Source organism: Chiloscyllium punctatum, chromosome 3 (genome assembly GCF_047496795.1).
Source record: "Chiloscyllium punctatum isolate Juve2018m chromosome 3, sChiPun1.3, whole genome shotgun sequence".
In the NCBI taxonomy this organism is placed as follows: domain Eukaryota; kingdom Metazoa; phylum Chordata; class Chondrichthyes; order Orectolobiformes; family Hemiscylliidae; genus Chiloscyllium; species Chiloscyllium punctatum.
Genome location: NC_092741.1, coordinates 139,159,900 through 139,264,917, shown reverse-complemented (window position 1 = coordinate 139,264,917; position 105,018 = coordinate 139,159,900). Strand labels below are relative to the sequence as shown.

At 40.6% G+C, this 105,018-nt stretch overlaps 2 protein-coding genes across 4 annotated transcripts; both read right to left on the bottom strand.

The window, feature by feature from the left end:
- Nucleotides 1-1,411: 1,411 nt before the first annotated feature.
- On the bottom strand, nt 1,412-77,530 carry rnf144aa (ring finger protein 144aa). Of its 3 annotated transcripts, none has more exons than XM_072561227.1 (9): nt 77,284-77,529; nt 61,755-61,885; nt 34,735-34,881; nt 24,233-24,337; nt 23,870-23,930; nt 22,143-22,350; nt 19,838-19,988; nt 12,659-12,748; nt 1,412-8,228 (listed from the first exon to the last, which is right to left on the bottom strand). In XM_072561227.1, exons 3-9 carry the CDS (start codon nt 34,867-34,869, stop codon nt 8,097-8,099), a joined length of 882 nt encoding a protein of 293 aa, XP_072417328.1. In that variant the 5' UTR covers nt 34,870-34,881; nt 61,755-61,885; nt 77,284-77,529; the 3' UTR covers nt 1,412-8,096. The 3 variants fall into 3 exon arrangements, with proteins under 3 accessions (XP_072417328.1, XP_072417337.1, XP_072417346.1); XM_072561236.1 differs by having other exon boundaries at nt 61,755-61,882; XM_072561245.1 differs by lacking the exon at nt 61,755-61,885 and having other exon boundaries at nt 77,284-77,530.
- A 6,127-nt stretch (nt 77,531-83,657) lies between these two features.
- Nucleotides 83,658-94,945, bottom strand: rsad2 (radical S-adenosyl methionine domain containing 2). Its single transcript, XM_072549834.1, has 6 exons — nt 94,612-94,945; nt 93,042-93,203; nt 91,452-91,681; nt 89,998-90,147; nt 87,173-87,205; nt 83,658-84,873 (listed from the first exon to the last, which is right to left on the bottom strand). Exons 1-6 carry the CDS (start codon nt 94,913-94,915, stop codon nt 84,709-84,711), a joined length of 1,044 nt encoding a protein of 347 aa, XP_072405935.1. The 5' UTR covers nt 94,916-94,945; the 3' UTR covers nt 83,658-84,708.
- Between the last annotated feature and the right edge of the window lie 10,073 nt (nt 94,946-105,018).

Genomic DNA, 105,018 nt, shown 5'->3' with positions numbered 1-105,018 from the left:
TGTTTTTGAATCTGTAGTCTGCACTGTTTATCCTGTTCGGGTCCGAACTCTGCTGGTTTAAAGGTGGTCCGTAGTCCGTGTGGGATGAGTTGGTTACGGAGGCATGCACTGGGGAAGCAAATGTGGCTGTGGTACCGAGTTTGTTTCACGACATGGTTGAAGAGCTTCAGGGCAGAGGAAATGACCTGGGAGTTGCAGTGGGAGAGGGACTCCCTGAGATTCTTGTAGAGAGAGGAGGAAAACTTCTTCAAGGCAGGCATCCTTGCAAGAGGATTCGCAGTAGGGTTAAAATCAATGAGGTAAAAACAATGACTGCAGATGCTGGAAACCAGATGGAATACTCCACATTTGCCTGGATGAGTGCAGTTTCAAGTCTAGAAGTTCAACGCCATTCAGGACAAAACAACCCTTGGCATCACAACCACATTCAGTCCCTCCACCAATGATGCTTAGCACCAGTAGTGTGTACCATCAACAAAATGCTCTGTCAAAATTCACCAATGATCCTTGGAATATACTTCCATACCCACAATCATTACCCATTTAGAATTAAGAGGGCAGCAAATGGGAACACCACTTGCAAACTACCCTTTAAGCCACGCACCATCTTGACTTGGAAATAAATTGTCATTCCTACACTGGTTCTGGTCAAAATTCTGCAGTTTCCTCCCTTATGATATTGTGGGTCCATCTACAGCACATGGACTACAGCGATTCAAAAAAGCAGCTTGCCACCACCTTTTCAAGGGCAATTAGATGGGCAATAAATGCTCACCCAGCCCACATGTAATGCCCACATTCCATGAATGAATAAAGAAACTTACCAACAATGAAGGTTGCACTTCCTTCACTGCATAAAATCAGGAGCAATATAAAGTATGCAGCTTTTGGTATAATTGAGGTCTAGGGACTCACTGAATTAGAATTTCATTATTATTCAGCTGCAGCTAAACACAAGTGGAAAATGACCAAGACCTTTATAGATTAGATTACTTACAGTGTGGAAACAGGCCCTTCGGCCCAATAAGTCCACACTGCCCCGCCGAAGTGCAACCCACCCATACCCCTACATCTACCCCTTACCTAACACTACGGGCAATTTAGCATGGACAATTCACCTGACCTGCACATTTTTGGAGTGTGGGAGGAAACCGGAGCACCCGGAGGAAACCCACGCAGACACGGGGAGAATGTGCAAACTCCACACAGAGAGTCACCTGAGACGGGAATTGAACCCGGGTCTCTGGCGCTCTGAGGCAGCAGTGCTAACCACTGTGCCACCGTGCCGCCCACCTTGTTTCAGAACTGAGTGTACCACTGTTTCTATGCAATGGAAACCCCTCAGAAATACTTGATCAAATTTGAAATGCAAAGGTATATAATTAAATTCAATTTTAGCAACACAAAGGAATAATGGGTACTTGCATTCTTTTATTTTAGAAAATGAGATACCAATTATATATTTTTTAAATGCAGGAATACGTTTAGCTATTTACATACAAGTTTCTTCCATGCTTAGCAATACATAGGACAGAGATAACAAGATCTTCAAACATATGAGATTAGGCAAATACTCTGCATTAGCATTCTAGGTTTTATCTACAGGCCCTGCTAACATTAACGGAGTTCACAGAAACATTTTAAGGCATTAAGAACTGACCCCTTTAGATTACATACTTAGATTACAAAACTGGAAAGAGAGAGACCGGGTTTAAGTCACGTGGAAATATCTCAGAAAGGAGGAAAAATAAGCTGAAATTATTTATACATTCCTTATCGTTAATATAAAACGACATTAAGACGCACACAAAAAAAAACATTGTTTTGCAACATCTCAGTACTAAACGACAGGCCACAAAGAAATCATTAAACATTCTCAAAACAAGCATTACTATTCTGCTACACTGATTATATAGAACTTAAATAAATGAAAAATGGGCAATTCCAACAATGTCAGATACGTCAATGTTTTTAAAAAGTACTGAGGCTAAATGATGTAGTTTGTCACAGACAAACTTTGTACTTACTTTCCCTAAAGTAATATTTATATTAGATTGTAAACAAAAAAAAATCCACGACAAATCAAATTGTTTATTATCTATGTATACAGAAAATACGTTTAGCGTAATGACTAAAGAAAACTCAGTAATGCCAGGGGCTTGTTTTTGAAGTAAAGGCATAGTTAAGTACTTGGAGAGAGAGAGAGAAAGGGACAGGCAATATTGCTGATAAGTTTAGATGAAATAGACAGTTGAATTGAATGGTCTGCTTGTGTTCTGCAAATTGTACGTCTGAAATGGGGACACAATTTCTGAGATCATATGTCCCTTTCAAGATAGGACATTTCCAGAGTAAATGCACACAGGTTTTGAGATCCTGCACAAGTTCCTCCAATAGGTTCCTATGGTTCTCACTGTAGAGTGGTAATCAAGTGGTCTCTACCTGAGTCAGGATGCCTGGGTTTAAGCTCCCTGCTCCATAGGTTGTAATAACACCAATGAACAGGCTGATTAGAAGAATTTCCAATAGGTTCCTGTTTTGGGTGAGAATTCTCTCAAAATTCTAAAGGCTTTAAAAATTATAGAAGGGAAACATATCAGGATAGATGGAATGAATCATCTGGTTTATGTGATGACTGAGCAGCAACTCCACAGTATATTTTCTACAAATAAAAGGGATTATTTTCTTTGGTGCTGAATGAAGGTGAGTCCAGACCATCACACTGATTTTGAAGTGATGACTAAATGAACAAGTGGGGCCTGGGAAATTTCTTAAGCCCACTTCCTTCATGTCCACCCTCACAACGGTGGATTTTCAGACTCGCAATATGTTGACAAGCAATAATTCAAACTGTGATTTCCAACTGTATCAATCTGAAGTCATCGACTTAAAAGTTGACTTTCTCAATTTCTTTTTTTCTTGTTTTCAGGAAAAAAAACTATATTTTTTCCAAGCACTGGAAAAGAACTGATTCTTGCAATGCTGCTGTCAAAACCCAGCCAGCCATTTGTACACATCTACTTTCTTCAGTGATTTTGTCTTTGTGTTTTGAGTTTTATGATCTGAGATTTGGTGAAGTGCTGTGCTGAGCAGATTTTCTTACTGGCAGATATCCTAGTTAAGATATGTTAGGTTTCAGCAACTTCCAATTGATACAAATTAATGGGAATATAAATTGAAGTTTTATGTTGCTCCAAAGCCCTACAGCATGCAACTATAAAACCCAAGGAGATTGGGAGGATGCAATTTTGGGGGGAGGGAGGGAGGGAAACATGTTTATGACTCTACAGGGTGAAGTTGAACATGTCTTGTTTCATATTCAGCCATAAAGCCAGGAAGGGTGGATCTTGATTTGTTAACTTTGAGAGTGATCTTCCTTGGGAGTGTGGCAGCTGCTAAACTGGAACCCAGGTGTTTTCCAGTTATAGAGATATCAGGAAACACATCAGGAGAACAGACCCTTTGGTCAAACCAGTCCACACTGATCATGTTTCCAAGCTAAACTAGCCCCACCGATCTGCGCTTGGTCCATGTCTGTCCAACGTTTCCTGTTCATGGACTTATCCAAATGTCTTTTGAACATTGTAACTGTACCTGCATCTACCACTTTCTCTGGTAGTTCGTTCCACAAACGAACCACTTTCTGTGTGATAAGGAGCCCCCCTCATGTCCTTTCTAAATCTTTCTCCGCTTACCTTAAAAATATGCTTCCTAGTTTTGAAATTCTCCACCCTGGGGAGAAAGACCCTTTCTCACTCACCTTATCTATGCCCCTCATGATTTTATAAACCTAATACAGTCAGCTCTCAACTTCCTACACTGCAGTGAAAAAGGTCCTAGCCTATCCAGTCTGTTTCTACATATCAAACCTTCCATTCCCAGCAAAATCCTAGTAAATCTTTTGAATCATCTCCAGTTTAATAATTTTGTTTCTATAAGAGGTCGACTAGAGTTTAATTTGGATAAATAAAAGGTGCTGCATTTCGGTATTACAAACAAGGACACGACCTATAGAATTAATGGTAGGACTCTGGATAGTGTTGTAGAACAGAGACACCTAGGGGTTCAGGAACATAATTCTTTGAAATTTGTGTCCCACGTCGTCAAGATGGTTCAGAAGGTGTTTAGCACACTTTTGTTCAGTGCTCCTTTGAGTATAGGGGCTGGGATGTCAGTTTGAGGTTGTACAAGACATTAGTGAGGCCTGTTCTGGAGTACTGTGTTGTGCAGTGCATTCACATGAACAGTAGTTGTGGCCTTGTATATGTAAATTGAGCTCTCAACATTTGACCCCATTACAAGTGTGTTTATTCAAATTCATAGCATAAAGTCCCCATGCATGGTTCATATAGCTGTTCTACATCATCAATATTTTAACTAGGGTTAGACTCAAGGCCTCCATTAGGTTTCTAATGCTTTCTAATTTCTTAAAAATTGAGGCACAGGTTCAGATAACAGTACCCATTCCACGTTAGAAACTGGAACAAGCTGAATTTCTTCCAAACGTTGTGATCTCCAGCTTTACACAATCCTGTTCCTTTCATAAATAACTTTTTTGATTTTCTGCATTTGCATTTTTGTAATGATATATATGTTGGTTTGGTGGGTTAGCAATGGGGAAATTCAGGGGTAGAGTTTGAATTTGGATGGGATGGTCTTTGGATGGTCGATGTGGACATGATTGGCCAAATAGCCTGCTTCTACACTGTAGGGATTTTATGATTCTTCAATTAAGTGTTGCAACTTGTTATTGCAATATTTGATCACATTGTATAACAATAATCACACTTGTTGTATAAAGACGGTTCATGGGCAACAATGGAGATTATAGTGTCATTAGTACTTTCAGGCCAAAGAAATTATATAAAAAAAAACTTATTTGCAAGATATTGACTTATACAATTCTACCTTGGTAGAGAGAGAGAGAGAGATTTAAAAATAGATTTAAAAATTTGTCTTTTTTTTAAGGATTATTACAATATTTGTCAGGAATCTACGGAAGGAAATAAGATCACTAAATACAAATACAAACATCTTCAAGATTGGTTCAAATTATGATCCTTTTTAATATGCTAATTTAAATCAGCCTTTCTTAACTTGGCTGGTTCAAATTAGGTTTGCACCATGTCTTGGTCAAGGATTGACAGGGGACGCAGATGATCCATCCTGGGGTCAAACCGTTTGCAGCCAGTTGAGAAGCAGAGAACGAGTGAGTGTCACAGCCATATCACATTGTGGATGGGCTAAATTAGTGCAGAATTACCCCTCGGGGAGAGAAACTCCCACTCTCTGATCGTGGCAACTTGTCCTAAAAAGGCAGTTCAATATAATCCCTACCCAGATAAACCAGGGGGATGTGGTTGGGAGAGATTTTGGCCAGCTTGGGAGATTGGAAGGGTGGATTTTCAAGGTCATGTGGGAGGAAGGTAACGGCACTATCTTCTGTGGGGGTTAGGAGGAGTGTGGTGCCCTTGACATATACATCCTTCCTTCCTTGCATTTGACAAACTTCTCTAAAGAAAAATGGACTGTTATCTCCCACCTTCCTGCCACATCAACCCCATGACCATCTGATCAGGATAATATTGGAGTCAACTGAACTTAACCCTTATTTATTCACATACAGGAGCTGGTTTGCTGATTTTGACATATGCCAACCTTCATAGTATGGGGGTGAGGTGAGCTCACGGATGAAGGGAAAGGTGCAAGGCTGGGGCACCCTCCTCATTTTACACTTGGCAGAAGCAAGTAATATCTAGCCCCTTTATAGAACAGTCAGACTAGGTAGTTTCTGTCGAGGGTAGAACCAAAAAAAAATACAAATACATAATGTAACACAACAGGCATGATCTTTAGCTGTCTTCTGCTTGCAAAAGGTATTTAGTAACTACTGAAATATGTATTTTGTGTCACTGTAATTTCTAACAGTCTTTTACCATTTGGCATCAAAGGCCAAAACATGGTCTGCATCATGGGATAAATAGGCTGAAACAAAGGGAAACGCCATTCCATCCCTGGGAATGTAATTATTAAATCTGACTATCTGATCAAGTGAAGGCTATCTTTGTGACGGTCGGAGTCAAGGCTCACCTGGGGGAGAACCCCACTCCCCAAAAAAAAAGACGCAGGGAAATAAAAAATGTAACAAATGATCTTCACAATGCTACCTTGCTTAGTGCACACTTTTGGATGATTAATTGAACATTACTAAATAAGAATTCTTTTGGAGAACTGTTTGGACAGGAAGTGAAGACAGGTTTTAAAGCTTCAACACATTAAAGCCAGATGTCCCTGAAGACTTTCAAACGTTCATTCCGTTTCATATTTCAACTCCACTTTGCAACTGTCCCTCACCTCCTTCATTACCTGGTGCTGAGCTTAATTTATACTTCCTCACAAATTAACTGCTTGTCTACATCTTCCCATTCTCTCATATGACAACAAATAAAATGCTAAGACTCAACTGAATTGAGAAAAAGGCACAAACACAACATGTTTGAATAGCCATTGCACTTTCGGTACTTAATAAAAACAAAGGACTTTGACTTCTTTCTTGCTGGTGATTGTAACTCATAGTTCTACACAAATCATTATAGAGATTAGTTTTGGCCATTATAATAAAATGGCTTGTAAGGTAGAGATAGACAGCAGAGACATATCACAATGTGATGTTAATATAGAGCAAAATTGATAGCAAATAACTGATTGATTCGATTTTGCTCTTCAATTTGATTTTTATTTTGTAACATATTTATTATCAATTCTTCTGTGCCGGAAGATTTGGTTCATCAAAACTAATGGTGAACCACTGGGAATCTTGTCCTCGTTACTCCCTTTCCCTTTAGTTTCTTTTCCCAGTTACTAGTCACTCCTCCAACTCTCGCCCACAGACAAATTAGCAAATTACAAGGACTGGATTAGGAGAGAAACAGGCTCAAAATCTTTGGATGAACCCATTAAGGCAGTGAGAGGGAGTGAGAACAAATGTAACAAAAGTTACAGCTGCTACCCTTGATGCTGAAGTACATGTCCAACATCTAGAATATCAACTGAGACCACATGGTAAGACACATAATATGTTTGCAGTAGAGATGCCAAATCCTACCTGCATCTTGAGAAAATAGCTTCAAATTATAGTCTTAATTGGCTGCCTGCCCCAATAGCTGAGCTACCTGTCTTATTCCCATTTCCCTCCTGCAAACGCCTCCCCCCCCACCCCAAGGGCAGGAAGGTCTTGGGAATATGAGCTGATATGTTCTACCCCCATTTTCCATGACATTTGCCATGAAACACATCACTACAGTACCAGGAAACTTCAGCCTTTTATTGCAGGTAACTATTAAGATTCCGCACACCTTTACACATTTAGAAAGTTAAAAAAAAATAAAGGTGGAGATACTATAGATACTATATACTAAAGATGGAGATTCAGGTAAAAAGCAGCTGTAAATCACCTAATAATTAAGAAACATTTAAGTGTCTATTCAAATCAACAAAATGTCTTATGAAGGCTTTTATACAGTATACTAGACTATTGGTCTTTTAGAGTCAGCGATGTGTGTGTTTTTTGCAATATAAGAATGCACCTATTTTGATAAATAGATGACCTGACTTATTACAACCTTCTAATCTGACATCAGGTCTAAAATATTAGTGTGCCTTTTGCTTTTACAAAATCTGAAGCAGCTGCTGTGCATTTTCTGTTTAATACAACTTTGCACTTTTTCCATCCTTCATATAACCTATGTTTTGTACTTAAGTGAAGAGCAGTACATTGTTAAGGATATTGCTTTTTTGAAACCATTTAAATGAGAACTTTTCTGAGCTTACCATTCATATTCCAGAGCCTTCGTGCAGAGTATCACATTTCTGTTCATTAATTTGAATAAATAAATTTGTCTGGGAAACCAGGTTTAAAATTTTGTGTTTTAACTTATGGCACTCCCAGATTCTGGAGTGTGATTAAATGGTGGAAACCAGGAAAGCAAATTTTGGCACTGGGATATATGATGGGCTAAAATAAGACAGTTTAAAATTGCAGTTAGAAGAGCAAAAATGTTCATTAAATATTGTTGTCCTGTTTCCGAGCATCAGGTCTATGTGGGTAAAGGATCATCATCCCCTTTGTTACATTTGCACTTGCAGCAAAGAACAAATGGTGTGGCCAGTAGGAGGAAAGGTGATGCTACTAACAGCAAAAGACCAAAGCCTGCAAATATTCCAACTACCTAAATGGGGAAAGAAGATAAGAACATGATTATTACACAGTGTAATAAAACTAGAATATTTTCCTTCACCTAAAGGTGATGGATCAATCACGATCTTAAATATTTCATTGAGACAAAGATTCCTTTATTGTCAGAATGATGTATGATTTGTCAGTTACAACAAATAAAAATTGAGACAATTGAAAATGACCATTTACCAAGTGTTGACACTATGGGGAACTTTACCGACAAATGTGTGGGTGACGTGATAAACATCAGTTGGAAATCTTCCTACAAAACTGAGAATTATTATATCAGTATAGTTAGAACTTTAGTAACTGACACAAATCTTTTCCATATTATTCCAACTTTAGAATGACAAGCTTCATTTCTGATTTGAGTGGAAAATACTTTCACATGGAAATACAAATGACCTGCTGTTCAACAGACCTCAAACTTATCCACCCCCCTGAAACTGCATCAGAGCGCCATGTAAATTCTATCACAGCCAGTGCAGGTATTTTTTGATTCTGTGTATAATTTTAACAGTCAGATTTCAAGTTATATATTGTAGCAGTAGAATACATTTTGAATAGAATGGATAAATACTAAAGTACACTCAGGTTAAGATGATAAAATATCTAGCTTTATAAAGAATCTAAGATGTTGTAATGTGCAGTGTCACAGTAAAAAAGCAAGGGTTGCTGTAGCCTAATGGAACCATAAGACTACCCTCACAATCGAGAGAAACAATTGGCGATGGTTTAAGCTGAGGGTCACCATGCCTCAGGCAAAGCGAGAGGTTGAGAAGCTGAGTCTTTCTAGGTAACTTCAGCCAGCGTGGGAATTCAACCCAAACTCTTGGTCGACTTTGCATTGTAAACCAGCTGTCCAGCCAACTGAGCTGACCAATGCCACAACTCATTATGAATTTTCAGTTAGAATGACAAAAACTGGATACAGATCATTTAAAAGGCTACTGCCAATTGTGTGATCTCTAGCATTTGAGGTATAGATAATCTTAAATCTTACGCATAGTAATAATTAAATAAACATTCAGAGCTAACCAGTGTTTCCTATCTCTCTTTGTTTTTGGATGAACCAACACAAAAGGATTACAGAAGTTCCAGCATGCATATATATTTCATTCTGGACAAAAGGGCACATTGAAACAACTTCTGGCAGACAGAAGGGAATGAATACTAATTAACTTTCAAGGAACAGAAGCACAAACACTACTGTCACAACTACTTTGTTAAGCTCTTCTGTTAGATCCATCCCAACCAACAATTGTTCAGTTCAATCATTCCACTGTAAAAATGACAGATTTTAATCTAAAAAAAATGATAACAATGCAAGATGCTGTATTCAGAGTATATACTGTCTTTATACGGAATAAGATTTTGAAGTTGTAAGTGTCATATGAGGAGGGAGGTAAGTTAAGACTGTATTTTTTTCCGAGAAGAACTATAAACTGCGTTACAGATGGAGTTCCAACAAACTAGCTGTAACTAGTTTAAGCAGCCAAGACAATGAACAGGTATGGATTGTAAAGAGATCCCAGTCAAGAAACAGACTTCTGACAACCTCTTCAAACCTCAAGCTCGCCAGAGAAATAACCTCCTGGAAATCGTATTACAAGAAATCTCTTGGCCTGCTGAGAATCCTTCACTTCCCAAGATGCTCATTTGATCTTTAAAGAACATCATTTAAGAAACTAGACCTGCCACATGAACACTGGAAATTGTAAATGGGAGACTTGTCAACCATAATTTTATAGGATTTTTCTCAATAACCAAACTGTATGTGCATGTCAGCATGCATGTGGAGACAAGTGTGCAAGATAGTGACTTTTAAATTCAGGACAAGTGTGTCAGAATAAATAACATTCTTTGTTTTAAATTTACAGATGTTTGCTACCACTTTGGGATTCACACTTGGTGAGTAACAAAAGACACACCTTTTACACACAAAACACAGTTTTACCACAGGCAGTACAGCGAAAACAAATTCTGTCCACAACAATTTTTGACCAAAAATATCTGTACGGCTTCACTGTATTCTATAAAAGATGCTGTTGTAAGTACAAAAGTAGAAATAAAATCCATTGGACCAAGAAACCTGTTTGGGAATAACTGATACGGAATACACAAGCACAGAGGTTATGCTGACCTGATACAGGACACTGGTTAGACTTCAACTGGAGGATTGCGTACAGTTCAGGGTGCCACACTTCAGAAAGCAAGTGACCACAGAACACATCACAAGAATGTTTTCAGGGAATGACAAGTCTCAGTTATGAAGATATACTGGGGAATTTGGGATTGTTTTCAATGGAGAGGAGAAGGATAAAGGAGATTTGATAAAAATTTACAAAATCATGGGAAGTTTGGATAGAGTACACAGGGAGAAACTGTTCCTGCTCATAAAAGGATCCAGAAGGAGATAGCATTGAATTAAAGTGATGCTGAAAAGAAGATAATGCGATGTGAGAAAAAAGAAATTTCGCATAACAAGGGATTCGGGTCTGAAATGAAACAAAGGAACAATTGAACCTGGAGGCAGGTTCAATTGAGATATTGAAGAGAGCAATGGACAATGATTTTAAATAGAAACAATGTGTGGGATTATGGAAAAATAGTGGGAAGATGGCATAACATTATGGTGCTCATGATGAGACATAATGGGTTAATAGTCTCCTTCTGCATTGAAACAATTCTGTTATTTACTGCATTACAGTTTCAAGCCCAACTTATTTATCAGTAGTAACAAAGAGTAGAAAGCACTAAAATACAGCCAAATCCTTATTTGTATTCAATTAGCCACAAAGTGCAGACATTGAATTTAACAGCATCTGATATGCTTGGTTATAGGGGTATCATTGTTTACTGATTATGATATAGTGCTGAATTTACAAATTGATTACCCAATTGATGATAGAGACTGAAACTTAAAAGTGATATATTTCTTCAGAATGAGCCAAACTCTTTGTACAATGGAATACTCTCTCAACAAATCACACAGACCTTAATGCAAGTTTTAATGCCCAATAACATCTCAGGTCAGGGAAATGTGGAGGAAGATTTATTTTTGCTATACAGAATTCCTTTCTCCAGAATCTTGCTAAAGTAAAGTGGAAAACTGAAGTTAAGAATTAAACCTTCTATCTCATAGGAAGTATTAATAGTTTCTAACTATGGGATTCATCATTTTGTTCTCCCCTCTCTAGCCATTGTCCAATAGGGTGAGTGTTAGTGTGTTGTTCTACATTTAACCCTATACATGCAATATACTTCCTGCTTATCAGAGGGTAGAGAAATTGAAGAAAACAACAGTATCAAAACAATGCATATAGCTTTTGTTTTCTCTTGGTAAAACTGTAGGATAAGAAATAATGAGTACTGTGTCTAACATCAGTGTTCCTGTATATTGCTGGTAACTCTGTAGCTCACTCAAGAGGACTCAAGATACCAAATTTCTCGGGGAAAGGAAGTCAAGAATAAAATACTGAGTATTTCTATCTGATTACAGTCATTTTATCATTCTCCTCCGTTACCTCGATTTTGATTTCTTTGGGAAGGGAGGAGCAATAGGAGGACAGTAATTTATGGTGAAATTGTTGCCCTTTACACCTACTGTTCTTGGGTATTTTTCCAGTGGTTCCTGCAAATGGTACTGGGAGAAAAAAAGTAATAGCAAATTGATGAGCTTCAGTGCTGGTGAAATGTGAAACTTAAAATGATTCAGAAAAGATTTACAAGGATGTTTCCAGGATTGGAGAATTTGAGCTACAGGGCGAGGTGAATAGGTTGGGGCTATTTTACTTGGAGCATCGGAGACTGAGGTGTCACCTTTTAATGGTTTATAAAATTATGAGGGGCATGGATAGTGTGAATAGCCAACATCTTTTTTTTAATCAGGGTAGGGGAGTCCAAAATTAGAGAGTACGGATTGAATGTGAGAGGGGAAAGATACAAAAGGGACCTAAGGGACAACTTTTTCACACAGAGGGTGGTGCATGTACGAAACAAGCTGCCAGAGGAAATGGTGGAGGCTGGTACAATTACAATATTTAATAGGCATCTGGATGGGTATCTGAATAGCAAGAGTTTAGAGGGATACAGACCAAGTGCTGGCAAATGGGACTAGATCAATTTCGGATATCAGGTAGACATGGGTGATTTGGACTGAAGTCTGTTTCCGTGCTGTACATCTCTATGATTCGATTATGAGCCCAAACTTGCAAACTAAACGTACCAACCATTTATTAAGATTGGGCAACAAAGATATCAGAAGCGAGTCTGGTACGGAAATCTGTCCAGAATCAACAGAAACTTTTCATGTAGTTAAAAGCTGCTCCCCCTTTGATCAGGATTGACATAGTTGACACCATTAGATAATAAGGAAATCTATCTCATGCATTGTGATGGAAATAGAATTTTTCTACTGACCTGGGTTCTGTGCCAAATGACAGAGGCACGAGTGTGACCAAGTTTGTTACGGCAAGGTCCTTTATCGTAATGAATTAATAGAAAGTCATCCTGTTTTAAAAGGAATAAGTTCAAGATATTAACATTGTAATCCAGTCAAAATGCACTGAACCTTCGTTTCAAAAGGATCGCCAAAAAGATAGGTTTTCATTGTACAAATTAATTCCTCAAACATTTAAAGAGGAAACACTATCCTATCCAAGAAAGGAAAAGGAAACTTTAACCTCAGTGGGCAAATACAATAGATGTTTTTTATTTACAAAAACAAGTCCCAAGTGACCATTTCCTCACAATGTCTTTTTTAAATAATGACATTTACTGGCTGTTGTTTTTTTCCATTTGCCACTGAGAATTTGCTAAAACATAACAACTATTCACTAGGGACAAATAATGGGAAAAAGGTTCCCCAAGAGCCTGCCGTAGATTGTCAATAATATAAAGGCAGCCTCTCTTTGCTGCAAAGTGGATCCACTGTGAAAGCTTCTTTTATGCAGCATCTCACTTGAGCACATCACAGTCTATTCAATGATAAGCCAGTAACCCACAGAGCCTGGTATGAGTGCCGCTAAATGTGGCTTGATTAAAGTAAAAATCTCACAACACCAGGTTATAGGTCAGCAGGTTTATGTGGAAGTACAAACTTTCAGAGCGCTGCTCCTTCTTCAGGTAGCTAGTGGGTCAGAATCATAGGTCTCAGAAGTTATAATAAAAGATCAAAGTGTTATAAAAAAGATGGGCTGTATTGATCAGTTGAATGATGCTTTGATCTTTGACTGTAACTTCTGTGGCCTATGATCCTGTCCCACTAGCTATCTGTAGTCAGGAGCAGTGCTCCGAAAGTTTGTACTTCCAAATGAACCTGTTGGACTATCACCTGGCGTTGTGTGATTTTTAACTTTGCCCACCCCAGTCCAACACTGGCACCTCCACATCATTTATTAATGTAGACTACCCTTAACTGTTCAGCAGGTAAATATATTTGATAAACAACAGGAAACCCTGTTGTTAAGTTCCTGGCATGTATTTGATTTCACTAAACTTTCCCAGGATGGCAAGACTGACATATGAAGAAAGAGTGGTTGGAGTGGATTTACACTGACTGAAATTTAGAAGAATCATAGAAACATATAAAATCCTGATGCAACTGGACAGGCTAGATGCATGAAGAATGCTCCCAATGTTGGGAGAGTCCAGAATTAGCGCTCTAGGAATAAGGGGTAAGCCATTCAAGACTGAGATGAGGAAGAATTTCTTCACTCAGAGAGTTGTGAACTTGTAGAATTCTCTAACACAGAATGCTGTAGGGGCTAGTTCATTAGATATAATCAAGAGAGAGCTGGACGTGGCCTATTTGGTTAAAGAGTTCAAGGGGTATGGAGAGAAAGAGGAAATGGGATACTGAGATTGCATGATCAGCCACAATCAAGCTGCAGGCTTGAAGGGCTGAATGGTCTACTCCCACACCTATTTTCTTTGCTAGGTGTATAACAGCACCATCCCCAACCTTACTCTATCCTTTTGGCAGCAGGAATAGAACAAAACTAGGCCTGACTCTCTAGACTGCTATCGATTTGCTGGAAGATGTGGCCTGTGTGGACATTGTGATAGAGTTCTGCTTGCAGCTATCAGCATAACTATGAGCAAATTCCAATGAGCCATTGCAAGATGCCAGGGAATTCTAAATGTATGAGAGTCAAACTTCAAACCACTTGCATTTATAATACTGATCAGAGTCTCAGAGTGAAACTGAATTTCCACCAAGTAGCTTTGTTCTTCAAATTGCACTTATATTGCACAGATGCAAAATGACACGTTTTAAAATTTTCTAATATATGTAAAAGAAATGACTAAGAAAAAGAGCAGTGTACACCAACAAAACTAGTGACTGGTTTTATACTGTTTTTTTCTTTCAAAAATAATTTTCAGTAATTTTAAATCAGGTTACTTTTGGCTGGAATACTGGAGGTTCTTATGAAAATACTTAGTTTTGCCAATAACCCATTTTCAAGCTCATTAATAAAACTTCAGCAAATCATTATTCTTGCATCTGCTTAAGCAATATTACTCAATGAAGAGAAAGGAAAATCACATGATACTTTTTACTATGCTGCAAAATTATTCTGGATTATTGAAAATTTTACTTTTAGGATTATACAAATGAATTTTTCCGAGAAATTTGGACTGTACATTACTCAAATCAGTTTTGAATCAATTTTTGAGTCAAGGGGAAACATTCCACCTCATCACATTTAGCCTTGGGTTACTGCTGCATAATATAAACTTTTTTTTTTAGATTAGTTACAGTGTGGAAACAGGCCCTTCGGCCCAACAAGTCCACACCGCCCCGCCCTACATCTACATCTACCCCTTACCTAACACTACGGGCAATTTAGCATGGCCAATTCACCTGACCTGCACATCTTTGGAGTGTGGGAGGAAACCGGAGCACCCGGAGGAAACCCACGCAGACACGGGGAGAACGTGCAACCTCCACACAGTCAGTCGCCTGAGGCGGGAATTGAACCCGGATCTCCGGCGCTGTGAGGCAGCAGTGCTAACCACTGTACCACCGTACCACTGTACTATTGGGTTCAGTGATTTAGTTATGAGATTGACAATAATGACAAAAATTAATTGAAAGACCTACTTTAATACTCAAAAGATGTAAGTTATTCAATCAAGACTTTTACCCAGAGACATTGATTTAAAATGGATGAAATTAGCCTTTTGTTTGTTTCTTCTACTATGCTAACTTATTGTGAAAATTACAATTTTACCAAAATGCTCCTCTATAAAAAAAAAGTAGCAAATGTTGGAATGGCAATGAGAAAAAGGATTAAAATATGTATAGAAGCTTGACAAACAAAATGCACTGCTATGTTCTAAGTGCAGAAAATGCTGAAGGAGGAAGGGAAAGAAATGTATGGAGGTCTTTAGATTCCAGACAAAACAGATTTGAAGATTTGGCAGATTTCTCTAATACTTGACATTTCTTACAACTTGGAAAAATGTCCAATCAACTAGAAGGGCCAGCTCTTAAAATACAATCAGAGACAAAACAAAAAGAAACTGCACATGCTGGAAACGAAGGGAGACGAGCAGGATGCTGGAAGAACACAGCACAACAGGCAAAGTACCCCAACAAGGGTTGCTTATGGATGATTTGCTATTGTTTGAAAAGTATATAAGAAACATTGATCAGAACTTGAACCCTCTGAGTTGGTACTTCTTGCTTTTATACTAATATTACAATGTATTTACTGTGTTATACAATGAGTGGATAATGAAATAGAACAGAGTTTATCAAAGTCATATGATGTAACACCTACTAATATGATTCAACTGTACAGTATATCAGGCCCTTAGCTTAGCAAAACATCCTAGTGCGCTTCACAGGACAACATGTGGGATATGTCATAACTATGTGAAAAGCAACATCTTTTAAAATGTCTACAGAGAGGCTAATGAAGATCTGACTGTTTTTACATAATTATCATGTACAACCTAAGTGGAATTAGAATAGTTGATACAGTATAACTTTCTAAATATCCATAACCTCAAATATGAATACGTTTGTTTGGTGGGAGAGTGGTGTTAATACTAAGTCCTTTTTTGGGTTTGTTGCTAATTTATGTAGTGTGAGAGAACTGAAATTTGTCATGATTTCAGCATATATTTCCAAATTACACACCTCAAATACCAGTAATTGGCCACAACTCCAGGCTAATCTCTGCAAAACACTTAACAAAAAGTAATGCCGTCAAAATAAATGTTCCATTCTCTTACAAGTTGAATAGAACACAAGAACAAACAAAGAATTACAGAATTGTTACAGTATAGAAGGAGGTCATTAGAGAATTTGACTTATTGCCAATCTCCTGCCTGTTCCCCTTGCACACTGATTCCATATTCAAAGCACAAATGCTAAGATGCTCATATTAAAATGTTCATAAAAATTGTACTTCACAAATTAGAAGGTCACTGCCGAGTGATATATGCTGCCTTGGTAATATCATTAAGATAACTGCAGGGTGGAAATAATTTCATTATCTTCCTTTGGTGGATGACAGCATGTAACTAATAAACAAATTTAGAAACTGCCTTTAGAATATTCTATGCACAATTACCTCACTGTCTGGAAAGCAAGCTATTTATAATGGCTACATGTGGATTTTAGATAGCAGCACAGATAACTTCCAATCCCAGTGAAAAATGTGGAATGCTCAAGACTCTTCTGATGTGACCAAACCAATGTTTGCATTCCACACATTAACTATTTGTGTAACTATGACTATGAATCTTTTAAATTAATGACTAGATAGAGGAGCAAATGTGCATTGGGCAGACCAAATCTTAAACTTAAACCTTTCAATATTCAAAGCAGCACATGTGAAATCATGGGCAAGATTCCACTCCATTGTGATGCAGTGAATTTTGAACTGTGAGTAAAACATTTGTGTTAACAGAGTGCGTTGAAGTACATGACATTGCATATTTATTTTGGTATATTCATGTGGCCTGTATAAAGTCAAGTCTATTGGCACAACTTATTAATAAGTGTGTAAATTTTCTTTTTACATTTTCCGATTTCAAACTCTGCAATGACCAAAGGACAGTACTAAATATGGATAGGCTGCTGCTTGGAAAATTAAGTCGTCCTTTGATTTTTTTTTTAGCTCACTCAGCATGCAAGCATTTAGTTTTCTCATCAACAGTCTAACAGTCTCTAGAATGATTCCAGAGTGTTGGTTTTTATTTGCCAATTGTAAATAATTCGCTGACTAAAGATGGTACATTACTGCATTACAGGAGGTCAATGTATTTCTTACCAGCTACCTACAAGTGCCAATGACAGCTTCAATTTACAGATACCTAAACAGAGGAAGTACTGCGTAGAATGAATAAGATCACATGTTGGGTGAGCTCCATGGCTGTAAGGAGAAGATGTTCAAGTACAATTGTTTAGATTGCATTTATTTTAGAATTATTTTTCAGAAAACCATAAAAAGACATAGCAATGTCTTTCTTTATTGGAAGTAATAAAGCGAATTTTAAAAAAAGAAAAAAAAGACTATGATTTCAGCTGACTGGGGAGCAGGAAGATGTGGATCTTCTGACAGCTCCAAAACGTTTGTACAGACGCCTCTGTAGGTGGTTCAAACTCAAACTGACATCAATTTGAAATGCATAATTTGGAAAAGTTATAGTTGCAAATGAAACAGTACTATTTATGATCTCTGGACTCATTAAAAAGTCAACTTGTAATCAATTTTCCCAAATCTAATTCTGTCATCATAAATAAAGCATCGCATCCTGCTTTTTAACAATAACAGGATTTTCCAGCTCAGCGCTGATTTCACTAACTATGCAACATTATTATAAATATGCAGCCAACTAGCTGATCAGTGAAATGGGAATTGTGAAAAATTTAGAAATCTGCAAACTGACCAAAATATTGATAAAAAGGGAAGAAAAACAAAATGAGAGAAGCGACATAAAGCTAAAGGTAAGATCTTCTACAATAGCTAGAAAGGACAGTAACACCAGGTGTACCAAAAAATAAAGGTTGAATCTGGTGAAGCTACCATACAGGACTACTCACACCTTCAGCAGCATGGAATAGAGCTATGTGATCTCACAGATGTACCAGATTTCATCTCTGCAGTTCTGTGACATCCAATCATGAATGGACAATTAAACAACTCATTGGAGAACGAGACTTGACAAATATTCCCATCCTCAAATGATGGTGAAGTCAAGCTCAAAAGATGAAGTCCAAGTAACTTCACCCAGAATAAATTAGATTAGATTCCCTACAATATGGAACCAGGTTTTGGCCCAACAAGTCCACACAGACCCTCTAAAGAATAACCCACCCAGACCCATTTCCCTACCCTACATCTACCTCTGACTAGTGCACCTAACACTATAGGCAATTTAACATGGCCAATTCACCTAACCTGCACATCTTTGGACTGTGGGAGGAAACCAGAGCAACCACGAGGAAACCTACACAGACATAGGGAGAATGTGCAAACGCCACACAGAAAGTCGCCTGAGGTGGGAACCGAACCCGGGTCCCTGGCGCTGTGAGGCAGCAGTGCCAACCACTGGACCACCATTCTGCTTATGAGTGAACACATCATCTTGGTTTCCTCCTGACAGCCTTCAGTCTTCTTCACACTTGAAAATGTACCAGAAATGGAGTGTGACCAAAGGGTTAATAGTAGTGAGGAACTTCATGTAATTAGTATCAACAGTGATAAAATATTGGAGGAAATTAGGGAACTAAAAAAGGAAAAATCCTGAGGATATAACTGATCACATCCTAGGATCCTAGAAGAGATAGCTACAGAAATGGTGGATTCATGAGTTCCCAAAACTCCTTAGATTTTAAAACTATCCAAGCAGATTGGAAGCTAGCAAAAGAAACGTTTCTACTTTGGAGAGGGAGAGGAAAAGAAATGGAACAATAGACCAATTATCCTGACATCAGTCAAAGAAAATGCTGGAATCATTATTAATGACGTTTCAACAATGCATTTAGAAATCATTGCATAATCAGACAAAATCAATATGGTTTTACAAAAGGAGATCATGTTTGCTGCATTTATTCTAGTTCTTTGAGGCTTTAGCTAATTGGGTCGATAAACAGGAGCCAGAAGATGTAGCAGACATGGATTTCCAAAGGACATTTGATAGTACACCTTATATGAGGCCAATATGCAAGTTAAGGGTCTAATGGGTTGCTTGTCATTATTAACATGATTGGAGGATTGGTAATAGATATAAGCCAGGCAGTGAAGCTAAATGTCATAGTTTCAAGTTGGCTGGCTGTAATTAGTGGAGTGACTCAAGGGTCACTGGGATGTTTTCCTAGAGAAGGATGCTACATTAATATATATCATTGTTGACGGGGTTGCTTTAGTAGTGACTCTTTTGCTAATTACATTGTTTACTATGCCATAATTGCATTTAAAACTAGTGCTGTTCAATCATACGAATGTATTTTAAATTGGGATGATCTCCTTCTAGAACCACCTTAGGTGTAAATATGATCTGAAATGCTTCAACGTGAACAATCATCCAACTCCTTGTTTTTATTTTATGAGGTGAAGTGAGTTTCTTCATTTCACTTACATCAAGTGATTCCAGACAGTACCAGCAAAAGGCGTGCTTGCAGTTTTTGCACATCATCTGTGCACAGCCTTCATCTCTTTCAATGTAGACTTTGCACTTTGGGCAACGTTTGATTGGAACATCGTCCTCCTCGTCATTTTCAAAGAATGAGCTGGGTGGGGAACAAAACAACCATTTTGAGAAAAGTCTGGTACCAATATCTTGAGCAACAGTGCAAAGGAACATACCAGACACACAATTACTCAAAAGCCAGAACAGGTTTCTCCTGAAGTAATGATTAGATTAGATTAGATTCCCTACAGTGTGGAAACAGGCGCTTCGGCCCAACAAGTCCACACCGACCCTCCGAAGAGCAATTCATTCAGACCCATTCCCCAAATTTCCCTCTGACTAATCCACGTAACACTATGGGCAATTTAACATGGCCAATTCACCTAACCTGCACATCTTTGGACTGTGGAAGGAAACTGCAGCAGCTGGAGGAAACCCACGCAGACAGTTGCCCAAGGCGGGAAATGAACCAGGGTCCCTAGCACTGTGAGGCAGCAGTGCTAACTACTGAGCTACCAAGCCGCCTCTTCATTTGCCATCTGCATTCCAATAGCCATCCAGCAAAAAACCTATTAAATTGTATGTTTAATTTCGAAGGCATCTCAAATATCTTGGGGAAGTAAAACCCAACTAATCTAAGTGTTCAAACTATTGACACATATCTCTCATTATTCTGACTAGAGCAGGTGCCTCATTTGTTTGACAAATAAGAGATTTTAAAATTGGAACATCTGTTTGCTTCATTTTTTCCTGGCGAGGAGTTAAAATTCTTATCACCATTTTTCACATGACTTTGAACCATCTACTTGCTCAAGTAGATGGAAAGAGATCTCACGACACTGACTGAGGTGTTCTCAAATGTCCTGGCCAACATCACTTCTTCCTTAACCAACACCATCACTAACGGTTTAGAACTCCACACAGAGATTAATGACTTCAGAGTCTGATTCCACTCTTCCATGGTTTTTACCCATCTCCCATCCAGTCTTCGAATGACATGGGTTGCTTTTAGCACAGTTACCCATTCTCACACATTCTCCTATATTTAACTCTAATTAGTCAGCTTTTCTTCTGTCCTGGCCTGTTATCCAAAATCTCCTGATTTACCTATCCCTTTCATATATCTCTGGGCTCTATCTCCACCTGTCCTCTCACATCTCTCTCAGCATAAACACCACACTTTGTTCTGGCTGCTAACAGTTCTCATGGAGTCACCAGACCCCAAAACATTAATTCTGCTTTCTTCCCATATATGCTGTGATTTTCTGGCAATTTCTGTTTTTGTTTAATAGTTTATCTGGGCATTTATTCAGTTTTAAAAAATTGTATGTGACAAATTAGCTTGTTATTGGCAAGGTTGGCAAGTGTTGCCCATCTCTGGCTAACCTTGAGCTGACTGTCCTTTGCAATGGCCTAGAGAGCAAATTAAGAGTCAATCACATTGCCGCTGTTCTGGAATTACATGTAGGCTAGACTCGGTAAGGATTGATTTCCTTTCCTGAAGGACATTAGTAAGTCAGATGAGTATTTAGGACAATTGAAATGGTTATAGATTTGCTGTTAGACTAGCTTATAATTCCAGGTTCTAAATTTAAACTTCCCCACCTTCAATGGTAGGATTAGAACTCATGTCTTCAGAAGGTTAACCGAGATCTCTGGACTACTCGTCCATCTGCTGTTTGTGGGATGCTTATGGATGTAATTTATTGGCTGTATAGCATTTGAGTCATGCAGAAACTGTATTACAGTACTGGACACATACAAGTCTTCATTCTTTACTCGTGCAGTGGAACCCTTATTCTAGTGCTAGTGCTCCTGTTTTAATATTAAGAGTTTGAACTTGTGGGAACATTTAACATTCAGTCACACAAAGTATTGTTTCACTCCAGAAAAAGGTATTCAGGCTGTTGTTCCTTTGTTCAAGACTTAATACATCTCTAATGGGGGATCACTGACCAGAAACATTAACTTGATCTCTCTCCCCCTCTCCAACAACATTTAATGTTTTAGCATTTTCTGTTTTTAATCCCGATATTGACTAACAGTTCCACTGCACTTAGCAAATATATGCCTGCTTGGAAGACCATCAATTAATGGCAGCCTTATTTCCAGTTACTCTTATAAAGTTCAGAGTGGTACCAGGAATAATCCATTGCAGTTCTGAGGAACATCTTTAATAAACAGGAGTGTGACATCACTCCCCTGTTATGTAACAGCAAAGGTAGGACCTGCTGCTAATAAGCAAAAAAAGTACCTTGATTCACCAGGAAGAAATGAGGTAACAGGCAGGTTTTCTTGGCAAGCCTGCCCTGGATGCCAGTTCGCTTTGCAAAGGGAGCAAAACTCCAAGTTACAGGCTGCACACTGTACCAACTGGGGCTTCTGTAGTTCCTCCGTTAGTTGGCAGACAGACTGGCAAGTGGCGGATGGGCACCAGGTTCGGCATGGATCCAAAAGCACTTCTGAAAAACAAATAGCTTTCTAACCAATTTTATAAAGGAGGTAGAAACCGTAATATGTGCCCTACGACAGATAGCTTCTAATAAGCTGATGCACCCACCTACAAACTATTCTGCAGTCTTGTATTAAGATGAATCAATATCATTTTAATCCAAACAAAGAAAACAACTGTACTTACTAAGTGCCACATGAAAGATTATTGCAAAACAAAAATAAGATCACACACTGTTGGCGTAACATATTTGTACAGACAGAAGGTTGACTGGCTGGTAGAAAACAGCATTAACATAAATGGGTCTTTTTCAAATTGGCAGAATGTGACAAGTGGTTTTCTGCACGAGTCTACACTGGGGTTTCAACTTTTTACAATTTATATCCAAGCCCCAGATGTAGGGAATAAATATTACAAAAGATAAAGAATAAAATATGCAGTGAAAAGGATGAGGATGTAAATGCAGATAGATGGTGAAGGGAGTGGGCAAGAATCTGGTCGATGGAGCAGCATAATGCAGGACAATGTGAAGCTCTCTTTGCTAGAAAACATTAGAAAGCAGAGTATTACTTAAGTTGAAGATGACTGCAGATTCCAAGATGCACAAAGATTTATGTACACTGAGTCACAAGAGATTAAGATGCAGTTGGAAGTAATTACGACTAATGGAATGCTATCCTTTATTATGACAAAATTATTACAAGGATGTTCTTACACTAAAAAAGGTACAGGGGTGATTCACCAGGATTTTGGCGTGGTTGGAGTGATTCATCTGTGAGGAGAGACTAGATAGGATGGGGCTGCTTCCTTTACAGCAGAGAAGGCTGAGGTTGCAGCAGGGGCAGGAGTGGTGGGGGAGACCTGATTTGAAGCATTCAAAGGGGTGTAGATAGGGTAGACGGGGATCAATCTTTCCTCATTATCGAGGGGTAAATAACTAGGGGCACAGTTTTAAGGTAAGGAGCAGGAGGTTCAGAGGGGATTTGGGGAAATTACCTTCCCCCCAGACGGTGGTGGTCAGTATCTAGGACTCACTGTCTAAAAGGGTGGCTGAGGTGGAAACTCTCACAACGTTTAAGAAATTTTGAGATGAACACTTGATACGATATAGCATACAAGGATATGGGCCAATTGCTGGAAAATAGGATTAGAACAGATAGATGCTTGATGACCAGCATGGACAGAATCTGCCGAAAAGCCTCATTCTGTGCTGTAAAACTATGACTCAAAAACCAGGAGCCACTGTGCAAAAATTGAGAATTGCCCTTTTCGGTCAGGGAATTTTTCTCTCAGAAGATCACGTAATTTTCGAACACTGTTTGAGAAGGTAGTGCATATGGAGTCATTAAATATTGTTAAAGTGAAAGTAAATATATTTGAGTCAAGCAAGAGAATCAAAGGTTAGTGGGGGAGGATAGATGAGATTGAAGTCAAAACAGCACCAGATCAGCAAAGATCTTATTGAACGGTGTAGCACACTCAAAAGGGCCGAATGGCCTATGTCTGTTTGCATAATATAATTCACTTGCCTTTTTCAAACTGCAATCTTTTATACCTCTGCATAAGTTCTGCTGCAACAACACATTCAATCTGATGGAAAGATGAAGAGTGAAATACCGGTAAGTGCAAAAATGATCATATTTCAAGCCTCATCATCAATGAAATAATGCACAAATGAGCGTATGATTCAAAATATCTTTCGTTCTAATTTTACTTCCAGGTCATGTTTACATCAAGTACATTTAAAATGTTAAAGCTCACTGGATTCTTGTGATACAAAAAGTTGGAAGTCAAAGCTACAAATGCTGAGTGTACAAACACATGCAGAGAGTAAACGAGACAGTAATTGCAGTTATGTTGTCAATTAATCACTACAAAGATACAGTTTTTACCTCATTTTCCTGTAGATGACCTCTCTTTGGGCAAGCGGCATCGGGGCAGCTTATTGAGGATTCCAGGCCCTCTTTAATTAAAAGTTCCACGTATTGTTTCAGACACTGTTGGCAAACCAGAGCAAAGTAACAAAACTCTTCTGCCCCAGGATTTATACATCTTCCCAAATACGACTCTCTCTCTCTCTCTGCCACTGCCCTGCCTACGTCCACCTCCTCCCACTCTGAATCCCAAGTTTTAAAAGAAGGAAAATTTCTCATTATTTTAAGTAAAAACACCTTGTGCCCATTGTCAGGTCAAGGTTTACTATGAGAGACTATCAGTCCAAAACTGAGAGTACCAAGGCAACATTTGTTTAAGTGACGCAAGACCTATTATGCAAGTTTTTCAAGCGAGATTGGCAATTATCAACTGTGCTCTGCTAAACTCGAGCACTCTTGCTGCTGGATTAAAAACTGCCCAAAGATTCTTCCATCAACAAAATTAGGAGAACTTTATTCTGACAGCCTGGGCTGGATTTAAAATGACTCCGAAGTCTTGTGTTTTCCACAAAACACTCCACAGCCAATCTGTTCACTGCTGAGGGACTGACCATATTTTCTGTAGTCATGATTTGGAGATGCTGGTTTTGGACTGGGGTGGACAAAGTTAAAAATCACACAACACCAGGTCTCTCCACCCTTCAGGCTCTCTGCCTGTATTTCTGATGATGGGCTTTTGCCCGAAATGTCGATTTTACTGCTCCTCGGATGCTGCCTGAACTGCTGTGCTTTTCCAGGTCCACTTTAATCTAGACTCTGGTTTCCAGCATCTGCAGTCATTGTTTTTACCCAGGTTATAGTTCAACGGGTTTAATTGAAAGCACTAGCTTTCGGAGCGCCGCTCCTTCAACCATCTGATGAAGGAGCGTCGCTCCGAAAGCTAGTGCTTCCAATTAAACCCGTTGAACTATAACCTGGTGTTTTGTGATTTTTAATATTTTCTGTAGGAAGTATGGCAACTAATTTGTTCATAGCATGAAGTTGCTATTAATAAAGGACCAAATGGCTAGACAATTTGTTTTAGCCGATGAAGATTGAGGAATAAAAATTGTTCAGGGCACCAGGGAGAACTCCCCTGCTCCTTGAAATCATATCCTGGGATCATTCAAATCCACCCTGAAGGACAGATACTTTAATGTCACATCTGAAAGATAGAACACTGCATTTTTGGAGATCATGTCAGTATGGTGCTGAAATACCACCTTGGGTATTGGACTCGAAGCTGAAGATTAGGACTGGAGTCAGGAGGCAATGGTGCTAAAACTGTGGAAGCCGAATCCCTAACTGATCACACCTCCCTTCAAAAATAATTCACAAGTAGTTTCCCTAATTCTGCAAGTCAGAAGTTAACCTAAACAAAAACAAAGGCACAACCACGTTTGTTAGCAATAATATGAGTGAAAACTTTGGAATTTGGCTCAACACTAAGCAACTATACCAAACTTCAATGTATGGCACAGCCCTGCCACATGTCCAGTTGAAGGTAACAACTGGGCGAAAAGATACACCATTGACAAATACATTTGATTAGAAATATTTCACTCCTGAACAACTCAAGAGATATGAAACTGAGCCAAACCAATTCAAGTCAAACAAGGTTTGATCTCTTGTTTATGAGAAATTAACTTGTTCTCAAACACAGAGCCCTACGATACAAGCAATGGTCTCAGCATCCTACGAATTAAGGAGCAGAGGATAAATCCAGGATATTTTAATCAGATATAGAGAGAGAAACTTCTCCTCCCTTCAGGTGAAACAGTGATTCTTTTATATCTTCTTTTATTCAGTGTACTCAGAGCAACATACTATCCAGCTTCCACTGCATTGAGGGGACCAAATGGACCGATGACAATTTTGCATAACACCTCCATTCATGACCCTGAGCTTCTGGTCATCTCCATCTCTTTCCTTGCCTCTGTACTCCCTTAAAACCTGTCACATCTTTAACTTTTCTCAGATCCAATGAAAGACCGTCTGCTTGAAACACTAACTTGGTTTCTCGCTCCATGGATGAGACTATTACCAGAATTTTTGATTTTTATTCTAAAAGTCAGGTTTTCTGCTTTATCACAAACCATCCTAGAAGAATGATAATTCACTGTTCTAATTTCAAGATAACAAATGGCTACTTTAACTAAATGACCATTTTGATGTATATGGAATGGCTTCCCACCAACACCTGAAGATGCTCCAACCAGAGCTCCTCTGCTTTTTCTGTTTCCTTCTCTTTCATTCGTCCCATGGATCTGGTGGCGTGTCATGGCCTGGTCTCCTTGAGGGTCTCAGCTTGGTGTCTTGGCGGTATGTCAGCGCGTCTCTCAGTGGCTCATGGTGGTGTCTCGGCTTGGTGTGCGAGTGGGTACTGCCTGGGTATGCTCCAGAGACAGCAGGGGAGATCGGAGAGGTGGCAGTTCCAGCAGCAGTGACGGTATCTATGGTGATGGCTCCCAGAACAGACAGCTGAAGTCTCTCGGAGAGCAAGACAAGCGGAGGACTCATCAGAGACTGGTGAACTTTTAATTTATCCCTTTATTTTCCCAGTTTAAACTACAAAATATGTCAACATAAACTATAATCTATTTCTTTATTTTTCTACTATTCTATGAAGTAATGCTTAACTTATTAACTCTTGTTTCTGTTACTACATTGTACATAAGCTTTTTTTGTACCTAGGCACTTGGTGACCTAAGATGGTGCCATGTGTGGTGAAATTATTCCCTTTTCACTGTATTCCAGTACTCCTGTAAATAAAATCTTTTAAAAAAATAACAGAAGGATACTTCATATGCAGCAGTCGGCTTCTGACTTCCAAAAGGTAAAGAGATGGAAGGGTTTACTTCATGTATCACATCATTATTAATTCCTGTCCTGAATTAGTCCAAGAGAACTAGGAAGTATCTGCAATGTTAAACGTTTTGCAACAGGTAATGAGGATTTGGGAAGACTTGATAAGCAAATTAAGGGACGAATTTCTGGTCCAATATTGTTGAGCAGTACAGTAGCTAATATTTAAAATAGTGTTCGCAGTGGAAAGTACAGATATTCAAATTACAGAGAAAACAATTCTCATACACTATCAAAAGGAGGCAAGTACAGGTAGATAGATAGATAGATCCCTACAGTATGGAAACAGGCCCTTCGGTCCAACAAGTCCACGCCGACCCCGAAGAGTATCCCACCCAAACCCATTCCCCTACATTTACGCTGACTAATGCACCTAACCTACACATCCCTGAACACTATGGGGCAACTTAGCATGGCCAATCCATCTAACCTGCACATCTTTGGATTTAGGACAGCTTACTGTGTAAAGCCAATCTAAATTTCACACTGGTTGGTTCTCTTTCAAAAGAATCATTATTTATAGAAATGGCAAACCCAGAAGACAAGAAGCTTAAAACCAATGGCACAAGAAATCCATGCAGCTAATCTGAGAATCATCATATTTCTGAGATCTACAGCTAGTGGAGATAGTTATTGTTTGAAAATTGATCAAGCCTATGGAAGGTGATGGATGTAATTTCCCCAAATGTGGATTCAATAGGAAGATAATGGAAACCAAAGTTAAGAACCACAGACAAACTGCAAAATTATGGATAGACTCTCAGAAGAATCCAATCTGCCTAGTTCCACAGGCTTCTACACACAAGAGGCTCCATGACCCTAATTGCCAGACTAGGACAATGAGTGCCTAATCTCCAAGAAATAACTGGGAAGATAGAAAGTGCCATCTGTTTTTGTGGTAGAAAGTTTAGCTTTTTTTTTGAAAAAGGTTTCCTTATACTGTATTTAAAACAGTGAACAAATAACTGAATATTACACCTTCTTGGATGATGGTATAAGATTCCTAATTAGTACTCAGCTTTAAACTGAATGAAAATGGGGAGTTTAAATCAATTCTACGAACTTAGATCAGAACTTTTGCTTTTGTATTTGTGTATTATTCCTCAGTCAATGAGAGAGAGATGTGAAAGAATTGGTCTGAGCAACTTGGAGAAATTGATAGTCAGCCAGAAGTCACACATAATCCAGTCATTTATCTGCTCTTACATGAAGAGGACCTCTTGGACAATATACCAGGATTGCAACTAGCATAATGTAATACATCCCATAAGCGGGAGAAAATTGACAAACTCTGGAGTAACAAAGAAAGAATGAAAGTTTAATAGCCAAACTCCCGAAAAGGAGTCTTCTGATTTAAATAAGGACATAAAATGGGAAATGGCCCACAAATGAATATTTAGTCCATTTACAGGGAATTATACACATTATGTTTTTTTTGAGGGGGTGAATAGGGGGCATGGTTCCTGATCAATAAGAGTGAGCGGGTTCAGCTGTTACATATGGCAAGAAGCTAGTTAAAGAGCTTCTAAAGGAATTACAGATCTGAGTTTGAGAATTGTACAGTCTGATAATCTTTAAAGATTTTGGCTGATGAAAGATTAATCTGGCTGGACCACATGCCCACTCACATTCTGGGATTAACTATTGCAAGGAAGGTGCATTCTTATCTCACCAATACTTCATCCTTAATTTTCGCACTCACTTATGTTAGCACCCATGGTCTTTACCAACAAAAATGTAGCTCTTTACACTTTCAACCGTGGAGCCATGCAGACATTAGCTGGCTTCACCTTGTTAAGAATGGGATTTTAACAGTACCTTACCATCTGAGCTAGGACAGACAAACCACCAGTGATTCCATTTTTAATCATTATCCAGACTTTTCTGCATAAAGGACAATTTGTTGGATCCAGCTGTGATGACTCCAAAGCCTAATCAGCATTCTAACACTGACACTTCTAAGGACAGTTGCTTTTGGTAAGGTACTGTCAGCACCAGTGGAACTGGATTCCAACACGTCATTTTTTTTTAAAGACAGCACGAAACTCTGAAGGGAAACAAAAGCTGTACTGTAGCTACCAAATACAACAGATTCGTATAAATTACTTATATAAAATCTGTTTGAGCAATTCACCTTCAGAGAATTCCAGAAAAAATGAAAGCTTGGTCAACTATTGTGACTCAGAAAATGGTAATCCCTTACAGCATATATTTTAGGCTTCAGTAATCAATGACAATTGAGACACCAGTTATACCAGCTTGTGGAGCCAGAGCATATGGAGACAAATGTACCAAATTTACACTTGCACCTTACAACATCTGCTATTTGATGTAGTGTAATGACACTGCTTATTACTGAATTATACCCAGCGGAAGGTTTATGTGCTAATTTCTGTTGATTAAAAAAAGCTGTCTGGTCAGCTTAGTAACACATAACTGCTCAATAGTCATAAACTAAATATCAAAATGTCTCTATGTCATTTGTTGCTGAAGTTGGGAGAAGTTCTGTGTAGGATAGCACCATTGAGCACATGTTATTATCTGATGTGGACAGGTTGAAATATCAGCCTACCCACAACTAGGACAGAATGGCAGATAATGGCAAATTCCATCAACTAACATGCTTTTGATTTTTCTATCTGTGATATCCTATGTTGACATCACCAGGCTACAACTCGAATTCAGAAGGCTGCTAATGTCATCTACTGACTTATACAATACTAGCAATCGAGACTCCTATTGCTGGAGTCTGGGAATTTTGTTGCTCTAAGTGCTATAATATTACAGATCCAATCAGACTTCAGTTTGTAGATTTTAGTTTTGTTGCTGCTACAGTTAATCTGGGAGCATCAATTTGGCTTAAAGGACATAATGCATCTAACGTTAAACTTTGATCCAATAAATATCTTTAAGCATAGATGAGAAGGACCATAAAATAGAATCATTGGTGAAGGTGGAATACTACAAATACATGTTCAATGTACACTCCATACTCTTGAACCATTGATTCCACTCAATTCTTCTTTCTCTACATAGCAGTTGTCGTCATTTAGTCATGTCGTCCTTACTTTATATATCATGTTCAATCTATTCTTACTTGCCCAATCAGGAGTGAGCAAGAATTTTAAGCATGCCCTACAAACATAAAATGATTGATCCAAGGCAATTTCAGGAATTTTTAGAAAACAGAACTATCTTCTCAGTTGAAAGTTTAATAATTCAGTGTGTTTGAACAGGAAATAGCTTATTATTTTTCTTCATGGCATTGATTAATGATAAGGACTTTGTCTCTTATATTTGGTTCCTTCTCTGTCCATAGAGTTATTTAAAGAAAGACTTGTATTTATATTCATGTTCACTTGACATCCCAAACTGCTTTACAGCCAATGAAGTTCATGAAGTGTAGTGACTCTGAAGTCTCCATTAATAACCATGCCAAAGTGATCATGTAATCTGATTGCAATGTTGACTGAAGTATAAATATTGGTCAGAACACTGGGATAATCTTACATTGCTCTTCAAAATAATACCATGGGATTTTATGTCCTCTTGAAATGCCATTTGGGGCTGTTGTTTGATATTGCACCTAAAAGACAGCAGCTCAGAGTACAGCCCTCCCTTTGTGCTGCACTGGGTGTGAATATTTTCTAATCAACCTGCTCCACACCACTGGAGCAGATGAAACTTGAACCTGGGCCTCCTCGCTCAGAGATAAAGTCACTATGACTGCACTAAATTGGAGATCATTGGAGTGTAAGCTGAGATTGTTGCACTCATTTCCTGGCATGAGATTCAAACCCACATCCTACTGATTCAGATGTGAGTATGCTATCAAGGTAGTTGAAATATTTGACCTCTATCCCACTTGACTTCATGCATACTATTCCGATATTCCAGTCTGGCTGCAATAGCTTTTGCCATTTACCCAGCAATACAGAACATAAACACTGTTCACATTTCAGAGAAACTCATTGGAATGTCCACAGATACCTAACAGACCATGCAATACCTCAATTCCTGAGTAAAAACTGTGATGAAGAAGCAAGCAAAAGGTGAAGGACAATAAAACATTGACTCACTAAACCTCATTCCTCAGTCACCAATTGTACTTCAAAAATATGTTATGCCTTGGAATTTGGAATGAAACTTTTGTCTTGTAATGATAGTTTTACATTCACTTTTCATCAGTTTACATTTATCTTGGTCTGTCTTGTCTTGAAACAATATTCTGGGCTCACCTTTTGTTTTTATGCACAAAGCTTAGGCCATTTTGAGAAAACTGGGTTCTACATAGTCTGGCAATTTAGCAGAGGACATTCCAAACATTTTAACTGAAAATATCTGTTCATAAATCACATAATTTTAAAGGGGGTGCAGAAACAGACAGGTCTGTGAGGTTACAGACAAAGTCTTTAAAAGGTGACCAGAGCAAATAGAACATACATATTTTTGACCAAATGTTTAGTCATCTCACCTTATATCTCATTATACGATTCAGTATTATGTTTTATTCTATAATGATAAATTATATTGAAGATTGTTGTTGTACACAGTTGCCTTAATTCTTTCCTCGTTACATTTTAATTTTCTTTGCACCCTTATCAATGTCCTGTTTTATTCCTAGGGTCCACAACCTGTGATTCCTGAACACTAATTCCATAAACCCGTGATGATTTACATAAAGAGAGAGAGAGAGCGAGACCTTTACATTGAGTTTACAGACTCAATAATGTCACAGAAACACAAATAGAAATCAAGTGTTTTTCATGCTGAACTAGTTAGATTAAGAACAACAGCATTGATATAACAGCTCTTACTCATCCCAGTCAAAAGATAAAGAGTTCGTAAAAACTAGATGAAATCTCACATTGTTAAACTCTGTTCAACTAAAGCAATAGTGCACCAGCAAGACATTCTCAAAGTCCTGCTTCACTGAGTCATGAAGTCATAGCATGGAAGATATACAGCATGGAAACAGACCCTTTGGTTCAACACACCCATGCCGATCAGATGTCCTATTTAAATCTATTCCCATTTGCCAGAAATTGGCCTACATCCCTCTAAACTCTTCCTGTTCATATACCCATCCAGATGTCTTTTAAATGTTGTAATTGTACCTGCCTCTCCGACTTCCTCTGGCAGCTCATTCCATACAAGCATCACCCTCTGAGTGTAAGGTTTGCCCCTTAGGTCACTTTTAAAACTTTCTCCTCTCACCTTAAACCTAAGCCCTCTAGTTTTGGACTCCCCCACCCCAGAGAAAAGGCCTTGCCTATTTAAGCTATCCACACCCCTCATGATTTTATAAATTTTTTATCAGGTCACCTCTCAGCTCCAACAATAATAACCCCAGCCCATTCAGCTCAAACTCTTCAACCCTGGCAACATCTTTGTTAATCTTTTCTGAACCCTTTCAAGTTTCACAACATGCTTCCTGATCCTACTGGATCAGAAAAAGCTTAAGTAAAATTACTCAAGGCGACATTTTTCAATTTGTGCTAAGTTGAGTAAAGATATGGAAAAATGGTTTAAATTAAAATACAATTCTGTGCTTGACCGAGTAACATTTGATTTGATTGCTGGAACTAACAACATTCATCCTGAATTCTTCTAGATTATTTAAGACAATGTTTTGAAAAGTTCTGCTCTATTAATGAAACCTCAAGTCGATTCCAACTAATTCAAAGCTACATTTAAAAAAACACTGATATAGGTGCTATTAGCTAGGACAGCATTTATTGCCGAACCCTAACTGCCCAGAAGGTAGTTAAGAGTCTAACATAATGTTGTGGATCTGAAATCACATAAAGGCCAGGTCATGTTCCTTCCTAAACAGCATAAGTTAATCAGATAGATTTCCAACAATTGCCAATGGTTTCATGATAATCATGAGACTCTTAATTCTAGATTTTTATTGAATTCCAATTGTACCATCTGCTATTTTGGGAATCAAACCCAGATTCTGCAAAGATCATTTGGGTTTCTAGATTAATAGATTAGCGATACCACCTCTCAGCCTTATCCTTACTTCCCCTTATCCATAAATTTAAAACTAAATTGAAATTGTGCAAAAACCCTACCTGTGTTACTTTATCAAATTACTTAATTTAAGTAATCCAACTTATTACAAACATAAACAGCTCAGAATAGTGGAATGGCTTCTGAAAAGTGACAGATTGTTAAACTTACTGGTCTTATTTTTTACGTTAGACAAACATTTCTTTCAGCTTTCCAGTTAGAGGCCATTATTCCTGGCGTATGTTTCCTACAATATCAAAGAAACTCTACAGCTTGGATGTAGACCATTTGGCCCATTCCACTCTATCCCTCTAACTGCATTTCCCATGGCTAATCCACCTAGCGTGCACATCACTAGACACTATGGACAACTTAGCATAGCCAATCTGGCTAAGCTGCACATCCCTGGACTGTGGGAAACTGGAACAAGCCCATGCAAATACAGAGAGAACGTGCAAGCTCCACGGTGATAGTTGCCTCAGGGTGGAATCGAACCTGGGTCCCTGGTGCTGTGAGGCAGCAGTGCTATTCAGTGTGGCACTCTGCTGCACAAATTAATGGGAATTTTTAAAAAAATGGATTAAAAAGCACTGAAGAAAATATTTTGTGATTTGTTAAAAGGCTTCATGTTGAGGTGACATTTACTAATTCCACTATCCTTTAAAACAAACTTGCAAGACCCAGATTGGAAGTAATTTCCAACAGATTCAATTTTAGCTGTTCGGGAGAAGAGGGTGTGGTGTGATTTACTCAGGAGGGAATCTCAAACTTGGGAGAGGTATTTGAATTTAGTTCTGAATTCAGATGTTTCCCTTGCCATTCTCTAAGAACCCGACGCCTGGAGGAAGAATGCCTCATCTTCCACCTTGGGACCCTCCATCCCCCTGGCATCAATGTGGATTTCACCAGTTTCCTCATTTCCCCTCTCTCCACCTTATCCTAGTTCTAACCTACCAACTCGACACTGCCTTCATGTCCTGCCTGTCTATCTTCCTTCCCATATACCCCCACCTCTGTCTACCTATCACACTCTCAGCTACCTTCCTCCCAGCCCCACACCCCTCTCATTTATCTCACCACCCCCTCAGCTCACAAGCCTCATTCCTGATGAAGGACTTTTGGCTGAAGTGTCGATTCTCCTGCTCCTCGGATGCCGCCTGACCAGCTGTGCTTTTCCAGCACCACACTCTGGACTGTTTCCTGTTTCAGTTGGTCCAAGAGTCTAACTCACTGGCTGGAAGAAACAAATGTAGCAGTTCACGTAGATGCTCTTAAAGGCTGAATAAGTGCCACGATCTGATATTTTTAAAATTCCTTGTTCATGAAAATAAATCGAAACAGACCAGAACTTTTAAGAATACCTTTGTTGAGTTGCTTTGACAGGCCATCAGCTGTAGGTTAGAAAACAAATTACCATTGGTTCATGCAGTTTCAACAAAGGCAGTTTTCTGGTAGGTATTGTCATGCTATTATGAATCCTTGACTGAGTTTCAAAAACCCACATTTATTTCAGCAAAATATATTGGGGGCACTGCAAACTTTACAAAATTATTTAAAAGATTGCGCAACCAAAGCGAAAAAAACAAAATCATACCAACCAGGGTACAGAATACACATTGACATTGTGATAATGTTGTCATTTGCTCCAATGGGTATTCCCCAAGGCACAATTTACAAGACACAAGGGGATCCAGTGCCAGGTCCCAGGTAGGCCTATATCTTGCTGTTGTCATTCTAAACCAAATCTGGAAGACAGAAAAAAAAGAGTGAATTATCTGCAATTTAGACAACTTAATTGACAATGGCTTTCCACTAACAAACAAAGAGGAAAGGAAAGCACATTAACAAGATCAGTAATGGGATACTGACAGTCTGATAGCAATCAATCATATTAACAGCTGTTGTTTTATCTGAATGCTTTTGTAGTGCAGTTTACATAATGTGATGTGGCAGATAAAAGCTGTATTTATTATTTTGTAGGTTTCATGCCATTTTGAGCTAAATTATCCCATTTTCAAAAGAAATTGATTACTTCAAGTAATTGGCGAGTGTGCGACAATTTCATGGTGCTGTGAATCAAGCAACTTCCCTTTTTTGAAATTCTACCATGGGATCGTGCACCACAGAAGGAATTCATTCAGCAAATTATTCACGTGCCAGCTCTTTGAAAGAGTGATCCATTTATTTCCATGATGCCTGCTCTTTTCCCATAGCCCTACAAATTTCTCCCTTTAAATTATTTATCCAAGTCTTCTTTTGTCAGTGTGACAAAATGTGCTTCCACCAGCCTCTACATCAAAATAACTAACTATGCCATCTTATCTGTGGTTCTTCTGTCAATTATCACAATCTATGTCCTCTCTGACTGGCCCTAATGCTAGTGAGAACAGTTTTCCCTTACTTACTCTTGTTAAAATTCTGCATAAGTATTGAATACCTTTGTTAAGTCGCTACCCACACCTTCTCTGTTCCAAGGAGAAATGCCCAGCATCTCCAGCCTCGCCACAGAACTTAAATATCCCATTCCCTGGAATGACTTCAATAAATCTTCTCATCTCTTCCAAAGCCTGGACATTCTACCTGACATGCTCAGAATTGGGCACAAAAGGCCAGTTGAACCCTTGATACTGTTGTTTATTGGTTTAGCACAGGATCCTCACTACTGTATAGGACCTTGCGTTTCCCAACTGGGTGAAATAGATAGAATGGAAAGTGAGTGATTCGCTTCCCTCCAAGCCTGACATCTCAAATCAAGTGCTCAGCTACCAATCGGATGTGCAAAGAGGGGCTCCACACCCTATTGAGCAACTAAACTGACACAGCAGAGGGATTATACAATGAAAAGGAACACAGTCATGGCTATAAATATAAAGGTCCCCGCCACCACCCCCCCTCCCCCCACTCCCCACCTCTCTGAATCTGTCTACGTTTTCAGTTAAAGGCTTGAAGAAGCAAAAAAGGAATGAACCCAAAAATGATACAAATGCTGCCTCCATCAGCAGACTTGGCTGCTACATGCAGCCATGGTCTCAGCGGCAGACCTTGCCCTCCTCTGACTGGTGTGTTGATGATGTGTCATTTTGTCGTGGTTGTGGGTATGTTTGCCAAGCTGGAAAGCTGACTTGCAGACGTTTCATCTCCTGTCTAGGTGTGTCATATTGCTGAGCCAAAGTCGTGGCTGTATTTCATGTTTGGGATTGTTTAATATTCAATCTATGTTTGATACTTCCACTGTCAGTCTATGCCTTGATGGCCAATTCATTTAGTTCAAATTGGGGAGCATTGAAAGAAGTGGAAATTACAATTAGCCTCTCTATCTCAGGTAAGGTTGAACAACGAGACTGTATTGAAAATTATTAGGGATTTTGAGAGGGTAATGCAAGAAAAAAAATCCACCAGGTATTTAGTCAGTACCTAAAAGCATAGATAAAATAACCTTTTCTCTGTACTTTTTCTGATAGCTTCAGATACTACCTAAATTGTGGTGCTCATATTCAGGCATAATATTCCAACTGAGGTGGATCCATATAAAAGGTTCACCATCATGCCCTTGCTTTTGTAGTCCCATATCCCTCAGCTACTACACCCCCCTCTATGATTCTATCTTTATTTTACATTGCCTTTCTCATTTATTCCAACCAAAATGTAGTACTTCAGACGTTCCACATTAATTTTCATCTGCCAACCATTCCATCGGCTGATGCATTCTTGAAGTTATTCTGACTGTTTACAATATTTCAATATTTGTGTTATCTGCACATTTTGACATTTTGTCCTGAATACCCAATTCTAAAGTAAAATTAATATTGATTAGGAAATGCATTGGTCCTAGTATCAACCCCTGACGAACCTCACTAAATGCCTTCCTTTAAACTAAAATACAACTGTTTCCCACAACTCAGTTTCTTGTCACACTGCCAAGTTCTTATCCATGATGTCACTGTCCCTTATATTCCATAGCTTTCAACTTGCTAACAAGTCTGTTATGTGGCATGTCTTATCACATCTTTTAGATTTTCATGTACACAACTTGTCCTCATCAACCTTGTTACTTAATGAAATAACTAACATCAATTATCATTAATAAACCTACATTGGCTTTCTTTAATTAATTCACTTTTGTTCAAGTGATCATAATTTTTTTTCCTGAACTATAAGTTCTGATGGCTTTCCTACCTCTGAGGTTAAACAGACTTATACCTGGTAGATTTATCCATATACTCCTTTTTTGAATAATAGTGTAACGTTTACAAATAAAAATGTAACCCTTTTAAATTCCTGAATCCACAAGCTATAATTACTTCTTGGAACTTTTAGTGTTTGCAGTATCATTTCAGATTATTTGTTGAATGCTTTTTCCTTGGCCAGTAAATAATTATACATATTATTTTTACTCATACGTAAATTCCTTTCGCAATAATTTGAATGCAGCTTCAATAATCTACTTACTGATGGACCAAGTTCCAAACGATCTGGTAAACATGGAAGTCATTATGTTAAACATAACCTGAAACTGTCTTGAAATTGACATGTAAAAAGTTGTAAAAACAAACATTTTGATTTCTTTCAGAGTCACACTACAATAATCATGTTGTGGATGATCTAAATCCAAATGTTCTGGACAATTTGTTTCTCCAAAGAATGAGCTTATATTACTCCTTTAAATGGCTGCTTTCTTAGTACAAAGTAGATAGGTAGGAGTCTGGAAGAATACAGCAAGCCAGGCAACATCAGGGGTGGAGAATTCGACGTTTCGGGTACAACCCTTCTTCAAGAATGGAGGTGGGGGTAGGCGGAACTGCAGAGTAAGAGAAGGGGGAGAAGGGTTCTGGGTGGGCAGAGGGGTGGAGTGGTGAGGGAGTGACAGATGAATATCCGGTCGGTCGATAGGAGGAATGAAACTGGTTGGTAGCTGGAGCAAAGGGTCAGTTGGAGGGATGGAAGGAAGGAGATGGGTAAGGACAGGGCGTTGGGGGTGGGAAGGGAAGTTATTTGAAATTGGTCTTGTTGGTAGCTGGATGGAAGGGGAATGGAAGGGAGGAGATGGGCCTGGAAAGGGAGTCCCTTCCATCCCTCCAGCTGACCCTTCCTTCCAGCTACCAACCAGAATCATTCCTCCTATTGACCAATCAGGTTGTACCTACTACCTGTATTCACCTATCACTCCCTCACCACGCCTCATTACATTTTGTTTGAGAAAAAACCTTCTCAGCTTGTTCTTCCAGCTTCAAACATTTATAAAATACATGCCAGTTTTCTCTGTCTCTGCAATCCTTAAATTGTATAAATTTACATATTACTCTTTAATCCTTTGTACCAAAATGAATTACTTCCCTGTATTAAAGTTCATATACCATGTGGTTGGCCATTTCATCAATCTAAAGCCTTCTAAAGTCAGGAATAATCAGAAGACCGAAAACTTCATGGTTTATAATGAAAAGAAAGAAAAGTGAACTGTCTCACACTTATTTCATTAAATAAAGAAAAATCATATTACATTTCTTGCACTTTGAATGAACAAAATATGCTTGGTAGAGTAGGCTCAAATACAATTTTTATTATTTAGAAATACATGATTCAAATCTGATATTTGTCTCATTCAACACTTATCCCCGTCCCCAGCCCTAGCCTCGGTTGGTTTGATTGCTGCTGGCTACTCGATTTTTTTAATGGTCTCCTTTTTCATTCACTCCTTCATGAAGAGACAATGTCCCTTTGTAACAACAACTCCTGTACGTGTGTGGATCAAGGGGGAGTTTTGATTGACGTAGAAGCAGTATTGAAAGAACTGATCAATTTTCCCATTCCCAATATTCCTCACCACCGTGTTAAACTTAAACCTAGAATATTTTGTCATAGAGTGTAGAAACCCTTTGGCTCACCACCATCATCATCATGGGCAGTCCCTTTCAAATGAGGATGACTCTCCCCCACTCTCAGGGGTGAATCTGTAGGTGGCTGCACAAACCGATGTGGCTACCACAGGCTCAGTTACACTGGGGGCAGGTGGTGGTCATGGGATGGAATGGGTAGAGTCTGGCTTCTACTTTTTCCCGATGGTAAGTCTCAAGGTGTTGGACACCTTCCTGGATGTTCCTCCTCCACTTTGGACGGTCTTGGGCCAGTGATTCCCAGGTGTCTGTGGGAATGCTGCACATCGCTAGCGAGGCCTTGAGGGTATCCCTGACATGCTTCCTCTATCCACCTGGGACTGGCCTGCCATTTCAAAGCTGGGAGTGGAGCAGCTGCCTGGGGAGTTTTATGTTGATCATGTGGATAACATGCCCTGCCACGCAGTCAATCGTTGGGGGGGTGGTGAGGGGAAGGGGGTAAAGTGCCTTGATGATGGGGTTGTTGGCCTGGTCAAGGACTCGCAGGATCTTGCGCAGTCAGCATTGGTGGGACTCCTCCAGTGCCTTGAAGTGTCTGCTGTAGACTGTCAAGTCTCAGAGACATATAGGAGGCTCTGTATACCATGATCTTGGTTTGGTTCTGATGTTGTTGTCCTCGAACACCCATTCCTTTGGCTCACAATGACAATGCCAACCAACAAACACCAAGCTACACTATGCCCATTTACCTCCATTGGTCCATAGCCTATCATGCCCTGCCATTTTAAGTACTCATTCAGAAGCTTCTTAAATGTTGAGAGTACCTGCCTCCATCACTGTCCCGGGCAGTATGTTCCACATTTCTACCATCCTCTTGATGAAAAAAAATTTTTCCCAGATCTTCTCTAAACCACTTGCCCCTCACCTTAAATTTATTCCCTCTGGACTTAGATATGCCTGCCATGGGGGAAAAAAACTCTCACAATCTACACTGTCTATACCTCTCCTAATTTGGTGTAGCCCATTCAGCTCACTCCTCAGCCTTCTCTGCTCCAAGGGAAGCAATCCCAGCCTATCCAGTATCTCCTGCTAAATGAGACTTCTCAAACCAGGCAACAAAGAAAAGCATTCATTTCCTACGTACCAAAATATTTAAACTGCCACAAGGTAACAGGCATAAGATAGCAACAAATGCTCTTCTTAAAAAGATCACAATTTAGGGACTAAAAGCCATCACCCTAAAATACATTTTCTGCAGATTAATGCAGTCATGGAGAAACTGTGGCATGTTTGTCTCTCACAGAGACACTGCAACCCAATTGACAGAAGACACATTTTAAAATTTGAAAACACATGAATGTAAATTATTAAATAAAATTATTCAATATTAATTTACGCAATTCATGGTGTGTTTATTACAATAGCATCTGTTACAGTTCCTCTTTACATTGCAGCTCCAGAACTCCTGTAGCATTCATCTAAACAAAATGAAAAAACCCCGCAATACCAGGTTATAGTCCAACAGGTTTATTTGGAAGCGATAGCTTTCGGACTGCTGCTCCTTCATCAGGTAACCAGTGGGGCAGGATCATAAGATGCAGAATTTTTCACATTTATGACATTCATCTAGAGACACCACACTGATTTGTAAGGAATTCATTATTTTGGTTTTCCAGTTGGGTGCTGAGTATTTTCTTTTTTGAAAAGTTTGAATTTGTTGACTCCTCTTTGTGGGTTCCCCCTTCCCCATTCCTCTCAGTTCTCCCTCAGCACTCAGTTTCTTGGTCTTACTCCCTGCCTCAGGTCCCACCTTGACTTCTTGATGTCCCTCTCCAGTCTCACTGACTGGCCTCATTCCCTTGCCCTGTAGCTTCACTTCCCATCCCATCCCGTTCCTACTTCCTCTGGCCTTGCTGCCACTCACCATGCCCGTCTAATCATGGAATTATTTTTCTCATGCTTGTTGCTGACATGTTCACAATGAACCAGTCAAGAACAGGCACAGGAGAGGTCACCCTGTGATTGGAGGAGTGGTTTCTCATTTCCTTTCCGATCATCTTACAGTGGTGACTTTTCTCATAGCTACTTAAGGAGGTCAAATCAAACAAAGTCTATACGCTTAATGGTAAGGTCTGAGGGAGTGTTGCTGAACAAAGAGACCTTGGAGTGCAGGTTCATAGCTCCTTGAACGTGGAGTTGCAGGTAGATAGGATAGTGAAGAAGGCGTTTGGTATGCTTTCCTTTATTGGTCAGAGTATTGAGTACAGGAGTGGGGAGGTCATGTTGTGGCTGTACAGGATATTGGTCAGGCCACTGTTGGAATATTGCGTGCAATTCTGGTCTCCTTCCTATTGGAAAGATGTTGTGAAACTTGAAAGGGTACAGAAAAGCTTTACAAGAGTGTTACCAGGGTTGGAGGATCTGAGCTACAGGGAGAGGCTGAACAGGCTGGGGCTGTTTTCCCTGGAACGTCGGAGGCTGAGGGGTGACCTTGTAGAGGTTTACAAAATTATGAGGGGCATGGATAGGATAAATAGACAAAGTCTTTTCCCTGGGATCGGGGAGTACAGACCTAGAGGGCATAGGTTTAGGGTGAGAGGGGAAAGATATAAAAGAGACCTAAGGGGCAACTTTTTCACGCAGAGGGTGGCATGTGTATGGAATGAGCTGCCAGACGATGTAATGGAGGCTGGTACAATTGCAACGTTTAAGAGGCATTTGGATGGGTATATGAATAGGAAGGGTTTGGAAGGATATAGGCCAGGTGCTGGCAGGTAGGACTAGATTGGGTTGGGATATCTGGTCGGCATGGACGGGTTGGACCAAAGGGTCTGTTTCCGTGCTGTACATCTCTATGACTCTATGACTGTAAAGTCTAAAAGTCACCTCACTTGCCAAAGCAGATTCCTTATTGAGCTAATACCTTTACATGTCTAGCGTCTCGGACAAACATGTATAATGATGCAATGGACCTTGGTTAAATGGCAAAATAAAGCAATTCAGTAAAGACTGTAAACCTGCTGACTCCCTCAGCTACCTAGACTATACATCCTCACACCCGGTTTCCTGTAAAGACTCCATTCCATTCTCCTAGCTCCTCTGTCTCATATGTTCCAATGAGGACAAATTTGGCAAGGGAGCCTCTGAAATGTCCACTCTCCCCCTCAATCGAGGGTTTCACATCACCATTGTCGACAGGGCCCTCAACCAGGTCACAGATAGATCTCCCGCATTTCCGCTCTCACCCCCTCTCTTCCCTCCTGCAACAGCGATAGAGTTCCCCTTGTCCTTACCTACCATCCCACCAGCATTCACATTCAGAACACCGTCAGCTGCCATTTCTGCCACCTCCAGTGTATCGCCACCAGACATATATGCCCCCTCTCCTTTGTCCATCTTTCACAGGGACCGTTCCCTCTGGGACACCCTGGAACACTCTTCCTTCACTCTCAACATCCCCCACCCCACAGCCGAATGGCACCTTCCCCTGCAACCGAAGGTGTAACACCTGCTCCTTCCTCAGTATCCAAGTGCCCAAACATACCTTCCAGGTGAAGCGGCACTTTACCTGCACTTCCTCACGATGTGCTGCCCTCAAAAAAAGACCCTGAGCTTCCAATTGCCTGCCACGTTAACTCACCACCCTGTTCAATGGCCAACATCTCTGTCTCAGGCTCGCTGCAGTATTCCAGCAAAGCTCAGCGCAAGCTGGAAGAACAAACCTCATTTTCTGCTTAGGGACCCTGTAGCGCTCCAGACTCACTATCAAATTCAATAATTTTAGGGCCTGAACTTCCTAGGTGTCCTTGGAATTTCCTAGCCCCCTACCACACATGCCTTTCTATCACATAGTCTGCCACCACTACTATTATTAGCCTCTAACAGTCTCCATTAACAGCTCTTCACCCTCCCAGCCAGATCATTGTCAACTCCTTTATCTGCGCAACTGTTCCCCTCTCCCTTTGGGTTCTTTCCCCACCTGTCTTTTTGTCTGTACACCTCCCCTCACCTTACCTTCTGCATATAAACCAACATTTTCCTAGCTATCAACAGCTCTGAGATAGGGTCACTAGACCCAAAACATTAACTTTGATTTCTCTTCACAAGTGCTGCCAGACCGACTGAGTATTTCCAGTAACTTGTTTTTTTTCTGATTTACAGCATCCGCAGTTCCTTCAGTTTTTATGAAGCAGTTTAGAAGATGCCTTAAAATTTTGGCCACTGTTACAGCTAGATTATTGGAGTCTAGTTAAATTAATTTTTGTCTGTTACAAACCCTGGTTTGTAAACATATCATTGATAACAAGACAATTGTGTAGTTTTTGGCAACAGTTCACAGTTTTAAACATCACCAAAATCTTCATTGCTCGTACATTATTCTCCAAAAGGATTTTGGAATTCTACAGTTCCATAAAGCAAGCTGCACATCCTGCTGCAAACACAATCTGTTAACTGAAGTGAATGGTTTCTGACTATTCGCTCCAGTATATTAAAAAACAATCAAGTATAGACAGTCTTGATATTATCAGACTGATATATTATCAGACTCAGAAAGGGAAAAGATAGAACTGACAACTCCCTACATATTGGCTTCTGACTCTTGCCTCCAAACATACTGTTGCCTGGCATTGACAAAGAGGATATAGACATTTAGTATACCTTTGGCGGACTGTCAAACTTCTGTAATTTCTCCTTTTATGCCAATGGCAGTCTATTCATTTCATTTGCTCATTTCAACAGATCTATTCAGACGACTTTTTTATTTAGATTTAGATGTTGTCCCAGTTTTCCAAAATTGCACATTTCATTGTCACCGATGTACAATATAGCAGTATTTGTTTCTTGTGTACATCTGTCATTCTTGCAAAAAATATCAACTATTAGCTGTACAAAGCCAAGTCCTTCATTTAGCAGTCCTCACTAGAAACAAATTGAGGGCACAGTTCTTCTGAAGGCCAGCACTTGTCTCAAATTGCTTCACTGTTATCTAACAAATCTAAATACATTGTCACTTAGCCGAAGAAAACAGCAACGAAGATGTCAGATAATTCTTCTTGCTTCCTAGAGCAAGCTGCTCTTCAACATCCAGGTCACTAGAAATCCGACAACTGAATTATACTCTGATAGCGTCACAAACTCACCTCTTATAGCAACATAGCTGATTCTTCTTTGTACAATTAAGGATGGACAGTGAATAGCAGTCTTACGAGGAACACCATATTTATGACCACTGCTAAAACTTTAACACAACTGAGTATTGACCGGTTCTTAAAAGGAATAGCATTAATTTGCCACCAGGTGAATATCTTGGACAACGCTACTGGATAGGCACAGTTAACATTGGGAGGGATCCCTGTAAAAAAAAACACATCCAAGCACGAGTATAAATAAAAAATGGTTTTATTTGTTTTTATAACAAGATATTTTTAATTGCCTTCATTGCCCAACCAAAATTCAAAAGATAGAATCACAGAACGCCTTTCTATTTATTTAGTATTAGACAGTGGCCCAAAAACAGTTAAACATATTTTTGCAAGTAATATTGCACCGAGGGTTTTTATTTGACCCCAAGGCATACTCTGATTCATAAATGAATGAGAACGGCAGAAATAGAGTAAGAAATCTGAATACGGGGAATGATTGGGATGCAAGGATAGAAAATGGTTCAGTGGAAGGAAACTCAATAAAAATGAACAAGGGAGAATAAAACTAGAAAGCAGTTTCAAAATAAAGAACAATGAAGCAGAAAATTCTGAAGTGGGGCCGAGGATGTGAGGGTGTTAGGAAGTAAGAAATCTCAGTAAAGAAGGGGCTGTGTCAGGAATTGTACTGGTGTTTCCATCTGCCACACAAGTACGTTGCAACAGATTTCTGGAGTAGGACAAAAACACACCCAAATAGTTTGACTGGAATGTGTCACTTGGTCCAGTCTGCTGGTCAGTAGTTCAAGAGTGGGAGTTGGTTAGCTCAGTCAGTTGGATGGCTGGTTTGTGACGCACCAGCTGAAGTTACCATGAAGGTCTCATCTTCTCAACCTCGCCCCTAGCCTGAGGTGTGGTGACCCTCAGGTTAAACTACCACCAGTCGTCTCTCTCTAAGGAGCGAACAGCCCTATGGTCCTATGTGATCTTTTACCTATATTTTGAGGGACTGGAGTTGACCAAGATCTTTATATTGGCCTTGATTTTGAATCAGGAACCTGGAAATGGCTAAAGCAGAATGTCAACCTAATCATCCTGGAGTGATTGACTATGAAGCCCAATGTGAGATGATGGGTGGACCAGATGCAGCAATGCCTGGCTGGTAGAACATGAGGGTGATTCCAAGGTGGAAGGGCTCTCTAAAGAATTATACATTTGTAAAATAAAAACAGGAACATATTTCAGGTTATAAAATGGAGGAAGGGTTTAGCCCTGTCAGCCTCTATGGCCTGCCACCAGGAGGTGCTCTCGATGTCATGGCTGGGTTTTGGCCTCAACAAGGGACTCATATGCCATTGGGAAGGGCCTGGCAATATCAACATCGAGTGGGTACAATTGAGCCCAATTAGCAGAAAGATGGGTACCTGATGCCAGTCAGACTCCACGTCTGACAAATTTGCTCAAAGGCAGGGTGGCATTGAGGTGCTCCCTGATACCAGCTTCTCTAATTCTGCCCTCAGCCCCCACCTCCAAAGCTATCTCAATGGGACGAGAGAAATTCAGCCTAATGTCTCTGCGATGTGTGATGTTCTCAGAATTTACACTTTGAACCTATCATATACAATCACTGCGGGCCATAGAATTCCAAATACTGCTGGAATTGACTATAGGACTGGCTCAAGAAGGCACTATTTATGCGAGAGGATTAGATTAGATTAGATTACTTTAGATTAGATTAGATTACTTACAGTGTGGAAACAGGCCCTTCGGCCCAACAAGTCCACACCGCCCCGCCCAAGCGTAACCCACCCATACCCCTACATCTACATTTACCCATTACCTAACATTATGGGCAATTTAGCATGGCCAGTTCACCTGGCCTGCACATCCATGGACTGTGGGAGGAAACCGGAGCACCCGGAGGAAACCCACGCAGACACGGGGAGAACGTGCAAACTCCACACAGTCAGTCGCCTGAGGCGGGAATTGAACCCAGGTCTCAGGCGCTGTGAGGCAGCAGTGCTAACCACTGAGCCACCGTGGGGAGGTAGAAGGTTTCTAGGATTTCGTCAGTTGCCCAGTGTTTTACAATTGTAATTGCTGTTGTCCTTCACTGGGAAAAGAAATTAAAAGACTTGATATCCAAATGAGTGGGTTGGTTACAGCCTTGGGGCTTTACTTCTGGAAATGATAAAAACTTGTCTATCTTGGCTGAAGCTCATAATAGTGTGGATTGGCACAACAGGGTGAAACCAGGGGCTTGAATTTGCTGCAGTTATGCTTGTCACTGAAGTTCTTTGTTGGTTAAATCTTATACCTTTATCTGTGCTTTCTTTTGTAGTTAACCTCAATAATAATCTGTAGAGTTATAGATATCTCCTTTAATTATTAACCAATTCTGCTTAGCAATTAATGCAACAGTCTGCAAAAGCACAAGTCACTGGCAATATTAACTCCAAAATAAAGCTCAATAACTGGTACCAAGCTTCTTGCAACTTCAAGGCCAGGCCATAACCCAACTGTATCATCATTTGAGGGGATTCACAGGTTGCAATGAAGCTGAATGAACCAGGGACCCGGGTTCGAATCCACCCTCAAGTGGCTGTCTGCATGGAGTTTGCACATCCTCCCCATGTCTGCGTAGGTTCCCCCAAGTACTCTAGTTTCTTCCCACAGTCCAAAAAGGTGCAGGTTACGTGGATTAGCCATGCTAAATTGCCCATAGTGTCCAGGGGATTAGCAATGGGTTTTGCAGGGTTATTGAGATAGGGTGGAGACGTGGGTCTGGGTGGGATGCTCTTCGGTGGGTTGTTGTTGACTCGATGGGCCGAATGGCCTACTTCAACACTGAAGGATTCTATGATTCTATCCCCATAACCCTGGATGGGGTTTTCACCATGGCTAACCATAAGCTGCACATCCTGGACACTATGGGACAATTTTTAGCATGGTCAATCCACCTAACCTGCATCTCTTTGGACTGTGGGAGAAAACTGGAGCACCCGGAGGAAACCTGCTCAGATATTTGTAGAATGTGCAAACTCCACACAGTCAGCCACCCAAGGCTGGAATCGAATCTAGGTATCTCGCACTGTAAGGCAGCAGTGCTAACCACTGAGCCACTATGCTGCTCTGTAGTTGTGCTGTGGTGAGGTTGGGTGGGAGGGGGCTAGGGCAGGATGCTGGGAGTGTATGGGTACAGGTGCCAATGTATTTTATTGCATTGTTAGAAACCCTCATCGAGGAGGATGGGGGGATGAGGGTCATCAACTGTTATGTACCTGCTTGATTATGTGAATTTATGTTCTTCGCTGGAGGTACATGGATGTCAGAGATCCTTTATCTATTTTGTGAGTTACATTTGTGAGCAACCTGAGTGATGTGAGGGATCAGGTTGCATGATATGTTTCTCTATCTGTCCTCTCCTGTGTGTTCTGAGCAGCGGATCGTTGAGACCAACAATCAGACTAATTAGAGTCGAGCTCCCCCCTGCACCACCACATCGGCTGAAAGGGGGACCAGTGGTACCTAAGAGCCAGGTCACCTGACTGACTTACCTGACAGCAGAAAAAAATGTGGGATGTGGCAGGGATGGGGTGGGGGGGGGGGGGCACAAAGTGGACAGATATTGGATCTAAAACCACAGGGCTGCGAAATAACAGTTTTAGGTCTTGAAAAAGTCAGTATTAGCATAACATAATAAGTTATTAAAATGAACAGTAACTCCATTTCAAAAATGCTGCTTGAGAAGACAGCCCCCAAGTTGTTGCTGAGCTGCTGCGTGACTGAGGGATGACGTGTGCTGTTTTGAATTACCATGGCACAATGTAACTATTTTTATATCTTCTCACGTTAAGTGACAGGATTGCTAACATTATAAACAGCTGATACTGCCTACATGCTTAACAGGTACCGCATCCAAATGTTGACATTTAAAGTGGATTTAAATACCATGTCGCAAGCCAATTGATATCTTTAACATGGAATGGATTGAATATATAAATACCCAGCAAATGAAAGATCTATTTAATATTAAATGTTTGCAAATTGCTAACTAAATTGTTCGTGAGAAAGTGAAAAGGTTTTGGGGTTCGTGAACTGAAGACTTCCAATGCAAAGAATGTAGATTCCCGATAAGGGAATAGAATATAAAAATAGGGAGGTTTTGCTAACACCACACAAGGCACAAGTCGGACCAGAGCTTGAATACTGTGAACAGGTTTGAGCACCTTACCCAAGAAAAGATTTACTGGATGGAGGTGGTCAAAAGAATGTTCATTGTGTTGTTACCATGTATGGAAGTACTGTCCTATGGGGAGAGGTTGTGCAGATTTGGCCTGTACTTGATGGATCATAGGAGAACGAGAGGCAATCTTATTAGAACATATAAGATTTCTTGAGGATTTGACAGGATAGCTGCAGGAAGATAATTGCCACTTTTCTAGGACAGGGGTTTAAATCTCAGAATAAGGGGTCACACATTTAAGACAGAGGTGAGGAGAATTTGTTTTCTCAGAGGGGAGTGAATCTGTGGAATTTTTTACCACAGAGGGATGTTGAGGCTGGGTCATTAATTATGTTCAAGGCAACGATGGACTGATTTTAATGAGCAAGTGAATCAAGTCTTATACAGAAAAGGCAGCAATGTGGAGTTGAAGATTATCAGGTCAGCCATAATCTCTATGAATGGCAGAGCTGACCTGATAGGAGCAAAAGTAGACAATTTAGCTTATGTCTTAAGGCCATAATGTTTAATGAAGCTCCAACATCAGTGATACATTTGCCTTTGAAAAAGAAATCCCTTCAATTTTGGTTAAGATTAAAATAAAACTAAATCCAGGAGCAAATTCAGTGCCAGTGTCAACTTCCTCAGTGACACCACAATGGTGTACCGTCACATTAGCATAAACAATCATACAATTTTAGACAAATTTTGAAGTATGAAAAGATGGATAGGAAATCCAGATTATCCAGAAAGTTCACAATGTTAGTTCTTCCACCAACTTCAAATTGTTTTTCGCTGTTATTACATCGCTCCTGTATTTACTACACGCCTTCTATTTCTGAGAGAATGAGATTTACTTCAAGACCGACACTCAAGGAGCTTGACCTAACTACTGGGATTGCCTGGAATTCAGAAGCTCAGTGCATGACGAATCTCAAGTAGGTTCAAGTGTCTCCACTCATTGGTTCAGCATTCAGGATAAAAAGGGGAATGGAACAGGATTGACTACAATTTGGAGGAGACATCACAGAAAGTTCAAAGCATAGCTTCTCCCTTTTTGGGGGCTTTACAAAGTGGCTAAACTTCACTTTTAAGGTACATTAGGAACAATCTGTGAAGGTTAATGAAATAATTTTCATAATTATTAATGCCAAAATAAATATAAACCATATAAATATGCAAAATCTATGGAAAATACAAAATAAAATGAAAATTATGTTCATGCCCCCAATATAAGATGCATAGGAAAAGGAAAATATTCTGCTCACTTCCACTTTCAAATCACCATGAAAATTTGGCAAATGTAAATATTGAGGTAAAAATACATTTGAAAAATTTTCTGATGCAGTTTCATAACATGCTCATAATGTGTTATGAGTTGAAAAATGTGGTGCTGGAAAAACACAGCAGGCCAGGCAGCATCCGAGGAGCAGGAGAATCGACATTTTGGGCATTCTTCAGGAATGAGGCTGCTGTGCTAAGTGGGCTGAAATTAAAGGTGGGGGAGGGAATTTGGGGGAGGGGCGCTGGGAATACGATAGGTGGAAGGAGGTGAGGGTGAAGGTGATAGGCCAGAGAGAGGGTGGGGGCGGAGAGGTCGAGAAGAAGATTGACCTGCAACCTGAGACATGGTAACCTTCAGTTCAACTCATCTCCAGTCCATAAGACATAGGAGTGGAAGTAAGGCCATTCAGCCCATCGAGTCCACTCCACCATTCAATCATGGCTGATGGGCATTTCAACTCCACTTACCCGCATTCTCCCCGTAGCCCTTAATTCCTCGAGACAACAAGAATCTATCAATCTCTGCCTTGAAGACATTTAGCGTCCCAGCTTCCACTGCACTCTGCGGCAATGAATTCCACAGGCCCACTACTCTCTGGCTGAGGAAATGTCTCCACATTTCTGTTCTGAATTTACCCCCTCTAATTCTAAGGCTGTGTCCATAGGTCCTAGTCTCCTCACCTAACCAGTCATTTGTCTCTCTTTAATGAAAGAGCAGGCTTTTGACCTTTCGGGCTAGGGCAACTTCCATTGTTGACATTTTAGATTCATGGCAAACTATTAACCATCCCAGAAACAAAGGGTTTGGATTTAAGACAGCCAGTTGCATAGGGGAATATGGCAGTCAGATGCATGTCATTATGGGAGAGGCCTCTTCTCAGTTTCCCAGCACCAGTAAAATTTCTTCCAATTGAACTGGGGGAAGATTACAGGCCACAGCAGCAATTGGGTATCAATTAGGCTCATTAACAAGTTCAGTGGTGTTTCCAGGATTAGCTCAGGGAGGGGATGGGGTGGTTGGATGAGGAGATGTATAGTCAAGGACTCTCAAGGAACCTGGCAGCAGACAGTGGGGTGGCTGCAGACAGCTACCCTCTGTCTCCCATGCCTTTGACCTACTTGCATCACTGCCCTGTTCTCCACCTCAACTTGCCTTTGGCCTGGGGTCCCAACTCCTGTGGGTGTGGCAGCTGGAGAAGCTGCTGATAGCTCCTGTCGATCAGGCAGGATTCCAGTAAAGACTCTCAGAAATATTTCCTGGCACCAGGGAATTAGAGGGCACTAACTGTGAGAAATGGGTATGAGATAATCTCAGGCACCTAAAAAGATATCTGAACAATAAACAAATTGGTTGCATGGCAAAGCAACAATTAAGACGGGGTCAATTACATCAATCTCATGTTGCAATTCTGTCATTGAGTAACAACATCCCATGAGATTAGCACAAAAATTTGTTTTGTATAACACAGGAAACTGAAACCTGATGGCTTTCAAACAGTGTTGCCACACAGGAAGCTCCAGAAGAACAGCATCAGTTCCATACCGGACTGATTCCATACTAAGGCTCAAATTATTGAGAACATAAAAAATAGGAACAGGAGGAGGCAATTCAGCTTCTCAAGGCTGCCATTTAATAAGATCACGGCTGATCTCATTTGGGCCCAGATACCACTCTCCTTCCCGCTCTCCAAAACCCTTCATTACTAATGAAAAATCTGCATGAAGCAAAGTAAGATTCTTCTCTTTTAGAGTTGTGTTTCTATTCGCTACAATATCAGGTCCCATCCAACTCCACGGGGTGGCACGGTGGCTCAGTGGTTAGCACTGCTACCTCACAGTGCCAGGGACCCATGTTCGATTCCAGCCTTGGGTGACTGTCTATGTGGAGTTTGCACATTCTCCTTGTGTCTGCGTGGGTTGCCTCTGGGTGCTTTGGTTTCCTCCAAAGATCCAAAGATGTACAGGTCACGTGAATTGGTCATGCTAAATTGTCCATAGTGTCAGGGGTAAATACAGGATAGGGGAATGGGTCTGGGTGGGTTACTCTTCGAAGAGTCAATGTGAACTTGTTGGGCCAAATGGCTTGTTTCTACATACTGTAGGGAATCTAATCTAATCCACATTGAAACACATTCACACAATAATAGTGGTGCAAGGAATAACAGCAACAGAACAAACCCTTCCAGGGATTCAACCTCAGGAAACTATATTTCACAATTCAGTAGCTCTGCTGGAATCAGACTAGGGAGGGGCACAGGATAAGTTCTAAATTTCATGCAGTATTTACAAATGCATTTGTGCTACAGTTAAATATAGCGATTGACACCAATGACCTAGAAGAAGCACACAATGTGGCAACACAGAAGCTACACTCCAGGCTGGTAAAAAAGTTGTCCTCTTTATGACACGGCTCATATGTGGCTGCACAAAAGACATTAAATGCACCATGCGCTGAAATGTGCAAGACATGCACAATATGTCTGGCTTTTGACTGTGCATCGCTCCACACCTGCTCCCATTTCTTATCCTTTCTACATTAGAAAGGGAACAGGTTATTTTATGTGCTTACCTTTAGAGCTATTATAAATAAACAAAGCAGTGCAAGAGCACTTTCTTAAAAAAAACGGAAGATTGCAGTAGATCACCATTACACAATTTAAAGGTTTTCCATAAAACAAAGAACTTTGGATGTTGGAAGTCTGAAACAAAACAGCAACTTCTGGAGAAACTCAGCAGTATCTGTTTTCAACTCTAGTTTTTTCTCCACAGATGAATTGTTCGTTGCTTTCTCCACAGAAACCTACTGCCTTTCTGCAGCAATTTCTGTTCTTTGTTAAAGACTTTCCAGTTTTTAATTTGCTAAATAAACTGGGCTGCAAAGAGATTACAACGTTCACAGAGGCACTAGGATCAGGGAGTTTATCTAATTTATGTATGGGACATGCTAAATTGCCATATTATTCAGGGGTGTTTAGGTCAGGTACATTAGTCAGGGGCAAATACAGTAGAACCTCAATTATCCGAGCGTGATGGGCGGGCACTATTTCATTTAGATAATCGATTATTTGGAAAATCAATTGAATGCCTTTCCGCTGGGGTTCGGAGTTTTAAAGTCTGCTCCTTGTTCAGGAGACTAGCAGCAGCAGCAGCATTGCGTGCAAGACTCTGCCCCTAACACCGCCACCCTCTCAATCTGCCCCCACCCTGTCCAACACCACCCCACAACCTGGTCCAATCCCGCCCTTCACCCCCTAAACCCTTTTCAACCCCACTGTCTGCTCTCCACCCGGTCCAACCCCGCCCCTCGCTCCACACCCGGTCCAACCCCGCCCCTCACTCCCCACCTGGTCCAACCCCGCCCCTCACTCCACACCCGGTCCAACCCCGCCCCTCGCTCCTCACCCGGTCCAACCCCGCCCCTCGCTCCCCACCCGGTCCAACCCCGCCCCTCGCTCCACACCTGGTCCAACCCCGCCCCTCGCTCCACACCTGGTCCAACCCCGCCCCTCGCTCCTCACCCGGTCCAACCCCGCCCCTCGCTCCACACCTGGTCCAACCCCGCCCCTCGCTCCACACCTGGTCCAACCCCGCCCCTCGCTCCACACCTGGTCCAACCCCGCCCCTCGCTCCCCACCTGGTCCAACCCCGCCCCTCGCTCCTCACCCAGTCCAACCCCGCCCCTCGCTCCTCACCCGGTCCAACCCCGCCCCTCGCTCCACACCCGGTCCAACCCCGCCCCTCGCTCCCCACCCGGTTCAACTCCGCCCCTCGCTCCCCACCTGGTCCAACCCCACCCCTCGGTCCACACTCGGTCCAACTCCGCCCCTCGCTCCCCACCCGGTCCAACCCCGCCCCTCGCTCCACACCGGTCCAACCCCGTCCCCCAGCACAAAGCGCAAGAGCCACAGCCCTCCCCCTCTCCCGTCCACCCACGGCCCCTCTCCGGGACATCCGGACTGTACACCAACAACAAGATTGCTGCTGCTGCTGCTTTTGTGGGGTAGTGCATACACACAGGCACAGCCACACGCACAACTTTTTACTGCAAATTCGTGACAGGTTCCATGTTTGCCCTGCACAGGACAATGCTGGAGAGATTATTCCTGGGAAGCGGGGCATTAGGGTACACCCCTATGTAGAACTCCAGGGAACGTGTGGGGAGAGAAAGAGAGGGAGGTCATTCATTTGGAGATGGTGCCTGTTTAATCACTGTCAACAAAAGACGCGATCACTGCTGGAAACACGTCTTTGATGTAATGATTCTATTGGGACCTCGAGATCTCCTTCGGATAATCCGATTTTCGGATAATTGGTATTCGGATAATCCAGTTTCCTCTGTATAGGGTAGTGGGGTAGGGGTTTGGGTCTAGGTGGGTTACTGTTTGGAGTGTCAGTGTGGACTTGTTGGGCCAAAGGGTCTGTTTTCACACTGTAGCAATTCTATGAATCTTTGATCTGATTTCCACAAACGATGCATCAGAAGTTTCAGCTGTATAACATCGTTACACTACACGGTAAACAGCAGCAAAAATAAAACAATGTGTTAATTCGTTCACTTTCACTTTTTAATCACAGTATTAGTCACTGCTTTGCCACACAATCAAATTTGTTTATTGTTCAGATACTATTTCAGGTGTACATTTTAAATCAATTTGGCAACAATCCATGAGATCATCTGCGATCTATTTCTCAAAGCCAGTTCCTTTTAATTGCCTGAAGTCAGCTCTTGATCTTCCTTGTCATGAAAATAAATGGATTACAAAATAAAATTTATATCATCTTACTGAGCTGAAGACAGAGCCTAATAATACAGAAATTGTTAACAAACCTTTTTGTATTTTTAGTTCCATTTTTAGACAGCACTGAATAAGCAACATTTTAAAGTAACAGTGGAAGGATACATGCTCGCCTGAAGAGTATTTCGTGCATCTGGTTTTTCGGAAACATAGTCAACTTCATCCAGTGAACCCAAGCTCCAGAGCTACTCAATATATAATTTAGCTGCTCCTCTGGAGCCCCAGTGATCAGTAACATCTTCCAAAATATAAATGCTTGATAAATACACAGCTAAACACCTGCTTGTTTTTGTCCAATTTACTTTGATGTCGGCGAACAGCGCAGATTAGATTCCCTACAGTATGGAAACAGGTCCTTTGGCCAAACAAGTCCACACCGACCCTCCAAAGGGCAACCCACCCAGACCCATTCCCCCACCCTATATTTACCCCTGACTAATGCACCCAACACTATGGGCAATTTAGCATGGCCAATTCACCTGACCTGCACACCTTTGGATTGTGGGAGGAAACCCATCTTGGCACGGGGAGAATGTGCAAACTCCCCACAGACAGTCGCCCGAGGCAGGAATTGAACCCAGCTCCCTGGTGCTGTGAGGCAGCAGTGCTAACCACTGAGCCACCGTGCCACCCAATTTTATTTTCTTCTTGCTCAGCAACCCGCCCTGCTCACTGTCGCGTGCTGGCCCTGGCGTGCCCGCTCGCCCTTACCTCTTACATGAGAGGAGGGACACGGACTACAATTATACACCGATGAATGAGTAGAGAACAAAGTGAGGTATTTGAGATGATAAAAGGTGTGGATAAAATAGACGCGGAGAGGATGCTTCCTCTTGTGGGGCATTCTAGGTCGAGAGGTCACAGTCTTAGGATAAGGGGCAGCAAGTTTAAAACAGAGTTGAGGAGAAACTATTTCTCCCAAAGGGTTGTAAATCCGTGGAATTCGCTATCCCAAAGCATGGTGGATGCTGGGCCAGTGAGTAACTTTAAGGAGGAGTTTAGACAGATTTTTAAACGGTAATGGGTTGAAGGGTTATGGGAAGAAGGCAGGAAAATGGGAGTGAGGTGTATATAATCCACGATCGAATGGCGGACCAGACTCAATGGGCCAAATGGCCTAATTCTGTTCCTATATCTTATGAACTTACGATGACCATTTTTCATAAATATCTTATAAGAAGATACCAAGTTCATACCTTCAAATCTTTTTTCGCAAAAATGCAAACTTCCTTCAGCTGTTAACAAGACAAAATCAGAAAATGCTGACTTACTACCAAGACAGGAAATAGTCACATTCTCATCTAATTGTCAGGAGAAAAATAAAGAAGTTTTTCTGAGGTACCTCAAACATTACACCCAACAGCTGTAGAACTTCCAATACTTCTCAATCCACCATAAAGGATCAGACACTGGGAAACATGCGAAGTTACTAACAATTTCCTTGCGACAAACTCCATCTATCAAAAGGCAGGCTTTGAAGTGTTACAACCAGAGTCATCCTTGGTATAGAGGCTCAGGCCAGGCCAAGCCCAGTGCACAAGCAAATTCCACTACTACAGCCTCAGTACAAACTCCTTGTGAACTTGTGGAGAAACAGAAACAATGTTGTACAGACGAAAAGATAAAGTTGCCATGGTCCAAGAGAACCATTGAACTGCTCTCTGATTTAAGAGAGAGAGAGAGACATAACTGTTGGTGGGTTTAACCTGACGGTCTCCCCATCTCAGGCAAAGGGGGAGGTCAAGAAGGGAAGTCCCTCATGATGACCTCAGCCATTTCAGGAACTGAACCCACACTGTTGGCATCACCCTCTGCATTGCAAACCAGCTGTCCAGCCCACCCCTTTTAAGGATGGAAATACCAATAAAAGCCGAGAATGAGGAGACTTCGCCATTGTGGTCTCAGAAAAAATAAGACTGAGATTTCACTCACAATTCCCTTTAGGGTTCCAACTCACCCTACCAGAGACCGACTGTCATTTTTGTCCAGTTCCAGGAGGGTTCTCTTCGTGAGGCCTAGCAGGTTTTCTTGTGCAATTGTCTTGCCTCACTGACTACCTACCATGCTGCACGGCATCCCTTTTGTCCCACACTAGATGGATTCTCCCACCCACCTTAGGAAGATGTGCTTGCCGTTGCTGAGATATCCCGAGACCCTGGTGTAGGTGACATTGTTAAAAGGCAGGTGTGCATCAGTCAAGCTCTGGAAGTCTGGAGCTGTCCTGTAGAGTTGGAGGGGGTACGGCAGACATGAGCGAATTGACATGCCACATTTCAGACAGGAACCGGAAGGTCCTGGTGGATAGGATGGTAAGGGGATGGAGGTCCTTTTCCCAAAGGATGGCAGAGAAGGCCACAATACCAGATACTGCCAGCCTGGTCCCAAGGTTGACACCAGCGTCCATGCAGTCTCAACTGTCCAGAGAAACACCCAGCAGTTTTGCAAGATGGTCAATGGCCTTCTCCATTTTGCCAGGTCACTCTGCCACCTCACCAGCTCTGCTACTGAACCCACCTCCTGCCATGGCTGATATTTCACCACTCTCATTATTGCTTGCTTCCCCTCACCTGGCCTCTCTGCTGCCAATTCTTCCCGCCTCTAGCCTGTCGAGTCCCAACAGGATTTCTATGAAATACCCCCTCATTCTTCTAAATTCCAGTGAATACAAGCCCAATTGATCCAGTCTTTCCTCATATGTCAGTCTGGTGTATCTTCATTGGACTCCCTCAATAGTAAGAATGTCTTTCCTCAGACTAGGAATACTCAATACTCAAGATGCACCCTCACTGAAAATGTGTTGCTGGAAAAGCACAGCAGGTCAGGCAGCATCCAAGACGTAGGAGAATTGACGTTTCGGGCATGAGCCCTTCTTCAGGAAAAGTCTTTTCCTCAAGATGCACCCTCACCAAGGCCCTGTATAACTGCAACAAGCCATCCTCACTCTGATACTCAAATCCTCTCACTATGAAGGTCAACATGCCATAAGCTTTCCTGGTGCACTTCCATGCCAACCTTCCACAACCGTTCCACCATGACACCCAGGTCTCAATGCACCTCACCTTTTCCTAAACTCAGGTGATAATCTGCCTTCCTGTTTTTGTGACCAAAGTGGATAACCTCATATTGATTCACAAATGCATTTGCCAAGTATTTGCCCACTTAGCCAGTCTGCCCAAGTCACCCTGCAGCCTCTTAGCATCCTCCTCACAGCTTACACTGTCACCCAGCTTAGTGTCAACTGCAAATTTGGAGATACTGCATTCAATTCTTTTGTCCAAATCATTAATATATATTGTGTTCAGCTGGTATCCCGCACTGAACCCTGCAGCAACCAACACATCACTACTTTCCACTCTAAAAAGTGCCCGTTTATTCTAACTCTCTGCTTCCTGTCTGGCAACCTGTTCTCTATCCATGTCAATACATTACCTTCGATGCCATGAGTTTTCATTTTTCCTACTAATCTCTTGTGTGGAACCTTACCAAAAATGTTTTGAAACTCCAGGTACACAACATCTAACGATTCATCCCTGTTCACTCTACTGGAGATATCCTCAACAAAAATTCCAGAAGATTTGTCAAGCATGATTTCTCTTTCGTGAATCCATGCTGACTAGGACTGCTTTTGTCACTGCTTTCCAAGTGCTCAGTTATTACGTTCTTAATAATTGACTCCAGCATTTTCCCCATAACTGATGTCAGGTGAACGGGTCTATAACTCCCCATTTTCTCTCTCCTTCTTTTAAAGAGTGGGGTTACATTAGGTACCTCCCAGTCCATTGGAACTCTTCAAGAGTCTACAGAATGCAAGAAAATGATCACCAATGTGTCTGCTATTTTTAGAATTACTTCCTTAAGTACACTGGGATGCAGAGCGCCAGGCCCTGGGGACTTACTGAGTTTTAATCCCATCAATTTCCCCAATACCATTTCCTTCAGTTCCTCCTTCATGCTTGACCCTCTGTCCCCTAGCATTTTCTGAAGGGAAAGAAGATTTAATAAGGTGACTTAATAGTTTTGATCTTCAGGAGGAAAGTATATAATTGTGACATTATGATATGGTCTCTTCAATGGTCTACATACCAATAACTTAAAATATTGACAGGCTCTGCAGATATTTCCAACATTTTTGCTTTCTCCCAATATTTGTTATATGTTAAGTAACATTTTGGCTCACATCTGAAGGCTGTCAGTATTAAACATGACTTCCAACATGCTAATATCATGCAAAGTTTGTGCGAAGATTTGTAGCTCGGCTGCTCGTTGTTGTGGTTCTGTTCGCCGAGCTGGGAATTTGTGTTGCAGACGTTTCGTCCCCTGTCTAGATGACATCCTCAGTGCTTGGGAACCTCCTATGATGCACTTCTGTGATCTTTCCTCCGGCATTTGTAGCAGCAGGTTCAAGCCACTACAAATGCCGGAGGAACGATCACAGAAGCGCTTCACAGGAGGCTCCCAAGCACTGAGGATGTCACCTAAACAGGGGACGAAACGTCTGAAACACAAATTCCCAGCTCGGCGAACAGAACCACAACAACTAATATCATTGTCCATCATGTTAGAATATTGAGCTCTGGTAATATAATGCAATGTTTACAGTTAATTTTGTAAAATACACATATTTTACAAGTGTTTTGTTTTAAAGCAGCATGCCACATTGCATTACTTCACTCTGCTCATCAGGCAAATTATTCTTCAAAACTATATTTTTATTTGGGAATATCCAATGGGCACAAATTTGAGCAGAGACTGACCAGCAGAGAGCAACTCTATTTTCCATTATGTAATTTTTTCTAACAAAATGTGACTCCTTACCATATTCTAATTAAAATGGAGATGTGTACTGACTTAATACACTCCCCTTGGGAAATATAATACAAGAAACAAACACTTTGCACTCACTTACCAAGAAAGGATCACAATAAGTGCAATTTGTACACAACAGTGACTGTTCTTCAAAAATCACCTATTGGCTATGAAGCATTTTCTGGTGTGCATATGGATTTGTTTTGTTAATAAATAAATAGACATGCTTTCTCTTAATATCCTTTCATTTATGTTTATCAGCATAGAACCAGAACTCCTCCATGTCTTATTATGCCTCACTTGAGGTAGCGCACTGAAAATCAAGCCTGTCACAAAAGTTAAAAGATTTATTAAAATATGCAGAATTCCACAATTTAGCTAACTTTCAGATCGAGGTGAACAGAAAGCATGGACCAGGTCGGTATACTTAACAAGTACTACTATTTATTGCAAATAAATTAGGTGGCACAGTAGTTCAATGGTTAGCATTGCTGCCTCACAGCATCAGGGACCTGGGTTCATTTCCACCCTAGGGCAATTGTCTGTGTGGAGTTTGCACATTCTCCACATGTCTGTATGGGTTTCTTCCAGGTGCTCTGGTCTCCTCCCAAAGTCATAAAGATGTGCGGGTTAGGTGGACTGACCATGCTAAATGGCCCACAGTATCCATGGATATGTAGGCTAGGTTGGTTAGCCATAGGAAATGTTACAGGGTTGGGTCAGGTGGATGGGTCTGTGTGGGATGCTGTTTGGTTGGTGTGGACCCGATGGGCTGAATGGCCTGCTTCCGGACTATAGGAATTCTATGAAATAGGTTCGACAGGTAAATAATTATGAGCTGTTGGCACAGAGTTGGACCGAAGGGTCTGTTTCCGTGCTGTACATCTTATGACGCTACAACTCTACTAGATAAAGCTCTAGCCTCTTATAAACCCCCCACCCCCACCCCCACCCCCCCTTACACACACACAGAGAAGAAGAAACAGAAGGGGTAAAATGGGTGTTATGGCTAGAGGTAAACACTGGGAAGACAATTCAGTGGTTCCTAGTCCACACAGCTTGCTGATCAGAACACAGCTCCTCTATCTTCCTTCTCCAGATGTTTTCACTTGTTTTTAGAAGACACGTTATGACTGGCTTACACATATTAAAAGTGTCTGATATATCAATTAAAATTCATAGCTTTCAGCAACTGAAGGAAAAATAAATGGATTTTTCTCAGGCATAGTTGTTTTTATTGCAGAGTATGGAGATCTGCTCTGAGTTTGTGGAGATCTGACGGTTTCTCCATCTCTTGTTCACAACCCCGATCTGCTTAGCTACCTGGGAACCAGTCAATAACTGGTCACTAGTCCACAGATGAATTAGCTACTTTTTACTGACTGATTCTCCATTTTTGGAAAACCATTTACTGCTGCTTGAACTAGTAGCTGTGTAAACAGTACATACAATGACTGGCAGATTATTTGCTTTCAGAAACTGCAGTAATCTTTCGGATTCATAGAATTCCCACCGTGCAGAAAAAGGCAATTTAGCCCATCGAGTCTGTCAGACTGTCTAAACAGCTTCCCATCCAAACCCAGACCCCAACCTAGCCTCATAACCCCACAGTTACCACAGCTAGCCTGCACATTCTTGGACACTGCTGGGTACTTTAGAACGGACAATCCACCCATCCTGCATATCTTTGGACTGTGGTAGGAAACCAGAGCACAGGGTGGAAACCCACACAGACACAGAGAGAATGTGCAAACACCACACAGCCAGTCACCCAAGGCTGGAAGTGGAGCTAAGTCCCTGGTGCTGTGAAGCAGCAGTGCATCATTGGGCTGCCTAGAAATCTTTAGTTTTTAAAAGAATTCTTGCTGTTTTCGGTCCATAATTAAAAATACAGAAAAATAGAAACAAATGGCCATTCGTGTTCAGATTAAAACAGGTTAAACCATATCTCTCTCCTCTTTCCATAAGAATCCTCAATTGTAAGTAACTTTTGCCCACTGATCAGCCAGTGGCTAATTTTTAGCAGCAGTTGCACAAAGCAATTTTGCATTGACTTGTAAGGATCAGATCTAAAATTACTGAACGCTTGAAAAGTCCACAGAAATTTATGTATAATTTCAATAACGAAGTTACAACTTTCAGGTACACGATAACCAGAAGTTAATTGCAGAGGTTTAATTGTAAGTGTACAATAGAAATGAAGTCATCAACAGTTTTATGCAAATAATAATTTGCAAGAAAACAAAACAAAAATTGTCAGCAACAAACTAAACAGGTTAGGTTTAACTTTTTTCCCTATTCTGAAAATTGAGACTAAAGATTATATAGGTAAGAGTTTTGAATTTTCAGTAGAACAGAAATGCTGTATACAACAAGAAAACTGTAAAGGGAATGCATGCAAAAGATTTAAACTTAAGAAGCCATCATACTGTCACACTCTAAACCGGCTAAGGATCTAAAGTGGATTACATTGAATGAAAGGAACTACTGTTCACAGTCAAAAGTGAAAAAAATAGCTTGCAAGAGAAGCATTACCTCTTAGTCCATTACTGAATAACTTCTTTCCAATATATGACAGAGGTGTACAGTAGGATGCTGAGATGTTGATCCATTCCACACAGCCTTTGTGCGCTGTTTAGTTAATCAAAGGGACTGTTCCATCACTGCTGCATGAGAAATATGTATGTAAGAACATATCTTGAGAAGGAAGGGCCATTCAGCCCATCAAGCCCATACTTCCACTGACCTCACATACTCTCTCCAATTACTAAGGTAACCCACTTAGTTAAATTCCTGCAAGAATATGTGAAAAACATTTCTCTGAAAATAATCCATTAAAGGGGCCATATTAATGGGCTATCAATCTTCATTCTTTAACCCATTGGCAAACCTTTGAATTAAATTGACAGTGAGTGCCAGGAATCACTGCATTTCATCAATATTACATCACCATAGTATTCTGATCATTTATCAGAACTATAATCCAAATATTTCTCCAATTTTTAAATTAATTGAACAGTATAAAAGTGTGATTGCTCTGCAAATCCATTATTCTGTATAGAAAACCCATCAAGATTGTGCAGAGTTCCTGCAAGTTAAGAATATATTTTGTTTTGCCACATTATTGCAACAAGCATTTAATTGTTTCACAAGCAATTATGGAATGAGTGTCCCTTGAACTAATCAGATATTCAAACATAGCTCAAATATGTGGATTATCATTTACAAAGAAATCAACTGTTCAGACATACATTGTAACTGCATTTCCTTATGCAAAGCAGGATTCCACTGAATTTCTACTCAATTATTTCTGCACCTTTCCTGCATGTAAACCCTAAAACTAAGCAATTATCCAGCAGTCATTTTAACAAAAGTTTATTTAGATTCATCATTCCATCTCAATTTATCAGTTACCTCTTTCCTGAGAAGTTCTCACAAATTTCGAAGTAAATTTATTCTTCTTGAATCATGCTATAAGAGATACTTTATCCTTTTGTTCTACCGTTTGCTAATGTCAACATTCAAAAACTTGTTTATGCAGTGCCTTTAATGGAATAAAAAGTCCCAAGCCATTTCATAGGAAGCAGTGTCAAACAAAGTTTTAAAATAAAAGCACTTAAGAGACATTGGGACAGATACCTTTACGTTTGGTGAAATAATTAGGCTCCCCTTAAAACCCTGATGGCTGAGGGAGAGGTCAAAAGGCAATGAGAATTCAGGAAGGAATTCCAGAGTTTAAGACTGAGCTAGCTGAAGGAATAGTCAGCAATGGTGGAGCGATGAACAAGAGGCCAGAATTGGCAGAAAAAGTAAGCATCCCAAAGTCTCAGGAGGATACAGTGACAGTGAAAGTCATGGCCATAGAAGGATAATGAAACCAAAAACAAGCTGCAGTGTTGCTGAATCAGAAGTCAATGTAGGCTAGCAAGCAGAAGGAGGATGATTGCTGAATGGGACTTGGTTTAAATCAGATTAGATTAGATTAGATTAGATTAGATTACTTACAGTGTGGAAACAGGCCCTTCGGCCCAACAAGTCCACACCGCCCCGCCGAAGCGCAACCCACCCATACCCCTATGTCTACCCCTTACCTACACTACGGACAATTTAGCATGGCCAATTCACCTGACCTGCACATCTTTGGACTGTGGGAGGAAACCGGAGCACCCGGAGGAAACCCACGCAGACACGGGGAGAATGTGCAAAGATTAATGGCAACAGCTTTATTGATGACTACAGGCTGAAGGGAATCTGCACACAGACCACTATCAAAGTCTTCATATCATCCACCGATAGATACGAAATAAATACGAAATAGATGAAGAAATTAGCAACTGATATCCCAAACATTCCTGGTTTGCATCCCCACACAGCAACTAATTATGGACGTTACGAATTTGTAAATAAATTCTTCATGATTGCTAGGTGACCCACCATTCCTGACAGAGAACTTAGAATCCCTACAGTGTGGAAACAGGCCCTTCAGCCCAGCAAGTCCACACTGACCCTCTGAAAAGTAACCCACCCGACTCATTCCCTTATTTCTCTACATTTCCCCTGACTAATGCACCTAATGCTATGGGCAATTTAGCATGTCCAGTTCAACCTGCACATCTTTGGATTGTGGGAGGAAACCGGAGCACCCGGAGGAAACCCACACAGACTTGGGGAGAACGTGCAAACTCTACACAGACAGTCACCCGAGGCTGGAATCAAATGTGAGTCCCTGGCGCTGTGAGGCTGCAGTGCTAACCACTGAGCCACTATGCCGCCCCAAACAGAGTCATGTTATCATCCATCTCTCCTCCGCACAACTATTTCTGCCATTATCCATAGGTCTCATTGTTTTACTAACACACCTATGTTGGAATAAAACCCATTCTAACTTTAAGGGGTTACGCACATTACAGCTGTATTCTTTGTGCATTTTAAAAATTTATATTGCCACTAAGATGATGAATACTAATGTTACAAGAACAACCTGTTCCTAGTTCACATAATCCAGTGTAAGATATAACTACTCATAAGTAACATGTGTACAAACTAAAAAAGGTCAAGAATCAACTCGGTTGTTTTCTACCCGCCTAGTAGTTGCAAGATATCATAACAATAAATCTCCAAATAGTCTTCAAACACATAAATAACGCTAGAAAGATCACAATGGAGCAGACCTTTGAGAGTTAGACATCCAAAGTCACATGTTCCTCTGATACAAATCATGTTCCTGATGAAGGGCTTTTGCCCGAAACGTCAATTTCGCTGCTCGTTGGATGCTGCCTGAACTGCTGTGCTCTTCCAGCACCACTAATCCAGTCATTACAGATATGTTGCATACATTTGAATATTGGATTTTAGTGCCGTACTTTCTGACAGTTGGAATGAGGAAAGTTTTCCGACCGTCTCTTGTCATCCCTCACATTTGTTTTGAGGTTTGAGAAGCTTGAACTGCACAGTATGATAGCATCAGATCAGTTGCCCATGAATATTGCACACGCCTGCATGAAGAGCTGTTGATGGTTGCGTATGAGGTGCACACTGGTAAAATGTAAGCCCCTGCAGTCAACAAATATTCTTGGTTGTTCCGGCAATATTCAAACAGCTTTATGTACAGTCAATGACATCCTATATCTGTAGAAAGCCAGCTAACCCTGCGAGACTGTGTGTTTTCTACACATTCTGACTGGTGTTGTGCCTGACAAATCTTGAATACTTCTCTGGCAGCATTCTGGAATTTTGGGCAGTGGTGACTTTGATAGCCACTGCTAATGTGGAGTTGGTAGACAGCTTCTAGGTGACCTTCTAGGAAGCTGTTGATCACTTTGATTCTCTTCCAAGGTCTGTTTTAAGAAAACGTGCGCTTGCTAACCTTTGCTGACCCCGAATGCACAATACCACAACGTTTAGAATTTTTATCCTTGGTTTCATATCCTTCCATATGTAAGAATCATTCTAATTTGATTGCAAAAAAACTCCCACATGCAGAAAATAACCCATCCCTGTGAAAGAAATATGACAAAACCCTTTTCCATTAGCAGATAATAAAGGAGCTGTAAGCACAGGGATTTACTGGCATGTATTCCAAGCTGCTTAGTTGGCCACAGTGCCTTTATGTTGTGTTCACTGGAGAATTTCAGGAAGTCTGGAAAACCCTTGGACAAACATAATTGTTAAGATGCTTGCATGCATGGCTGCACAGCAGCTGGAAATGTACCATGCAGACTTTAATTTAGGTTAAATATTGTGAGTGCACTGCCTGGCTCAACAATTTAATGGTAGTGTGCAGTGAAAAACTGGCCATGCACAACCTCAAACTCTTATGTGAAAAACTGCTGTAGACCCAACACTGAACTGGGGTGCATGGAAATGGTGCTCTGACAATCCACCTCTCCTGAAGGAGTGGTGCATCTACATGCTCCATTGCAAAATCAACAGAATAAATCTGGCTTCCCAACATACTCATTCCAAATTCCCAATGTCAATTTTAACCTACTATCCACTTCCAGCAAATTTAATTTCCACATGTTATTTCTGTGTCAGTTTTAATTGTTTTGCAGTAACTAAGGCTAATTACACAACACCAGGTTATAGATGCACCTGGTTTATTTGGTGGTTGTCTACGTGATGAACAAGCAGTGCTTTGAAAGCTAGTGTCTCCAAATAAACCACTGGTGTTGTGTGATTTTTAACTTTGTCCAACACCGGCTCCTCCAAATTAAGACTAGTTAATGCCATTAAAAAATGTGCTTGTACTGTAATGGACAGGCAGAGGTAAGTTTAATCCCTACTGACGATTGGTACAGAGACTTCACACTCTTCAATACATTTGAATAGGAAGTCAGACAGAAAGATGATCATTTCTTGAAGCATCGCAGACAGCAACTTCAGGATCTCTATGTTTAACTGATCATATTAAGTTGTTTTTCACCTTATGTATACATGTATACATGTATACATGCTAATGATCACTCTAAGCTTCTCCTTTATCCTTACAGTAACATTTAGTCTGTGACACTATATAACAAGGAAGTTTACAGATTTTGAATTGGAGCCTGATTGTCTGGAATTAATACTTTAAATGAAGTATTCAGGGTATCTTCAGATAACATTTTTTTTAGATTAGATTAGATTAGATTACTTACAGTGTGGAAACAGGCCCTTCGGCCCAACAAGTCCACACCGCCCCACCGAAGCGTAACCCACCCATACCCCTACATCTATATCTACCCCTTACCTAACACTACGGGTAATTTAGCATGGCCAATTCACCTGACCTGCACATCTTTGGAGTGTGGGAGGAAACCGGAGCACCCGGAGGAAACCAACGCAGACACGGGGAGAACGTGCAAACTCCACACAGTCAGTCGCCTGAGGCGGGAATTGAACCCGGGTCTCTGGCGCTGTGAGGCAGCAGTGCTAACCACTGTGCCACCGTGCCGCCCACGGATTTGGGTTTTCAGAGGAAGCCTCTGCACGACACAAATATTATGCATTTTTGGAGGTCAGTCAGCACCTGAGCCTCAAATATTCCCCTGCATTATAATCTGCATTTGTCAAGTGTCTGCTAGACAGGTGGCAGCACAGTGGCTATATGATAAGCACTGCTACCTTACAGCCCCAGGGAACTTGGGTGACTGTCTGTGTGGGGTTTACACATTCTGTGTCTAAGTAGGTCTCCTCCCTCAATGCAAACATGTCCAGGTTAGGTGGATTGACGATGCTAAATTGCCCATTGTGTGCAGGCAAGGTGCAGTAGCCATAGGAAATGTGGGAAATCCAAGGGATAGGGTAGGGGGTGTGGTGGGACTGGCTGGGAGTCTTTTCAGAGGGTTGGGATGGACTTGATGGGTCTGCTTTCACACTGTAGGGAGTCTATGATTCTAACAATTGCTTTTTTTTTGAAGTTATGTAAAACAAGATAATCCAGGACAGACCTGTCAGTCCATCCACAGTAATGCAGACATTAAAAAATATGGCAATTTTTCTATTTTTTTCTTACAGGGTAGAGAGAACCTTGTCTTTAATACTGTAGCTATTTAGACATCCAGGATCAATGTGGTGAGCAATTCAGATTTCTTTAAATGAGTTTTTAAAACTGCTGCTTTCAGGATAAATTTAAGGTAACTGCAGTATCTTTAGCATCAGGAACATTTAGGATTGTGTCAAATTTGGCCTACTGCTGAATTCACTCTCTCAGAAACCAACGCCATTTGCAAATGTAACTGATTTAAATTTTTCAGGCTCTCTGTTACATACATGATAGCTCCAGCAATTTTGTATAAAGACACCATTAATAGAGTAGCTGTAATAGGGGAAATTGCATAATTCCACTTCTGAACTTGCAAAATGTGCGAATCTTAAAGTCGTTATTGAAATACAGAACTTGCCAGTAGGCTTCAGCTCAAGCCTGTGCCTGGGTTGATTTTTCTCCCCTTTCAAATTCTGAAGTGCTGCAGCATTGGCTAAAATCTTGCATACAGTTTTCAGTCACAGCAATTTTCCTAATTAGAGACTTTACAGAAATTCATAACTGCACTAAAACCTAAATACACTTGTGCATCCTCACAATCTCCTATTTTACCCACTATTCCAGTGAAAATTACCTGCAAACGACCAAGAAGGAATTTCTACAACATATTTTACAGTAACTGTTCTTCCTACATTCCCTCTCCCATTAGCCATCAATGGGTTTTCTTGAATGGCTCATTTGAGATCAGACAGCTGAACTATAACAATTTCCCTCTGTGTCAGTGACCCTGAAGTACTGCATTTCAATACGCTCAAGAAGACATGAGACTGTCATTTGGCCTACTAACCTTTCTGCTTCAACAAGCAACATACACAACATACAATTTTCTAGACTTCATCTAATTTACTTGACTTGCAGCAAGTGTGAGAAGAGCGGATAATGACAGGCAAAATGGAGCCTTGAAAAGCTCTTTTTAAATTAAAATAAAAGAACCCCTTAGGATAAGTCAATGCAAATTTGCAATCTGTATCATTTAATTCAGACCAGTTTCACTCCCCAGGTAAAGCAATTCTCTTTATCAAGAAAGATTCATAGTTTTAGAAGGCATTTGACTGACATTGAATCGGCATCTCCAAATCATGAATAAAACGTACTTTTTGAACAACATTGCACTTGAAGGGGCACAAACGGGAAACTAAACGTTACTGCAACATGGCAAATGAGATATGATAAAGTATTAAGGTAATCAATTTTCTTACTATTTATGCCTGATGCTGGAGTATAGTACATGAATAGTAGGAGCTACTTGATCCATTACTTTAATGCAAATGCCTAAAAAGAGGTCCTTCCGGTCTGTTTGAGTGTGGGGTCAGAGTGAAACCCAATATACAAGATATTTCCTGCAACAATTTACAACTTCTTTGGACCCAACTTTTGTGAGTTATAGCCTCACTTTTCCCTTCACCATCATAATGTTGCTCAGTTGATTTCTCCAGCTCTCCATCTCATGACAGACATTCCTTTTTTGCTGTTTTCCCATCTCTATGCTCCACAGAAAGTGAAAATCATCTAGTTATGATTTTTAAAAAAATCCTTTCCACAGGTTGTGAACATCAACAATAAAGCCAGCATTAAATGTTGATCCCTAACTGCCCTTGAGAAGGTGGAAGCGAGACACATCTTGAACTTTTGGAGTTTATCTGGTCTACATTCACCTATTATGCCATTTGGAAGAGAGTTTCAGGACATTTTCCCCGCTAACATTGAAGGAATGACAATATAGTTCTTCTGATGATATGAATGACCCGTGTGTTTATTACATGTATCCTTCAACATGGTATAGGTCATGGATTTGGAAGGTGCTGTCAAATGAAACTTTTACAAGATGCTCTAAAGCAACTCACCAAAGGCGGATCTATGACAGTAGAAGGTAGTGGATTGGTACAGGGGGAGTTGACCAATTAAGTGGCAGCTTCTTCCTAGACTATGTTGAGCTTCTAGATTCACTCATCCAGGGAAATGAAATACATTTCATCACACTATTGAATTGTGTTTTGTTGATGATGGACAGGCTTTTGAGGGTCAGGAGGGAAAGTATCCCTACAGAGTTCCCAGCCTTTGACAAGATTTTATGGTCAAGGTATTTAAAAAGCTGGCCCAATTCAGTTCCTGCTCAATTATGTCCTAGGGATGTTGTTGGGGGGGGGGGGTGGCAGGGGTAATTCAAAGGCAGTTCAATTCTCTCCAGTTGGAAATGATCACTGCCTGGCATTTGTGTTGGACAAATGCTACTTGCCTGATGTTGTCCAGATCTTGTTGCAGATAGGCACAGTTTGCTTCAGTTTGCATCAGGTGTGATTGGTACTGAACACTGCAATCATCAGGGAACATCCTCACTTTGATCTAATGATAGAGATAAGGTAATTGATGAAGCAGCTAAAGATATATATCTGAATCTTGGACACTACCCTGAATATCTCTGCAGGAGTTCCTAAGACTAACCTGACTGGCCCCCAACTATTACTACCATCCACAGTCTTCAGTATGACCACAACCAATGAAGAGATTCCCCACTAATTCTCATTGACTTAAAGTCTGTCAAGATCTTGATGTCAAGGGGAGTCACTCTAACTTCATCTTTGGAACTCAGATTTTGTATCCATGTTTCAACCAAGGCTGTAATAAGGTAATTGACTTGTTACATTGACTCTCTAAACTATCACCACAGATAATGTTTGACCTGCTGCTGTTTCCAGAATTTTCCATGTTAATTACACAATTTGTTTTTAAGTAATGAGCGCTGACACATTTAAAATTGAAACAAATGCTTTTAGCATTACATTCGAAACTTCAGTCCTCAAGCATTAAGTTAGCGCATTCTCTTTCCTGTCATTCTTTTCACACTTTTCCAAAAACTGTTGCTTTACTTTCCACAATCCAGCATGGTATTTAACACAGACTGATCATATTAATAGATTATCTTGAATAGGTGTTCTCCATCATGGCCTGTAAGGACCTGAGAGAAAGTTTCAAGAGGAGTGCTAAAAAAAACACAAAGAAATGCAGTTTTAATTGTTGTCTCAATCTGCCATCTTCCAGATCAATAATCTTTGTATAACTTGATCTTGATGTTGCCACTCAGTTATATCACCTGTCCAACCAGTGCAGTTTTACAGGGGGGCTCAGGTCAGAGGCTGTCATTGTGTCTCAGGCAATGCCAGATGAGGTGAAGGGTGCACAAAGAGGTACACAAAGACTTGTTCAACATTCAGATTATCAACAGCAACTTCAAACAATACTGGATTTCCACAATTCAACATGTTTTGGCCAAAGACAAATATAGGTCTTGTCAGAATTATCACACAGCACCAGCAACATGTTTCACATTAATAAGTAAATCAAAATAATACATATTTGATGTGCATACCAAACTTTATGTAGAAAAAACATTACATAAACTTCTGTTGTACTATAGCAAATTAGTGGAACTTTTCAACACAAAAAAGGGCCCTTAGAAAGAAAATGTTTGAAACACCTGATTTGGAACCGTTGAATTCAGGCTGTTAATACTTCAATCTATGCACATGAAATTTTTTTATTTCTACCATGTTGAATGGTTCTAAGAAAGGGCTACTCTACCCAAAACGTTACCTTTGATTTCTCTCCACAGGTGCTGCCAGACCTGCTGAGCTCTTCCAGCAATTCTGTTTTTGTTTCTGATTTAAAGCATCTGCAGTTTTTCGGTTTTTACTTGAAATGGCTTTATTTTTGGTTCTGATCCGATTCAGCATCTCCTTTAAATTAATGACAATTTCATCCCAATCTAAATCCTTGTACTTTATTGTATTCCTGGTAGCAATCCTGACACAGAATTAATGTTCTGAAAAAAAAACTAGGGTAACTGATTCAAGATTCTCAGACTACATACAAAAGACTGGGTATATTGTCACAAAATCTCTTAACTAGTTCACTGTGGTGCAATTACCTTGGGATTGCACAAAACAGGAAGGTCAAGAAGTAAAATCAAGGTAAACAACAAAAAAGAAGCAAGGAAGGAGTAGCAGGGAGTTTTTTTAATGATACAAAAATGCTCAGAAAACAGCAAAGTGATATTTAAAAGCAGTTGTTAAGGATAGCATGAAAGAGGTCAGAAATATGTGCCGTATAAACAATAAGTTGTAACAAAATATAAATTTCTCCTTCCATGCAAACAGAATAAATTTTAGTGTCCACACTTTGTGTGTATTTGTATTCATACAGTAAAATGGAGAGAGAAAGGTAATCATAATAGGGTAGTGGTTAATAATCAGATGATAATCAGCACAAGTATTGGGTTACACCATAATAATACTTCTGTCTGTCAAAGGCTACACCTGTTATGTCTGTAATTATGCACTGAAATGTCCCTAAAATGCAGATTAATGTGAAACCAGAGAGTAATTCTAAATGCCTACCTCAAATTTCAAGCCATTCCATTCCTCTCAAGCAGAATGAACCAATACGATATATCACATTATTTTACTGCAGTATTTACATCTAGCTTGTTCAGGGAAGGACTCATTGAAATATTTATTCTTGGGTATTCAAAACAAAACCAATTTTGTGCAAGCACTCTATTACACTGCATGCTATCGAATTTACTGAAAGTTGGGGATAGGTGGGGTGTGGGGGTTGCAATAAGTTAGGTGCGGGAGAAAATGTAGGTCCAGGATATCACTGGTGATCAGGGTATGTGACTGAGTAAGGCTTAAGGTGTGCAAGCATATCAGTTAAAGATCTAGCATATTTGACATCTTGTGCCAAGGAGTATGATAATAAAGCATGTGGCTTCAATGAAATGGTGTACCATTTATGTGACTCCTTTCAAGAAGTGTATTTGTAATTTACTTTTAGCTTTGTCTGTATAAAACTTATTATAGCTTCTCAATCTTCACATACACTTTTAGTATTGTACACACATTACTATGGACATAAAGTTCAACTAGAATAAATTATCTTATGTTCATCATATTTCAGTGTCTGTAGGTATAGACTTTAAATATCAAACAGCTAGGGTCTTAGCATGAAAATCCAAAACTTGACAGTCTAACTCACTTAATTCTGGTGCTAGTGGAAGAGTTACTTCAAATGTTCCAGACTAAAAGTTCCCAATATCTCTTTGCAATAGAAAGACATAGAGATAGGAAGTAAAGCAGTGTGGAATGAAAATCAGCAAGAAAATTTGATAAACAATGAACAAAAGGAGAGCAAAGACAAGAGACTGGAAGAGAAATGAAATGACCCATTTCCATGTTTAACATTAGCTCAAACATTAAATACTATCTTCAATATATTCTGTTAGACAGGCTTAGTACCTAGCACCTCCTTTCAATGCAAGTTGTGTACACTAGCTCTGACCTCAATAAAGCCTTTAAGTTTAAAGTTCAGACAAGTTGCTATTGTGTCAGTGAGAAAATTTGCAGGGTTACTTGTATTTGTTTAAAATTACTGTACAAGGATAATGTTTAAACCCTGCAATTTCCAATAATTAACTCAATTGCAAGCTTACATGAAGGCTATCATATCAAGCAGCGACTTGTGAGTACCGAGAACTCTGTTTTGGATTTTGTCAAAATAACCAGTTACCTTGGTCAGTCCCCTTAGTACAGCTCCAATAACACACCATAACATTTATTATTCCCTAATTAGGTATTTTACAGAAATTCTAACAGTGCCAAAGCACAAACTTTTAATGTTTGACAAGCAACACATTTTTGATTCATGGAGTGGAATTTTCCCTGTGCATAATGCCTGAAGAAAACTTTCCAATGGACACCACGGTTGCTGTTGTACCAAGTTATTCTTAATGTCTGCTATTTCTAATTGGCATTTCAGCAAAAAAGGGAAATAATAATTCACTGCACTTCCGACTATAACTCTATGATTATGATCATCAAAAGAGAGATAGAAGAAGCAAAGAAAAACAAGTGCTGAAGAAAATCTCACAGAAGTGCCTTTCAGAATTTTGTTTGGATTGCAGTATCCACAGAGACCCTGCTTCAGCTTTCCGTAGGCCAGGCTGTTGGCAATTCAAGAGATAGAAGTACATTTACAGTGCTACCACTGGTGCCATCTCCGAAGCACACATTTTGTTCATAAAATGCATTTCGCATTATAAATTACTTGCCTCTGTAAATCTTATGCCAGTAAAGATCCATCTTTTCCTGGGGCTCAGAATGTGCTGCTAGTAGTCTGATCTTAATCTGTGACATGTCTGAGCCATGACGTAAAATTGTATTATAATGCATGTATGAGACACTCGGCAGTCTCGCCACCTGTTCACACACAGGCTTGAATTTTATTTAAAACAGTAGAACATGACACTAATCAATCTCCTGTGGTATCACTCACAGCAAGTTGGAAAACATACTGTTTAATAATAATGTGAGATGTTCTTAAAAAAATGACAGAAAAAATTATGAGGTTAATAAAATGACTTTTGTTTATATATTGCCTTTCATTGCCTCAAAATATTACAATGAAATACTTGGAAGGGTAGTCATGATTGTAATATATGATATGCAAATTTTCCCTATCAGCAACATATCTATAAATAGTAATGAGTTAATGGTCAGACAATCTGTTTTGTGATTTTGCTTGAAGGATAACTAATGGTAAGGATATTCTCCTGTTCTTCAATCACAGGATGTTGTGTATCCAGATGGGGTGTTCGTTTAACATCTGATATTAGAGCAAATGTTACAAAGGTGAACGCTGTACTTTCAATTTTTAAATATTATTGACAGAAGAAGAACACTGGGAATGGGAATAGATTGCTCAAGCCCTTGAATCTTCTCAGTTAGATCATCACTGAAATGTTGGTCAATGCTATCTACCTAAATTAACTTAATATCACTCATTTAAGAAAATACCATCCCATTGTTGTGTACTGTCATACGTTCTTGCAGCCATTGGGAAGGCATAGGCTTTTGATATATTGTAGTTTATTTATTTCTGGGATTTGGACATCACTGGCAAGAGAGCTTTTATTGTTCATCTGTAATTGCTCTCAGGTAGGTGGTGGTGGGCTAACTTCATTTGCTGCTGTAGTCTAGGCAGTGAAGTTAATCCTACAGTGTAGTTAAGCAACAAGTTCCTGAATTTTGATTCAGCCACAATAAAGGAATATTTCAGAGTAAGAATGGTGTGTGACTTGGAGAGGAACATGGAGATGTCTTCTGTCCTTGTCCTTTTACTTGGATATGGACTTGAAATGCCACAGAACAAGATTTAGAAATTGTAATTCGGCCAGATAGCTATTTTCCTGCTACACAAACACAAAGGGCCAAATGTTTTTTTCTGTTGCAGAGATTTTTAGTATTTCATGCGGTTGGGGTCAAGGGTTTAGATCTGGTGTTGAAGGAGCTACTATAGTGTGTCTTGTAGATGGTACACACAGATCATAGTTGTGCATGTGAAGGAGGGAATGAATGCTTAAGGTGCATGATGGGATGCTGTTTTGTACTAGATGGTCTTTAACCTCTAATGTTTTTGGAACAGTACCATCTAGGTACATAGGATGCATTCAGTAGCATCCCTGACTTCTAACCCTAAAGATGTCGAGAAGACTTTGGGGAGTCAAGAGATGAGTCATGCTTCAGAACATTGAAACTCTGAAATGCTCTAGTAGCCACAATATTTAAGTCATTGCTCCTGTTAAGACAGAGTGGCACCTGGGATGTTAATGGCAGGGGCTAAAGGTAAAAGCACCATAGACCATAAGGTTGTTCTCACATTAGATAAATGATTGGTGGTGATTTAATCTGAAGGTCACTTCACTTCAGGCCAGTATGGAGGTGGAGATCAAAAATCCTTCACTCTAATTTCAGTCAATGTGGGAATTGAACATGTGCTGTTGGTATTACTCTGCAATGCAAACAGGCTAACTGAGCTAAACATGCCCCCAAATATCAGGTGGAGGTGCATGGATTTTCCCTGCTTTTTGATGATCATTTTCATTGGCTTCCAATAAGTAGAATTTTGTTTAAGATGGAATTTTGCAAAGATTAATTTGAAGAGCAACAGCAACTAACATAAACAGTACAGCATCATACTTAATTGATCCATTTGATTGCCACTCTCCTGAGTCACCACTTATGAAAGAAAAAAAACTATTTACAATCCAGATTAGATTCTTGATGTATTAGGATTTTCATAAACATTTACACTCTAAAAGGTGTTTTGATGAAACCACCATATGTAAACCACCTAAGAGCACTGAGATCAACTCGGTCTAACTCAACTCTGTCATGCCGAACCAAGCTCATAGAAGCTGTCATTTACACTTTCCTAGCAGCACAATTCTGAGCCTCAGTATCACAGTGAATATTGGGACAATCACTGGATATACTCCCATGAGCACATTATCAGAGACGCAGAGACTGTCCCCAAGATTTAGAACATCACTGTTATGAATGATGCAAGACATGTTTATTAGTTAATGCACAGTGGTGCTTTGAGCTTTCAAAGCAGTCAGACCATGTGTCTGTATATGGAGCGCACAAGCCTTCTCTGGCAAAATTGAGAGTGTGTTACTTAATGTAGTTATACTAGCAAGCACTAACAAGACAATGTTAATATTTACAAGATTGGAAATCATCAGGTCTCTCACTGTAAAAAATTAAACCTTTTTGAAACCTTCACACTCTGATTATCTATTGACATTGTGTTAAATATAAAATTCTCTTCATCTTCTAAATTCTCCCATAATCACATCCAACCTTATACTTGCCTCATGAAGTATGACATCTCTTCCCATTCTGTCTTCTTACTCCAGACTCTTTATCAATCACATCAGTGGCAAGACTGACAGCAACCTTAGTCACAAACTCCTCAATTGAATTCCCTTTCTTTAAAAATCTTATAGAATCATACAGCATGGAAACAGACTCTTTGCGCCAACCAAGCACTCACTCTAACCTTTCTCCTCCATGAGTCCTTGTCTACATCCATTTAAAAATACATGATTTCACTTTAGACTTCCTGCCCTGACTTGCACCTTCAGAATAAAATAGAAGATACTCGAAGACAGTACCATCCCTTGTGAATATTTAGGGGAGAATTTTATTTTTTTAAAGTGAGGTTTGCTTTTCAACAGTGGGAATACATTTTAAAATTCAAACTCATGCTAAAGATTTAACTGTAGTCTATCCAATGTTCAAAACTAATTACTTCTCGAAGAGGATTTTACATAACTATATATCTAAATGTACACTCATTTCATGAAAATACATTTGTTCATGTCAAAACATAACCCATAGATACTGACAACTCCATGTATGGACCATGATGCACAAGCCATGTAGGAACCTCTCTAAACAAGAAGCAAGTGGCGTTAAAGTCTGGTTATTTTCCATGAATTGATCACTTGTATAAAACGAAACATGTGACAAAATCAGGATGATATCAAAAATAGCAGTTATTTTCTGTAATGTTTAGAAAGACAGGGATGAAATCTACCGCAAATGCCCAATTTTAGCAAGGATTTAGCAGCTGGCATCCTGGATCTGCAAATTAAAGCTAAAAATGGAATCAATTCTACAACGTCTATGCATTTCCGTAAATAAGCACTCGGTGCTCTGACGAAATGGAAGTCTTTGGCTTAAGATAAATGTACGAAGTAGCAATCTGGTTACCACTGATGCACCGCTACCTCTTATGATTTGGCAAACATTACAAGGGGAACACGGTTAAGTGCCAACGTCGGGCGACAAATAAGGACCCAGAGAGAAAATAAAAAACACGGCAAGCAATTCCTTTGTGCCGAATTCGCCTACGTCCGTCCGACTGTCATCTTAACTAAGAACATGTACTGTATTGGTACTAATGTGATACATATGCGATTTTGACTGGCGAGACGCGATCCCGGTGCAGGGAGACAAAGCAATGGGTGCAGAACCTCCTTCGTTGTCCGACTGGTTTCAAAATAAAAGCTTACCACATTCCTGACCATTTCGGAGTTAAAGTTGGCAAATGCATAAACCGTAACGAGAGCGGATCCGGAGTCGTGGATCATTTCAGATTCCACTCCGCGCACAAACATAAACACACTAGACCCACCTTTGTCTCTTTAGTTGGGGGTTCAGTTGCAAAACCTGTCGAAACAGAAGCTGTTCAATAAAGCCCTGTTCTTTCTCCGCTCATGGAGACTCTGCTCAAATTCGAGTGTTGTGTATCTTTGTGCATGAGACTGTGTTTGCTTCGCTCCTCTATTGTCTACATAGGTTGCACCGGCTGCACCCGGCAGTAGAAACGCGACACAGATTGCACTCCATGGGCGGCTAGCTGCGTCACTGCCAGCATCGCCAGCCAGCCCACCTCCTGGGCTGCGCTGGCTGCACCAGCGGCCAATGAAACCCCAGCCACCATCGAACCGGGAGAACGTGTCTGTGTGTAGGGTGGGGGAGAAGCAATGTGTACAGTGACAGTGGAAGACCGGGTGAACCGGTCAGCGGGACAATAACAATGGAACGACGGGTGAACCGTTGCTAAGTGGGGGTACAGTGGTAATGGAACGCCGGGTGAACCGTTGCCAACTGGGGGTACAGTGGTAATGGAACGCCAGGTGAACCGTTGCCAAGTGGGGGTACAGTGGTAATGGAACGCCAGGTGAACCGTTGCCAAGTGGGGGTATAGTGGTAATGGAACGCCAGGTGAACCGTTGCTAAGTGGGGGTACAGTGGTAATGGAACGCCGGGTGAACCGTTGCTAAGTGGGGGTACAGTGGTAATGGAACGCCGGGTGAACCGTTGCTAAGTGGGGGTACAGTGGTAATGGAACGCCAGGTGAACCGTTGCCAAGTGGGGGTATAGTGGTAATGGAACGCCAGGTGAACCGTTGCCAAGTGGGGGTACAGTGGTAATGGAACGCCGGGTGAACCGTTGCTAAGTGGGGGTACAGTGGTAATGGAACGCCAGGTGAACCGTTGCTCAGTAGCGGCTGGAACGCGGCCGGTATATTGAACCCCTTGTTGCCGTTTGCCTCTTGTATTGAAGTGATAGCGACTCGACCTGGCCTTATAGACTTGTTGTCGAAGTTGCATTGGTGGGATAAGGGAAGGGATGAAGGGCTTAGTTTCATCTGTCCCCCTATGAGAGTCTTGGCACTGATTCCCTTCCCCCGCGAGGTTAAGTACTGCACGCGGGTTTTAATGCGGTTGCAAAAACTAAAACAGAGGGACACATCCATTGCAGTGTTTAGGAAACGCCACTGGGGCTCTTTTACGCAGTGAGTGAAAGGGAAAGTTTAATTTTATTATTTCATCGGACATTATCGGCACTGGCAAAGGCAGCGTTTCGTTGCTCGTCTCTAACTGCCTTTCAGAAATGAAGATGGATTATGGGACCGCCACTTTTACTTTGTCCAAATGATGCAGGGATATACACAATATTGTCATGAGCCATTATTAGAATTCTGAAGTAGCCAAAGTATTTACGTTTATGGCCACTGGGTGATTCAGCCCTGTTAATACCATTAAGTATCGAGGGTAGATGTTTAGATTGGTTCTAGTTACAGTCATAGAGAGGTATCGCACGGAAAACAGACCCTTCGGTTCAACTTATCCATGCTGACCAGATATCCCAACCCAATCTAGTCCTACTTGCCAGCACCTGGCCATATCCCTCAAAACCCTTCCTATTCATATACCCTTCCAGATACCTTTTAAATGTTGCAATTGTACTAGCCTTCAACATTTCCTCTAGCAGCTCATTCCATACACGTTCCAACATTGGCATGAAAAAGTTGCCCTTGAGTCTCGTTGATATCTTTCCCTCCTCACCCTAAACCAATGCCCTCTAGTTCTGGACTTCCCCATCCCAGGGAAAAGACTTTGTCTCCTTATCCTATCCATGCCCCTCGTGATTTTATAAACCTCTATAAGGTCAACCCTCAGCTTCTAATGCTCCAGGGAAAACAACCCTAGCCTACTACACCTCTCCCTATAGCTCAAATCCTCCAACCCTGTAGGGTTCCATTACCACTGCATCCCCACTACACCTCCAATTTGGTGTCATCTGCAAACTTACTAACTGTGCCTCTTATGCTCACATTCAAATCATTTATAGTCGACCCAGCACCGATCCTTGTGGCACTCCACTGGTCACAGGCCTCCAGTCTGAAAAATAACCCTCCACCACCAATCTCTGCCTTTTACCTTTGAGCCAGTTCTGTATCCAAATGGCTAGTTCTCCCTGTATTCCGTGTGATGTAACCTTGCTAACCAGTCTCCCATTGGGAACCTTGTCGAACACCTTACTGAAGTTCATTTAGATCACGTCTACCTCTCTGCCCTCATCAATCCTCTTTGTTACTTCAAAAAACTTGATCAAGTTTGTGAAACATGATTTCCCCCCCGCACAAAGCCATGCTGACTATCCCTAATCAGTCCTTGCCTTTCCAAATACATGTAAATCCTGTCCCTCAGGATTCCCTCCAACAACTTGCCCACTACCAATGTCAGGCTCACTGGTCTATAGTTCCCTGGCTTGTCCTTACCACCTTTCTTCAACAGTGGCACCACGTTAGCCAACCTCCAGTCTTCCAGCACCTCACCTGTGACTATCGATGATACAAATATCTCAGCAAGATACCCAGCAATCACTTCCCTAGCTTCCCAACAGAGTTCTAGGGTACACCTGATCAGGTCCTGGGGATTTATCCACTTTTATGCATTATAAGACATCCAGCACTTCCTCCTCTGCAATATGGACATTTTGCAAGATGTCACCATCTATTTCCCAAAATTCTATATCTTCCATGTCCTTTTCCATAGTAAATACTGATGCAAAATACTTGTTTAGTATCTCCCCCACCTCCTGCGGCTCCACACAAATGCCGCCTTGCTGAACTTTCAGGGGCCCTATTCTCTCCCTAATTATCCTTTTGTCCTTGATGTATTTGTAAAAACAGTTGGAGTAAAAATGTAGTTGGAGATGGTTATTGCCTGGTACATAAGCAGTGGAAACATTACTTGCTGTTTATTAGCCCAAATTTGAATGTTGTCCATGTCTTGCTGCTTTGAAACACAAACTGTTTCAGTATGTGGAAAATTTCAAACTGTATTGAATACTCTGCAATTATCAGCAAACATTGCCATTTCTGATCTTTTGGTGCAGAGAAGATCATTAATGAAGCTGAAGATTTTTGGGCTTGGGAGACTATCCTTGTTACTAGATCCCAGATGAGTCCCTAATTTGTTATGATCAGACCCTGGGTGAAGTTCCCCAAATTATCATTATTCTAGATGGGATACCCCAAATTATTAAGTTCTTGGGTGAGGAGTGATGTTCTGGCTTCCCTTCTTTATTCACCTGTCTCCTCAGTTGACTGTAACAAGGTTGATTTCCAAAGGCTGCCCTTTCTCCCAGACTGAAAAGGAGCCAGGTTAATCATAAATTTGAAAAACTGTGTTTATTCGGTCCTCCTAGATGCAAGAAGAAATCATAATGCAACATCCATTCACACAGATTCGAATGGATGAGTAAGTCCAAAACAGACACTTAAAAGATCAGTCCCTGTGTCATTTGTGAAGAATTTATTGTGGAACATTAATAGTCAAGTAGTCAATTTTGGGATTCTTGGCTTTGCAGTTTAGTTGAAACCCTTTTGTTCTGTTTCATTTTGATAGTGGCTACACTTAGAGTGAGACAATCCATTTCTTGTGCTGTTTCCTTTTGACTGGCTTGTTAACCAACAGGGTTCTAGGAGTCTGAGAGGGAAAATGACTTACCTGCAATTGATGGATGCCTAATGAGTGGTTTTTCAAATGTGACCTTCACAGTGCACTAGCATTCAAACCAGACTCTCTGCACAAGATTACGTCAGCCCACAAGGATACCTTTTTCCGCTAGCACACATGTTCTTGTTAATTTTTGAAAGGGGAAAAATTGAAATGTCTCTCACCCAGTCTACAGGTATTATTAGTTTGAGACAATTTCCAGGATGCTATGGTTCAGTTTGCAATGCATTTCTCCCTTTTCTCCCATCTCTTTTGAAGCTGCTGTCACACTTGACCAAGAGTGACATTCCAGGAGCTTTGCAGGTAGTCACTGAATTTACAACCGTGGTCCTTTGACTGTAGTAGTCCTCTTTTAAAAAGGTATATGCTGGAATTAAAAGTTTGCTTTGTCCATAGGTGGTCTAGGGTTATGATCTATGCTTATGAGACTGAGACTGAGACTGATCACTGTGAGATCTATGACACCAACCAGTGGAGAGTTTTCCTCAAGTCAAATTGACTTTGAATTTGTTAGGATTCTTTGATGCCAAACTCAATCAAATATTGGTGTAGGCAAAGGCAATCACTCTCCTTTGGAACCTTGCTCTTTCCAGAATTGCAAAGGGCACAGTGCTATCTACAGCAGATAGACATTGATGATCTTTGTGGTTTTGGAACTGTCTTGATGTTGACTCTTACAGTAGTTGGTATGAAAAAAATCAAAGATGAGAAGTTCTTCTCTGTTTTTACCCCAGCCGTTTGCAATCTGAATTCAAAATAAATATTTAGCCTTAAGGATCTTGTGTGCCAGTACAATATACCCCAAAATCTCAATCCCTCTGACCATACTCTGAGCATTAAATACTCTGATAAAACAAATCATTTGGCTCAACTCATCGATACCAATGTGTACACTTCATGTGATCCAACATCGCCCTAAGGATCATTCCTTAACCTTCACTTTCTATAGGTCCCACTCACAAAGTACACTACACTTGCTTAGGGGACGTCTTCAAAGTCAGCCGGAAACCAAGTTATTGTTATGGTGTTTTAGTGAAGTTTTGAATACATATTGAGATTTGCACTGCCCTTTTTGTTTCTACGAATGCATTTTGAATCACATTAGTATAATTCACATTAAAGGTTGCATAGTTTCCTCAAAATGCATGTTCGTAATAATGGAATGGTCCAGGTTAGATGGGATCAGATTAATTCCGCAGGTCGCGCAACATCGAGGGCCGAAGGGCCTGTATTGCACTGTAAAGTTCTAAATTAATGTTGTGCCTAATGCACACCTGTGGAGAAAATTCAATCTTATCTTGCTCAAGGATTACTTAGGATTCCCAGTATATCTAGCAAGGTGAAGGAAACATTAAAATAACTGCATACGTAAAATTGGAAGCAGAATGCTGGAACCACTCGGCTCTCAGGTAAGTTTATGTTCTCTTGCTTCTTTGCCATAATTTCATTGAGACTATTTTCAGTCTATAATTCTATGACTCCAGTTACAATAATACATTGGAAATGTACTTAATATTAAATAAATAAAAAGACAAGTGTTGCCTTACTGGAAAATAAATTTACGCAAAACAAAATTGCATACAAATGTTGGCATTACACACTTTTTTCACTTTATTCAAACTTTAAGTTACTAATTGATACAAAACATTGCAAGTTGATGCCAGCATTATTTACACAAAATATAATTGTTAACATATACTTAAATGGTATTGCACTGAATGTTGCATAAGTTATATATAATTAAAAATTACGAACTCTTACACTTAACTAAACATCAGAGCTTAGCATGTGCTTGTGAGGAAATTTATTTGTACTGAGATTAGTTTTAATAATGTAGTAAAATAGATGACAAGTTTCAGTATAAGGCTAGGTGGTCACACTGAATAATTATAGAGGCAGATGGGGAAATTAATAGAAGTTGCTTAGTAAAGAGTGAAAGAGTTGGATGGAAAAGCAAAGTAAACTATTTTGATTAGAGAGCATTGAAAAGGGGTAAACAAATACTGTAAGGGGCAAAATGACCACAAAAAAGGAGGAAGAGAAAAATTAGCAACAGCTAAGACAAACAAACCAATAAGTAAGTGAAACTAAGACCAAAAGGTAGTGTTTTATTCTTTCAGGGTGTGATTGGCTCTAACCTAAAATAAAAATGTCAGCGAAAGTGCATCATTGAAAGTTAGAGATAATTTGAGAGGAATTGTATGGTACTCCATAGGAAACAATAGCAGGTGAATATAAAAGAAAATAAGAGGAAAGATATAAAACTTCTGTTAATTGTCTTTTTGGTTAGACATTTTGCTTCGTATCAAGTTGGTTAGTAATAAATTAAATATCAGCTCCTCTTATTGTGCACTGCCAAGATTGGAAATAAACCACTGTTTTCTGTGTTTGCTGTAACACATAAATGTTTTCTGCAATTGCTGCCTATTATCAGAATGTCACAGTAATGGAAATAAAATCTTGTAGAAACTGGAATTGTGAGGTTGTATAGTCCCAATAGTGCCTTAAGCAAAAAATGTAAACCATTGTTGAAACAGTAACTTATGTGACATAAATAAATGAAGATGAAATTCTGATAAATTCTGACAAGTGAGATATTTCTGTTCAAAAAGTAAACAATATTAAAGTGAATATTCACTCCGAACTGACATAACAGATTATGAATACTTTGAAGTATTATACGTCGTGTATTTATTACAATTCAAACATTCATTAATGAAAGCATTTTAAAAACGGTGAAGTAAAAAATTAGTTTTCCATGTTAATCATAAGTCCAATGTTGATCATGTAAAGTAAAAATCAATATTTGATCTTTTGTGTCAAAAAATAGAATATTGAACAGTATAGCACATGAACAGGCCCTTTAGCCCACCATGTCTGTACTGACCATGATGCTGTTCTAAAGTAATACTGTCTGCCGACACACAGTTTGTAGCGCCTCCCCCAAAGAAAATTCCCTAATATCTATTTCTTTAGCCAATTATTTTAAATCTGTGCTCTCTTCCTGATCATTTCACAAGTGGGTACAGTTTCTTCAGAGCCATCATGCATTATACCAGAGTGCACTGTACTTGGGGCCTACTGAGGAGCTCCTGCAACAATTGCCAGGGTCTGTAATGAGTGACCTCCAGGAACCACGATTCCTTTGTGCCAAGTATGAGTTCAACCAATGGAGAACTCTGGTCCTCTAATTTTTGCTGCTAGTGTGCAACCTCTGAGGTTCATCCACAGCAGCAACTTCCAGAAAGCAGAAGTCAATGAGAGACTTTTGAACATTTTTCAAAAAAATTGAGCCATTACTGTTATATTTTCATCGGTCATATTGTAAACTGTTTGAATCAAGTAAAAACACCAAACATTCAAAATACACCCAGCCTCCCAAAATTTACCTGTCCATAATGCAACTGGTAATTATTTTTACATGCGGTAATGCATGTCAACAATGTTTATTTTCTGGGTGCATCAAATCTTTTCTTAAACTCTAGCATTGCAGCTTCACGCTACAATTCAGCCAATAAAAATCTTTCAGGTATTTCAATTGTATGGACATTGCATTGAATGCCATATTATTTTCAATTGTTAATATCATCCTAAATATTGCACTGTTTGTTTTAAGAAAAGAATTACAATGCTGACAGCTGAGGACAATAATACTTTGACAGGGTTCAAAGTCATTTTCTGAATCCATAAAATGTGTATTGCTTGAATATTTCATAATTCAGACAGGCAAGAATATAGAGCAACAGTTACCATTCCAAACGCATATCTGCTTTGCTCCATGTGTATTTGCCTCCACGTTTAAAAAACATTTTCTCATCAAACCCACTAAATTTAATTGCATTCTCAACACCTACATCCAAAATAGATTTTGATGGATCTTTTCTGCCTTGGGTACAATCTAGGAAGCGCATCTGAAAAATATTTACATAAAAATAAAAATGATGAATTATAAAATTCTTCAATAAACTATACAGTACACATCATCTTAAGGTATGTTGGTTACTTCAGTATTGAGGTGCATGCATTATTCATTCCAGAGATGATAGTCTGGGCATTTTGGACATTGCCTGTTTTATATCACTGCTGAACTAGGTTCCAGTGAATGTGTGCCACTGCTTTTGTTCCTCCAACAAGTAAAAACTGTGAAATTATTAGTTTTCACAATTTATTTTGAAACTACATCAAATTTTAAGATGCCCCAATTTGTTCAATTGTGTATGTGTGCACACATTATTTGCCCGGTTCTCAATGAATTTGTTGTGTTCTGAAAATATGAATAAATTTCAAGACATTTCTATATTTGGAGAGTTGACAGAAAACCCAGTCAGATATGGTCTGTACAAGGACATTTGTGTAAAATTTTGCAATATTGAGTCTTTATTTGCATATCTAGAAACTGGTATACAAGCAAAGTAATTGAGCTTCATTGTGATGTCATATGTACAGGATCATGATTGTATTATTTCATTGCAATGTGGCAACACAAATGCATACAAAGATCCTAGGACTACAATGCTTCTGTTTCTCAGATACTAAGCCAATCTAAATGCAGCAAGACCTGGATAACTGTGAAGTCATTCATTTTAGAAGACAGCACTGGTTATTTCCTAACTATTATTGTACGCCTCTTGGAGTATGTGTGACCTGAACCCTGGCCTCCTAGCCTACAGATAAGAACATTACCACTTCATTACAAGGGTCATGAAGGTAACATCATCATATGGCTTCTCCCTCTAAAGAGAGAGGAGTGAGAGACAACTGTTGGTGGTTTAACCTGAGGGTTATGGTACCTTAGATGGGGAGCACGTTTGCGAAGGTGGGCGCATCATGGTAAACTCAGCTGGTACAGAAATTGAAGCCACACTATTAGTGTCACTCTACATCACAAATCAGCCTTCCAGCCAATTGAGCTAACCAAGCCAAAATGCAAGTCAAGCAATCAGTATTGCATGGCTGAAGCATACATGAACCACAGCTGTTCAGGCAGGCACCTCACTACCACTTCCTCAAAGGCAATTATAAAACAGTAATAAATACCTAGTCAATGATATCTAAATTCTGTAACTGTATGACAAAACTTAGTGCATATATAATGTCAGTACTACAGATTCTGTGATCTATTTCAATTTTTCAGTGTCCGTGTAACTTTAGAAGGCAACACAAACATCACAATTCTGAATGCAATTTTGATCTTCAGTTTATCTCTGCCATTTCAACAGTTTTAGTATTTTTCCAGTGCAAACAGAATTTGAAGTATTAGTGAATATTTGTGTTTCATAGACTTGTTATGTGTATAATAATGAATATAGTTCTGGGAACAATTCACCTATCATTCTCTCTTAACTAATGTTATCATGTCCCTTCACTTAATTTGCTCACATTTGTCAAATGCAGAAATCATCATAAATTAAACATGTTACAGTAGAGGATTAAGTAGTATTCTCTATTTAAAAGAAATGATGTTAGCGCAACACTGTTGCATGTGGAATTGGCAATCATCCTTTTACATCCTCTAAATAGATTTCTAGAAACTATTATCAGACACAATCATGCATTACCGAAGGAAATAATTTATTACACAATTTTTTAGAGAGAGATTAGATTACTTACAGTGTGGAAACAGGCCCTTCGGCCCAACAAGTCCACACCGACCCTCCGAAGAGCAACCCACCCAGACCCATCCCCCTACATTTACCCCTCCACTAACACTACAGGCAATTTAGCACAGCCAATTCACCTAACCTGCCCGTTTTTGGGCCGTGGGAGGAAACCGGAACATCCGGAGCAAACCCATGCAGATACGGGGAGAATGTGCAAGCTCCACACAGACAGTTGCCTGAGGCAGGAGTTGAACCCGGGTCTCTGGCGCTGTGAGGCAGCAGTGCTAACCACTGTGTCACCGTGCTGCCCAAATTTCTGTGCTGGTTCTTTGAAACAGCTATCCAGTTAGTCCCATTTCTCTGCTCTTTCCACGTAGTGGTCATATTTTAAGTGAATATCCAATTCTCTTCAGAATATTACTTTGAATTTTCTTCCAGAACCCACTTTAAGTTAGTTTTCTCATAAAGTATAGCTGGGGTGAACGTCTTTGTATCGTATTAATGTGTCCACTTATATTAGCATTTTAAAAAATGCAAATTATGATACATAGCAATGAAAACTTAACAAGAGAGCATTGTATTCTATTAGGTTTAATAGCACAGTACTTACATATTCATCAAGGATGAGATAGGAATCTCGCATCTGTAGAGAGATCACAAGCATATATTAGGATCTTTTAGTTGTTCATAAGATAAGAATTACCAGTTTTTTAAAATAAGTTATGTAGGATTATGTACAAAAGTCAAAACCACACCAATGAAACAAATACAGAACTAAAGAACTAACAGGATTATTAGCAATATTAGTCTGTATTATTAGCAATAGGGTATGTCCTCAGTATGGACAGGTTGTTAGCTACAACCACCAATAGAAATCAATAACAGAAAAAGTGACAAGCTTTTTCAACAATTCTTAGCTTTAGCATAAGTATGCAGATGACACAAAAATAGGTGGTAAAGCAAGTTGCGAGAAAAATGCAAACTGTATACAGAGAGATATTGAAAGATTACGTAATTTGGCAAAGAGTTGGCAAATCTGGGAGAATGTGAAGTTATTCATTTTTGAAGAGAGAACAAAGAGCAATATTATGTAAATGGAGAAAATCTTGGAAAGCTGCAACAGAAAGGGACTTGGGTACTTGTGCACAGAACAGAGAAAACTAGAACACAGACACAGCAGGTAATCAGCAATGCTAATGGAATGTTAGCCCTTATTTCAAGGAGGTTGGAGTGTAAGAGTTGGGAAGTCTTACTGCAACTGCATGGGGTACTGGTGAGACCACATTTGGAGTACAGTGAGCAGTTTTGGTCCCCTCAAAGGAAGATATTGAATCATTGGAGGCAAATCACAGAAGGTTTACTCGGATGATCCCAGTATGGAGGTATGATAATAAATTTAGGAGAGGACAGATAAGAGGAGGCTTTTGTGTCGGCATAGACTAGTTGGGCAAAATATTTCCGTGCCTCTCATATATGAGCAGGTCCATCACTGTGCCATCACCAGTCTTTGACCTTGCCCCATATTTTCTTCTACTGAAGCCCTTGATGCTTTTGCCTAGGCTTGCCTGTTCCAATGTATTATCTGGTGTCTCATATTCCAGCCTTGGAAAGTCAGCAGTCATCAAAATCTGTGCAGCCAGCTTCATAACTTGCACAAAATACAATCCATCCACTGACCTACACTGACTCACAGTTAAACAGTGTCTGATTTTGAAATTCTTATTTTCTCATTCCTCCATGAATTAGCATGCTCCTATCTCTAGCCATGCAATACTCTGGGATAGCTGTCACACACACAAGACCAAAGAAGCAGAAATGAGCCATTCAGCCCAACAGTCAACTCAACTACTCAATGAGATCACGGCTGATCTGATAACCCACTTCACTTTTGTACTTTTTTTCCCCCATAACCCTTGATTCCCTTACTGATTAAAAATCTGCTGATTTCAAGCATGAATATAATTACTGAACCAGCCTTGACAGTCTTCAGCAGTAAACAATTCCAAAGATTCACTAGCTTATGAGAGAAGAAATTCTGAGAAGGAATTTAGCCCCTGAAGCTTGGTCTGTCATTCAATAAGAAAATGGCTAATCTGATTTTGACCTCCACTCTGCACTGTCACCCATCCTGATAACTTTTCACCTCCTTACTTAAAAGGAGTCCATCTAGTTGTGCCTTAAAAATCTTCCAGGACTCTGCTTCCACTGCCTTTTTCATAAAACTGCAAGCCTCTGAGAAAATAAAAAGAACACCTAAATTGTACAATGCTAAGGTCATAGTCAAGACAGGATGAGTTTTGAGTTTCTGCTTTTTAATATGGCACCTAGCTTCTAATACTGACTTTGCAGAAACTCCTTATTTGTTCTGCCTAGGTCATTGGTACTTACATGGAGCACTGCAACTGGATCCTCCTCCAATTACAAATTCTTGTCCAGTCTCAAGCAGATGTCCTGAACTCTAGCACTGGGTAGGAAATGCAGCTCGATTCATAGGTTTGCTGCAGAAAACATGTAATCCACCTCTCCCTAACATCTCTCATACCATAACTGCTTACCTTTAATTCTAACCTCTTGAGCATCCATGATTTTAATATATCATTGATGACTGCCTTTAGCTACACAAGCACTAAGCTCTGGAATTTGCCCCTGAAATTTCTCTGTCACTCTACTTTCATTCTTGAAGCACCACTTAAAACCCATCTATCTAAGTGTATGGTTATCTGTCCCAATATCACGCTTTGTATGCCTGTGTTATCTATGGTTTACATTGCTGCTGTGAACCTTTATGGTGTGCTTTATCATGTTAAGGGTGATACAAGTTCTTAATGTGTTTCTTTGTGTTTATTTGAATTCACAGAAGTATGCAGTCAGACCTTCAAACTTAGAGATGTATTTTTCTTGACAGTATAGTGATGGACCTGGGTCCCAGATGTGACTGCAGCTGTCACATCCTGCAACATGTTGACTGGTAACTGACAATAGTGAAGACAAAAGCTAAATCTGTGACAGCAGATGTGTTGAAATGAATAATTTTCACAGATAATGGAATCTGATCATAAAGGAAAACCAAAGCAGCTTCCTTCATGTAAGTCTGCTGCTCAAGTGATATGATTAGATTACTTACAGTGTGGAAACAGGTCCTTCGGCCCAACAAGTCCACCCAGACCCTCCGAACAGCAACCCACCCAGACCCATTACCCTACATTTACCCCTTCACCTAACAGTACGGGTAATTTAGCACGGCCAGTTCACCTAACCTGCATATTTTTGGACTGTGGGAGGAAACCAGAGCAAACCCATGCAGACACAGGGAGAATGTACAAACTCCACACAGAGTTGAACCTGGGTCTCTAGCACTGTGAGGCAGCAGTGCTAGCCACCGTGCTGCCCACAAATATATATACCTGGTTCAGTGTCTATTCCCACATATCTCACCTTCTCATTAGATTCAGGCACAAGGCACTTGATCTCCTTATGTCTATCCAAAAATCTCTGAAAGTCTTTACTGCTGATAATAAATGTTTCTGCATGTCTCAGAGCTTCTTCTCCAGCATTTTCCCCTTCAATCAACAAACATTGGAATACCTATTTTGAAGAAAATAATTTTAATACTCCAAATACTATACTTGCTATCACAATCATACCTACTGTTGTCCAGTTACCTGAGAGACCATGCATTTATGCATAATGTATTTTTTATCGTACTTCCCATTCCAGCTCTTCATGAGGCTGAACTGAGTAAAACTATGTTAATATTGTCAGTTAGTGATACATTATGAGTGTATGCTGCTGTGCACTTGAATCCAAGATTTAATCCAAAATTGACAAAAAACAAATTTCACACACTTCCATCCTTACAGAGAAAGAGAAATGCCTAATGCATTCAATCATTTTCAGCAGGACTTGAAAAGACTCAGAAGCAGAAGGAGAATGCAGTGAACCATCAGCCACAATATGATCACCACAATTCAGCATTATCATTCAGAGCACATTGAAGCTAGGATGTACTTATCATTCAACATTTGATGTTTCCATGATCACCACAGCTGACTGCAGAATCTTCTGAAATTACCTATACCTTGCCATTTTGGTTCAAATTTACACATTCTCATTGCTAGATTGGGGAAACTACCAAAAATAGACCTCCAGAATGATCACCACTAAATAAACAGAGCACAGCTCAAATTCTAAGACTTGAAGTAACTAGTTTTTCACAAAGCCACTAATATTCAAACCTACAATGGAGACAATCCACTGAATACTATGGACATAAATAGCTCCATTCTCCAAAGTTAAGCTAATCACATTATCTATATTAAAGGCATATTAATTTAGTTTGAAAATTCCACCCAGTCTTCAGCTGAGACAAGAAGAAATCATAACCAGTTGTAACCAAAATGAATACTCAAGAAGGCTAATTTTTAAAAAAAGGTCTTCCCAACTGCCATGTTTGTTACTGCAACTAATAAAGACAATTTCAGTTTTGAAAATGAGGTGTACAGAATTCGAAATGCTAACTCAGTTTGTTTCTCCAAAATTGTGGTTTGACCTGCTGAGTTTCTCCAGCACTTTTGTAAGCCATTGTTCTGATGGCAACAATGAGATCATTGTTGCTCTCAGGTGGTGCTCTATACTTAGTCTACCAGATTAAACAGCTAAGAACTCCCAAGAAAGCTGATAGACATATACTGTCAAGACATGTATACAAATAGTTTTTCCAAATGTCAAGTGAGCAGAAACAATGCCTTTGTCTGCTAGTTTAGGTTTTTGGACAGTCAAAATAGCAATTTTCTCCAGCACAGTCACATTTGAGTTATTTCCCTTATCCTCCACGTTCCTACAAATGGTTGTAGTTTAGAATAAGAGGGAAGGTGAAGTAACTGAATTACCTTCCACCTTATTGGATTTATCATCCTGATTTGTTCATTCATATCCTCATCAACATTGAATCTGTTGATAACAGAGTTGATTTTAAAAGCCACTTGGTAGTCTTTGCACCAATTTCTGACTTTGAGGAGGTTCTCGATGTGATTTTTGGTCCCCTGCCCACGGCCGATGAGACGATTGGTGTCCTCTTCAAAACTGTCACATGAAATAGCCAAAATGTCCAGATCCTTACCTGTAACATTAATGTTTTGTGTTAAACAGTGAGCTCCAGTTATAGTTTAACAACTGATTAATAACAGTTGTGAATTTTAAGTGCAGCATAACTGTTTAGAAAAAAACTACCTGGCATTATGTTGCAAAAAAAAATTCTTCTGGACTGTACAATTTTTGCACTATAGACAATAGACAATAGGTGCAGGAGTAGGCCATTCAGCCCTTCGAGCCTGCACCGCCATTCAATATGATCATGGCTGATCATTCCTAATCAATATCCTCTTCCTGCCTTATCTCCATAACCCTTGATTCCACTATATTTGAGAGCTTTATCCAACTCTTTCTTAAATGAATCCAGAGACTGGGCCTCCACTGCCCTCTGGGGCAGAGCATTCCACACAGCCACCACTCTCTGGTTGAAGAAGTTTCTCCTCATCTCTGTCCTAAATGGTCTACCCCGTATTTTTAAGCTGTGTCCTCTGGTTCGGCACTCACCCATCAGCGGAAACATGTTTCCTGCTGCCAGAGTGTCCAATCCACTGCCATCAAACTGATTGGGAATTTTATTTAGTTTAGACAAGGTTCCTCATCTATAGTTAGCAGCTCTTTATCTATCTCAGTCAAACTATGAGCCCTCTTAGTGGGGAATCATTTAGATAGATTCAAAGTTCATTGTATAATATGTAACAGAGCACTTGGTCTGATATTAATGAATATTTTTATTGGGTTGTAACTGACTGTGTGGAGTTTGCAGGTTCTCCCCGTGTCTGTGTGGGTTTCCTCCGGGTGCTCCGGTTTCCTCCCACAGTCCAAAAATGTGCAGGTTAGGTGTATTGGCCATGCTAAATTGCCCATAGTTTTTGGTGAAGGGGTAAATGTAAGGGAAATGGGTCTGGGTGGGTTGCGCTTCGGTGGGTCGGTGTGGACTTGTTGGGCCGAAGGGCCTGTTTCCACACTCTAAGTAATCTAATCTAAATGTAGTATAATGAAATTAAGGATTCATTTTCAAACACATTTCAGTTTTCAAACTGTTGAATGAAAGGATTCAAGAAAGACATTTTGCCCCTAGTTATGTTAACATATCCTTATCATGTATTCCACCCGAATAAGTTTTCTCCAGTGTTGAACAAACTAGTATCCTGCTGGGTTTTGTTCTGAGTTGCCCTCAATACTCAACAAAGAAAATATTAGGTATTGAATGTTACATCCAGTTTCTTAATCTGTGGCTTAATTACACATCAAACCGAATAATTATGAAATGTGCAATATCGCAATATTTCATCTATGCATACAAATTAGCTTAACTCCTCTCAACAGTGATTAATTCGAATGTATAGATAGGCATACTCCATTCCCAAACCTGGGTATTGGTATATTACCATAGTTTTTAAACCACTTTTCGGTGATCCGACTCCCATTGCTCACAACGCTGACACTGGCCAGTTTCAAATTCTGCTTACAGTACTGAACCAGCTTCCCTAGAAACTCTCCACGATTGACCAGAAAAGGTTCTCCTCCCGAAAAGTTAATTTTCTCCATACCTAGGCAAGAAAGACAAATGGAATGGTTTGCATCGAATCATGAAATGCCAACATTTACAGATAGATAATTAACAAAATCTTGCCAAACTTTTGTCGAACAGCATATTTAGAAAATAGGAATCAGATTTCAGAACATAAAACAATATGGTTAAAGTATATGGGCACTGAAGGTATTTCTGTCAATTTGCCTCTGGAAAGGTGGTAAGATCACTGAATTGGTTTATTAATATTATTAATTGGTCTACATAACTATGAGATACTTAACGGGAATATTTGAGGGAAGATTCATTTTTGTGAGCCTTCCAGTTCAGTAGCTAAACAAAACAAAATGGAAATTTAAAATAAAACAAAAAGAACTGAGTTTTGCTGGAGATCTGAAATAAAAACAGAAATTGCTGCAGAAACTCAGCAGGTTTGGCAGCATCCATGGAAAGAGAAACATAGTTAAAGTTTTGACCTAAGGGGTGTTGGACTCCAAACGCTAACACTGTCTTCTCTCCAATGATGCAACTAGACCTGTTGATCTTCTCCAGCACTTCCTTTTTTGTATGTTAATGGAATTCCCAACATTCCACGTCTGCAATGTTTGGAACCACTATTACTCCATTTCCATATTAAAACACTTGAAAAATAAACTTTGCAAATGTGTGGTGAGTAGGTGCTCCCAGTAACTTCAGCACTGAGCAAAGACTAATATTTCTTGAAGCAATGGTCCATCTACAGCTGAAAATACTTCTGAATATTTTAATCAAGCTATTCAGACTGAAATGACAGAGTTCTTGTGCAGGTTGGACCTGAATTTGGGCCTCCTGGTCCAGAGGTATATCTACCACAATGCACCACTACCCACATTGTAGTAATAATATCCCAGACCCAAACATTACATTGTGTGTCAATGGCTGGCTTGCAACCTATCGTTTCCTCTATTTGGTCGAACACTCTCCACCCTATCTCTTCTCTTCCTATTGCATACCAGCATTAGCAATGGTATTTTGTACTTTTGCCCATTGTACCTGTTGCACGCTTCCATGTCAATAAGCGACTTTAATAAGATCCCTACAATCATGCAAAAGAAACAACTGTGACTTTTATCCAAAACATCTACAAAGAAGTGGATTGTAAAAGGTGTAAGTAACAATTTTGAGGGTCACTGGACCCGAAACGTTAACTCTGGTTTCTCTCCACAGATGCTGCTGGACTTGTTGAGCTTTTCCAGCAATTTTTGTTTTTGATTTCCAGCATCCGCAGGTCATTTAGTTTTTTTAAAAAATCATTTTTAAAAACCCTTATAATAGAACAGCATTCTCTCCCAATTAATTTTGAACGGGTAATGAGCAGCCACAACATCATTCTGAACCAAGAGAAACTGAACTTTCTCCTGCAAAACCTAATTCCGCTGCTTGCTTACCGGCCGCCTTTAGTAGCTTTAGTCCCCTTTTGGCTTCTTCCAGGGGCAGCACAAATGATGACTTGGCGGTGTGGAAACAGAAACCGCACTTGTAGTTACATTGCCGAGTGAAGTGGTAATTGACACTGGTGGGGACCACACCCCGCTCCTGGGTCCCATCGCTGCTTGTTACTCTTTCCCGTCTCCACTCAATAATCTCATATTTACTCAAGGCTACCAGCCTCATCAACCAGCGTGAGATTTCGCCCGCTTTGTCGATGCAAGCTTGCAGCAGGAGTTTAATGCAAATAACCACCACGTACATTTTTTCCTCCTGACCACAGCGAACTCGGAATGTGTTCCTAGCAAGGGTTGTACAGATTGTTGATGGTTAGGTGTATATATACAGTCTCTGACGTAACCGGAATGACGAGTAATCACTCAGACCATGGTTCGTTCAAAGTTTCATTTCATTAGAAGAGAAATCGAAAGCCAAGACAATACCTGATATCATAGCTTCCTCGAGTACCCTGTCAACGCGTCCCTTTTTGTTTAAAGTTCACTCAGCGTCTGAATTACTGAACCAGAATCTTCCCCACTCTTACCACATTGTATTGTGTCTTTACAAAGTGGTAAATCTGTTGGGCCCCATTTTGACTTTCTGTGGCCATTCAGTCTTTGGATGCGACTTCAGCTTCTGGCTCAGAGACAGAAATACAATCCACTGTGTGGTAGAACCTATGGCCCTGTTTATTCAAAGAAACTTCTAACTGCCAATGACACGTAAACAACAAGAATTTCCCTGATTTCTTAGGGAGTGTTACTCAACAAAGAGACCTTGGAGTACAGGTTCATAGCTCCTTGAAAGTGGAGTCGCAGGTCGATAGGATAGTGAAGAAGGCGTTTGGTATGCTTTCCTTTATTGGTCAGAGTATTGAGTACGGGTGTTGGGAGGTCATGTTGCGGCTGTACAAGACATTGGTTAGGCCACTGTTGGAATATTGCGTGCAATTCTGGCCTCCTTCCTATCAGAAAGATGTTGTGAAACTTGAAAGGGTACAGAAAAGATTAACAGGGTCGTTGCCAGGGTTGGAGGATTTGAGCTACAGGGAGAGGCTGAACAGGCTGGGGCTATTTTCCCTGGAGTGTTGGAGGCTGAGGGGTGACCTTATAAAATCATGACGGGCATGGACAGGATAAATAGACAAAGTCTTTTCCCTGGGGGGGGAGTCCAGAACTAGAGGGCATAGGTTTAGGGTGAGAGGGGAAAGATATAAAAGAGACCTATGGGGCAACTTTTACACACAGAGGGTTGTACGTGTATGGAATGAGCTGCCAGAGGAAGTGGTGGAGGCTGGTACAATTGCAACATTTAAAAGGCATTTGGATGGTTATATGAATAGGAAGGGTTTGGAGGGATATGGGCCTGGTGCTGCCAGGTGGGACTAGATTGGGTTTTGATATCTGATTGGCATGGACAAGTTGGACTGAAGGGTCTGTTTCTTTGCTGTACATCTCTATGACTCTAAGTCATACCTTTAACTCCACTGATTCTGCAAGACCTGCTGGGTTTCTCCAGCACTTTCTCTTTTCAATATTAATAATTGCCTGAAAATGGCAGGGGACTGGAGACAACAACCAGAATTTTGCAGAGTTGGCAGAAGTTCCATCATTGATAGAACATAGAACAGTAAAGCATAGGAACAGGCCCTTCGGCCCAAGATGTTGTACTGAACATGAGACCAAATTAAGCTAATCCCTTCTGCCCTGCCCTTAGTCCATATTTCTCCATTCCTTGCATATTCATGTACTTATCTAAAAATCCCTTAAATGCCCCTATTGTATCTGTCTCCACCACCATCCCTGGCTGTGCATTCCAGACTACTACCACTCTCTTGTAAAGCAACTTGCTCCTCACATCTTCTTTGAATCTTCCCCTTCTAACCTTAAATGAATGCCCCACTAGACATTTCAATTGTGGGATTGTTGCTGCAATCTGAAGACCCACACCTGCAGGGGCCTTACTTTGTTGGCTGCAATGCTTAAGAATAGAACTTTTTCTCCAAGAACTGCCCCCCCCCCCCCGCCACCACACACACAGAATAAGACAGAGCAGCCCCACAGATCTGCAAATGGAGAATGAGGTTGTAATGAGGGCTGTTTGCCATCAAAGGTTGGTAAATTGGGTCACTGAAGACAGAAAGCACTATTACTGTGGGGACGATCATTGTCACTTGTGAGGTGATTCCGTGCAGCATTCCATGGCCAAACAGTTCCCAAACTAAAGTCCCTCCACACTATTGCCAAGAGACTATGAAAGGCCACTACATTTGGCTGCACAATGAAGTGGTAGGCCTTTCTGGACTTGGACAAAATGCCCATGTAGGCAGCAAATGGCTTTTAATTTACCACTTAAGTGGGTCACTTTAGTTGCCAGCCTATCCATCATCTTTCCATCTGCCAGCGAAATGAAGTTGCAGAAGGAAAGTGTCTGGCATTACACTCAATGTGTTTTTGTCCCATTTTGTTGACCTTCTTACCAGCCAGCCCATCCCCAAAGGTCTTGTAAAATCCAGTGCATGCTGTTGGTATTTACTATAACTGAAGGCACATTAGCAGGACACAATCATTGATGTATTTGCCCATTCCTCACTTCATTAGCCAGAGACGATACTTGTACTGATGTCTTGAGTGAAGGCCACCTCCTTTGGCTGATATTTATTTTGTCTGTCAAATTTGCCTGTGACTGTTACCCTATACATTCCACCCTGACCTTGAATTTACCTGGACCATCTCTGACACCTCCGTCCCCTTCCTGGACCTCTCCATCTCCATTAATGACGACCGACTTGACACTGACATTTTTTACAAACCCACCGACTCCCACAGCTACCTGGATTACACCTCTTCCCACCCTACCTCTTGCAAAAATGCCATCCCGTATTCCCAATTCCTCCGCCTCCGCCGGATCTGCTTCCAGGAGGACCAGTTCCACCACAGAACACACCAGATGGCCTCCTTCTTTAGAGGAGGGATATATTTCCCTCCCCACCCCTTTCCACCTTCCGCAAAGACCGTTCCCTCCGCGACTACCTGGTCAGGTCCACGCCCCCAAACAACCCACCCTCCAATCCTGGCACTTTCCCCTGCCACTGCAGGAACTGTAAAACCTGCGCCCACGCCTCCTCCCTCACCTCTATCCAAGGCCCTAAAGGAGCCTTCCACATCCATCAAAGTTTTACTTGCACATCCACTAATATCATTTATTGTATCCGTTGCTCCCAATGCGGTCTCCTCTACATTGGGGAGACTGGGCACCTCCTAGCAGAGCGCTTTAGGAAACATCTACGGGACACCCGCACCAATCAACCACATCCCCTGTGGCCCAACATTTCAACTCCCCCTCCCACTCTGCCGAGGACATGGAGGTCCTGGGCCTCCTTCACCACTGCTCCCTCACCACCAGATGCCTGGAGGAAGAACGCCTCATCTTCCACCTTGGAACACTTCAACCCCAGGGCATCAATGTGGACTTCAACAGTTTCCTCATTTCCCCTTCCCCCAGCTCACCCTAGTTCTAAACTTCCAGCTCAGTAACTGTCCCCATGACTTGTCCGGACTTGTCCTACCTGCTTATCTTCTTTTCCACCTATCCACTCCACCCTCTCCTCCTTGACCTGTCACCTTCATCCCCTCCCCCACTCACCCATTGTACTCTATGCTACTTTGTCCCCACCCCCACCCTCCTCTAGATTATCTCTCCACCCTTCAGGCTCACTGCCTTTATTCCTGATGAAGAGCTTTTGCCCAAAACGTCGATTTCGAAGCTACTTGGATCTGCCTGAACTGCTGTGCTCTTCCAGCACCACTAATCCAGATATTGTATTCTTATGTCAGTCACGGTATCTGTGAGAAAAAAACTGTTCTCTCACAGCTTTAATATTCCTGTTTATTTCCATTTATTCCATGGTTCTCTTTATAATAATAAATCTCCTGCAGGATTCCTCTCCATGTGATTGTTTGCAACTTTAGCTTATAGTAAGACATATTAAGAAAGGTCAGGAAAGTAAACACTTGACTTCTGCTCCTCTCTGTCATGGGATTGCATAACCCTGATTTCTCCAGCATTCTTGTCGAAGGGAGGTAGGACTGTGGAATTGAAGCCACAGTCAGATCTGTCAAGATCTTATTGAATAACAGAGCCGACTGGAGGGGCCAATGACCTAGGAGAAAGTGAGGACTGCAGATGCTGGAGATCAGAGCTGAAAATGTGTTGCTGGAAAAGCGCAGCAGGTCAGGCAGCAACCAAGGAACAGGAGAATGGAGAACAGGAGAATCCTGAAGAAGGGCTTATGCCCGAAATGTCGATTCTCCTGTTCCTTGGATGCTGCCGGACCTGCTGCGCTTTTCCAGCAACACATTTTCAGGGCCAATGACCTACTCCTGATTCTCATCCTGTAAATTTGCTGGTGTTCTACTATGTATTTTTGTGTTCTCCTTTTGGTTTGCCTTCTAATTGCTCTGTTTCAGTACAAGTGTCACATTTTCTCCAGCATTAAAAGGGATCATAGAAAATAGAAAGGCATTGAGGCAGGCACAACTAGTGCACGAAAAAGTGAAGCAATGTCAAAATTGGGAGACGGAATGCATCCAAATCCTTAGAAGTTGACTCCTGACATTGCCCTCTTTGACCGTCTGCTCTCACTGACCTCTGGGCATATTCTGAAGAGCTTCATGTGAGTATAAGGATATCTTTCCCCATTTCCGTCCCATGTACCAAAGCCCATTTGTTGTATGTAAATTATCACAAGTTACCTTTAATTCAGGTTACTTTTTGTGAAATCTCGCAATCAAGTACTGAAGCAATGATTTAAACTTTATTGCATGCAGCAATCAAAATAAGACCTCTCATGGTAAGCAAGTTTGGCCTCATGGCGCAACTTGGCTACTACCCCATTAATGGTGGAATTTAGCTACGATTGCAACCAACAGTGTCTGATACGTGTCCAGGGTTCGATCCTTTTGCAGCATTGTTCTTCCATGTTCTGCTACTGAGTTGTTCAGATGTTGGATTCTTATACAATTTTCTCTCTTTCAAGTTTGTGGTGTGACACTATTAACGTTCCTTTAGATTCTTTTATTCCCAACATTGATTACATTTCTGGAGACCTCAAGTCTGAAACTTATATTGTTATTAGAAGTAGCTTGTTACATTCAGTGTTAGCTTCTATTTGAAAGAGCCAGTCCTGCAATTAACCTCTTTACTTCAGGACATTCCTTCTGCAGACAATCTTAAATGCCCCTTTGTCACGATGCAGTAGTTTGTGCTGATATTAAGCAGTGTTATCCCCTCTCTACTAGGAAAGCTTGTTTATGTTGCTTTGACTCCTTCTTCCCGGGTATAGTTAATTACAGTCATAGACTCATGGAGATGTACAGCACGGAAACAGACCCTTCAGTCCAACGAGTCCATGCCAACCAGATATCATAACCTAATTGAGACCCATTTGCCAGCACTTGGCCCATGTCCCTCTAAACCCTTCCTAATTATATACTCATCCAGATGCCTTTTAAAGGCTGTAATTGTACTAGCCTCCACCACTTCCTCTGGCAGCTTATTCAATACATGCACCACCCTCTGCGTGAAACATTTTCCTTCTTAGGTCCCTTTTAAATTTTTCCCCTCTCACCCTAAACCTATGCCCTCTAGTTCTGGACTTCCCCCAAGTCAGGGAAAAGACCTTATCTATTTATCCTATCCATACCCCTCATCATTTTATAAACCTCCAGAAAGTCACCTCTCAGCCTCCGACGCTCCAGGGAAAACAGACCCAGCCTATTCAGCCTCTCCCTATAGCTCAAATCCTCCAACCCTGGCAACATCCTTACAAATCTTTTCTGAACCCTTTCAAGTTTCACAACATCTTTCCGATAGGAAGGAGACCAGAATTGCACGCAATATTCCAACAGTGGCCTAACCAATGTCCTGTACAGCCGCAACATGACCTCCCAACTCCTGTACTCAAAACTCTGACCAATAAAGGAAAGCATGCCAAATGCCTTTTTCACTATCCTATCTACCTGTGACTCTATTTTCAAGGAGCTATGAAACTGCACTCCAAGGTCTCTTTGTTCATCAACGTGTTTTTAATTCTTGTACAACAGTTTATCCTTGTTCATTTTATTTTGGGAAACAATTTATTTCAGAAAGGATTATTGCTGATTCGTTCAAACAATGAACAGTTATTAAGGTTCTGAAGTTTACATTGTCACCTGAAGTTTACACTTTGATCACAGTCCAAAACCTCTGGAGCTCGCTTTCTTCCATTTGTAACATTCCACTATCTTTTGCAGGTGAGATTCAATTTCCACTGAACTTTGAACATGCCTCAGCTGCAACGTATCTCTACAATCTCCAGTCTAACTTTCAGCTGTGCAGGCTTGCTGTAATTGCAGCCCATCATAATGAACTCTGCTGAACTTTTCAGGCCATGAGTTGGCAGTTAGTGTTGGATGGAAGCTGAAATAATTGAAAACAGTGGGTCATTGCCTTCATTACAAGTGTGGGCTAATTGTGCTTCCAGATTTCCACTCTCAGTTTTGGGAGTGGGGTAGGGGCACTGGCTATTGGATGAAGCCCACCATAGAATCATGATTTGATGCAGTACAGAAGGAGCCCATTCAGCGTATGTGTCTGTTGACTCCAGAGCTGTCAATTTACTGCTATATCCCCCAAATCCTATAAACCTTCCCGATAAATGCAGTGTTCTTGTCAACTTAAAAAAAGTCACAGTGTGGTTCCAGCAAAGAAGAGGCAAGTCAGCATATTACATAGAACGTAGAACATAGAACATTACAGCGCACTACAGGCCCTCTGGCCCTCGATGTTGCCGCCACCCTGTCATACTAATCTGAAGCCCATCCCACCTACCCTATTCCATGTCCGTCCATTTGCCTGTCCAATGATGACTTAAATGCACTTAAACTTGGCAAATCTACTACTGTTGCAGGCAAAGTATTCCATACCCTTACTACTCTGAGTAAAGAAACTACCTCTGACATCTGTCTTATACCTATCTCCCCTCACTTTAAAGTTGTGTCCCCTCGTGTTTGCTGTCCCCATACTTGGAAAAAGGCTCTCCTTGTCCACCCTATCTAACCCTCTGATTATCTTATATGTCTCTGTTAAGTCACCTCTCAACCTTCTTCTAACGAGAACAGCCTCAAGGCCCTCAGCCTTTCCTCGTAAGACATTCCTTCCATACCAGGCAACATCCTAGTAAATCTCCTCTGCACCCTTTCCAAAGCTTCCACATCCTTCTTATAATGCGGTGACCAGAACTGTACACAGTACTCCAAGTATGGCCGTACCAGAGCTTTGTACAGCTGCAGCATAACCTTCCGGTTCCAGAACTCAATCCCTCTATTAATAAAGGCCAAAACACTGCATGCCTTCTTAACAACCCTGTCAATCTGGGTGGCAACTTTCACAGATCTGTGTACATGGACACCGAGATCTCTCTGCTCATCTGCACTCCCAAGAATCTTACCATTAGCCCAGTATTTTGCATTCCGATTACTCTGTCCAAAGTGTATCACCTCACACTTGTCCACATTAAACTCCATTTGCCTCCTTTCAGCCCAGCTCTGCATCCTATCTCTGTCTCTCTGCAACCTACTACATCCTTCGTCACTATCCACAACTCCACCGACCTTAGTGTTGTCCGCAAATTTACTAACCCACCCTTCTAAGCCCTCATCCAGGTCATTTATAAAAATGATGAACAACAGTGGACCCAACACCGACCCTTGCAGTACGCCGCTAGTAACTGGACACCAAGATGAACATGTTCCATCAATTACAACCCTCTGTTTTCTTTCAGCAAGCCAATTACTGATCCAAACTGCTATGTCTCCCTCAATCCCATTCCTCCGCATTTTGTATAATAGCCTACTGTGGGGAACCTTATCGAATGCCTTGCTGAAATCCATATACACCATATCAACTGGTTTACTCTCATCTACCTGTTTGGTCACTTTGTCAAAAAACTCAATAAGATTCGTTAGGCACGACCTACCCTTCACAAAACCATGCTGACTGTCCCTGATCAGATTATTCTTTTCTAGATGGTTATAAATCCTATCTCTTATAACCTTTTCGAACACTTCACCAACAACTGAAGTGAGACTCACTGCTCTGTAATTACCAGGGTTGTCTCTACTACCCTTTTTGAACAAGGGAACCACATTTGCCATCCTCCAGTCCTCAGGCACTATTCCGGTAGACAATGATGATTTGAAGATCAATGCCAAAGGCTCGGCAGTCTCTTCCCTTGCTTCCCAGCGGATTCTAGGATAGATCCCATCCGGCCCAGGGGACTTGTCTATTTTCATATTCTGCAGTATTTCTAATACCTCTTCCTTGTGAACCTCAATCTCTTCTAGTCTAGATGCAAGTATGTCTGTATCTTCCTCGCCAACATTTTCATTTTCTATAGTGAACACTGTTGAAAAATATTTATTTAGTGTTTCCCCTATCTCCTCTGATGCCACACACAACTTCCCACTATTATCCTTGATTGGCCCTAATTTAACTCTCATCATTCTTTTATTCCTGACATACCTATGGAAAGCCTTAGGGTTAACCCTGATCCTATCCACCAACAACTTCTCATGTCTCCTCCTGGCTCTTCTGAGCTCTCATTTTAGGTCTTTCCTGACTTCCTTGTAACCCTCAAGCGCCCTGAGTTTTCACATTTTGTCCTAATATAAGCCTTCTTATTCTTCTTGATCAGGGATTCCACTTCCTTAGTAAACCACGGCTCACATGTTCTATATCTTCCTCCCTGCCTGACAGGTACATACTTATCTAGGACACACAGGAGCTTTTCCTTAAATAAGCTCCACATTTTTAATGTGCTCATCCCCTGCAGTTTCCTTCCCCATTCTACACTTCCTAAATCTTTCCTAATTGCATCGTAATTTCCCTTCCCCAGCTGTAACTTTTGCTCGGTGGAGTACACCTATCCCTTTCCATGACTAAAGTAAACCTGACAGAATTGTGATCGCTGTCTCCAAAGTGCTCACCTACTTCCAAATCTAACACCTGGCCAGGCTCGTTACCCAGTACTAAATCTAAAGTGGCTTCACCCCTTGTAGGCCTGTCTACATACTATGTCAGGAAGCCCTCCTGAAAACACTGGACAAAAACTGACCCATCTATAGTACTCGTAGTGATCCCAGTCAATATTTGGATAGTTGAAGTCCCCCATGACAACTACCCTGCCTCTCTCACTCCTATTGAGAATCATCTTTGCTATCCTTTCCTATACATCTCTGGGACTATTCGGAGGCCTATAGAAAACTCCCAGCATGGTGACTTCTCCTTTCCTGTTTCTAACTGTGCTGCCTCTCTGAAGTGTCACTCCCCCATTTTCTCCCCACCATAGTCTCTGTTCGGAAAATAGAAACATGAATAGGCTTTTCAGCATGGCAAGCCTGCCCCAACATTCTAGATGATATGGCTGATTGCTTCTTCAATGCCCTTTCCCCACACTATCTTCATATCCCTTAATGTCATTAGTCTCCGGAAACCTATCAATTTTTTTTTAACCTTTCTCAATGACTGATCTTCCACAGCACTCTGGGGCAGAGAATTCCAAATATTCAATGCCATCTAACCACCTTAATCTCAGTCTTTAATGCCCTGTCTGTTATCTGAAGATTATGTCCACCTTGATCCTATGTGCTTCAATTTTCTTCATTAATATTTTGTGTGGGACCTTATCTAGTATGGGCCTTCTGAAGTGCCAACCCAATGCATCTATTAATGCTCCTTTGTCTATGCTACACGTTACACCATCAAATAAAGTTTGTCCAACATAATCTCCTTTTCATAAATCCATCTGGACTCTGCTCAATTTTGCCATTCTTTTCTCAATGTCCAGTTATCACATTCTTTATAATAAATTTGGATGTAATTCTAACAGCTTTGTAGTGCACTGCTTTTTCTTCATCATCTTCTTCCCTTCCTAAATATTATGTTTGCTACCTTCCAATTGTCACTAACCTTTCCAGGACATACAGAATCATTAATAATCACCAAATCACCCACTACCTCTTATTGCTACTTTCTTCAACACTCTTGCCCCAGAGATTCATCGATCCACAATCTTGCTAAGTTCTCCTGATTCTTTACTGATACTAATTTTGTTTTAGTTCCCCAGTTTCAAAGACATTGTGAAACTTGAAAGGGTTCAGAAAAGATTTACAAGGATGTTGCCAGGGTTGGAGGATCTGAGCTTCAGGGAGAGGCTGAACAGGTTGGGGCTGTTTTCCCTGGAGCGTCGGAGGCAGAGGGGTGACCTTATAGATGTTTACAAAATTATGAGGGGCATGGATAGGATAAATAGATAAAGTCTTTTCCCT

What these genes read in the sequence shown, in the direction of transcription:
- rsad2 (XM_072549834.1), bottom strand. Translation starts at nt 94,915, where the DNA reads ATGTACGTGGTGGTTATTTGCATTAAACTCCTGCTGCAAGCTTGCATC. An exon ending in AAAGCTACTAAAGGCGGCCG is followed by an intron (nt 93,204 to 94,611) that starts GTAAGCAAGCAG and finishes TTTCTTGCCTAG; the next exon opens with GTATGGAGAAAATTAACTTT. An exon ending in AAAGTGGTTTAAAAACTATG is followed by an intron (nt 91,682 to 93,041) that starts GTAATATACCAA and finishes TTAATGTTACAG; the next exon opens with GTAAGGATCTGGACATTTTG.
- rnf144aa (XM_072561245.1), bottom strand. Translation starts at nt 34,869, where the DNA reads ATGACAACAGCAAGATATAGGCCTACCTGGGACCTGGCACTGGATCCC. An exon ending in TTTCTTCCTGGTGAATCAAG is followed by an intron (nt 19,989 to 22,142) that starts GTACTTTTTTTG and finishes TTCCCCACCCAG; the next exon opens with CTCATTCTTTGAAAATGACG. An exon ending in ACTGTCTGGAATCACTTGAT is followed by an intron (nt 12,749 to 19,837) that starts GTAAGTGAAATG and finishes CTTTTAAAACAG; the next exon opens with GATGACTTTCTATTAATTCA.